The sequence below is a fragment of the Oncorhynchus mykiss genome, chromosome 13 (assembly GCF_013265735.2).
Source record: "Oncorhynchus mykiss isolate Arlee chromosome 13, USDA_OmykA_1.1, whole genome shotgun sequence".
Taxonomy (NCBI): Eukaryota; Metazoa; Chordata; class Actinopteri; order Salmoniformes; family Salmonidae; genus Oncorhynchus; species Oncorhynchus mykiss.
This window is the reverse complement of record NC_048577.1, coordinates 47,629,871-47,774,049: the sequence shown is the minus strand read 5'-3', so window position 1 is coordinate 47,774,049 and position 144,179 is coordinate 47,629,871. Positions and strand designations below refer to the sequence as shown.

Sequence of the window (144,179 nt, the reverse complement as noted above, 5' to 3'; positions counted from 1 at the left end):
TTGCATTTTTTCATTGTTATCAAGAGACACCGTTGTAAGGAATACCATATGTACGAACCCTACTTCCATGTTCTACAAAGAGGTAGGACACTAGTTCAGGTGGTAATAAAGAGTGTGAAGGCATCTTAGCTGGCAGCACAGACATCCTCAGATGTAGATCTTGAGGCCCATTGTGAGTCATTAGGTATCTCTAGAAGTACTTCTGTAATTTATAAAAACACTGCTCTACCGTGGTCAACTACTGTGCCATTGAGGCTGCAGGCAATGTATACTGCATTCTTTCTGGCTGATACTGTAGCTAGTTTACAAAAAGAACAAACTCCACCTCTGTGTACAGAGAGAAGGAAATGTAAACAAGGGATCAGGAAAAGAGAAGACAGGGAGTTGACTCGTCAGCACAAATCCATTCCCTTCTGTTTAGAGACCAGCTGGATAATAAGGGATGAAATAAACACGGGATCAAACATTAGCATTCTTTTTGTAAGACTCGCCTTTGAAAATAAATCTCTTAGTCTTGAGGCTAAAAAAACGAATATACGGCTTTGGTCCAAATCTACACGAACACACCAGAGCACACACACCATCTTGCAGACTGCTATTCACTAATGCAAAAACATAATTGAATTGCATTTGACAGTTACAATCATGCTGTCGACCTTTATGAGCTGCATGTGTCTTTGTGGTTGGAAAAGTCAGCGTAAGTGTTGTTCCCATGTTGTATTCTCTGTGAGCTTCTCATTGACCCCCACATAGCACAGACGTTCGAGGGCAAGGTCAGGTTCAATTGATGCACTGTAGTTAGTACGTGTGTCAGAATACATATCAACAATACCCAGAGCCACGTTGTGTTCAATCAAATGACTGTGTACCCATTATGGTATACTGTACGTGTCCCACAAAAAGTGAGATAAATTAATACATTGTTGTTTTAATTTATACTTAGACAATATATATCACAAGCATGTCTATTATAGAGTATGTGCTACCAGTTATGTCTGTTCTTTAAGTCCTTTGAGAAGTCATTTGGTGGGGGTAACTCATCTCTCTTGTCATTTTAATGCAGTACTGGCTCATGTCATCTCATCTGTTAACACAGGGACTGAATTATATTCTCCAGAGCTAGCTGTTAACATCTGATTTACATGTAATGTAACGTTTCAAATGGTTTCTCTGGAACTTTTCTTATTAATCATGCAACACTTTGCAATAGTCGTGTTCACGGATTACTTTTGAGAGGTGAATTGAGTAAGCCCGTTAAGAAAAGATATGTATACATGACAACATTGAAGCCAGATTTGTTGTATTACAATTGTATTGTTACCCGTCTCCAAAGTATAATACAAAATGCTGAGACAAGTGTTGAGAAGTGCAATGTGATGCCGTTTGTATCTGTTGGTGTTAACAAGAATTTGGATGGTAATAGATTTCTTTACACAACACTATGACAGGCCTGCTGTGTAGAGGGACTGTGAAAGAGGACAAAATATGTGTCTGCTTGACATTCAGCAAAATTACTCACTCATCATTTCCTGGCTATCCCATGTAGTTCAACTATGTTATCTTTGGGCCTGTGTTCTTGATAAAAAGCGACTGTTCCAAGTCACCAGCGACACTTTGATGTGTTTGTTCATTTTTTTGGGGGCCCATATTCTATTGTTCTTGTTTCTTTTGAGTTGGCAAACCATCTGGTCCCACTACTATTCAGTGTCATCGACAGGGGCTCTGTGATGCAGGCAAGCTGCTCCAATCAGACCACCAGCAGGGACCATGTCCTACTGTGCCAGACACAGGCAGTGATAGACTGACTGAAAGAAGGAGAGAGGGAGGGAAGGGGGGAGAGAGAGAGAGAGAGAGTGTACTTCAACACATTGTTACAACACTGTACGTAGCCATAATAAGACATTTGAAGTGTCTCTATTCCTTCGAAACTTTTGTGAGTGTAATGTTTGCTGTTCATTTATTTTAGTTATGGAGCCTTCTATGCCATCAAAAGGATAATAAAATTCAACATACCAATTAGGATCTGGCTAAACATATTTGAATTAGTTATAGAACCTATTGCCCTTTATGGTTGTGAGGTCTGGGTTCTGCTCACCAACCAAGAATTCCCAAAATGGGACAAACAACAAATTGAGACTCTGCAAGCACAATCTCATTTATTATCTATTTCACTTGCTTTGGCAATGTAAACATATTTCCCCCATTCCAATACAGTCCTTTGAATTGAAATGAGAGCTGGACAGAGAAATATACAGTGTAGCGATGTGTTGTTTTAATGTTGAACATCCGTTTACAGGCTGTCTATAATGCTGATCTGTTATGGACTACTGAGTTCCTCCAAGCTCTCTCTCTCTTTATCTGTCTCTCACTCTCTTTCTCTAAGGCAAATGGTCAAAAAAGTGGCCCTTCACACCTTGGTGCGATACCATGTGACCTCACAGAACTACAAAAGGACTCTGCTGTCTCCTCTTCTTAGAGGTCCTGCTGGACCTCTCTCTCAAGGAGGGAGAAGAGCCTCCTACTTCAGTAGGCTGACCACAGGACCTGGACTTTCATCTTTAATGACCAGAACTGGTAACTGACAAGTTAATGAAAGTACCTTTCAGGGAATAATACCTGTAACCCAGTGAAGACATTAGGATGGAAGTGCCCACTCACTAAACAGTCTCAGTGAAGACATTGGGATGGAAGTGCCCACTCACTAAACAGTCTCAGTGAAGACATTGGGATGGAAGTGCCCACTCACTAAACAGTCTCAGTGAAGACATTGGGATGGAAGTGCCCACTCACTAAACAGTCTCAGTGAAGACATTGGGATGGAAGTGCCCACTCACTAAACAGTCTCAGTGAAGACATTAGGATGGAAGTGCCCACTCACTAAACAGTCTCAGTGAAGACATTGGGATGGAAGTGCCCACTCACTAAACAGTCTCAGAGAAGACATTGGGATGGAAGTGCCCACTCACTAAACAGTCTCAGTGAAGACATTGGGATGGAAGTGCCCACTCACTAAACAGTCTCAGAGAAGACATTTACAGGAGCTAGTGTAGCCTGAACAGTATTTTTTATTTATTTAACCTTTATTTAACTAGGCAAGTCAGTTAAGAACAAATTGTTATTGTCAATGACGGCCTAGGAACAGTGGATTAACTGCCTTGTTCAGGAGCAGAACGACATATTTTTACCTTGTCAGCTCAGGGATTCAATCTTGCAACCTTTCCATTACAAGTCCAACACTCTAACCACTAGGCTACCTGCCGCCAACCTCCCTTAAAAAGAAAGAAGCAGACAATTAGAGCACAGCCTCTGCAACTCAAGCGAGCAAACTGTGATGAGTTCTGCTGCTCAGTGCCCAGACAAATAGTGACCGTGGAATCGAACAAAGGGGAAAGTTGGAAAGGACAGTACATTCTACAGTATATGTTTATACAGCCCAGGGACAACTTATTTCTCAGTGTAGTGTTGTCAAAGCTTGACTTATGAATACCGACCGGTACAGTACTTGAAGAAAAAATGGGTCCTGTATAGCTCAGTTGGTAGAGCGTGGTGCTTGCAACACCAGGGTTGTGGGTTCTATTCCCACGGGGGACCTGTATGAGAAAGTACGAAAATGGTGTGTAGTCACTCTGGATAAGAGTGTCTGCTAAATTACTCAAATGTAAACTAAATATCCAATCCTACTTAGATACGAGCTTGAAAGAAAGGCATTTTCCTGGGCATGTGACATTAAAAACTTGATAATACCCTTGACCTATACTGTGTCATGAAATTGGTCAACAAAAAGTGTAGATTTCTTCCTTATAACACTGTGGTTATTTATCTGTGCTGATACCAAGGTCCTCCAGCTTGCAGTAAAGAGACATGAAGCCTGGGATTTTTTTATTTTTTATTTTGGAAGTCTCTAAAGAAGAATACCAAAATGTTTCCATAAGCTCCTCTCCAGACCATCTCCGCTTCCTCAACTGGTTTTGCTCTGTAAACTTAAACAGTGACAACAGCGCTGTTCTAAACCCTCAAACTAAAAACAGTTAGTCCTAACCTTGTCACCAGCTTAATATACCCCCATGTTCCATGGCAAGAGGACTGATGTGAGGCGGGATATTGAATGTATGGAGTCCATTCATTTGATGATTGAACAGTACTCTGGTTCACCAGGAGCCTGTAGAACACAAAGGCTTTGGGATTCTCCATTCCTTCTATGATTTAGGTCCCTTCCTCAGAAATGTGGCTTATGTAAGACAGGCCAGGGCTCAATTTGAGATTGGATTTAGCGACAAGCATATTTGCTATTTTAAGTGCTGACGTTTGGTAGATCAAAGCGATCCATTATTTGAGGACGGCTGTTGAAGCGGCTCATGCACACTGTATGATAACCTTCCGAGGTCTTGTCTGTGAGTCATGGTGAAATTGCTTCAGTGCAGAAAGGGAAGAAAATCTCCGCTACAATGCTCCTCCAACACATTCTCCAACTTTTCATTTGTTCTGGGGGCATTTGCTCATTGTTAGTGCATGTGTCGTAATCTCCACGTTCTATGGTGCACTGCACATGCAATAGCTGCTGATAAGGAAAAGTGGAAGAAAATAACTACAAATATTGCTATCAACACCAGACTTGAGTGATGTGAACTCAGCATTGTGAAGAACAGAGTCGACTTCCACTATGGCAGGAGAAGTGAACCCAGCAGCCTTAGCAGAGGTAGGTGCCCATGCTGTGAGCCTGCTGTGGCGGAGCTGGGGTTCAGGGAGCTGGGGTTCAGAGCTGTGTTTAAAGCAGGTCACCTCAGACAGATGGGGGAAAGATACCTGCTACTGCTTTATCTTCCAAGGACACTCAGGAATACACTCGGCTTTGAAAGTCCATGGTCTTTTCAAACAGTCAGCCACACTGCAAAATGTATATCTCAATTTAAGACTCAAGAGAACTGACTTTGTAATGGTGGCCAAAGGTCAGGGCTAAACCTCAACAAGACCCCTCAGGGCTTTAAGGCATCTTCATGCTTCTGGGAGTAACACTCTGTGTTCAGCCAGCCATTCTTGTACAGTGTGAAGAGTTATTCCAAGGCAGCATTGCATGGTATGATGTTTCATTGAGGTTGACGATGTCAACATTATGCTGTCAAAGGACACCTGGACAGGTGAAGATAACGTTAGATTAATTTCCATTTCATATCATTCCTCAAAAGTCACTGTAGTAACATTTGACACTTGTTCCAAAATGTCCTTCTTTAGTTGAACAGAAGCATAGCTGCAGCGGACCAGCAGGTTGGATATAGGATGGTGAAAGCTGCCTCCCAGAGACCTCAGACAAACTTCAGAGAGTTTGCACATCAAAAAGCAGCCCCCTGTTCTTGTTGTGTATGATGTCGGTCCAGCAGAGCAGAACAGCGGCCTGTCTCGGCTACTGCCTAATCCGTGCGTTTGTCTAGGTAATATAAATTCAGCTGTAGCTGACTTAACTTATTTATTATTTCCCGTTGTCAAAGGAGACAGAGAGCAAAACATGAAAATCCATTGTCATCTCCCCGGGGCTCAGACCGGAGTAGAGCTCTGCGTAGAAAACTGTGTGAAACCCAGTTGATGGGTCTCTAGAATGGGGTCTCCATCTTAGTCCCACATTTACTCCTCAGGTAAAACCCTACCCACTGGGCACACACTGGTTGAATCAACGTTGTTTCCACGTCCTTTCAATGAAATTACGTTGAACCGTTGGATTGACATCTGCACCCAGTGGATATTTATCCTCAGAGTGTTTATATACAGTAGCTCTTCTAATATTTTAGACATTGCATTTCTTGAAATGTGAGACTTATCGTCTTTCATCGGTCTCTTCCTGTCGCCTATCCCTGTGCCTCAGCTGCTCAGAATTATACATTAAAACGGGGGACTCTGCCTTCCTCCCCTGAGATATCCCTCTGCTATACGTTATTAATGTAGGAAAATGGTGTGTTCCCCCATACCAAACATAATGATAAACACTGAGATAATCACAACTGTAGCGTTCCAAGTCTCAGGCCTGGACTGACCATTAGGTGGTTTATGTAAATGCAAGAGAAGTCGGTATGTTTATAGGTTAGACCTCTTTGAAAAAAATGACAGTATCAATAATTTGAACCTCAGTGGCCTGCTTATTTCACAGTTTTCACTCTGTTGGGACACTGTTTCCTGTACTTTACTCCTTGCTCCCGTAGCCTGATACATGGTCGGAACCAGTAAATAGTTGTAGGCTGAGTGTCATGGACTTATTAAGGCATCTGGAGAGATAAGACTTAAACCAGCCTTAGTCAGCAGCATGGACATAGCAGATTGGAGGGGACTCAGATAAAGAAACAGTAATCAAGCATTGTTTACCAAGGTCTAGCTATGTATCTTGTAGCTATACTACCTGGTGAGTTTCCATCAGCGATTAAACATGTCCTTATATAGACACCCCCACCCCCCAAATGGGGTTGGAGGAACATACTGTATGTTGGCACTAGTCCATCACTGCCAATTCTCACCAAATGGACAAGGCTGGAAGCATTTTTTTTTTATTGAAATGATTTAATTTTAGCAGAGTTGTCACCTCCCTATCACAGTGCTCGTCTGAAGTCCCAATTAAAATCCAGGCCCATGTTTGTGTTGTGTGTGTGTGTGTGTGTGTGTGTGTGTGTGTGTGTGTGTGTGTGTGTGTGTGTGTGTGTGTGTGTGTGTGTGTGTGTGTGTGTGTGTGTGTGTGTGTGTGTGTGTGTGTGTGTGTGTGTGTGTGTGTGTGTGTGTGTGTGTGTGTGTGTGTGTGTGTGTGTGTGTGTGTGTGTGTGTGTTTGAGAAAGGGAGGGAGAACGAGTGAGTGTGTGTGTGTTATGTGTGTGTGTGTGTGTGTGTGTGTGTGTTCTTTTGGTTGTGTGTGCATGTGTGTGCGAATGCGAGTGCATCTCTGCCTGTCTCTCTCTGTCTGTCTGTGTGCGTTTGGAGGAGGAGGTTGTTATGCGGACGGCCGGTCTCGTCAAAGTCCATCCCCAAAGGACATGGCGATGCTGGCGCATTGACAAGACCAGCTGCCTCAGTCAGCCCTGCGTAGTGATAAGAAGCAGCACATCTAAAGACTGAATAATGGCCTGCTGTCTCAGATCACTCCCCTGCTCCACGACAGGAGGGGACAAGCAATCAACACTCAATCTCTGGGCCGCAACAAAACAAGCTGGGAATATGGCCTGACCAGTCAGCTGGTGACAGGTGAATGATGTATTTAGATGGACAGCTTCACAAATGGGAAACTATTTATGTGCATGTACACAGATACAGAGTCATACTTAGAGAGTGCATCTCTCTGAGATACTGTAGGTGACATGTGCATCCCACCTTTCTCTTATTGGTCTCTTTCAGAAGTTTCAGTTGTGATCTTGCCTACAATCGATGACAAATCACTGGAGATAAAAATCCACATACAGTATATTTAAAGATCAAATGGGAACTCCCCACAAACCCGGTAAACAGTTTTGATTGAATAGTATCCTACAGTACATTAGGTAGTGAACTCCCAGTGATATAGATCAGTCCTCCTGTAAGTGTTAGTCAACAAGCAGCTCTCCTCAGAGTGTGACTCACTCTGGACTGACAAACTCACTACTATTGCAAATGATCATCTGAGTGCTTTTCTTCCAATGATCCTCCAAGGAGAGAGGATGGTAAAAACGTCCTTCTTAAGATTCCACTCCAAGCTGCTCTCGCTCTCTCAATTCAATTCAATTCAAAGGGCTTTATTGGCATGGGAAACATATGTTTACATTGCCAAAGCATGTGAAATGGATAAACAAAAGTGAAATAAACAATAAAAAGTGAACAGTAAATATTACATTCACACACTGTGGTATTTCACCCAATAGACATGGGAGTTTATCAAAATTGGATTTGTTTTCAAATGATTTGTGTCTCTGTGTAATCTGAGGTAAATACAGTGCCTTGCGAAAGTATTCGGCCCCCTTGAACTTTGCTACCTTTTGCCACATTTCAGGCTTCAAACATAAAGATATAAAACTGTATTTTTTTGTGAAGAATCAACAACAAGTGGGACACAATCATGAAGTGGAACGACATTTATTGGATATTTCAAACTTTTTTAACAAATCAAAAACTGAAAAATTGGGCGTGCAAAATTATTCAGCCCCTTTACTTTCAGTGCAGCAAACTCTCTCCAGAAGTTCAGTGAGGATCTCAATGTTGACCTAAATGACTAATGATGATAAATACAATCCACCTGTGTGTAATCAAGCCTCTGTATAAATGCACCTGCACTGTGATAGTCTCAGAGGTCCGTTAAAAGAGCAGAGAGCATCATGAAGAACAAGGAACACACCAGGCAGGTCCGAGATACTGTTGTGAAGAAGTTTAAAGCCGGATTTGGATACAAAAAGATTTCCCAAGCTTTAAACATCCCAAGGAGCACTGTGCAAGCGATAATATTGAAATGGAAGGAGTATCAGATCACTGCAAATCTACCAAGACCTGGCCGTCCCTCTAAACTTTCAGCTCATACAAGGAGAAGACTGATCAGAGATGCAGCCAAGAGGCCCATGATCACTCTGGATGAACTGCAGAGATCTACAGCTGAGGTGGGAGACTCTGTCCATAGGACAACAATAAGTTGTATATTGCACAAATCTGGCCTTTATGGAAGAGTGGCAAGAAGAAAGCCATTTCTTAAAGATATCCATAAAAAGTGTTGTTTAAAGTTTGCCACAAGCCACCTGGGAGACACACCAAACATGTGGAAGAAGGTGCTCTGGTCAGATGAAACCAAAATTGAACTTTTTGGCAACAATGCAAAACGTTATGTTTGGCGTAAAAGCAACACAGCTCATCACCCTGAACACACCATACCCACTGTCAAACATGGTGGTGGCAGCATCATGGTTTTGGCCTGCTTTTCTTCAGCAGGGACAGGGAAGATGGTTAAAATTGATGGGAAGATGGATGGAGCCAAATACAGGACCATTTTGGAAGAAAACCTGATGGAGTCTGCAAAAGACCTGAGACTGGGACAGAGATTTGTCTTCCAACAAGACAATGATCCAAAACATAAAGCAAAATCTACAATGGAATGGTTCAAAAATAAACATATCCAGGTGTTAGAATGGCCAAGTCAAAATCCAGACCTGAATCCAATCGAGAATCTGTGGAAAGAACTGAAAACTGCTGTTCACAAATGCTCTCCATCCAACCTCACTGAGCTCGAGCTGTTTTGCAAGGAGGAATGGGAAAAAATGTCAGTCTCTCGATGTGCAAAACTGATAGAGACATACCCCAAGCGACTTACAGCTGTAATCGCAGCAAAAGGTGGCGCTACAAAGTATTAACTTAAGGGGGCTGAATAATTTTGCACGCCCAATTTTTCAGTTTTTGATTTGTTAAAAAAGTTTGAAATATCCAATAAATGTCGTTCCACTTCATGATTGTGTCCCACTTCTGGTTGATTCTTCACAAAAAAATACAGTTTTATATCTTTATGTTTGAAGCCTGAAATGTGGCAAAAGGTCGCAAAGTTCAAGGGGGCCGAATACTTTCGCAAGGCACTGTATGTGTCTCTAATATGGTTAAAGAAATATCAAAAGGTTTTTGATAAAAATCGACCTGTTGAAGGGTTTTTCCCTGCACAAGGCTCTTAAAGAAACAGAAATCAAATAGCACCCAGGCGGAACGCAGTAATGTTTACTCATTACGAGAAACCTTTTCCATTCTTGTATTGGGTAAACAACACTGCTCGGCGTCCTTGCAGTGATGTTTTCCCTGTGCAATATAAGTTCCACTCAGGTGTAGGAAATATGATCAAACATTTGCTCAGAGTAATGTGGCATCTCTGATCGCCACTTCCACAGTGGGTGTTTATGCCTCGGGAATTATTCAACATATGACCCATAATGCATTCTCTACCTATTAATGAGACAATTCTCATTATTTCCCCCTTCTTATCACACTCCCCTGCAACAAAACAAAACCAATCTGTGTCTGCATATAGCCTCTGTTTGGATCAGGAGAAGAAGAAACAAATCATTCCTGAGCTCTTGTATTATTTCCTCTGTTTTTAAAATGTTGATCTTCACCTCTTTTGAAGAAGAAAAGAATCAGGTGATCAATTAGATATATAAACAAAGGGAGTTTGTCTTGTAGGGAAGGGGGGAGACTATTCTTTGTTTTCCATAGGGAGCAAATTGGGCTTTAGATCCATAGCAGATATGTGAAGGTAATGTTATTGTTTCTTTGGGTTCATAATGACTTCACAAGACACCAATAATACCCACAGGTGTGTAAAAAAAATATTGTTTACTGGAACAGAACTCCCTTGTAGGAGGAAATGACAACAGAACATTCCCACAAACACAATCTATTTGGAAAATCACAAAATGAAGCACTGTTTTGAAACAGCCTCAACCTCCTGCCTTAATTTGTGCTCTCTGTGTGAAAACCCTTTCCATAATCTGGAGATGTATGAGTCACATGTAATACTGCCACATCAATGTCAGCAAAATTGCTGACAATTCTGTGCATGCCGCAGATGTGATTTATCACCATTTGTGTTTACAACATGCAACCCCTCCCTGTAAGTCATAGAACACTTTATGCTCTTGGCCTTGTTAAGGGAACAAACTTAAATCTAGCCACAGCAGAACATACGCAATCGATACACAATCAGGTTATCCGGTTGTTTTTCCTCAGTTTGGTAATTACTACCTCTTCTCCCTGCAATGGACACAGACTATATGTCTCTGAGTCTCTTTCCAGGGTGTTGTCTCTAGCTTCTGGGTCTCTGGATATATTCTTAGCCACCTATCTCTTCATCTTGTCTAAGTCCGTCCCATATTGCTACGTCTCGCACTGAGAACCCATGGTAATCTGGGCTGTGGCATCTGTTTGGCGCAGAGCCTTGATAAGGAGTTTATTCATTTTTAGGGAGGAGGAGATGGGGGACAGATATGTCAGGGTGATCATTTGGTGGCAGCATGTCCTCTACTAAGACACGTCACCCTATAGTGCCTCTAGTCTCTTCCTAGTGTTAGTATAAGGCTGGCTGGAGCAGGGCGAGCACTGAGATGCAGATGTGGAATGACGGGGAGGGCATATGTTAATTGGAAGTCAGATGAGGATCCTGGGTTCTAATTTCAGAGGTCTTTCTCCTGAGAAGAGGGCACCATCTCACAGAGGGGTGGTGCTCCAACCCATTCTGCCCAACCTTACCCCAACCCTTCATCCCCCAACCCCATTCTGATCAGAATGCAGACGATGTCTTCTGACCACCTTGTTCCTTTCTTGCATTACAAATACAACGAATCCTAGTTGTCTAGAACTGCATAGTATCTGGAGTCTTGAGGATATCAAAATAAACACAGATTTCTGTTGTTACAGGATGTTACCATTGGTCTGCAAAAGGTTGAGGTTGCTCCGCAGACAATTGCTTGAAACATCAAGTAAAATATGTTTTGCCCTAATTTCCTCCATACCCGGCCACTAGACTACTGCTGGGGGAATCCTGGGACTCAACGTCTGTGTCTCTGAGAGTAGTAATGACTGTCCCCAGGTGTTTCATGTAGATCTGTCTCATGCTCTATCCTCTGACAGTGCAAATTCTGAAGAAGCTGCTTGATTGAGGCTTCTGATTCTGCTCAGAATGATTCTGTCTGAGACGGAGAAGAAAAGCTGCCAACGAACGGTTGCTTCCAGCCTGCTGACTGTCTCTGTCTGGAGACACACGATAAAGCCTCCTTTTTCCATGTGCCCATACATTTCCCTCTCTCATGTTCATCAGCCGAGAAGCACACTCACACAATATCTCCCACCGCTAAAGTCTTCAAACCATATCAATAAAGCCCATGTGTGAGAAAGGAATTTAGGACACAACCAAGGGTGTACTTGTACTGCACTGCTGGTATATGACATTTATATGAATTGCTTGGCATCTCTGGAATTATTAACTTAAATAATGTTGGCTATTCATCTTTTTATTTTTTACATTCAATTGGATTCTAGAGTAGAATGGAAATGCATATTTTTAAGATTCAAAAGACACTCGCACATCTGATTAATCTTTTTTGCAGGTGCATGGTAACAGTTGGACAAGATGAGGGAAAAAGGAAACCACATGAGAGACAGTGCCTTCAGAAAGTATTCATACCCCTTGACTTATTCCACATGCTGTTGTGTTACAGCCTGAATTCAGCATGGACTAAATAGATTTTTATTCTCACCCATCTACACACAATACACCATAACAACAAAGTTAAAACATGTTTTCAGACATTTTTGCAAATGTAATAGATAAATATCTAATTTCCATAAGTAGTTACATAACTACATGTTAGAATCCATTTTGGCAAAGATTACAGCTGTGAGTCTTTCTGGGTCTCTAAAAGATTGGCACACCTGGATTGTACAATATAATTCTTCAAGATACAGTATGTCAAGTTGGTTTCAAGTCTTGCCATGGATTTTCACGACGATTTAAGTCAAAACTGTAACTAGGCTACTCAGGAACATTCAATGTCATCTTGGTAAGCAACTCCAGTGTATATTTGGCCTTGTGTTTTAGGTTATTGTCCTGCTGAAGGGTGAATTTGTCTCCCAGTGTCTGTTGCAAAACAAAATCCTCAAGGATTTTGCCTGTGCTTAGCTCTATTCTGTTTCTTTTTATCCTAAAAAACTCCCTTGCCAATGACAAGCATACCAATAACATGATACAGCCCCCACCATACTTTGAAGAGTGAAGAGTGGCACTCACTGATGTGTTGTGTTGGATTTGCCCCAAACATAAGGCTTTGTTTTTAGGAAATAAAGTTAATTTCTTTGCCACATTCTTTGCAGTTATACTTTAGTGATTTATTGCAAACAGGATGCATGTTTTGGAATATTTGCATTCAGTACAGATGTATTTCTTTTCACTTTGTCATTTAGGTTAGTATTGTGGAGTAACTACAATGTTGTTCATCCATCTCTAGTTTTCTCCTATCACAGCCACTGGACTCTGCAACAATTTTAAAGTCCTCATTGACCTCAAGGTGAGTGATTTCCTTCCTCTCTGGCAACTGAGTTAGGAAGGTTGCCTGTATCTTTATAGTGACTGAGTGTATTAACACACCATCTAAAGTATTATTAATAACTTCGCCATGCTCAAAGGGACTTTGTGCCTGTGGGAAACTAAGTCAAGCACAAAGAATGTAACTTCAGCTTTCTGGAACTTTTTATGTAGCCTTGGTGTCCTACTTAGAATTCAGTGTCAATAGCACTGGCTAAGGGCTTTGTGTGCAGTGGGCTGCCGTCGATTCGACTTCCGCACCTCACTCACGTCTAGCACACACTGTGCTAGTCATTACCGGAACAACATCCCAGCCAGCCTGATGAAGACCAGACTGGGTTTGGGTTTGGAGCTCTTTAGCTGCTGGTATTTCTATTTCAAAGCCATATCTAACAAGGGATGATAAAGAGAAGACAGCCCCAGATGAGATGCTGCTTTAATCAATACACTTTAACAGGTAATTAGCCTGTTTTGGCCCAGGATTCCATTCCACTGATTAATGTCAAACTCAGCAGGATGATTGGTGACTGGGAATGTGTTTCGTTCAAAATGCCACAAACCTGCTTATCTCTTTACGCCAGTGATGAGGACACAATAGAAGGCATGAAAAGAGCAAAGTTTGAGAATATAGTAATTAGCAAGTTACTCTGCAAGTAGAGGATTGAAACATACAATTATCTGAAACACTTCATTTTCACAGTCACACTGTAGTGTGTTAATATTTATCAGATATGTATTATACTGTATAAACCTCACATGCGACTCATAATAAATAAGACTATGCAATTGATATGACAAAGTCTAATAAAATGTTTAGCTGATGCCATGAAGATGATTTAGCAATATGCAATAGACTATAGTTGGGTTACAGTAATAGGAATTGTGCAGGGGCGGTTCCTCCTGCAGGCAGAGGAGTGTCATTAGTGATTGTAGTCACCTGGGCTCAGGGTGTTTAAACTGCTGCTTCACCAATCACTCTCTCTCTGCTCCTCCAGGTATGATCCTGTTTTGTTTGTTCCTTTGTAGTTTTGCATAGTTTTCACTCAGTCATTCACACACACAGATTCACGCATCCCTGCACTTTACATACACCTTACATTATGTTACTTTCACACCTCATTCCTTTTTCTTTGTTTAAAGTTCATGGTTTTGGTTTACAATAAAGAACCTTTTTGATTGGCCTATGCCTGTTCGCGTCCCCTCATTTTTGCCACAGGCTATGAGCCGGCCTGTGACAGCATGTCAAAGGCAGATATTTATTATTGTAAAAATGAATGATAACATTATACAAGGCATAAAGCTTAAGTTACAAGACAATACTCACGTAACAAAGTATTATTCTAGGCATGATGGGAGAGGGAGAGAGAAGTCATCGGGGTGGAGAGAGAAAGACAGAGTGCAAGTAAGTTAAAAAAAGAGACAATGTATCTGACACCCCTTTATAATATCTGAGTTGTTTGGATGGAAAATCTGAGTTGTAGACCAATAGCATTACTGTTGAGTTAACGTCCAATCAGATATCAGACCTCCAGGATGTTATCGCAACAGAACCGCTGCTACCTTGAGGTGTGACATAATGTGGGTTGGGAAGAGTCACTTCAGGGGCTGGGCCGCCCTATGACACCACATACACACACAGGACTACCACACACAGAGTTGGTCGTTTTCTGGCTGAAAATAAAATGGAGTAAGAAGCAGAAAAAAGCAATGGCCTCCTGAGTTGAGCTGTTGTCCTTCTAAAGCCTGAAACGCCACAGTGGGCACATAGTGGGCACACCCCTTGAAGCTTCTTTTAAAAATGTATGTCAAAATACTGTTCTGGAAAAAACAGTATTATGAACAAAGTTCTGGTACTCTCCCATTAGCTGGCAAAATTATTTTAATCTTTGACCCTGGGGTAAGTGTGTCTGAAGACAGAATAGTTCCTGTAATTGGGTGAAAGGATTGTACATGGAGTCAAAAACAGTAAGAAAACGTGTCCATAAACAGATTAAATTATATTATGAAACCAACAGGGTTTGTGGGGAGGCAGGTAGCTTAGTGGTTAGAGTGTTGGACTAGTAACCAAAAGGTTGCAAGGTCAAATCCCTGAGCTGACAGCTTAAAAAGCTGTCTTTCTGCCCCTGAACAAGGCAGTTAATCCAATGTTCCTAGGCCATCATTGAAAATAACTTGTTCTTAACTAATTTGCCTAGTTAAATATAAAATAATCATGATTTTCTAATGACATATAATGACAATGACATTACAATTAATGGAAATTCCAAAAACAGAACATTCAATTGTCAAAACGTTGAACATATTTCATTGTCTCTGTCAGATCCATATTGGGTAGACATCAATAGAAAAATAGGACATTACTATGAAATAATAAAATATTTCAGTTGTGTAGATTTATTAGTTTTTATTTGCTGACTTTATTATTTGTAATTCCTTAAAATAATCATCTCATCTCTCCTCGGACAGTAGCAGTCAGCCAGCCAGCCAGGCCATCTAACGTTATGTGCTCCCCACACTGTACTGTCTTTAGTCGTCCTAATTAGCTAGCCTGCCTAAGTATGCTGCAGAGCTGTCTGACAACATCAATTTACTAGTTCTTCAAAGTAGATAAGGTATACAGTGTCTTGCAAAAGTATTCACCCCCCTTGGCGTTATTCCAATTTTGTTGCATTACAACCTGTAATTTAAACTGATTTTTATTTATTTATTTGGATTTCATGTAATGGACATACAAAAAATAGTCCAAATTGGTGAAGTGAAATTTAAAAAAGAACTTGTTTCAAAAAATGATAAACGGAAAAGTGGTGCGTGCTTATGTATTCACCCCCTTTGCTATGAAGCCCCTAAATAAGATCTGGTGCCACCAATGAGCTCTCCAAACAAGTCAAGGACGAAGTTGTGGAGCATTGAACATCCCACAAAGCACCATTAAATACATTATAAAAAAATTGAAAGAATATGGCACCACAACAAACTTGCCAAGAGAGAGCCGCCCACCAAAACTCATGGACCAGGTAAGGAGGGCATTAATCAGAGAGGCAACAAAGAGACCAAAGATTACCCTGAAGGAGCTCCACAGCGAAGATGGGAGTATCTGTCCATAGGACCACTTTAAGCCGTACCCTCAACAGAGCTGGGCTTTACGGAAGAGTGGCCAGAAAAAAAAAAAAAATAAGCCAAAACAATTGGTGTTCACCAAATGGCATGTTGGAGACTCCCCAAACATAGGGAAGAAGGTACTCTGGTGAGATGAGACTAAAATTGAGCTTTTTGGCCATCAAGGAAAATGCTATGTCTGGCACAAACCCAGCACCTCTCATCACCCCGAGAACAGCATCCCCACAGTGAAGCATGGTGGTGGCAGCATCATGCTTTGGGGATGTTTTTCATTGACAGGGACTGGGAAACTGGTCAGAATTGAAGGAATGATGGATGGTGCTAAATACAGGGAAATTCTTGAGGGAAACCTGTTTCAGTCTTCCAGACATTTGAGACTTGGACGGAGGTTCACCTTCCTGTAGGACAATGTGCCTAAGCATACTGAAAAGCAACACTCAAGTGGTTTAAGGGGAAACATTTAAATGTCTTGGAATGGGTAGAGCTGCCATTTCAAGGTGCGGGAAGCTTACAAGAAATCCCGCTATGCCCTGCGACAAACCATCAAACAGGCAGTCAATACAGGGCTAAGATTGAATCAGACTACACCGGCTCCAATGCTTGTCGGATGTGGCAGGGCTTGCAAACTATTACAGACTACAAAGGGAAGCTCAGCCGTAAGCTGCCCAGTGACACGAGCCTACCAGACGAGCTAAATCACTTCTATGCTCGCTTCGAGGCAAGCAACACTGAGGCATGCATGAGAGCATCAGCTGTTCCGGACGACTGTGTGATCACTCTCTCCGTAGCCGACGTGAGTCGGGTCAACATACACAAGGCTGCGGGGCCAGACGGATTACCAGGACATGTGCTCCGAGCATGTGCTGACCAACTGGCAGGTGTCTTCACTGACATTTTCAACATGTTCCAGATTGAGTCTGTAATATCAACATGCTACAAGCAGACCACCATAGTACCTGTGCCCAAGAACACAAAGGCAACCTGCCGAAATGACTACAGACCCGTAGCACTCACGTCCGTAGCCATGAAGTGCTTTGGCTCATATCAACACCATTATCCCAGAAACCCTAGACCCACTCCAATTTGCATATTGCCCAAACAGATCCACAGATGATGCAATTTCTATTGCACTCCACACTGCCCTTTCCCAACTGGACAAAAGGAACACCTATGTGAGAAGGCTGTTCATTGACCTAAGCTCAGCGTTCAACACCATTGTACCCTCAAAGCTCATCACTAAGCTAAGGATCTTGGGATCTGCAACTGGATCCTGGACTTCCTGACAAGCCGCCCCCATTTGGTAAGGGTAGGTAACAACACATCTGCCACGCTGATCCTCAACACTGGAGCTCCCCAGGGGTGTGTGCTCAGTCCCCTCCTGTACTCCCTGTTCACCTACGACTGCATGGCCAGGCACGACTCCAACACCATCAATAAGTTTGCTGACGACACAACAATGGTAGGCCTGATCACAGACAACGACGAGACAGCCTATAGGGAGGAGGTCAGAGACCTGGCCGGGTGGTGCCAGAATAACAACCTATCCCTCAACGTAACCAAGACTAAGGAGATGATTGTGGACTACAGGAAAAGTAGGACCGAGCACGTCCCCATTCTCATCGACGGGGCTGTAGTTGAGCAGGTTGAGAGCTTCAAATTCCTTGGTGTCCACATCAACAAACTAGATTGGTCTAAGCACACCAAGACAGTCGTGAAGAGGGCACGACAAAGCCTATTCCCCATCAGGACACTAAAAATATTTGACATGGGTCCTGAGATCCTCAAAAGGTTCTACAGCTGCAACATCGAACGGCAATTGCTCGGCCTCCGACCGCAAGGCACTTCAGAGGGTAGTGCGTACGGCCCAGTACATCACTGGGGCTAAGCTGCCTGCCATCCATTATCTCTACACCAGGCGGTGTCAGAGAGATGCCCTAAAAATTGTCAAAGACCCCAGCCACCCCAGTCATAGACTGTTCTCTCTAATACCGCATGGCAAGCGATACCGGAGTGCCAAGTATAGGACAACAAGGCTTCTCAACAGTTTTTAACCCCAAGCCATAAGACTCCTGAACAGGTAATCAAATGGTTACCCGGACTATTTGCATTGTGTGCCCCACCCAACCCCTCTTTTAAGCTGCTGCTACTCTCTGTTTATCTTATATGCATAGTCACTTTAACTATACATTCATGTACATACTACCTAAATTGGCCCTACCAACCAGTGCTCCTTCACATTGGCTAACCGGGCAATCTGCATTGTGTCTCACCACCCACCAACCCCTCTTTTTACGCTTCTACTGCTCTCTGTTCATCATATCATATACTACTTCAATAAGCCTGACTAACAGGTGTCTGTATATAGCCTTGCTACTCTCTTTTCAAATGTCTTTTTACTGTTGTTTTATTTCTTTACTTACCTACACAAACAAACAAACACACACACACACACACACACACACACACACACACACACACACACACACACACACACACACACACACACACACACACACACACACACACACACACACACACACACACACACACACACACACACACACACACACACACACACACACACACACCTTTTTTTTCTCGCACCATTGGTTAGAGCCTGTAAGTAAGCATTTCACTGTAAGGTCTACCTACCTTCGGTGCACGTGACAAATAAACTTTGATTTGACATGATTAGGTCCAAAATAAGCCCATAGAAATGCATTGGGTTTATTTTGTACCGATTTTGGTAACAGTGAAACGTCTCGCTTCGCTTTATCGTCTCTGAGCTGGAAAAAAAATGGCACAATGGATTATGGTCATTGTAGTTAATCACCACATTTCTGCACTGAACTAGGTTGAATATTTGTTTAGTAAAAACTACAACTCCCTTCAGCCCAGTGTCCCACATAGTTCTTGACTTGATTTCTCTCATGAATTATTCCATTTCTCTCTATAGAAACGGCATGTTGGGCGCACAAAAAAAAAAAAGACGTGGAATTCAAGTAATTGAAAGACCATCGAATTGAAATGTTAGCCTCCCAGCTAGCACATTTGGTTCCTTGGAAGTTGGGTGAACATACATTTCTGATTTCCCATGAGTTCCAGGAACGAAGCCATACGTTTCCTGACACGTAAAATTGAAAGTTTTTTAATTTGCAGTGAGATTCTGAGAATGTTTTACTATGGTTCCCCAAAAAGTTTTCCTGGGAGGTTTAATTAACATTCTGAGAATGGACATTATAAGTCATTTGAAGGTAATAAAATAACGTTCTGAGAATATGTTTCAGCAAGACTTTTAATAACACTGCTAGCTTAGTTTGGGTTAACTGTTAAATGTTTTGAACTCCAAGCACAGATCGAACACATGCAAATGAATTTGCTTAGGCATTAATCATGCAAACACATTTCTTTTTAATTGTGGCACATCGTCAGTGATATTGAAACCAATGATCTTCTGTTCTATTTCCATGGAATTAGTCCACTGTGCCACCAGTATGGAACTAGCATACCATGTTTTCTTAACTCACACAAAGCTGTTCATTTTAGTCTATTCAAACAGACCCTATTTCAAAGGAAACAATCACTCATTAAGATCAGATCTGGCCAATTAGTGGGCACAGCCAACACACCTGAACATAGCAAGATAGAGGATAGAGAGTTTTGTTGATGCTGAGAACAGATTGTATATGATTTTAAATAACATTCTTAGAAGGTTCTCTGTGCGTCACTAAAGTTTTCTTGTGGTTTTTATGGAAACCTGTTGGAAATGGTACTGAAATTCTCAAATAAGTACGTTGTTTCTTAACATTCTCAGAACAACGTGAGAACATGACTTCAAATAGAACCATTGTAGTGGAAGAATGAAAGAAGGTGATACTCGCGAATAACAACTTGCAGGTGCCGAGGCCCAACATGATGACTCAAACACAATTTATGACATTGTTTGGATGGCTGACCATTTGTGGGCTATCACAGGGGTCAAACACACCTTATGTGTGATTTTCTCCTGGGAGGGACGTTCCCACAGAACCCTAGGAGCACGGACACCATTGGAGGTGTGAAGACAGATGAAAACTTGTTACTGTGAATTGACATTTAATGTTTGGATTGTTTTAAGAGTTCATAAAGAGCTATAAATGTTGATATGTTTTATTGTACTGTAAGTGCTATGGATTTACAGGGAAATTGTGTTATTTTGTTGAGCGGACAGTTGAAAAAATAGCAACACTGGTGCGCTTTTATCATTTAAATTGAGTTGATTAGAATCTGCGTGTGTTTTCCGGTCTTTTGTTTTTACTAGCAAAGTGCAAAGAAATGTTAATTCAGGTTGGGGGTGAGTTTCTGCTTGAATTTGATTAAAAGGACAGTGAATTTGTTCGTTCTTTGAGAACTTGCTACCAAGCTCCTGTCTGTATTACGCACATCATTTATTTTCTCTTCGAGATCTTTCTGAATTGAAGAAACGGGTAACCACGTTAAGTCTTAGCCTATTGGTGATCCTTTACTCTGAGTAGTCTGTAATGTATCATGTATTTCATGTACACTGTAATTGTTTGAGTGTTAATTCCATCGTGACTAATACATTCTGTTAGTTGAATTGAGTAAATGCATTCCTCATTTTACAGAGTAATTCTTTGATTGACTATGCGTTCATAATTTAGTAGGTCTATTGGTAGTTGTTATATAAACTACACATGCTTGGGTACCACCTTGACATCTCTTATTTGCTTGCCTCAATAGATTAATGCTAGAACATTGGTCGTAAGGATAACCATTTTGTATCTAGTCTCTTGCATAACGGTGCAAGTTAGACACATGTTCATTACAATCATACTGAGAGGTGATGCAAGGCTCCCTACCTTGACTAGATCCTCCAGAGACACACAGGGCCGGTTGCATTTATTCACATAATAATGGGGTCAGGTTGATAAATGTAGTTTATTATTATATTTAACATAATGTCTACACCCCTACACAATGAGCAAACATGTAGGAAAAACGTTATGCTGAAGTACTGAAATTCCCACAGAAGCACGCTATTTCTTAACGTTCTCAGAACAATGTGAGAACATGACTTTAAATAGAACCATGAGGAAACCTGTAGGAAGTACTGAAATTCCCACAGAAGAAAGCTATTTCTTAACGTTCTCAGAACAATGTGAGAACATGATTTTAAATAGAACCATGAGGAAACCTGTAGGAAGTACTGGAATTCCCAAAGAAGAACATGGGGCTTAAAAAAAGAAGACAGAAGACATGTCAGATATAGAGTTGTAAATGTATTCATTTTTGAGTTTGCATCCCAAAATTACACTTTATATATATCACAGAAGACTGAAATACCATTTGACATAGAAATGTCAGATTTTCAGTGGTTAAAAAAAAAATACTGTTTATTAATTATTCAATTATGATTGTTCTTTAATAACATTCCACCGATGAGGCCGCTAGGTCATTTGACTGTAGGAAAGGGCTACCTATTTGAGAACGTTCCCAATGCCAAACCAGTTGGAGAATGTTCCTAGAACATTAACTAAGTTTAAATGAAATGTAACCATGTTTGAACTTTTAGGAAACGTTCTGCTCAAGTAATGAAATACCAAGAAAATCATGTTTTTTTGTCAAGCTCCTTAAATGTGCTGAGTATGTTCCAAAGCCAAGCAACTATCCTGCACCATTCCCACCAAGCTCTAAGAAACATAGTACATAACGTTCTGAGAACACTATCTGGGCTACCACCAACTGGCACTCTCCCAAGGTGCACTGAACAAGTGTGGACCCTGGACAGGACAGCAGCAGAGGACCCTGGGAGAGAGAATGCTGAGGCGGCCACTGTGGTGCCTGCAACTGATTAACTCCATTTCAGGAGTCATTAACATTCCTGCCGGATCATCACACGCACACTTGTTGATGAAAATCACTACTGACAAGTCTATAATTATGGGACACTTTGGAATTGGCCTGGCCGACCGCCTCCTTTCAGACTCGGGCCGAGAAAGAGAAAACCAGTGGCTCAACAAAGAGAGAACAAAAATGACATTACAGACGTGGGCCAATTTGCATTGATTGCTTGTCAACACATAATCTCAATGTGATATTGGAAGAGGAAGGTCATACGTCTGTGAGGGCCCGCAGGGAAATCTCAGAAATGTAGGTAGCGTAGGCGACCACCACAGAAACGTAATGACGGAGGGAACACAGCCTTTTTCTCTCCTCTCTTCCTGGTCCTTACTCCAGTGCCCTTGTCTTCGCCTCTTTTCCCTCAGCCTTTCAGCATGGCCCACTTTCACAGTGGGCAAGATTTACCCGTTTTTAAATGAGGAGAGAGCACTCTCACTGAGATGAAGGCTATTTATTTCCCCCCTTCAGTGCGTGGCAGATTGAGAGCTTGATATACAGGTTATCAGTGGTGTATCTAGGTTTCCTCCGCTGAGGCTCACAGCCGCATACTGTACTTTAGCCCAGTTCTATCCGGGGGTTGCACTGCCTGGCTACACGCCACCATACACGTGACTTGTAAAGTTCTCTCTCTCTCTCTTTCTCTCTCTCTCATTTGTAGAGATAAAAAAACACAAGTTGAGTGGTTGCATGTGAGGCAAGGGAAGAGTACAACACAATGTCAGTCTAGGAAATGTCCCACTGGGCACAGATGTTAATTCAACATCTGTTCAACGTAATTTCATTGAAATGATATGGACACAAAGTTGATTCAACCAGTGTGTGCCCAGTGGGATTTGTCTGAGTATGACTGGAGTATGTGAAGAAGCTATTCCAGTCAGCTACAGATAGTCTCATTGGAATTACCATTCATGTCAAGTGGGAAAGAGATACCTTTCATTTGGGAAACCTTGACTAGCAGATGTCCACTCTGACTCCCAGGCATGAGCTGGAGGATGAAACAGATGCCCTGGACCTTGTCTCACATTGGGCACTCTGAACTGTGGCATGCTCACACATCCTGTGTGAATTTAGCACATGCACAACCTACAACCTACAGCTAACAGCCACTGTTGGAGTCAACCATTGGATAAGGCTGTTTGAATTCGAATCTACATAACCCTGACACAACTTGACAAAATATCAATCCTTTCTGCCCGTGAGAGATAATAGCAACTCTTAACTGAGATTTGGCTTGAGGTTTCTTTGTATTCAGAGCAGTGACTGTGTCTGCTTTAGCTCATCCAAGCTCTCCGTGAGTGAGCTGGCATCACCCAGAGAACACAAGGCCAGACACCAATCAGCAGAAAACGCCATAACAATATCCACTACAGACACTTACAAAGCTCAAAGGAGGGGGAAAACACTTCATTTGGAGTGTGATCCAGGCAGTGTCATGAGAAAACCTAGCTGTGACTGAGAATTAAGATTCATTTTCAAACAAATGGATTACAGACATACCAGCGTTTCTGGATATATTCTTAGAGGCATTATAGATATAGGAAGACAGATATGTTCTAGTCTTCTGAATAGTGTGATTTGTAACTGATAATAAAGACGGTTGGGAGTTCTATAGTACCTGGCAACAGAGAGGACAGATTTATAAGAGGAAGTCAATCTTTGTGATGATGGAGAACTCAGTTGTGGGTGACTGGAGTGGAAGCCTTGGGGAGATCCTGTATTTTGCCTGGATCTACACAGTGTGGAAAGACAGAAATATGAATGGCATCAGTGGTTGTGTGGTGTATCGTATTAATGCAGCACCTTAATGCATCACTCTGTGGCCCTCTGGCCTGGACCGCTGCCCAGAACAAAGTGATTGAAAGTCATTTGGATCCAGGGTGCGAAGCAGAACTTATATGAAATGAATACTGGCAACTGCACCATCCATGAATACTAATGAGGAAGGCCCAGACGTGCTGTTGAAGGTGGAGAGAAGATGCACAGAGTCGTTCTTTTGGAACTGCAGCTGTGATTGGGTGTCGATGCATTCTGTCTCTTTCTGTGATGTGTGTGTCCGGTACAGTGCACCTGTAATAACAATATAGAGACAGACTACTGTACTGTACTGTATGTGTCAGATTTGTTAACAGTGTGAAACGGACCAGAGACACTGCACACAGTGGGCTTTTATCTCTCTCTTACTCTTGGTGTGTTTGGCAAACCAACAAATGTTTCTGTGCTAATTGAATGTTGCCCTCTGATAGATGTCTAAAATAATGATGCCTATTTTACTCTCATTTTCTCCCTGTGGAAGGATCCTCTCTTCCACTTTGGTCCACATCAAAGCACCTTATCGGCATGGAATCTGGGTCTGAGGCAATTATTGATCACACTGAGTGCCCAGGCCTCCATTTTTTCCAGCCCTGCACTGTGTGACATTATGATGATGTGGACAAAAGTGACTGGACCACAGAGATAGTCTCATCTAAGCTAATTCAAGGTACCATCGGGATCTATTACATCACAGGAGTCATAATAGTCCGTGCAAAGAGTGTAAATAGACTCTGGTAGAGACTGGTAGTCTCTGTTTGTGACACTTGTTTTTTTAATCAACAGTGAAAGGAGCAGAAATTCAAAGTTAGTTTGAATAAGCTCTTGACAATAAGGCTAATAACAGTTGACCTTATGCTTGTAGCAGGCAGCCTGTCTTGAGAATGATCAGCACTCTACAATGATTTTGCTTTACTTTTTAAAGGTTACTATACGTCATTGCTTGATTCTGTTTAATGTTTTAGCTAATTTGTTCATATTTACAGACTGCTGTTACCAAACGTTGTTGCAAGGACAAATAGCTGGTGAGGGAGAGTAGAGAGCAGGTCACCACTCATGTTCCTGGTAGATCTGGAGCCTCAGCCTGGTCTGTTGGTGTCTGTTAGCTCAGGCAGGGATGGAGGGATGCCAAAGATTGCAAACTCTGGGGTAATGACCTATTTAGTGTGACTCACCTAAAACCCCATAATGAGACTGATGGATGATTTACTGGGGCCACAACTATGATCTTCTGATGTAATTTATGTGCATGGGGTATTACTCTCTGAAATAGATGGTAAATAGTAATTGAGCAGGGCCTTGACACATGGAGTTATGGAAATGTAATTGTTTTTAGATGATGAGCTACCTGGAAGCAGATCTCTGGCTGGGTGATACAGAAAGCAAATGTTGTCAACTAAATGGGATGGGGATTCTCCAAATAGGTTTATATAGGTTGATAGTGTTAGCACTACAGGATCAATAATGAGACACAATAACACATCGGGTAAAATTGTCTGCTAGTAAATTCCCAACATGGAAAGCTAGTTAAAATTACGTCATTACAACCTGTTTACAATCTTGTCATTAGAAACGTTTTGTCGGTTGGGTTTTGGCTGGCTAAATAGCCATAACATCATCATAGTGAGGTCGAAGAACAAACAATAAAAAAGCCAAATGCTAGCAGACAGAGATCATGGTAGAGGGCACAGAGATTGACAAAATAGGACAACACAGGCTGGAAAGAGCAAGAGACTAATTACGGCCATGCAGAATAGGCCTATAAATAGCTCTGAAGTCAAAACCAGTATGACGCAGGTAGACATGAAGGAGGCACAATGGAATGCATTAATGAATGAGTAAGTGGAGGTTCTGAGCACCCAATCATACAGGCTTTGAGAAGGCTGTATCTCCATCTCCTATATTCCAACCCATTTCACCATAATCCAAGCCATCCCATTGGCACAGCGGTCTAAGGCCCTGCATCTCAGTGCTAGAGGAGTCACTACAGACCCTGGTTTGATTCCAGGCTGTATCACAACTGGCTGTGATTGGGAGTCCCATAGGGCGGCGCACAATTGGCCCAGCATTGTTTGGCCGGGGTAGTCCGTCATTGTAAATAAGAATTTGTTCTGAACTGACTTGCCAAGTTAAATAATTAAAAAATATATATTCTGGCCCAAATCACTCACTGTGTTTGGCTATAGCTGGCTGTAGAGCCCCTTCATCCTGTGGACTATGTAAGGAAGGATAATAAGTGTTTTTGGGACGTCAGTAGAAAACCGCAGCTAATCAATGCAGTCCATTTGGAGCAGAATGTCAACCACTGCTCTGCCGTCTCCCAATACTCTGTCTAAGTGTATTGATGTACACCCAGGACACAAGAGACTTACACCATGACAAATAACCCTTGTGCATTTGCCTTAAAACTTGAGAAATGTACCTGTCAGAACCCAGGGTACCGAGTGGCTCACATCAAAGAGTACATTTACCAAAATGCACAATGAAATGTGTGACGTTTTAGAGCAGGAGTAAATATCTTAGTATGCTGATCCATTAGTTATATTTAGCTGTGTTCTGTTGTCTTACCCAATCCCAAAACATTTGCTTTGGTCAGCACCAATGCCTCGTCCTTTCAGTCTTATTCAGTCATACTCAGGGACAGCATCTTTCATGTGCTTTTGTGTGATTGTTGATTACCCTTTCCCTCTCACTTAGATAACTCTCGCACTGCAGAGGACGGAAGCTGTTATTGAAGGGAAATGGAAGTCAGCCACTAGAGAGAGAAAAGTATAGAAAATCAAGTACATGTCTGCAAACATGCCGCTGAACTTTTTAAAAGTAATTCATTCAGCAGACAGGAGCTGAACAAGATTGATGTTCATATTTCACCCATCAATGGTTTTCATAATTCAGTACACTGGTGCATTGGGCACAGTCAGAACTTGTCATCAACTATACCAAGTAGATTGAATAGCTGGCTTATTGACAACCAGATGATACAAATAAACATGCCTAGTGGCATCAGCTCAAGATCAGGATAAAACCTCTGGCCTGGTGGACATGGGGCCTTGGATCAGTGTCTAAAAAGGGAATGATGTGATATCCACGCTAGCTGACAATGCTAGACAATGCTTTCTCCACTATCATGTATAATGTACATCTCAACACTGCTTACATATAGTAATAACACAGTCGCCAAACCTCTCTAGACAGACTTCTTACTGCATTCAGGCCTTACTGCATACAGGCCTCTGCTATCCACAGATACAGGCCAGGGATGCAGGCCTCTGCTACCCACAGATACAGGCCTGGGATACAGGCCTCTGCTACCCACAGATACAGGCCATTGAGCTCCTTCTGTCAGTGGAGGTAGAGCATGAACTGCTATCCACAGATACAGGTTGCTTCTTACGTCAAGAGGTAGAGCACCACCGTCATCCAAGCTTATCATCCAGCTTTTCACAATCTCTGCTTGCAGGTCAATTGTTCAGGTACTGATGAATTCCAAAACTATGGAAATGAGTTCTGCTTTTTGATATGCATTTATTTGAAATGTACTTATTGGCACACGGTAGACTGTTTGTACTAACCACCTACAGTGCATCTCCCAGAAATAAATATATAAATAATAATCATTAAAATGCAAGGGAGCTCTGGACAGTCAGTTAATATTTAATGAGCAATACGCAGCCTCGCTCAGAAGAAAATTGAATTATTGATGGAATTATTTTCTCTCTCTTAATATTTTACGGAATGACAAAGAGGACATGGTGTGCAGGAGTCTCTCCGAAACAAAACCTTAATGTTTTAAATATGAGAACTTTCTCGGAAGTTGTACTTTCAAGAATGACTCAGAAATGTCAAAGGTCAGCAGCAAAGCGAGTCCTCAGTGTTTTGGCATTGTCCCAAAGCCTGTCTGGAGAATGTGTCACATGCTTTCCAGCCTGTTTTTGCAGTTGTCTCCTTTTGTAGAGTCCAGCAGGGTTCTGTCTAACTGGGGGATTCTGGAATAACTTGTGTCATCTCTTTGTCTCTCTTTTCAAACATTATTTTCATCTTGTGGACAATTAATTGCCTAAACCAATGTCAGGTATTTTTTTTTATCATAAAAAGCCTTTACACATCAAATATGCAAATGAGGAGTTATGCCACAATGTTTGTTTTTTTCCAGTTATGTTCAGGCCTGTCAACTCCTCTCTATTCAACCCTGAGATGCCATTACCTGTGGATGGTTCAGGCGATTTATCACTTTCCACAAGTTCCAGTTGTTCAAACCTCTTAATGGTTTGGTTGAATGGATGTGCGTATAAGACAAATGATAACAAATTACTGGCACCAAAACTGAAGATCTATATTCTTGGCAACTACTTCCACTTCTGTGGAACTCATACCAATACATTTAGCTTAATTGTCTCTGACATAATTTCACCTCCTTTCGGAGATAAATGACAGTATACGTTCACGTCTTGCCAGATATAGTATTCGGCAGTGAAAATACTTGGACCTGCTGTCTTAATTTAGATATATACTTCTGTTACACCCCAAATGGTCCACTGCTGATTTGCTTACCAGTAAATCTCTCCATGCCGTCAATCTTACTGCAAGTTTGTTTTTTATATATATTTTATCCTAGACAACCATCATAATTACGATACATATCTAATTCACTTCATCTTCTCAGTGCCTAGATAACAGCCTATCTGGAGAAAGTATCCTTAGGTAGACAACTTATGAGTATCCAAGATTGTAAAATTATACCAGACCGTGGAAAGAAACCAAACTCTTTCCTAATGAGGAGAAAAGGCCACTCAGGGCAGAGCTTCGGTGTGAAACCCAGGGAGGGAGGAGAGGAACTACTGGTGCATGCAGCAGCACGGTGGTCTAGTGTCTCTAGGGCCGTGCAGTCTGCGTGCCTCCTATCCCAGGATCACTGGATGCAGCTCTGTGGGGCCCATCTGTATCTGCTGTAAATAATTAGACGTTGCAGATCATGATATACTGTAGAGCCGCTTTCACATCTGTGAGACTGTCATGAACTTTAAAAGGGAGTAGTGTACATTTCCAACTGGCAAGGTATCACTACTATGTAACAGGATGTCAATACTGTCCTGTTATATCCCTTTCATACACAGACCAAAATCCCACAAATGTATCACGCCTGCTTTTTTATACCAGATTTTTTCATACAGTATATCATAAGGGGTAGGTAAAAAAGTTAATCAATTAAAACATGCCTTAGGGAGACTGTTGTGGTGGAGTACTGAGTAGGCAGACAAGATGCTGCTAGTGCAATGCCCAGGATGAGGGTGAAGGAGAAGCTGACTGTACACTATACATATCACAGGAGGTTGGTAACACCTTAATTGGAGAGGATGAGCTTGTGGTAATGATTGGAGCAGAATCAGTAGAATGGTATCAACTACATCAAACACATGGCTTCCATGTGTTTTATGCCATTCCATTTGCTCCAATTTTATGAGCCGTTCTCCCCTCAGCAGCCTCCTGTGGAACATACAGTCATGTCCATAAATATTTGGACATTGACCAAGTTATTATTATTTTAGCTGTTTACAACAGCATATTGTAGTTGAAATTAAATAATGAATATGAGCTGAAAGACTTTGCAGACTTTCATCTTTAATTTGAGGGTATTGTGGCAAAGAAGGGGGTCGGGTGATAAATGGCAGATATGTGAGACCAGAACTAATAAACGGGCTCTGCCCTATTACTAAAATGGCCACCCCTATCAGAACTACAGACCACAAAATGGCCGACCGCCAAAACTACAAGTCCCAGAAGCAAGGGGAACCCTCAGAAGGTGGAGCCGACCCACAGAGGGTCAAGAAAAACCAGGAAGAGGGAGAGAGAGTGCTGGAAGGATCTATGAACAATAGAGAAAGAGACAATAGAGATTGGCTGGATTTACCTGTTGGCGTTTGGACCTGGACCTACCGAGAACCCGATTTGTGTACCGAACCCTGCTATCCTTGACCTCGCCTATGGCCTGGGTGGACCAGGAATGAGAAACAAACACACATGTTTGAAATAACTCTCATTCTTGGGTGATTTGGTGACAGTTTACCACTTAATTTGTGACAAACGCTCCTAACCTTGAAGAGGTTTGCCACAGTATTTACATCCAAATTGGGTGAACGGTGTAGGAATTACAGCACTTTTTAAAATGTGATTTCCCCCCTTTTTAAGGGACCAAAAGTAATTGGACATGTGGCTGCTCAGCTGTTCCATGGCCAGGTGTGTGTTATTCCCTCATTAGTTCATTGACAAGTAAGCAGATAAAAGGTCTATAGTTGATTTCAAGTGTTGCATTTGGATTTTTTAAATTTGATTTATTTCACCTTTATTTAACCAGGTAAGCTAGTTGAGAACAAGTTGTTATTTGCGAGAATTAGAGAGAGCACACTTAAATTCACACAGGACACCGAATAGGACAGGAAAAGTACTCCAGATATAACAAACTGACCCTAGCCCCCCGACACATAAACTACTGCAGCATAAATACTGGAGGCTGAGACAGGAGGGGTCAGGAGACACTGTGGCCCCATCCAAGGACACCCCCGGACAGGGCCAAACAGGAAGGATATAACCCCACCCACTTTGCCAAAGCACAGCCCCCACACCACTAGAGGGATATCTTCAACCACCAACTTACCATCCAGAGACAAGGCTGAGTATAGCCAAGTATAGCTGAGTATAGCCAAAGATAGACAAAGATCTCCGCCACGGCACAACCCAAGGGGGGGCGCCAACCCAGACAGGATGACCACATCAGTGAATCAACCCACTCAGGTGACGCACCCCTTCCAGGGACGGTAGGAGAGAGCCCCAGTAAGCCAGTGACTCAGCCCCTGTAATAGGGTTAGAGGCAGAGAATCCCAGTGGAAAGAGGGGAACCGGCCAGGCAGAGACAGCAAGGGCGGTTCGTTGCTCCAGAGCCTTTCCGTTCACCTTCCCACTCCTGGGCCAGACTACACTCAATCATATGACCCACTGAAGAGATGAGTCTTCAGTAAAGACTTAAAGGTTGAGACCGAGTTTGCGTCTCTGACATGGGTAGGGAGACCGTTCATTAAAAATGGAGCTCTATAGGAGAAAGTCCTGCCTCCAGCTGTTTGCTTAGAAATTCTAGGGACAATTAGGAGGCCTGCGTCTTGTGACCGTAGCGTACGTGTAGGTATGTACGGCAGGACCAAATTAGAGAGATAGGTAGGAGCAAGCCCATGTAATGCTTTGTAGGTTAGCAGTAAAACCTTGAAATCAGCCCTTGCTTTGACAGGAAGCCAGTGTAGGGAGGCTAGCACTGGAGTAATATGATACATTTTTTTGGTTCTAGTCAGGATTCTAGCAGCCGTATTTAGCACTAACTGAAGTTTATTTAGTGCTTTATCCGGGTAGCCGGAAAGTAGAGCATTGCAGTAGTCTAACCTAGAAGTGACAAAAGCATGGATTAATTTTTCTGCATCATTTTTGGACAGAAAGTTTCTGATTTTTGCAATGTTACGTAGATGGAAAAAAGCTGTCCTTGAAATGGTCTTTCTTCAAAAGAGAGATCAGGGTCCAGAGTAAAACCAAGGTCCTTCACAGTTTTATTTGAGACGAATGTACAACCATTAAGATTAATTGTCAGATTCAACAGAAGATCTCTTTGTTTCTTGGGACCTAGAACAAGCATCTCTGTTTTGTCCGAGTTTAAAAGTAGAACGTTTGCAGCCATCCACTTCCTTATGTCTGAAACACATGCTTCTAGCGAGGGCAATTTTGGGGCTTCACGATGTTTCATTGAAATGTACAGCTGTGTGTCATCCGCATAGCAGTGAAAGTTAACATTATGTTTTCGAATGACATCCCCAAGAGGTAAAATATATATTGAAAACAATAGTGGTCCTAATACGGAACCTTGAGGAACACCGAAATTTACAGTTGATTTGTCAGAGGACAAACCATTCACAGAGACAAACTGATATCTTTCCGACAGATAAGATCTAAACCAGGCCAGTTAACACAGTGCCCAAAGAAGGGCCAGAAGTATACAGAATGGTGTCGTCTGCGTAGAGGTGGATCAGAGAATCACCAGCAGCAAGAATCTGTTGCTGTTAACCCTCAGTATTAAGTCCAAAGAGCTGGCACTACCAGTGAAGCAAGCCATCCTTACAGGCTGACTACACCGCTTGCGTTGCATGTGCGAGCGTTGCAAAATAAATTTAGAAATCTATGTTATTCAATTATTGCACCTACACTGCTCGGGCGTGCCAACGAGCGTCTGCTTTGCCAACTGCTAAAATAGAAGTCAGTTCTATCTGCCTCTGCCATCTCTTCATTGGTTTATAGAAGCAGGTGCCCACGTGCCATCTCCTTATTGGTTATAACCACGTGGGTGACTGAAAGACGAACAAAGTCAGTGGCGGTAATGCACCTAATTTATGAAAGTTGCCAATCGCAATATAAAGTCAAGAGAAGAAAAAGCCTGGAAGGAGGAGAGATGACTACAAACGATTCGGTTGACCGTTTTATGTGTGGATTAATTGGCAGAGTAGAAGACCTTCTGCATTTCAGGTAAATAACAACTCAATGTTTATATCCCAGGACAAATTAGCTAGCAACAGCAAGCTAGCTATAAAGAACAAATTAGCTAGCAAGTGCAAGCTAGCTAGCTAAATTTCCATAAATGTTTAAGGCTTTTCGACCTGTCCCCAAATTAATATAATGGTTCAGAGTTTGTTTTGATATTTTAACCAGCGTGTCGTGATCACGTTTGGTGGGGGGGACAAAATGCATTTATGCACGATGGCGCACGATGCAGCCATTTTGGGTTCCGTGTAAGGCTGAAAAATCTAAACAAACCCATCAGAGAGAAAGCAAAAACATTAGGTGTGGCAAAATCAACTATTTGGTACATTCTTAAAAAGAAAGAACGCACTGGTCAGCTCAGGAACACCAAAAGCCTCGGAAGACCATGGAAAACAACTGTGGTGGATGACAGAATAATTATTTCCCTGGTGAAGAAAAACCACCTCGCAAGGTAGGCATATCTGTGTCAAAGTCAACTATCAAGAGAAGACTTCATGAGAGTAAGTACAGAGGGTTTACTACAGGATGTAAACCATTGGCAAGCCTCAAAAACAGGAAGACCAGATTAGAGTTTGCCAAAAAAACATCTTAAAAAGCCTGTACAGTTCTGGAACAAGATTATATGGACAGATGAGACAAACTTGTACCAGAACGATGGAAAGTGAAGAGTATGGAGAAGGGAAGGAACTGCTCATGATCCGAAGCATACCACCTCATCTGTGAAGCATGGTGGAGGTAGTGTTATGACGTGGGCATGTATGGATGCCAATGGAACTGGTTCCCTTGTATTTATTGATGGTGTGACTGCTGACAAAAGCAGCAGGATGAATTCTGAAGTGTTTAGGGCTATATTATCTGCTCAGATTCAGCCAAATGCTTCAAAACTCATTTGACGGCGCTTCACAGTGCAGATGGACAATGACCCGAAGCATACTGCGAAAGCAACCCAATACTTTTTAATGCAAAGAAGTGGAATGTTCTGCAATGGTCAAGTCCATCACCTGACCTGAATCCAATTGAGCATGCATTTCACTTGCTGAAGGCATAACTCAAGGCAAAACGCCCCAAGAACAAGCAGGAACTGAAGACAGCTGCAGTAAAGGCCTGGCAGAGCATGACCAGGGAAGAAACCCAGCATCTGGGGCTGTCTATGGGTTCCAGACTTCAGGCAGTCATTGACTGCAAAGGATTTGCAACCACGTATTAAAACTCACAATTTCATGTATGATTATGTTAGTTTGTCCAATTACTAATGTGCCTCTAAAATTGGGGGGCTATATATAAAAATGGTTGTAATTCCTACACGGTTCATACAATAATTTTGACAAAACCCTTAAATTAAAGATGCAAGTCTACAATTAAAGCACATCTTGATTGTTTTATTTAAAATCTGTTGTGGTCGCATACAGAGCCAAAATGATGCATATTGTGTCACTGTCCAAATACTTATGGACCTGACTGTATTTACAAAACAAAAATAACAAACATTGCATAGATTAAGACAGGAACGAAACTGGAATAGAGAATAACTGAAAGTAGGCCTAAATCCAATAATAAGTTGGGCTCAAAATAGCCAGGTCTCAATCATGGCTGTAACTGGCAGCACGCCAACCTTACCCTGACTCCCCAAGGCCTCAATTTAAAAATACCAATATTAACCAATCATTAATTAACAAGCTCAAATAAGGCATGAAAGTACAAATAACATTCAGGCAATTATCAGAAATATTCAAATTTTCAATAATAGTGTTAAACCCTGCTTTAAGCAGTAAGTCAACCAGGGAACACATTTATCTCCTTCTTTGGATTAAGCAACATTGCATTGACCACACAGGATAGTTGGTGTTCCTGAACACAGCTCTGTTCGACCCACCCCCACCACTCACCCCACCCATTCATTCCTTTTGGCTTGACAAAAGGATTGATTAGAAGAGCTAATGGGCGTGTTCAAGCGGATACATATTGAAAAGTTGTTGACAAAGTCTGTAGCATTATGAGGATACAAATTGCCCGACTTTCGCCTACATGTCGACTGAATGAAGTCATTGCAGTTTCTTCTCACCAATTGCACCATGCAGCCATCACCTGCATTTTGGGAGCCACTATTTGTCAACCAATCATTAGAGTGTTTTTGGTCGACCCACACGAATGTGACCAAAGACATGACTGGAACATGAACCAACTTTGCCGCAATTCGTACCAACACATTTATAACTTGATGTCAGTGCTTGTCAGGTTGGCTGCGGTTTCTTTAGGATAGAAAGCCCATTTATTCAATACTTCAACTTTTTAAAGAGTTTAGGATTACTTTCCTTGGCCTTTAACTTAGAAATGCAACACTAGTGGCCTGTGTTGTCTAATGGCTAGTCCCGCATAACCTGGCACACATGTACAGCCTAGGCTACCAGAGTTTGAATCTGCCCTATGCCCTTCTGACTCACAATCTATTTTACCTTTCCTGTCTCTTCTTCTTCACTGTCCTATCTCCATAAAATACATTAACATATACAGTATATACAGTGCTGTGAAAAAGTATTTGCCCCTTTTCTAATTTACTCTACTTTTGCATATTACTGATACTTAATGTTATCAGATCTTCAACCAAAGCCTAATATTAGATCAACAGAGCCTGAGTGAATAAATAACACAACAATTACATACTTATTTAATTTATTTCATGAACAATGTGAAAAAGTAATTGCCCCCTTACACTCAATAACTGGTTGTGACACCTTTAGCTGCAATGGCTGCAACCAAATGCTTCCTGTAGTTGTTGATCAGTCGCTCACATCGCTGTGGAGGAATTTTGGCCCACTCTTGCATACAGAACTGCTTTAAAGACATTTGTGACTGACCGCTTCGATTCGATCTTATGCAGCAACATTTGAAATGGTATTTTTTACATTGGATAAAAGTAGAGCTAAAAAATGGTATATCATACACTGCAGTTGAGGAACAATGGGAAAGTAATTCTGCTTTGAATGTTGATACATTTGTAACCCCACTTTTGAGAAAATGGCCCTTAAAATATTTGGTACACCTTCTGAAGAGCTCTTCTTTGTCTACACCCATTCAGCATCATTCACAGCCTCTTAAGCCTTAGCCCCAACCATCTCTTTAAGGATTCACATATGAGGCCATGTGGTAAACACACGCTATATCAAATAAAATGTATGTTTATTTGTCACATGCACAGGATACAGTAGGTGTAAACGGTACAGTGGTAGTACTTGCATACTTTCATAGTAGCAATATAGAAAACGGAGTGTACAGATGTTCATGAAATACAATCGATGGCCGTAATCACCCCCAGACACACGTTAATTTGATGGGCCATGTAATAATAATTTGGCCGAAGTGGAGTCTTTTGTTTAGACATGTAGCTAGATAGGTAGCTAGCTAGCTAAACAATGAACCGGCATAACCCCAACTCATACAACTACCAATGCAAAAATGCAAAAATTGTCATAGCTGTAGTATGAATCTGCAGGTAGCTAACGCTAACAAACGCGGTTCAATGTTAGCGAGCTAACATTAGACTATAATTAGCAATGAAAATTAATTTCTGATTCAAATAATATTACTACACAGATCATACACGTAATGTTAGCTAGCGAGCCAGCAAGCTAACGTTTGCTAGTTAACTAACAGCACGCTTTAACTTGCAATAAAAACAACTTTCTGACAAAATTAGAAACTTAAATCTGAAAAATGTAGCTAGACTCTTACCTGTATACATGGATGAACACTTCACGGCAGACTGGAACCATTTAACTCCGTTTTGTTTGAAGCTACATCTTGTTTGGCCAGCTTTGTGTCAAGTCACTCCGGTTCACACTGACCGTGGCGTGTGCATAAAGTAGCCCATCACTTTTTTTCCTACTGATCTGTCAATAGCGCCTGCTAAATTAAATGTTGCTGAGAAACGTAGCAAAACTTTTGTAGTTCTCGATGGCTAACATTATATCTTTCAAAAACGGCATGGTAGAAAGGACTGTCAACACATACTGAACAGTTCAAGTTATAGACAGAAGCATGCTACATGGCAGGCCAATCCAAACTCATCTACTGACATGTCCAGCCCATACATTATCTCAGCCAATCATGGCTAGTTGGAAAGTTCCTGCCTTTTTCCATGGCTAAACCAACTAGGCTTGTAATTTAACAATTGTATTTGTATTTATGGATTGAATATATGTTTGTTATTAAGGCACATGAAGGTTCACATGTTCCAGAAGGAATTTCAGCCCAAAAACAAATGTTGATAAAAAAACAAATATTTACATTCAAATGCTGCTCCTGTGAAATACTGTAGTGACATGTGACATACTGTATTCCTAGTTTCCTGAAACAAGTCACATTTGAGGTTTTTCAAGCATGAACTGCTCGTTTCAAGTCCTGCTACAGCATCTCAATTGGGTTAGGTCTGGACTGCTTTTAAACCATTTTCATGTAGACTTTATTGTGTGTTTTGGATCATTGTCTTGCTGCATGACTCTGCTGCGTTTCAGCTTCAGCTCCAGCTCACAGCTGGATGACCTGACATTCTCCTGTAGAATTCTCTGATACAGAGCAGAATTCATGATTCCTTCTATTAAGGCAAGTCGTCCAGGTCCTGAGGCAACAAAGTATCCCAAAACCATCACACTACCACCACCATGCTTGACCGTTGGTATAAGATTCTTACTGTAGAATGCAGTGTTTGGTTTTCGCCAGGCATAATGGAACCAATGTCATGGATGAATACTATGCGAATGCACTGTATATACAGTGCCTTGCGAAAGTATTCGGCCCCCTTGAACTTTGCGACCTTTTTCCACATTTCAGGCTTCAAACATAAAGATATAAAACTGTATTTTTTTGTGAAGAATCAACAACAAGTGGGACACAATCATGAAGTGGAACGACATTTATTGGATATTTCAAACTTTTTTAACAAATCAAAAACTGAAAAATTGGGCGTGCAAAATTATTCAGCCCCCTTAAGTTAATACTTTGTAGCGCCACCTTTTGCTGCGATTACAGCTGTAAGTCGCTTGGGGTATGTCTCTATCAGTTTTGCACATTGAGAGACTGAAATTTTTTCCCATTCCTCCTTGCAAAACAGCTCGAGCTCAGTGAGGTTGGATGGAGAGCATTTGTGAACAGCAGTTTTCAGTTCTTTCCACAGATTCTCGATTGGATTCAGGTCTGGACTTTGACTTGGCCATTCTAACACCTGGATATGTTTATTTTTGAACCATTCCATTGTAGATTTTGCTTTATGTTTTGGATCATTGTCTTGTTGGAAGACAAATCTCCGTCCCAGTCTCAGGTCTTTTGCAGACTCCATCAGGTTTTCTTCCAGAATGGTCCTGTATTTGGCTCCATCCATCTTCCCATCAATTTTAACCATCTTCCCTGTCCCTGCTGAAGAAAAGCAGGCCCAAACCATGATGCTGCCACCACCATGTTTGACAGTGGGGATGGTGTGTTCAGCTGTGTTGCTTTTACGCCAAACATAACGTTTTGCATTGTTGCCAAAAAGTTCAATTTTGGTTTCATCTGACCAGAGCACCTTCTTCCACATGTTTGGTGTGTCTCCCAGGTGGCTTGTGGTAAACTTTAAACAACACTTTTTATGGATATCTTTAAGAAATGGCTTTCTTCTTGCCACTCTTCCATAAAGGCCAGATTTGTGCAATATACGACTGATTGTTGTCCTATGGACAGAGTCTCCCACCTCAGCTGTAGATCTCTGCAGTTCATCCAGAGTGATCATGGGCCTCTTGACTGCATCTCTGATCAGTCTTCTCCTTGTATGAGCTGAAAGTTTAGAGGGACGGCCAGGTCTTGGTAGATTTGCAGTGGTCTGATACTCCTTCCATTTCAATATTATCGCTTGCACAGTGCTCCTTGGGATGTTTAAAGCTTGGGAAATCTTTTGTATCCAAATCCGGCTTTAAACTTCTTCACAACAGTATCTCGGACCTGCCTGGTGTCTTCATGATGCTCTCTGCGCTTTTAACGGACCTCTGAGACTATCACAGTGCAGGTGCATTTATACGGAGACTTGATTACACACAGGTGGATTGTATTTATCATCATTAGTCATTTAGGTCAACATTGGATCATTCAGAGATCCTCACTGAAGTTCTGGAGAGAGTTTGCTGCACTGAAAGTAAAGGGGCTGAATAATTTTGCACGCCCAATTTTTCAGTTTTTGATTTGTTAAAAAAGTTTGAAATATCCAATAAATGTCGTTCCACTTCATGATTGTGTCCCACTTGTTGTTGATTCTTCACAAAAAAATACAGTTTTATATCTTTATGTTTGAAGCCTGAAATGTGGCAAAAGGTTGCAAATTTCAAGGGGGCCGAATACTTTCGCAAGGCACTGTACCATATATATATAAAGTACCAGTCAAATGTTTGGACACACCTACTCATTCCAGGGTTTTTATTTATTTAGACTATTTTAAACATTGTAGAATAATAGTGAAGACTTAAACTATGAAATAACACATATGGAATCATGTAGTAACCCCAAAATTCTTAAACAAATCAAACTAGATATTTTATAGTTGAGATTCTTCAAAGTAGCCACCCTTTGCCTTGATAACAGGTTTGCACACTCTTGGCATTCTCTCAACCAGCTTCATGAGGTAGTCACCCGGAATCCTTTTCCAACAGTCTTGAATTCCCATATATGCTTAGCACTTCTTGGCTGCTTTTCCTTCACTCTGTGGTCCAACTCATCCCAAACCATCTCAATATAAAACATTAGGAACAGCTGCTCTTTCCATAACATAGACTGACCAGTTGAATCTACGTGAAAGCTAAAATCCATTATTGATGTCACTTGTTAAATCCACTTCAATCAGTGTAGATGAAGGGGAGGAGACAGGTTAATAAAGAATGACGTTTAAGCCTTGAGACAATTGAGACATGGATTGTGTATGTGTACCATTCAGAGGGTGAATGGACAAGACAGAATATTTAAGTGCCTTTGAATAAGGTATGGCAGTAGGTGCCAGGCACACCGGTTTGTGTCAAGAACTACAACACTGAGTTTTCACGCCAAACTGTTTCCCGTTTGTATCAAGAATGGTCCACCACCCAAAAGACATCCAGCCAATTTGACAGAGGTGTGGGAAGCATTGGAGTCAACATGGGCCAGCATCCCCGTGGAATGCTTTCAACACCTTGTAGAGTCCATTCCCTGAAGATTTGAGGCTGTTCTGGGGGGAAAAGGGGGTGTAACTCACCATTTATGTTTTGTACACTCAGTATATAAATATAAAGGATTGCAACAGTGTATGCACTTACTCTAGAGTGTAGGCCTACTGTATACCAAGCAACTGTAGGCAATGATGAAATAATTATTTGAAATAATTGCAATACATTTACACTGAATCAAATCAAATACACGTTTATTGGTTGCGTACACACACTTTTGCAGATGTTATCTCCGGTGCAACAGAATGCTTATTTTTCTAAGTCCAACAATGCAGCAATATCTAGCAATACAATAACAAAACACACATAATCCAAAAAGTAAAAAAATAATATATATAATTTTTGACAAAACAGAATGAGCAATAGCAGAAAGAGCAATTACAGAGTACGGAAGTAAATATACATGCATGTGAATGGTGTGTTTTGACAGAATGGACAGTATATGAATAGAAAAGATGAGCCATGACTAGATTACAGTATATACATATTAAGTGCTATATAAACATTAAAGTGACCAGTGTTCAATGACTCTAAGTACAAGGTTCATGGTAGGGTACTGGGTGGAAGCCAGCTATTACTGGCCTGGAGATGATCAGTCTCTCTGTCCCAGCACTGATGCACCTGTACTGTCTCCGTCTTGTAGATGGTAGCGGGGTGAACAGGCCGTGGCTCAGCTGACTGAGGTCCTTGATGAGCGTCTTGGCCTTTCTATGACACTGGGTGCTGTAGTTGTTGTGAGAACAAAATTGCAAGATTAGGGTATTATAATGTTGTTATTGCATCAAATCGTTATTTTATGCAACAGAATAAGGGGTTGTTAGAACGCTCATCTATGTGTGTTCTACTGAGAATGGGCCTCTGGAAGATTTACGATGTCTTTGGGTGATAGCGCATTCCAGAGCATAAGTTAATGTTTCTGTACTCGGGTACCAGGGGGAGATGGCTCTAGTATAGAGTTGGGTGTCTCCACACAAAGAGGACAGTTTTTACAGCAGATCCTTGTGACCCATTCCATACATCTGATGTTTGTCATGTAGACTGAATGAGGATTGACTTTGCTATAAAATGCTGTGGCTTAAACCAGCTCGTTGAGTTCTCAGTGATCACCTCCAGGGGTGATTACCGACCAGCTCCATTACTGCAGTAATTAAATAATAAAGTTGGATTGTTTTGAAAAAATCTAAAAGTCTCTCCTTTTGATTCTAATAATTCCAGCACAATGTCCTGGAGGGCAGGTAGTGTGCTTCCGGTGATGCGTTGGGCTGACCGCACCACCCTCTGGAGAGCCCTACGGATGTGAGCCTTGCAGTTGCCGTACCAGGTGGTGATACAGCCCGGTAGAATGCTCTCGATGGTCTCTGAAAGACACTCTGCAGTCACTCGATCTTTCAAGTAGTGACAGAAATCCTGTAATGCTTGTGGGGCCTACTGCAGGTAATGCTTCATAGTCACAGTATAATGATTACGACTTCCTGTACAGGTTAGCCTGTAAAGAATAGCCATTTTTTTAGCCCTGATTATTCAGCCCATGCTTTTCACGCTCCTAATTAAACTGCATATCTTTATAAGTTCCACTGCATTGTCTTCCATTACTTTTACATTCATGGTTTTTCTTTCTTTCTGATTCAATACTAGTTTAATTGACAGTTTCATGAAGGCAGCAGCAATTTCGGATTTATTTTTAACAAGAGAGAGAATGTGAAATAGAAAGGGTCAAAGCTAAATGAGTAATTCGTTATGAAGTGTTGCTCATCATGAAAGGATCTGTCTTCCTGTGTCCTCTGGATGTGTGGTGTCATGAAGTACTCAAAGGAAAACCCCATTGTTAATATAGTATTTGGCGCTGGAGGATTCCCCTTTATTTCTGTATACTTAAACATTTATCTCTCTGTCTTTGTGTCTGCTCCAAGCTGGATAGACTTTGCCCAGCATCGCAACTGGCGAGATAACAGTCTAGCTCTACACATGAATGTAAAACTGGAATAGAGGTAAATCCCAAGTTTCTGCTGCCTTCAAGAATTGGTCAATCAAACTAGTCTTGAATCAGAAAGGAAGAAAAACCATGAATGTAAAAGTAATGGAAGACAATGGGAAACAATGCAAAGGAACTTATAGAGATATGCACTTTAATTAGGAGCATGAAAAGCATGGGCTAATACAATGGCTATTCTTTGCAGGCTAACCTGTACAGGAAGAATGAATCATTATACTGTAACTATTAAGCATTAACTGGACAAGCAAGACAGCATTACTGTCATACTTGTTAGATCGAGTGGTTGTATAAATCAAATCACATTTTATTGGTCACATACACATGGTATGGGGCGGCAGGGTAGCCTGGTGGCCAGAGCGGTTATCTCGCCAAAGCAAGTTCAAATCCCTGAGCTGACAAGTTACAAATCTGTCGTTCTGCCCCTGAACAGGCAGTTAACCCACTGTTCCTAGGCCGCCATTGAAAATAAGAATTTGTTCTTAACTGACTTGCCTAGTTAAAGGTAAAATAAAAAAAATGGTTAGCAGATGTTAATGCGAGTGTAGCGAAATGCTTGTGCTTCTAGTTGTGACAGTAATATCTAACAAGTAATCTAACACATTCACAACAACTACCTTGTACACACAAATGTAAAGGGATGGAATAAGAATATGTACATATAAATATATGGATGAGCGATGGCCGTGCGGCATAGGCAAGATGCAATAGATGGTATGAAATACAGTATATTTACTCATATGAGATGAGTAATGTAAGATATGTAAACATTATTAAAGTGGCATTATTTAAAGTGACTAGCGATACCTTTATTAAATCCATTCATTATGTATACACGTGTCCTTCAGTGTAAATGTATTGCAATTGTTTTTTAGCCACTATTTCATCCTTGTCTACAGTTGGTTGATGTAGAGTATGTGCATACAGGGTTACATTCCTTGTAGATTTATACAGTATCTCACATTTGTAAATGTATCGAATGCTCCCTTAGCTCTGTTCCACCATTTATGAGTTCAGTCTATGGGAAGTTGCCCTTCAAAGTTCTCCTGGGGTAAAGCTGAGAATGTGTATGCAGTTGATAAAGACAGTGGGCCTATTGCACTTGTCCTCCACACCATCACAGCCGTGCTTCTTGTTGCAGAGATAAGGAGGCGGTTGCCTTGTGGGATCAGGCGCCGTCAAATCACAGATCAGGAAGAGGCTGTCGAGCAAGAAGAGGAAGACAGGGCAGGGGGTGTGTGTGTGTCTGTGTCTGTGTGTGTGTGTGAGTATTCACTCTGGTAATCATGAAGAGACACACCTATTGATAAGCTGCTGTCCTTGTCCACTGACACTGAACATCTGGCCTGACCTAGTATCCCCCAGCTAAGTGAACAGGGCTGAATGATAATCATGTTTTACCAGCCTCCCCACCCACATTAACCTTTATGAACAGGTGTTTGTACAGACCTCTGTTTGTTTGTCTACCCTTCTGCATTGTCGCTAACATTGTTCTACGAGGTCTAACTGCTGCCTGGGGGCATTTTTTAGTACGTACTGTGACTATTAAACTCTCATACTTAGTGAGGATGAATGGAATTGTAGTACTTAAATAGGATTATACAAGTAAAGAGGAAATAGCTCTAAAATATGATCTTGCCTGTTGTTTTTCATGGTGCAGCATGTTGACAGAATGGGCCAGAACAGGAGCACCTGTAACAGGAGCACCTGTAACTTGGCAGCCGTGGAGGAGAGGTTTAAAAGAGGATGGTCTGGATGTGCCTGTCCTGGTTCTGCCAGCCTAACAGTGACGAACAGCTACATTAATCAACCCTGTCCAGCAGACAAGGGGTGAGTCCAAAATGAACACTTCACCAAATTTAGCCGCTACTGAAAGGTTGCTTCCGCCTCCCCAGGAATACCCTGACCCACTTCTCCCTCTCCCTCCATATGTTTCCCCCTGCAATCTCCCTCCATTCTCTACCCCTATTTCTTTATTCAAGAGAATCTTCCCTTTGTTGATATTAAGGTTCACTTCCCTGAACAGTTAGTATGGGAAAATATGAAGTTGGTTTTGGCAGACTGAAGCACTATATGGTATTGTTATGCTGATGACTTTGTGGTTGGATTGATTACACAATCTAGGCTACTTTGCATTGCTGCTTGTCATATCGAAATAATAGAGACTACATTGTCAGGGTCAAAATACTTAACCTGTAAACAAGTGTATAGAAGAAGAGGATCTGATGCACCAATAGGATACCATTTAGGGTGTAAACACATTGGGTAGGTTTGGTGCTGCAGAGCCTGGCTCCAGAGTGATGGGCCTGATTGTTCTGGGGAGATAAGACTCAGGCTTCTCTGATGTAGACAGCTTCCTTTCACACAAAGACACAAAGAAGTGGACTGCATTGATTTAGAATCGATTCAAGGACCCAGACTTTGGAGATCTCTCCAGTTAGTTCTCGTCTAGCTGGGAGTGTGTTGAAGGAAGCAGATAATATTGTGAGAGAGGTGAGACAGCCAGATAACATAGTTAGAAAGCAATAGAGAAGAATTATATTATTGTGGAGCTATGATTTTCTCGCCCATCTAAAGGCTCCTGGTAGCGTCCCAATGGCCAATGAGATGTAATTTTGTCACGGTAAAATGAGCACCTGTCTGTTGAGCCTACAGGCTGCTGGTGGCCCGTTAGTTATGGTGAGAGAGAGTATGGCCATTTATCAGCTTGGGCGATTTCTTAAATGAGCACATATTGGGGCAGGTGACAGAGCAGCACGAGAGAAGATTAGGCCTGTAAATCGGCTGTAGCCAGAGAGCCGAAGTGACAGCAGGCATCTCCCCTGGATCTAATAGGAGCTAGGCTGTCTGTCTGTGGGCTCCTACTGCACAGGGTCTGTTCCACTATTCACAGTCAATTCCGGGGGCACTGGAGAGCAAGGTGCTGGTGTCACGTTTTGAGGCATGACCCAGGTGCAGACAGTGTTGAAGAAACAAAAGCTTATTCTTTAAACTGGGGCAGGCAAATGACAGGTCAAGGCAGTCAGGGGTCAATAATCCAGAAAGGGTGTAAGACACCGGAACAGTAGGCAGGCTCAGGGTCAGGTCAGGCAGAGGTCAGTAATCCAGAGTAGTGGGGCAAAGGTACAGGACGACAGGCAGGCTCAGGGTCAGGGCAGGCTGAACCGAGAAAATAAAAAAACAGGAGCAAGTACAGGCGGGAGCAGGGAAACAAATCCTGGTAGATTCTACAAACTAAAACGAATTGGCAACAGACAAACAGAGAACACACGTATAAATACACAGGGGATAATGGGGAAGATGGGCGACATCTGGAGGGGGGGGGGGGAGACGAGCACAAAGACAGGTGAAACAGATCAGGGCGTGAGAGCTGGAGTACCTACGGTATCCACGATAGGGAAACTGGGGACAGAAGGAAGGGAGTTGTCGCTGTTGTAATAATGGCATGCATGAAGGGGCCCTGGCAGAATTTTTGTCATGGTTTCTAATGCTAAATCAGAACAAGGGAAACAGACAGTCCATCATGACAATGACCCAAATGTAGAGACTTTAATTCTGCACAAATGTGAACTTGGAATTCAAAGAACTGTGTATCCCTAAAAACAAATGCAAAAACAGGAACCTCATTGTATAATGGATGTTTTCATATTGCCAGATTTGTGACTGTGTCTGTTTACACAATGATAAATCCCACACTTGTATTTTGAGTATGACTGCAGTCAGCCTGTTATTAATTGGCGTAGGTTTTGCTAAATGGGGTTACTTGAAGAACAGCACAGCCTTGGCCATGCAGAGCATGAGAGATGTGACAAGGCCACTGATGAATTTAAAACAATAGAGTCGACCAAGGAAAGAGGATCATATATTAAGTCATACAGACAAGATAAGTATGGGGGATCAATTATATTTGCCACAGATACAAAGGTTGATGGATTATGGCTGTTCCCAAACAGTAAATTAAAATGCAGTATATTTAACTCTCCAAGTGCATCTTCTGCAAAAACCTGTGATTGGTGCAGTCAGCAGGATGGAATTATAAGTGTCTTTGGTGGTTGGTTAAGACTCATTAAAGAGTTCTATAGTTGGGATCCTACTGAGTCTGTGTGCTTCTGAATAGCCCAGAAAATGAATATTGTGTTTCACCCATAATTTTTTCTCTCCTAGGGATTTGTATTAAAGAGAAAGTGGGCGTGCGGCAATCAGCTAATGGCTAGGCTGGCCGCAAGCTGAAGGCTATTAGCTGTGGTGTTGCACGGCAATTAGCTTGTGATTGCAAGAGACAGCTGAGACATGGCTGGTTTTCTCTGTGGACGATCTACTGTAGCGTTCCACTTAATGGGATGCTACTTAAAATGTTGTCCTTTATTTTTACGAGTAAAACTTTCCCAAACGCCATAACATGGACAAAATGTGTATTCCTTCACAGCTCAAAGGGACATTTGCACATCTATATCACAAAACAGCTATGAATTGGCAGTAATCATTTTGAACTGAAAAAACATTCCCTGATAATAGTATGCTGTTGACCTCCACTGGATCATCATGACTCTGTCATCCATATGGGTCCTTCATGTTCACTACTCTCCATTCTCCCCCTGCTCTCTCCTTCTCTATGCCTCTGAACATAACATGTTCTCTGCCATCGAGCTGTCACCACTCAACTGTAACCATGAAACATTGCAATGTCTGCCTTTTAGAAACATGTGCAAGCCGTTTTTTTATTTTTTTTTTATATGTATTTATATTTATATGTATTTATATGTATGTGTATATGTATGTATTTATATGTGTATGTATGTATATGTGTGTAGGAATGAATGTGTGTGTCTGTATGTACAGTTGAAGTCGGAAGTTTACATACACCTTAGCCAAATAAATTTAAACTCAGTTTTTCACAATTCCTGACATTTAATCCCAGTAAAAATTCCCTGTTTTAGATCAGTTAGGATCACCACTTTATTTTAAGAATGTTAAATGTCAGAATAATAGTAGCGAGAATGATTTATTTCAGCTTTTATTTCTTTCATCACATTCCTAGTGGGTCAGAAGTTTACATACACTCAATTAGTGTATGGTAGCTTTGCCTTTAAATGGTTTAACTTGGGTATAAATGTTTTGGGTAGCCTTCCACAAGCTTCCCACAATAAGTTGGGTGCACTGCGCCCGGCCCACCACAGGAGTCGCTGGTGCGCGATGAGACAAGGAGATCCCTACCGACCAATCCCTCCCTAACCCGGACGACGCTAGGCCAATTGTGCGTCGCCCCACGGACCTCCCGGTCGCGGCCGGTTACGACAGAGCCTGGGCGCGAACCCAGGGACTCTGATGGCACAGATGGCGCTGTAGTACTGCGCCACCCGGGAGGCCCGTGTGTCCTCAAGACATTTTGCCACAACTTTGGAAGTTTGCTTGGGGGATTGTCCATTTGGAAGACCCATTTGCGACCAAGCTTTAACTTCCTGACTGATTCCTGACTTAAGATGTTGCTTCAATATATCCACAGAATATTCCATCCTCATGATGCCATCTATTTTGTGAAGTGCACCAGTCCCTCCTGCAGCAAAGCACCCCCACAACATGATGCTGCCACCCCCGTGCTTCACGGTTGTGATGTTGTTCTTTGGCTTGCAAGCCTCCCCCTTCTTCCTCCAAACATAACGATGATCATTATGGCCAAACAGTTCTATTTTTGTTTAATCAGACCAGAGGACATTTCTCCAAAAAGTACAATCTTTGTCCCCATGTGCAGTTGCAAACTGTAGTCTGGCTTTTTTTATGGCGGCTTTGGAGCAGTGGCTTCTTCCTTGCTGAGCGGCATATCAGGTTATGTTATGTTACTGGATATAGATATTTTTGTACCTGTTTTCTCCAGCATCCTCACAAGGTCCTTTGCTGTTGTTCTGGTAATGATTTGCACTTTTCGCACCAAGGTACGTTGATCTCTAGGACACAACGCGTCTCCTTCCTGAGCGGTACAACGGCTGCTTGGTCCCATAATGTTTATACTTGCGTACTATTGTTTTTACAGATGAACATGGTACCTTCAGGCGTTCTGCCTATCAGAAGATTCTAAAGCCATGACGTAATTTTCTGGAATTTTCCAAGCTGTTTAAAGGCACAGTCAACTTAGTGTATGTGAACTTCTGACCCACTTGAATTGTGATACAGTGAATTATAAGTGAAATAATGTGTCTGTAAACAAATGTTGGAAAAATGACTTGTGTCATGCACAAAGTAGATGTCCTAACCGACTTGCCAAAACTATAGTTTGTGAACAAGAAATTTGTGGAGTGGTTGAAAAACAAGTTTTACAGTGGGGCAAAAAAGTATTTAGTCAGCCACCAATTGCGCAAGTTCTCCCACTTAAAAAGATGAGAGAGGCCTGTTTCATCATAGGTACACTTCAACCACGACAGACAAAATGAGAAAAAAAAATCCAGAAAATCACATTGTAATATTTTTTATGAATTTATTTGCAAATTATGGTGGAAAATAAGTATTTGGTCACCTACAAACAAGCAAGATTTCTGGCTCTCACAGACCTGTAACTTCTTCTTTAAGAGGCTCCTCTGTCCTCCACTCATTACCTGTATTAATGGCACCTGTTTGAACTTGTTATCAGTATAAAAGACACCTGTCCACAACCACAAACAGTCACACTCCAAACTCCACTATGGCCAAGACCAAAGAGCTGTCAAAGGACACCAGAAACAAAATTGTAGACCTGCACCAGGCTGGGAAGACTGAATCTGCAATAGGTAAGCAGCTTGGTTTGAAGAAATCAACTGTGGGAGCAATTATTAGGTAATGGAAGACATACAAGACCACTCATAATCTCCTTCGATCTGGGGCTCCACGCAAGATCTCACCGGTGGGGTCAAAATGATCACAAGAACGGTGAGCAAAAATCCCAGAACCACACGGGGGGACCTAGTGAATGACCTGCAGATAGCTGGGACCAAAGTAACAAAGCCTACCATCAGTAACACACTACGCCGCTAGGGACTCAAATCCTGCAGTGCCAGACGTGTCCCCCTGCTTAAGCCAGTACATGTCTAGGCCCGTCTGAAGTTTGCTAGAGAGCATTTGGATGATCCAGAAGAAGATTGGAAGAATGTCATATGGTCAGATGAAACCAAAATAGAACTTGTTGGTAAAACCTCAACTCGTCGTGTTTGGAGGACAAAGAATGCTGAGTTGCATCCAAAGAACACCTTACCTACTGTGAAGCATGGGGGTGGAAACATCATGCTTTGGGGTTGTTTTTCTGCAAAGGGATCAGGACGACTGATCCGTGTAAAGGAAAGAACGAATGGGGCCATGTATCGTGAGATTTTGAGTGAAAACCTCCTTCCATCAGCAAGGGCACTGAAGATGAAACGTGGCTGGGTCTTTCAGCATGACAATGATCCCAAACACACCGCCTGGGCAACGAAGGAGTGGCTTCGTAAGAAGCATTTCAAGGTCCTGTCGTGGCCTAGTCAGTCTCCAGATCTCAACCCCATAGAAAATCTTTGGAGGGAGTTGAAAGTCCGTGTTTCCCAGCAACAGCCCCAAAACATCATTGTTCTAGAGGAGATCTGCATGGAGGAATGGGCCAAAATACCAGCAACAGTGTGTGAAAACCTTGTGAAGACTTACAGAAAACGTTTGACCTCTGTCATTGCCAACAAAGGGTATATAACAAAGTATTGAGATGAACTTTTGTTATTGACCAAATACTTATTTTCCACCATAATTTGCAAATAAACTCATTAAAATTCCGACAATGTGATTTTCTGGATTTTTTTTCTTTCTCATTTTGTCTGTCATAGTTGAAGTGTACCTTTGATGAAAATTACAGGCCTCTCTCATCTTTTTACGTGGGAGAACTTGCACAATTGATGGCTGACTCAATACTTTTTTGCCCCACTGTAATTGTATGCAATCTTCCGACTTCAACAGTACATACAGACACAAACATATATATACATACAGTACCAGTCAATAGTTTGGACACACCTACTCATTCAAGTTTTTTATTTTTTATTTTTTTTATTTTTTTTTACTATTTAAAAAAAATAATTAAATGTCAGGAATTGTGAAAAACTGAGTTCAAATGTATTTGGCTAGGTTGTATGTCAACTTTCGACTTCAACTGTATATATATTTGCAAAAAAATATATGGGGGATTGGAAGTGACGCAGACATTGATGGAAGCTACAATCTATCTGCAATATTAAAGCTGATCTACCCCCCTAAAGAAAAAAAAAAAAGAAAGCATGCAAGCTGTTAGACTCTTTCAGGGAACCATTTTTTCTATAAGCAACACCAGTGTGTGTGTGTGTGTGTGCTTGTGTCTTTGTGCGTGTGTGTCTGTGTGTGCGTTCGTGCGCATGTGTCTGTGTGTGCATGTGTGTGTTTGATTGCTATATTTCTTCTTTCTCCTGTAACAGTTATACAATATGAAAGCCACAGCACAGATGTAGAGGAAGAGGGTGAGAGTCGTGCTGATTTTTGTCTGGTGCATGTTGTCAGGAAGGAGGACAAGGGGGACAGCTCCAATGTACCAACAGTACTGTAGTGGAGGGACCAGGGCTCTGATGTACCAACAGTACTGTAGCGGAGGGACCAGGGCTCTGATGGACCAACAGTACTGTAGTGAAGGGACCAGGGCTCTGATGGACCAACAGTACTGTAGTGAAGGTACCAGGGCTCTGATGTACCAACAGTACTGTAGTGGAGGGACCAGGGCTCTGATGGACCAACAGTACTGTAGTGGAGGGACCAGGGCTCTGATGGACCAACAGTACTGCAGTGGAGGGACCAGGGCTCTGATGGACCAACAGTACTGTAGTGGAGGGACCAGGGCTCTGATGTACCAACAGAACAGTAGTGAAGGGACCAGGGCTCTAACGTAGCAACATAACTGTAGTAGAGGGACCAGGACTCTGATGGACCAACAGTACTGCAGTGGAGGGACCAGGGCTCTGATGTACCAACAGTACTGTAGAGAAGGTACCAGGGCTCTGATAGACCAACAGTACTGTAGTGGAGGGACCAGGGCTCTGATGGACCAACAGTACTGTAGAGAAGGGACCAGGGCTCTGATGTACCAACAGTACTGTAGTAGAGGGACCAGGGCTCTGATGTACCAACATAACTGTAGTAGAGGGACCAGGGTTCTGATGTACCAACATAACTGTAGTGGAGGGACCAGGGCTCTGATGTACCAACATAACTGTAGTGGAGGGACCAGGGCTCTGATGGACCAACAGTACTGCAGTGGAGGGACCAGGGCTCTGATGGACCAACAGTACTGTAGTAGAGGGACCAGGGCTCTGATGAACCAACATAACTGTAGTGGAGGGACCAGGGCTCTGATGGACCAACAGTACTGTAGCGGAGGGACCAGGGCTCTGATGGACCAACAGTACTGTAGTGAAGGGACCAGGGCTCTGATGGACCAACAGTACTGTAGTGAAGGTACCAGGGCTCTGATGTACCAACAGTACTGTAGTGGAGGGACCAGGGCTCTGATGGACCAACAGTACTGTAGTGGAGGGACCAGGGCTCTGATGGACCAACAGTACTGTAGAGAAGGTACCAGGGCTCTGATAGACCAACAGTACTGTAGTGGAGGGACCAGGGCTCTGATGGACCAACAGTACTGTAGAGAAGGGACCAGGGCTCTGATGTACCAACAGTACTGTAGTAGAGGGACCAGGGCTCTGATGTACCAACATAACTGTAGTAGAGGGACCAGGGTTCTGATGTACCAACATAACTGTAGTGGAGGGACCAGGGCTCTGATGTACCAACATAACTGTAGTGGAGGGACCAGGGCTCTGATGGACCAACAGTACTGCAGTGGAGGGACCAGGGCTCTGATGGACCAACAGTACTGTAGTGGAGGGACCAGGGCTCTGATGGACCAACAGTACTGTAGTGAAGGGACCAGGGCTCTGATGGACCAACAGTACTGTAGTTAAAGTACCAGGGCTCTGATGTACCAACAGTACTGTAGTGGAGGGACCAGGACTCTGATGTACCAACAGTACTGTAGTGGAGGGACCAGGGCTCTGATGGACCAACAGTACTGTAGTGGAGGGACCAGGGCTCTGATGGACCAACAGTACTGTAGTGAAGGGACCAGGGCTCTGATGGACCAACAGTACTGTAGTGAAAGTACCAGGGCTCTGATGTACCAACAGTACTGTAGTGGAGGGACCAGGGCTCTGATGGACCAACAGTACTGTAGTGGAGGGACCAGGGCTCTGATGTACCAACAGAACTGTAGTGGAGGGACCAGGGCTCTAATGTACCAACATAACTGTAGTAGAGGGACCAGGGCTCTGATGGACCAACAGTACTGCAGTGGAGGGACCAGGGCTCTGATGTACCAACAGTACTGTAGAAAAGGGACCAGGGCTCTGATAGACCAACAGTACTGTAGTGGAGGGACCAGGGCTCTGATGGACCAACAGTACTGTATAGAAGGGACCAGGGCTCTGATGGACCAACAGTACTAATGTGGAGGGACCAGGGCTCTTATGTACCAACATAACTGTAGTGGATGGACCAGGGCTCTGATGTACCAACAGTACTGTAGTAGAGGGACCAGGGCTCTGATCTACCAACATAACTGTAGTAGAGGGACCAGGGTTCTGATGTACCAACATAACTGTAGTGGAGGGACCAGGGCTCTGATGTACCAACATAACTGTAGTGGAGGGACCAGGGCTCTGATGGACCAACAGTACTGCAGTGGAGGGACCAGGGCTCTGATGGACCAACAGTACTGTAGTGAAGGGACCAGGGCTCTGATGGACCAACAGTACTGTAGTTAAAGTACCAGGGCTCTGATGTACCAACAGTACTGTAGTGGAGGGACCAGGACTCTGATGTACCAACAGTACTGTAGTGGAGGGACCAGGGCTCTGATGGACCAACAGTACTGTAGTGGAGGGACCAGGGCTCTGATGTACCAACATAACTGTAGTGGAGGGACCAGGACTCTGATGTACCAACAGTACTGTAGTGGAGGGACCAGGGCTCTGATGTACCAACAGTACTGTAGCGGAGGGACCAAGGCTCTGATGTACCAACAGTAGTGTAGTGGAGGGACCAGGGCTCTGATGGAAAAACAGTACTGTAGTGAAAGTACCAGGGCTCTGATGTACCAACAGAACTGTAGTGGAGGGACCAGGGCTCTGATGTACCAACAGTACTGTAGTGGAGGGACCAGGGCTCTGATGGACCAACAGTACTGTAGTAGAGGGACCAGGGCTCTGATGGACCAACAGTACTGTAGTAGAGGGACCAGGGCTCTGATGGACTAACAGTACTGTAGTGGAGGGACCAGGGCTCTGATGGACTAACAGTACTGTAGTGGAGGGACCAGTGCTCTGATGTACCAACAGTACTGTAGTGGAGGGACCAGGGCTCTGATGGACCAACAGAACTGTAGTGAAGGAACCAGGGCTCTAATGGACCAACAGTACTCTAGTGGGGGGACCAGGGCTCTGATGTACCAACAGTACTGTAGTGGAGGGACCAGGGCTCTGATGGACCAACAGTACTGTAGTGGAGGGACCAGGGCTCTGATGTACCAACAGAACTGTAGTAGAGGGACCAGGGCTCTGATGTACCAACATAACTGTAGTTGAGGGACCAGTGCTCTGATGGACCAACAGAACTGTAGTAGAGGGACCAGGGCTCTGATGTACCAACAGAACTGTAGTGAAGGAACCAGGGCTCTTATGTACCAACAGAACTGTAGTAGAGGGACCAGTGCTCTGATGTACCAACAGAACTGTAGTAGAGGGACCAGGGCTCTGATGTACCAACATAACTGTAGTAGAGGGACCAGTGCTCTGATGTACCAACAGAACTGTAGTGAAGGGACCAGGGCTCTGATGGACCAACAGAACTGTAGTGAAGGAACCAGGGCTCTTATGTACCAACAGAACTGTAGTGAAGGGACCAGGGCTCTAATGTACCAACATAACTGTAGTAGAGGGACCAGGGCTCTGATGTACCAACAGTACTGTAGTGGATGGCCCACGGCTCTGATGTACCAACAGTACTGTAGTGGAGGGACCAGGGCTCTGATGTACCAACATTACTGTAGTGAAAGTACCAGGGCTCTGATGGACCAACAGTACTGTAGTGAAGGGACCAGGGCTCTGATGGACCAACAGTACTGTAGTGGAGGGACCAGGGCTCTGATGGACCAACAGTACTGTATTGGAGGGAACAGGGCTCTGATGGACCAACAGTACTCTAGTGGAGGGACCAGGGCTCTGATGGACCAACAGTACTGTAGTGGAGGGAACAGGGCTCTGATGGACCAACAGTACTGTAGTGGAGGGACCAGGGCTCTGATGTACCAACAGAACTGTAGTAGAGGGACCAGGGCTCTGATGTACCAACAGAACTGTAGTAGAGGGACCAGGGCTCTGATGTACCAACATAACTGTAGTAGAGGGACCAGGGCTCTGATGTACCAACAGTACTGTAGTGAAGGGACCAGGGAATTCAAGTCTTCCTTTTTTATCTCCAACAACTAACTTGGCTTCAAAGATAATCTTGAGCTGAATGCAAACAGACCAAATTAATACTCTTCTTGAAGCTATTGTATAAAGCCCTCAAAGCATTAAGTCATGGTTTGATTAAGTCATTTAGATATTAGAAGTAGATGAGATTTTGACTTGATGATAATCCGTGGTCTCTGTGTAAATGCATTTTTCTTGTTAAAAAAGTTAAACTCTTTCCAGTGACTAGAAAATGACCACCTCTACCTGAACTTTCTCTTAATCTATATTCCAATTTCACAGTGACTGGTGATACCTCAATATTGTATTATAAATCATGCTATGTAGGCTTAATCTTTTATGGGTACCAAACATTCACTAACTCAAGCACACAAATATAAGTGTGTGTACTGTAGCTCATTATTCATTTAACTGCCTAGTTACATCTTTCCCCTCACGGCTGCTCCATGCCATTCTGTTCTTAATGGAACCGAAAAGGTACACTTAGAGAAAAGGCTGTCCCCTTAGGAGAACCCTTTTTGGTTCCATGGAGAACCCTATATGGTTACACATAAACCCTTTGGGGCTCCATTTAGAACCCTCTGTGGAAAGGGTCCTACATGGAACCCAAAATGGTTCTTCAAAGGGTTCTCCTACAGGGACAGCCGCAGAATAATTTTAGGCTCTGGATAGCATATTTTTTTCCAAGAATGTACAAGCCCTTTGATGTTACATGGTCTGATTGATTGAGTCGTGTAGGCTGCGTTTAGACAGGCAGCCCAATTTTGTTCTTTTTTTCACTAATTGGTCTTTTGACCAATCCGGTCAGCTCTGAAAAAGATGTTAAAATATTTGATGTGATTTATGAAAAGACCAGTTGGTGGAAACAAGATCAGAATTGGGCTGCCTGTCTAAACGCAGCCGTATAGACCAGTTTCTTTATCTGCATTGTCTTCTCAGTAAATATTGTAGTTGTAGTAAGTAGAAGAAACCCAGTGTCTTTACTCTAAATGCGAATCATCAGTGAGAGCCATCCATCTGGGGCTTCTCAGTGACAGAGGTAGGGGTATTGTGAGTGACTTTTTTCAATGGGGCGGCAGGGTAGTGGTTAGAGCGTTGGACTAGTAACCGGAAGGTTGCAAGTTCAAACCCCCAAGCTGACAAGGTACAAATCTGTCGTTCTGCCCTTGAATAGGCAGTTAACCCACTAGGCCGTCATTGAAAATAATAATTTGTTCTTAACTGACTTGGTAAAGGTCGTGGGTAAAAATAAATAAAAAATAGGATCCACAAGATTCCTGTCTCTGATGATTCCTGGGGATGTTCCTGGGGAACTTACCCACGATGCAGCCCTTATCCTTGGGCCAATTCCTAGAACAGTGGAGGAGCCTAGTGATATTGTGTTTATATATACTTTTTTGTATACATTATTTTTCGTCCCTCCCTCTTCTTCCAGTGTGCAATGTGCCTGGGAGAGCAGCTCCATTGCCATCAGCTTCATTGTGTACCTTGAAAAGAGTGTACATGAAAAGAGAGTGAGATGCCTCCCCTGCGGTGGATTAATGATTTATTGCACAGCCTTCTTGCTCTTCTCATCTCACTTGTAAGGGGGGGAAGAGAGAGTTTAACAAGCACACTTGTTTTCACCCAGCCCTCAGATAGTTCCCATTTAGAGCAATGAGAAATGTGCCATGGTGCCACTCTGTGCAGCTGTGACCCAGTTCATAGACTCTCACCAGCACAGTGTCAGTGGGGAGGACACCAGATCCAGAGTGGGCACACACATTTGATTTGCTGGGGCATACACACCATCCCCCTACACGGGCACTGCCACAGCTTTCTATAGTGCCAACCTTCCAATGACAGACGAAGGCAAAAACGGCATTTGTTGACTTCAAATGTGGCCATCATATCTTATAAAAAAAATTGTGAACTTAGTTTGTTTTAATTTCTTAGCTTGTCAAGAGACTTGCTGTATTTAACAGCAGTTAATTCTGTATAAGACTAGTCATGGCATCCATTTTGGCAGAGGACCTACAACCTGGCAGAAGAACACTGCACTTTAGAGAAAGACTTTATTCATGGTATCTGTGCCCAGGTACTCCAAGTCGGAGAAAGGAAGCGACTGCACCTGATGAAACCGAAAACCCCATTGGGATTCTCATTAGCTGACAAGATTTAGCACTTAAAATACTGCATATTGATTTCATACAAAGTCTAAGGGATTAGGGCAACCCAATTTCACATTTTGAAAGGAACATCAAATAAAATGAGCTTATTAAATAGAAAAAATACTTTAAAAATAAAGTTTTAAATAGATTTTAACAGTAAGAGAGATGAACAGGGCAATATAGCACCTTGCTGCTATGTCTGTGAACGCATATCTACCTTGTTAAAATGTTAACAATTAAGTCCATATTTTCCCTTTGAAAGAGAGATCTTGAAGTTGAATACAGTCTTGACCATTCACTCTGTTTTATCTTGTCTCATTCTGTCCTCAACTTAAACTATTCTGAATAATAGTTGCTAGTGAAATATTGAAAATGATTTCCTTACCAGCATCTGATAACCATCCATTCTAATCCTTTAGTGTGATTAGACCCAAATTCAATCAGTTTCAAATGAAACCCCCCTCTTTTCTGGCTAATTGTCTTTCATTCATTGTGGGAACATCATATCTTTCATCAGTAGTTTAGAGAGTCTCCATTATTAGAGCTTTAGAAACAGCTGGCCACGGGGTTGGTTTACTATGGGCCTTCTGCATTTAAACTGGGGGATAACTTTACTGACTCTGGCACAGGTTGATTCTGTGTCAATACACAATTACACTTGCGTGGATGTACTCAGTCACAACCGTGTTGGAGCCAAAACCTCTCAGCATTAACCAATGACGCAATACAGTGCTCTCTAAATGCCAAATTAATTCCTAGATCTATTTTTAGCTTCTTAAATAAATCCTTTCCTACAGTAGCAATACAGTGATCTCCCTCATCTCAATATGAACTATGACCACACCATTCAACAGATTCAACAGTGCATTGGATATAGGAACAGCTTGTGTGTAGAGCTCAGTCATCCATGGGGATAGAGTTGTTGATGCACCTGTAAATTCTGTGTCCTGTGCCTGGAGATACCTGCCCTTATTAAGACTCATGTACAATCACTGCGTCTGGCTGTTGGGTCTGTGTGTTTTGATGTCATTTCTCAATTCCATACAACACAGGACTCCCCCTTGATGATCTTTTTCATATGACATTGATTTATAAGGAGGTTATTACAACTGACAATGATGGATAATGCTCCTGTATTTATGATAATTATATTGAGATTAAACATGTTTCAGATATTTAAAAAGTCAAAAACGATTAAAAAGTAAAAGAAGTGAAAGAAAGACCTGTTGCTATGGTTCCTTGATCAGTCATTTATTTGAAAGTAAACATTTGAAGAATGTGAGGTTTACTCTCAGGATATTTCCTCTTTATCCAGACACCATTTTCTTCTATTTTGTCTTGCCTGTAGGTGACAGCCTTCCAACAACTTCCATATAGCATAGCCAGCAAAACCTATCCAACAACATATCGTTTGTAAACACATTGCAATTACAAGAAAATGACTCCTTAGTTTGCCTTGCCTGTCATGTGAAAACACAGTTTGTCACGCAGTTCAAGTTTCGCAATCAGAAAATATCTAGCTCTCAAAAGGTTTCAAACAGGCTGTGTGATTGAAGTCTGTCAGAGCTTCAATTACTAGTGCAGATAAATGTAGAAAGCAGTGACATGGGAGCAAAGAAAAGACTGAAGTGGACAAGCCAAGACAGGCTTCAGTGAGCCTGTCAATGAACCACATACTTCAAGAGAAAGCTTGAAAGTTTCCCGGGCTGAGAAACCTTCCCCTAGAATGGCATGGTCTTAGTGCCTAATTGGGCTGATTAAAGGAACTCCTAAGCCGGCACTTTTGATTAAGTGGAGTGATGGGGGTGATAAAGCCTGCCTGTCAGGTGGGCCAGGCCTATTAGATGGACAGAATGAAGGGGAGTTCACATTTTCCTCCATCACCACATCACAGGGAGAGAAAGAAATGAACACATCAATCGTTATGAAATCATTATGGGCTGTAGCCATCAAATATAAAGTCACATCTACAGTATCTACACCTACAAATATAAAGGTACATCTACAGTATCTACATCTACAAATATAAAGCCACATCTACAGTATCTACATCTACAAATATAAAGTAACTCCTACAGTATCTACATCTAAAATATAATGTTACATCTACAGTATCTACACCTACAAATATAAAGTTACATCTACAGTATCTTCATCTCCAAATATAAAGTCACTTCTAGAGTATCTTCATCTACAAATATAAAGTCACATGCACATCTACAAATATAAAGTCACATCTACAGTATCTACATCTACAAATATAAAGTTACATCTACAGTATCTACATCTACAAATATAAAGTCACTTCTAGAGTATCTTCATCTACTTCATCTACTTACTTGCTATATTGTATTTACCTTGCCACCAAGGCCTTTTTTGCCTTTACCTCCCTTCTCACCTCATTTGCTCACATTGTATATAGACTTGTTTATACTTTATTATTGACTGTATGTTTGTTTTACTCCATGTGTAACTCTGTGTTGTTGTATCTGTCGAACTGCTTTGCTTTATCTTGGCCAGGTCGCAATTGTAAATGAGAACTTGTTCTCAACTTGCCTACCTGGTTAAATAAAGGTAAAATAAAATAAAATAAAATAAATCTACATCTACAAATATAAAGTCACATCAACAGTATATACATCTACAAATATAAAGTCAATTCTACAGTATCTACACCTACAAATATAAGTCACATCTACAGTATCTACACCTACAAATATAAGTCACATCTACAGTATCTACATCTACAAATATAAAGTCACATCTACATCTCCAAATATAAGTCACATTTACACTATCTACATCTCCAAATATAAAGTTACATCAACCGTATCTACATCTACAAATATAAAGTCACATCAACAGTATATACACCTACAAATATAAAGTCACTTCTACATGATCTACATCTACAAATATAAAGTCACTTCTACAGTATCTACATCTACAAATATAAAGTCACATCTACAGTATCTACATCTACAAATATAAAGCCACATCACAGTATCTACATCTCCAAATATAAAGTCACTTCTACAGTATCAACATCTACAAATATAAAGTCACTTCTACATTATCTACATCTACAAATATAAACTTACATCTACATCTAGAAATATAAAGTCACATCTACATCTACAAATATAAACTTACATCTACAGTATCTACATCTACAAATATAAACTTACATCTACAGTATCTACATCTACAAATATAAAGTCACATCTACAGTATCTACATCTACAAATATAAACTTACATCTACATCTAGAAATATAAAGTCACATCTACATCTACAAATATAAACTTACATCTACAGTATCTACATCTACAAATATAAAGTCACATCTACAGTATCTACATCTACAAATATAAAGTCACATCTACATCTACAAATATAAAGTCTACATCTTCAAATATAAACTTACATATTCAGTATCTACATCTACAAATATAAAGTCACATCTACATCTGCAAATATTAAGTCACATCTACAGTATCTACATCTACAAATATAAAGTCACTTCTACAGTATCTACATCTAGAAATATAAAGTCACATCTACAAATATAGAGTCACATCTACATCTACAAATATAAAATCACATCTAAAGTATCTACATCTACAAATATAAAGTCACTTCTACATGATCTACATCTACAAATATAAAGTCACATCTACAAATATAAAATCACATCTACAGTATCTACATCTACAAATATAAAGTCACATCTACAGTATCTACATCTACAAATATAAAGTCACATCTACATCTACAAATATAAAATCACATCTACAGTATCTACATCTACAAATATTAAGTCACATCTACAAATATAGAGTCACATCTACATCTACAAATATAAAATCACATCTAAAGTATCTACATCTACAAATATAAAGTCACTTCTACATGATCTACATCTACAAATATAAAGTCACATCTACAAATATAAAATCACATCTACAGTATCTACATCTACAAATATAAAGTCACATCTACAGTATCTACATCTACAAATATAAAGTCACATCTACATCTACAAATATAAAATCACATCTACAGTATCTACATCTACAAATATTAAGTCACATCTACAAATATAGAGTCACATCTACATCTACAAATATAAAATCACATCTAAAGTATCTACATCTACAAATATAAAGTCACTTCTACATGATCTACATCTACAAATATAAAGTCACATTTACAAATATAAAATCACATCTACAGTATCTACATCTACAAATATAAAGTCACATCTACAGTATCTACATCTACAAATATAAAGTCACATCTACATCTACAAATATAAAGTCACATCTACAGTATCTACATCTACAAATATAAAGTTGCATCTACAGTACAGTATGTAGCCTGCTGTATCTGTTTCTCCAAGAGCTTCTAGGAACTGACAAACCACATATAATTCCTGAGCTGATGCTAGAAGGTATCATTCATATAATATGCATAATCTAACAGCTCTCTAGTACATCTTGTTTTGGTCAACTCTTCACTATTCGCCATATTTTTCTCAAGTCTTATGATTTGAGAATAATCTTCTTTAAACCAACGTTTTTCACGGCACAATACAGCACTTGTAGTTGGCAGATAGCATACCATTTTCTTTGAAAGATATTGGAACAAAAATATGATTCAATTTAAAAACAATAACAAGAAAAGGAGAGGAGAGGCTTCTATGAGATCCTGAGGGCATGTGCCATAATTAAATTTGGATGCCACAAAAACAGTTTGTTACTTGGCTCTACTCCAATGACTTACTGTATGTGTGCTGTGTACTCTGCGACTTTGTCAGTGTGCCCCTGCACCCCTGCTGGGTCCGCCTGGTCCCTGTAGGCCAGAGCCTGCATGATCTTCTGGCCATCTTGATAGGACAGTCTACGTTGCCAACACACAGCAGGGCACACACAGACACACACACACTAAACACAAGGGGCAGGTTTCTCTTGAAGGGCCGGGATGAAACTGAGCCTCTCAGTATAATTTAGGAACAGCAGTCTCTGAAAGACATTGGGTAGTTGGAAACTTGGCATTGACAGGTTGGGGTGGGATGAAGATTTGACATGTGTGGAGAGAGTCACATTGAGGCTTTGGGTTTAAGGTATCTCTCACACCTGGTTTAATTGGTCATTTCAGATCAGATTTACCCTGAAAAATGTGCCTGCTAGTTTTTACACATTTTGTAGTGTGGAACTAATGCAGGTAAGTTGGGTAAAAATATCTTGACCTCTGATCTGATTCAAATCAAATCAAATCAAACTCAGCAAATGGTATGTGTGAAAGCCACATTAGACCAGAGAGGATGTGCTCTCTCTCTCTCCTTCCCTACTATTCATCTCATCCACTGTCTGTCTTAAGTAGCACTTTGAAAACTCAGCCAGATGCATTTTGCAGGAGCTACTTAATAATGCCTTGTGATCTGAGGGAGAGGGAGAAAAAGAGAGGAAGAGAGAGAGCGACTGGGGTATAAGAATAGCTGGTAGTTCAGGATTAACAGATAACTACTCTTTCATATGAACCATGTCATGACAATATGCCCATTACGTGAATCATTGAAGTTTCAAAGATCTGTTTTGCTACTGCCGCAGACATTGGGAAAACTAAGTTAAAAAAATTCAGTCCAAGAACAATCTTTTGAGAAGACATGAGAGGGTATGGCCACTATGGAAACAGGCCTATTCCTAGTCATACTACTGTAGCGGCTTGGTACAACCCTCTAAACTATCTTACTTCAACACCTCCTTACAATAACCATTGGCATTTCCCTCAGTTAACTTCCTTTTCTTCAATTCATTGACAATCGCATATCTTATGAAATTCCTTTTGGCCCTATTTTTTTTATAAAAACATTTATTTGAAGAAGAAAAAAGCTTTACATTCCTGGTTGCCTATAGCCTCACTCGTCACTTATCACTACACCATTAATTATTCATATATAAAGGCAGTGTCTTTTGTAAGGTTTTGATATGTACATAAAATCTAAGGAACTACCAGGGCTGGTCATGGTTACTGTCGCTCCAAGTGCCAAGGTAATTTGAGATGTATACAGTTTCATGCATGTTAAACTGTGTGCAAATTCCCCCAGACTCTCTTTCCACCAAGCATTGGTTTCCTCTCAGTCCTGGTCCAGCGACAGTTTGTGATGTAATTCCAAAGCTGTGACATTTACGTCCAAATGGTAATTGATTCAGAGGAAGCTGTTGGTATGCAGCTACAATTTAACAACCCGTCTCAGGGGGTGTCAAGCTGTGGGAAGGAGAAACAGGAAATGAGTTGTACTGAATGTTTACCGAATGCCAATTTGAGACTGCCCACGTTCCACACCACAGAGAGGGCAGCCAAGCCCGGGCAACTGTGTAAGAGGAGATTGGAACAGATTTCTTGTTCTCCACGTTCTGCTTAGCGGCTTACCTTACTCTACAAACATCCAGGCCCAGCACAACCCTGGTTGTGAGACAACCCTGGTAGTGAGGCGACTATTGATTGGGGCCTGCAGGAATAAAGGAACCTAGTGCATGCTATCCAAGCTCTGTGCTGTGTTTACTGGTGCGGCATAGTCTCCACCACTGCAAAGCCAAGCCGCCACAACAGGGACAGACAAGCAATAGTAATCCCCCAACTTCCACAGACGCTGTCAAGCTTTTCCCAAGGAAAGTCTGGCATCAACCTCAATACAAACCACCCAGGATTTTTTTTAAATGCTAAAAGAGTCCCTCACAATTACTTCTCAACAGTATTGACCATGGTCATTTATAAAGCTGACATCGTAAAGACGAATGCAGTAATGACGGGCATTAAACATGACCCTTGGCGATCATCAGCAGTGGTCATTTTGTGCTATTGTCCTCATTACACTTCTCTATAACAGCTGTGTATACCAATGTGCTTATAGCTACTCATTTATCATGAACCACATTAAGAGGCAATTAAGGAAACATAATGTTATCATGGCAGAAGAAAATTGTATATCTGTTCTCTTAATGTTGTTCAGAGGGATAAAAAGAGAACACTCATAATGGTCCTGTAGACATTTTCACTGTGTTCGTGTGTCTGTAGCCTACTTGTGCTGGAGATAATGAAATGTCAGTCTCAGTTAGTGAAGGACCAGGTTAGTGTACAATTGTCTTTCCCTGCAGTGGTTGAGTTATTAAAACAGTGTTTTCCTCCATACAACAACCAATCTTAGCTGCCATGATGCCTTCCCAGAAATGCATGTTTGTTCATCCAAAAGCAACTATGACACACCGTGCTGCCTGTCCTCTGTTCCCCCACCCTCCCCTATTACTGTCTGGGGGGTTGTTTCTGTTTTACTAGTGCTTTTTACACTCACACATTTTGTTTCCTTTCAGTGTGTTTTGCTGCACTGAGATTCCACCATGTGTGAAGATAAACTTGTATAATGTCTTCTACCATTACAGAAATAAAATGAACCCCCAAGGTCGACAATATGTCCGCATCCAATATGTCCACCTCGATTGTGCAATGATGTTGTTATGTCTCCACTAACTGTGTCCTGGACTTATCGTGATGTTCAATACCCAAATGGTGAACTACATCACACAGTGTCACGTCAAGTAAGTAACAAAGCGGTCCACATGGAAGTTTAACCGACCCTTCTACTATGCCCTTCCTCTGAATCACAGAGCACTGACGTGTTGGAGGGAGATAAGGTTTTGCTGGCGTTAACCGCTAACAGCACACCACACAGACAGCCACTCCTTTCATGGTCTGAGCGTGCCAGCAGCAGCAGCAGTTGCCTCAGTCAGTGCTGGCTGTGCAGCTTTGCTGGGGCTGATAAAGCGAAAGAGGGAGAGAGAGGCAGTGCTGCCACAGCTTTGCTCTAATTTTCCCCAGACTGGCTGCTGTTCCTCTTTACTCTGTCTCTCTCTGATAGCATGGTGTGGTGGAACAGACACAGGCCAGAACTGCCTCCTCCTCCTCTTTCTAACCATAACACTTTCCCTCCATCCCTCCATGCTCACTTTCTCTCCACATGCCACATGGGTCTTAACTTTCTTTGACACATCCCACTGGACCATGTTGTGGTTCTTTACTATGTGTCGGTGCATTTCCCGAAAAACGGCATGAAAGCAACCATATGGATACGGCAAAAGTGTTTGAAGTCAGTAACAACTATGCCGTTCTGGCTTTACTCTCAAATTGGAGATAAGGAGTAGGCCACACAGAAGCTGCCTAGTATGCCCCAAATGACTAACTTTGATAACATCAGCTTTGATAACATCGGCTAATTTCCCCATGCCTATCTGCTCTTGAGAGGAGTTCGCTTGGGCCTGTCAAAATGAGGGAGATAGGGTGCTATTACATATGTTCTCATTAAATTGAAAGGTGTATTGGTAGTTTGAAGTGGGTTTACTTCTACATCTCAGAGGACATTCATGTAGATTTACCATAACCCTTCCAGACTCAATGATTTTGTGACTTTGGAATACACGGATGTGGGCTGATGGTACTTCTAGGAATTCAAATCTTATAAAATCTTATACAAATGCCTTAAACAATTCATTTTTCAAAGAGTATTTGCTTTTTTGATAAACATTTGGACAGTTCCATTAACTCAAAAATACCCAAACATTTCAACATTACACACTACTCTGTTTTGCATAAGAACTGGGGCAGACATTTTGGTTATGCTCTGAGCTGAAGCCCAAAAAGACGTCCACATACAGTCCCTGATTGAAAGAGCAGGTTTTTAGACACACATCAAACAGATGTTGTACAGTAGGTGGGGCATATTCATGATGTCATAACAATGACACCTCATTATTGTCACTTAGTCTTCTGTTTGGAGAAAATATAACATTAGACAGTATTGTTTCCAATTAGTTGTTGTTTCAAGATGTTGCTCATTCCACTTAATTGGGAGAAAACAAGAGAGCAGAATTCCCAGGTTGGAACCCTAATGATTTCATTTTTCGGAGGAATAGTCTCATTATTCCTGAGCCAATGTCGACCCAGTCGTTACCTGTCAATGCTTTTTGCTGAGGCTAGCTTTCTCCGCCCTAAGCTGTTAAACATTAATGGACAATCCTTCTTCCCTTTGTGCTCGATATGACATCTGATGTGTCATTTTGACTGACAGAGAGTCGGGGGGCTAATTTGCAAATGCTGCCATCCATAGCATCCAGTGAAGAAACACATTTATCAAAAGCCCTGTGCCCTTTTCTTGTCTCCTTGTCATATTAGCTTCTGAACACTGTCAGGGCAGCGTGGAGATTATGGATTTCATTTCAAAGGCCTCACTGTTTTCAACATGCAACTCAACGTGTGGACAAGGTTAAAAAAGGCTACCTCATTAAACCATGGGCCACAAAGTAACTTACTGTGCTTGGAGAGTAACAGTAGCTCATCATAGCCTTATACTCATACTGTAATATGGGGCAAACACAACTGAAAGTACACAAACCTGTCAAATGAAAAATGAGGTGGGAAAGTACATCAAATATGTAGAGTTCTCTGAAACGATAAGGATTGTTAGATTTAGATTGCACAAGGTCTCCCAGGAACCTCCACTGAACTAGGGACTGAAGTCAATTATGTAGGCCATTGTTCTTTTTCAGTCTCCACTGCCTCATCCAAAATTACATGGAGGTTGAACATGATGCAGTGTCTTTCATTGAAAATTAGGCTACTGCGGTTTCTGGAGCCTCCTATAAGTAAGTGTGTTAGCTTTTTAATGCAGCTTTTTTACTGAATATTAACCAACTGCTTTCCGTTGTAATGTATGCTGTCTCTCTTTCCAGCGAGCCACATTCCAGATTAGTCTTAGGAAATATAGCCATTTTTCTGAACACCAGAATGGAACATTCCAATAGCCTGGAGACAAACTCTGCTATCATGGCATGTTAAACTGTGTATTACCAGCACATTGTGGCATGTTATTGTATTACCTAAAGCAGATCATTCCCAATCTCTCGCATAATAGGGCATAATAAAAGCCAACTATATAGAAGCACCAACAATTGCAACATGCTGCTGTTACATGGTATGAGTGAACGCAGCATTGTGCAGTAGAGCGAAGATTTACACCACCAACGTCGCACTCTGAAAGAGAAAGCTCTAATGCAGTTCTAGAATGATCCAGATTACTGAGTGCAGCCTGTAGGCATGACCGAGCACACTGCTGTCAGGGGCCGATTTCTAATTAACTGAGGTACCTGTATTGGTGACGTAGATGCGCTCATGTGGAGGGGGGAGTGAGGGATGGAGTCGGGTCGGAGCAGAGCGGGGTCTCACGCGGAGCTGAGGTACTTTGGTTCAGTCTGTGACAGAATCGAGATAACCAGTTGCCGGACATCATCAACGGGTAAGTGCTTATCTGTTTCGTTGCTGTGTGATTTTGGTTGTCTTGTTTGTACAAAAGTTTCGTTAGATTAGCCTTCTTCTCTCCATGAATAGAGCTGGAGGAAAGTAAACTTCGTACAAGAAAAGAGGGGGGAAACTACCAGCACTGAATATGTTAGGCTATTTCTCTGTAAAATGAGTTAAGACGTTTTATTTGTCTGCGTTATAACTTTTGAAGTGGACATTCAAAAATAGAAAGCATAGCACCAAGAACTACTCAAGGATATATCCGCATAGTGTCAGCGCTGGGTTGCGCTGTCCATGGTGCTGAAACAGTTCGCGCGTCTGCGAGGGAACGTTTGTTTGACTGAGCAGAATTGTTTTAGCGCGTTCATATGCGTCTGTTTAGTTGGCATTGATACGCAATTCATAACATTAGATTTAATTTGGTGCAGATGGTTATGTTATTTTTCTTGTGCAAAATGTTTGTTCCTTTTTTTTTCTTTTAACAAAGTATTTTTTTTTACAGTAGGAATTTACTGAATCCTCTGTCTTTCTCTCCTGCTTTCTCTACAGAAAACAATCAGCGTTCAACTGTGCAAGATTTAGAGCTTTGCTAATAAAGATATACTTATGGTAGATGGCATTGTCGGAGACAGCCGGAGGGGATTCTTCAGCCCATTTCTCAAGCTGAATCCAAATGACACTTCCTCCACCCAAAAGTCCCCCGATGACCACAGAACTCCACCTATAGTCGGAGGATGCTGCACAGTGTGTGACACGGTCGTCCGACCGCAATTGATTGGTGCAAGAAGCGTCCTTCCCTCAACCAGAGCATGACACTCTCAGCAGTGGACAGTTGGAAAAGGGCTTCGGAAATGAACCCCTGTGGACAGCCGCAAGACTGGGTCAGTGGCAGGAGCACGGCTAGGTAAAGAAGCAGAGGTCTTCGTGTGAGGAGAGAAAGCATACAACTAAAAAAGTGGGGGGCAAACGATCGCATCAGCAAAGACATACAACCTCAAATCATGGGGATACAGCATCTTCTGCTTCTTTTGATTTACTTGGACCCGCTGAATGTACTGTGCGCGGCTACAGCCAACAAGAAGAAAAACGCACCAAAGCGGAATCAGAAGATGAAGGAGGTGAACGGCACGGAGGCGCCTACTGCGGTTCCGCGGCGAAACACTCAGGTCCAGGCACCTTCGATCGCTACCCATGACACGTGCCTGGGCTACTATGACGTGAGCGGAGCGTACGATAAAGTGTTCGAGTGCAACAACACCGAGCACCGCTACTGTTGTGGAAGTTGTTTCCTGCGCTATTGCTGTGCAGAAAAAGGGAAACGCATAGAACAGAAAACTTGCACAAATTATAACACCCCAGATTGGATCAAAACGCAGCCTCCATCCCCGGCACCAACAGGTGACACTTACGACCCTGACTTGGATCAGACTAACACAACGGTATACATCACCTGTGGTGTCATAGCTTTTATCATCCTCATCGGAGTTTCTGCAAAAGTTGCCTACGACAAAGCAACCAAGCCCCCTCAGGAAATGAATGTCCATAGGTAAGTCACCCTGACATTCAGGTTAAGAAATAGTAATTTATTATGGGGGGCACTTTTTTTCCTCTGTGTGTGTGTGTGGGGGGGGGGGGGGGGGGGGGTGTATGATTGTGTGTGCAATCACTGTTATGAAACACCAGCTTCAGTTTTCACAGACATGAAAAGTCCGCTGATGACAGTAAAAAATGTGTACAGTGGGTATAGAAAGCTAAATTAGATTTGTGAATAGACTAAATCATGAGCACTTCATCACAATGATGCATAGAAATCTGACCACATTTATTCTCAACTTTTGAATAGGGACGAAGCCATAATTCACAATGATGATCAATTTCATTCCTTTCTGGAAAATAGTGTTACATCACCTGCAAGCCATTACGCAAAAGACAACTGATGATTACAATCAACTCCTTTTCAAGTACCTCTCTTATGCAGATATACACAACCCCCAAGTGACAGTCAACCCGATTCACCACTACCACCACCACTACTACTACCACAACCACCACCATACATTGGAACATTAAATGCCTCTTGTCAACTAAAGTATTTCATCAGCAGCACAAACAAACCTCCATGAGGCAGGTGTGGAATTGAATGGCTCTGTCAAAGAAAAGGCATCACATTCATGGTCACAGTATAACATTCAGACTAGGAGCAAGGTTGGGTTGCTTCACTGCTAACAACCCAGAGGACATACTGTACAGATGTCACTCTCCCTTCTTTTGATTGGCTTTGTATCTTACGGGATAATGGCCCATGGATGGACTGCTGTTGGGAAAGTATGAGATAAACACATTATGGTGGAATACATCTAACTGCCGAGGAATCAATGTATCAGTGTATTAATTACATTGTGTCCCTATGAATGGAACGAATGCATACTGTTCCACTAATCCATATAATCAGGCAGTCTGAAGTCCAACAACTTCTAAGTATTTGGATAGGTGCTGAAAATAGCGTATTGCCACCAAAATTATTGAAGCTGGTGATTTTTTCCATGACACATTAGAAGCCTTGACTATATTGTTAAGCACGTCCTAGAGCTAGGAGAGTAACTACTGTACCTTAGTCTGAATTGAAAGACAGTTAACCTTCTGAAGTGGAGGAGTATGTTAGGGATTTGTGCTCTGACATCAACCCACCATGATGAATTTAGCAGATTAAGCCAGCAGCTATCTCATTCACTCACAGTGTTATATGTGAGTAGTATACCTTGCAATTAAAACTATAACAAGACAGTACCCAAAGAGATGGTTTGGGTGGCGAAACCACATGTGGTTAGCCAATCATTGTGGTTGTCTAATGGTGCCCATAGCAGAGGGGGTTATCTACCTGTTCAGCCAAAGCTAAGATCTTGATTAAAGCCCATGTGAGGCTAATTGTGCCTTGCTAGGACTGGCTTCTGTACCCTCGTTACCTGCTGGCTCCATAAAATCAAGGTAGTGATTGGAATTCAGATGGATTGTTCTCAGAGTCCATGCAGCATTCATTTGTCCCCATTCTTAAGCAAGCCCCTCCCATGGCATCATCCCTAGATAGAAAATGTATGTTTCTCCACTAGAGATCATTTGTACCACAACCTTAATGGATATAGTGGCTGGTCTAGCAGACTGGAAGACCTTTGTCTGGAGTTAAATGCAGCTTGAACTGTAGCGGTGGCCAGATGTTCAGTATGGAGTAAGCTCCAAGGATGACACTGTCATCTTCTCATGACAGGGATTCTCAACCATAGATCTGTCTCTCTTCCACAACATCCATTAACCTCGGCACCTGTTTTCTGCATGAATACTTCTGCTGTTAGATGAGTCCCACTCACACTGTTGTTAGAAGTCCATACTTCAGCCTGTCAAATGTCATTGACTCCTAGCTGAACAATGCATATCAAAGCATTAGAAAGGAAACCTTTTTGTTCCCCTCAGTTTATTAAACGTCTGGTGGACGGTTCTGTTGACAAAATATAGATACGAGAACAAGGCTTGGATAAGTGCCCCCCATTCATTTTCCTTTCGGAAATTCATGGTTATGTCTACAACCTCAATAGCTATTGATTTAATAGTCACACCAAAAGATGGTGTCAAGTACAGGTCTTTGGTTTAAGAGATAATGCTCTCAGACACATTTTTCTGCTCGTAGAGTGACATTCAAATATACAATCCTTAAATGCAAGCCAAGCCATTACCTTGACAGTTTCAACGATGACAGTACAAGTAGAAATATGATACCAATATCTGTCTGTCTCTAGTGTATTCCTACAGTTCCAGTCAAAGCTATTTCATGCAACCTACCAAACGACTCACTTTGATCCCACTAAAGACTATTAGACTTCTGAGGCTGTGGCAGTACCTCCATCTCAGTACTCAGAACTGAGGAGACTGTGAGGATTTCTGGCCCCTTAATGCTCTCCTATCCTAGCCATGGGGCGTACTTTCAAATGGAGATGCTTACTGCCACCACCACATCAGTATGAGTGGTGGTGAGAGAGATGAGACAGATGCTGCCCAATTCAAATTTTTTCTTTACTTTTTGGTCTTTTGACCAATCAGATCAGCTCAAAAAATATATAATGTAGGGCCTCCCGGGTGGTGCAGTGGTCTAGGGCACTGCATTGCAGTGCTAGCTGCGCCCAGGCTCTGTCGCAGCCGGACGCGACTGGGAGGTCCGTGGGGCGACGCACAATTGGCCTAGCGTCGTCCGGGTTATGGAGGGTTTGGCCGGTAGGGATATCCTTGTCTCATTGTGCACCAGCGACTCCTGTGGCGGGCCAGGCGCAGAGCACGCTAACCAGGTCGCCAGGTGCACGGTGTTTCCTCCGACACTGGTGCGGCTGGCTTCCGGGTTGGATGCGCGCTGTGTTAAGAAGCAGTGCGGCTTGGTTGGGTTGTGTTTCGGAGGACGCATGGCTTTCGACCTTCGTCTCTCCCGAGCCTGTACGGGAGTTGTAGCGATGAGACAAGATAGTAACTACTAACAATTGGATACCACAAAATTGGGGAGAAAAGGGGGTAAAATTATATTTAAAATATATATATATATATATATATATATATATATATATAATGTGAAAATATCTCATGTGACTGGTCAAAAGACCAATTTTCAAATAAAATCAGAATTGGGCTGCCTGTGTAAATGCAGCCAGAGTAGGGATGACTAAACGAGGAGACATTGCATAGTGGACATTCAATAGCTTTTTTTAATGATTTATTTCCAACAATCATTTGGCACATTTGGTAATAATGATCTCTGAAAAAATTACTTCTGTGGCTGGCTTGAGACATACATGCTGATAACCCTGTCGAGAGCTGTATTGGAACATGGGATTAACTATATACTAGGCAATGGTTTAAATGTATTTAGCCCTGTTAAGTGACTCAGAGTTTTATCTCAGTGACTGGGGATGGATTGTGAGGGGAATGCTAAGGCATTGGCAGACCTTTGTTGTTTCTTCTGTGACCTTCACAGAGGCACAATAAATGTCGAGTGAAAGCCAAAGCCAGGGATTTGAGTGGTCTATATTGATCACTTTCTCGAAAGCAAACCTGGATGCAATTTAAGATGGATCTGTTGCAAAAAAGTATCTACTCTCAGAATGAGTACGTATTAGGTTTTGTTATGCCGGTGAGAGTCAGTTCCAATACATTCAAAAGGGATTTCTAAATTGACCTGCATGCAGTGAGATTGAATATGTAATTTTTGAGCGATTTTACCATAATATTGGGCAGAGAAAGAAGATTGGGTGAGGTAGATGAGATAGTATGACTTTGCAATGTCTCTTGTATAACTTTAATGCATGTAAAGCACACCTACATGGATGTATGTCTTCTCCAGTCTCTGCTTTTACTCCATTAGTGGTTGGCATGTCAGTGATATCCTTCTCTCTGCTCACATTGGGAATATTCATTTTTTGGTGTTCCTGACAACCTAATCTCTCATGGACAGACTACATATACCTAATTGGCACTGGTACTGGTCCTCCAGCATCTGACCAAATGACAAAATATTTTATTTCTGCGTCAACCGAGATTACTGACAACCTGATAGGCAGGGTCAATGCTGCAATTCTTTTCTAACATATTCATTCAGCCATGAATCATGGCTTGACAAACATTTTGTGGAGTTCAGGATCCAAGGGGAGTAGAAATTCACTTTGGTTTCCATTTTTTTCTCCCCAATGCTTTTGAACCTATTTTAATTGGTAAATGGCCCGGTGCAGCAAAGAAAGTCCTAGCGAAGCTGCAGTTGGCTCAAAACAAAGCAGCACGCCTTGCCCTTGACTGTACACACAGAACTAACATCAACAGCATGCATGAGTCTGTCATGGTTGAGGGTTGAAGATAAATGTGTTACTTCTCTTCTAGTCTTTTTAAGAAATGTGTGTGTGTTGAAAATGCCTAACCACTTGTATAATCTATATGCATACACTTCAATGAGACATACTGTACATACTCCACCAGATACGCCACTAAGGGTTTCTTCACAGGACCCAAACCAAAGACAGATTTAATGCATCGCTCAGTTACTGTATGTTTAGAGCCATGTCATTGTGGAATGCTCTGCCACAAGACGTTACTCAGACAAAAGTTTAGCTTTAAAAAACGGACAAAAAATGTATGTTGTATCACATCATTTCTCCTATTTCTTGTATATAAGAATATGAATATGTATATACTGTATGAATAGTGTGTAAATACTGTTGTCTCTTGGTCCCATTCAAATATATGACTCTTATTTTTATGTGCATTTTTCATTTGGATTTAATGTAATATCTTGTGTTTTTCTTGTCTATAATGGTACTTTGTCATGAATTTGTACATTGTATGTGTACCCCAGGAAGAGTAGCTGCTGCATGTGCAGTAGCTAATGGGATCCTAATAAACTAAACTAATCCGTTTAGAATGCAGATGATAGACTTGTTGAACATCTACGCCACATGCTCATAATAATTCAATATCTGTCTCAGTCTGAAATAACAGACTGAAATAACATGTCGCCATTTCTGTAAACACATTCTAGGCTTCCTTATCTCTTTTGACAATGTAGAATTGTGTTAAGATAGAAAAAAAAAGAGAAGAAAAAAAATCTAATTTCACTGCGGAGGCAAGTCCCTCTGATAACCAACAAGACTGAACTACATCCTCTGTCATGTGCTGCAAGTGCAGTGTAAATGGAATTACAATTTATTTTCACTTCTCTTCTTTACAGTATTTACTTCACTCCCTCGATGGATGATGGGTGTATCGTTTGAAGATTATTTTATACGTTCCCATTTCTTTTCCCTTCCCATACATAGGAATGTACTGGTGCTATTGAAACCTGATTTACCTAAGATATTTTGTAGGAGAGGAAACTGTGACAGGTCTAGACTTTGGGGTTTTCAAACACAATATTTTTTTAAAAGCACCTCTATTCCTCCACTGTGTGGGACTGGTTGAACGTGTTCCTGCCATACAAGACGCAAAGTAGTCAACTGGGGCGATGAAAACCAGGTCGCCTCAGTCTGTGAAAAGGATATGGTTAAAGTGTGCCCATCCTAGAAGGGAAAGGCTATTAATACATAGCTCCCAAAGTCACAGAGAGTTATGGAAAAAAGTTGACTCAGGTCGACTTTGACACAGTTACATTACCCTTTCAGCTCTTTGAAGAAACCAATATGTCCACCATCCTCATCACTATACTTCAATGGGGACCAATGTTGAAAATGGTGATAGCAAGATGCTTTGTGTAGAGCCCTTGAAAATTGGGAACTTGGTAGGAGTTAGATTCCCATTTGAACCTTAGTAGTGGGGGCGTATAGCTCTAGCAGAACATTCTTCAAGGAACATTGATGAATGGCTTTAGCTGTTTTCCCTTGGCCTGAAGGGAAAGGCCCATCTGTACTCAGTGTGGCTCAGTATTGAAACCTGGCCTATCGGCCACCTTGGGTGTAATTACACTTCACACTGTGCCTGGTTCTGGAGCTCCACCAACACAATTGGAGCTGTATGTAACTAAATAAATTAAGTAGACCTTCTGGGGATGTTGAGAATAATGGTTGTCGGTGATTGAAAACAGGAAAGTATTTCTGGTTCTGTTTGTATAGTCTGAAAACGATAAAATTACATCTGTGTTTTTACATTTCTTTTGCAGAGCTCTTGCAGACATTTTGAGGCAACAAGGACTAAATAAGGAGAATGAAAATATTGCAGCATTGGAGGGTTCACCCAAAGACATGGACACACCTCTCCGAACGTCCAAGAACCATTACACCCCAGTTCACACCATGCTAGCAAACCACGGTGGGTACCTGCACTGTTTTTACTTCACATATCCAAGAATATCTTGCAAAAATGATTCAAACTGTACTTGTCCTAAGCATAGGTTCCGAAATGGTCTTTACCTCTAGTAAGCTGCATGGTGCACTATGAGTTGAATCAAAGTCCTTTCTCTGTATAAAATCGATACCCATGATGACAGAGTTACTATGGAAACAGCGGTTATGTTAAATAGTTAGATCAAATGAAACTAGGTTCAATGTAAATGACATGAGAACATAATAGAGAAGGTGTTATTAAAGCCATATTCTTTGCCCTCAGTTACGTTCTCTGAGTGGTGGAGATCCAGTCTGAATTTCATATAGACAGTAGTGATTGGTAGGAATTGTGGAGGTAGATTATAGAAATCCCATAGAAACGAGACAAGCAGGGATGACTGAATCAGGAGACATTCTATTATGGACTTTCAATAGCTTTTTATGACTACACAGTAATCTCCATTGTACCCGCTTCTATGTAACAGTATATATAACTACTGTCATTATACTTGGCTGACATGTGTACAACAATGTTATTTCTATGGTATGCAACCTTTGCATGGTAAAGTGGGACCTTATTGTTTTCATTAATGGTTAAAATGGTCTTTGACACACGCACTGAAATAGATGATTGACAGTGTTGGGGAAGCTACTCTGAAAATATAATTAACGAGCTACCAGTTACTTCACACTATTGTAAGTTAAACTACACTAAAGCTAACCTTAAAGTTACTTTTAAAAAGTAGTTCACTACAACCAAACTACTTAGCGAAAAAGTATCATACCTGAATCTGAAATGTCACAGACTACAAATTGCAAGAACATATCACTCTGGAGTCAGATGTTAACAGAATGTGTATTCTGGCCTATTAAACTCAAACATGTGAAATTCGGCACACAAAAAGTGTTTAAAGTGAGAATTAGGCAGGTTTAATGCTGAAAAATAAGGGCAATTCTTGCCTACTTCACCAATATTTAATTTTTGAAAAAAAAGTAGTGTGTAGTTCCAGTAGTAAGCTACACCACTACATGGCAAAAAAGTGGTGTGTAGTTCCAGTAGTAAGCTACAGCACTACATGGCAAAAAAGTAGTGTGTAGTTCCAGTAGTAAGCTACACCACTACATGGCAAAAAAGTGGTGTGTAGTTCCAGTAGTAAGCTACAGCACTACATGGCAAAAAAGTGGTGTGTAGTTCCAGTAGTAAGCTACACCACTACATGGCAAAAAAGTGGTGTGTAGTTCCAGTAGTAAGCTACACCACTACATGGCAAAAAAGTAGTGTGTAGTTCCAGTAGTAAGCTACACCACTACATGGCAAAAAAGTGGTGTGTAGTTCCAGTAGTAAGCTACACTACTACATGGCAAAAAAGTTGCCTACAAAGTTACCTACTACATGACAACACTGCAAGATTTGAATTTAGGTCAACTACCACAAAGCTGCTGCAAAAATGTATTTAAATTGCTAGTTTAACCACATGTAGTCAACTATTCCCCCAAACTGATGATGGGGGCCCTGCTACTTAAGTATATTTTTTAAAGACTGAAAACGATATAGCAGTTTAGACAAAGGGCCTCGGCTGAGTCTATTTTCATGCTGTGTTCCATAAGCCTACTCAGCATTGGCTCAAAATGGAGATGCAACTTAACATGTTCTTCGGGAGACACATGGCTTTTGTCCTGAGATAATTCTGTCTTGCATCGTTGTTCCTCCTTCTTTTATCCGGTCTCCAGATCCCTGCTCCGGGGATCGCTTGCTAAGTGCCCTAGTATGGTGTCCCAGATTCAGTGTTATGTTTCACTCTCGTGTCAAAGTAGACACTCCTCCTCATCCAGGGAATGTGTCCGAGGAGAACTGTTACGTGCTACACCATGGGATGTGAGCCGCTTTTCTCAGACTTGACTCGAGCCACAAAAGCCAAAGCTGCTGGTATGTGCAGTTTATTAAATGAAACTACTGTAAGGGCTAGCCAACAGAGGTAGTTACAGTTATGTTCGCCTGAATTCCAGCACTTGACACTTCAATAATTCTCATTGGAATCAATAACCACTTTGACTGCCATACAGTTGCCCAAAACTAGGATTGTCTAACCCCTTATCGGCTTTCATCCCCTCAAACAGCTTTCACTGTGCTTCATTAATCAATAATGTTAACCCTGAAGTGACCTCAAGACTACCGTGACACCCCAGTGTTTTACATTAAGATATTGTGGGCAATGCTGGATACTTCCCCGGTGTTTACCATTAAGATATTGTGACTATGGTGGATACTTCCCTTGTGTTTTACATTAATATATTGTGGACTATGATGGATACATCCCCAGTGTTTTACATTAAGAGATTGTGGACTACGCTGGATACTTCCATAGTGTTTAACATTAAGAGATTGTGGACTACGCTGTATACTTCCCTAGTGTTTAACATTAAGAGATTGTGGACTACGCTGGATACTTCCCTAGTGTTTAACATTAAGAGATTGTGGACTACGCTGGATACTTCCCTAGTGTTTAACATTGAGAGATTGTGGACTACGCTGGATACTTCCCCAGTGTTTCACATTAAGAGATTGTGGACTATGCTGGATACTTTCCCAGTGTTTTACATTAAGAGATTGTGGACTACGCTGGATACTTCCCCAGTGTTTTACATTAAGAGATTGTGGACTACGCTGGATACTTCCCCAGTGTTTTACATTAAGAGATTGTGGACTATGCTGCATACTTCCCCAGTATTTTACATTAAGAGATTGTGGACTATCCTGCTAACTTCCCCAGTGTTTTACATTAAGAGATTGTGGACTATGCTGCTAACTTCCCCAGTGTTTTACATTAAGAGATTGTGGACTATGCTGCATACTTCCCCAGTGTTTTACATTAAGAGATTGTGGACTATGCTGCATACTTCCCCAGTGTTTTACATTAAGAGATTGTGGACTATGCTGCATACTTCCCCAGTGTTTTACATTAAGAGATTGTGGACTATGCTGCATGCTTCCCCAGTGTTTTACATTAAGAGATTGTGGACTATGCTGCATACTTCCCCAGTATTTTACATTAAGAGATTGTGGACTATGCTGCATACTTCCCCAGTATAAGAGATTGTGGACTACGCTGGATACTTCCCCAGTATAAGAGATTGTGGACTATGCTGTATACTTCCCCAGTGTTTTACATTAAGAGATTGTGGACTATGCTGCTAACTTCCCCAGTGTTTTACATTAAGAGATTGTGGACTATGCTGCATACTTCCCCAGAATTTTACATTAAGAGATTGTGGACTATGCTGCATACTTCCCCAGTGTTTTACATTAAGAGATTGTGGACTATGCTGCATACTTCCCCAGTGTTTTACATTAAGAGATTGTGGACTATGCTGCTAACTTCCCCAGTATTTTACATTAAGAGATTGTGGACTATGCTGCATACTTCCCCAGTATAAGAGATTGTGGACTATGCTGCTAACTTCCCCAGTGTTTTACATTAAGAGATTGTGGACTATGCTGCATACTTCCCCAGTATAAGAGATTGTGGACTATGTTGGATACTTCCCCAGTGTTTTACATTAAGAGATTATGGACTTTGCAGGATACTTCCCTAGAGGCTGACTATTTTGTTTGGGTTCATGTCAGTCCTGCAATTGGTCTTCATCCCTTGTGGCCTCCTTCTGACACGACTCATCTTTCTGTTGTGAAATGCTGTATGCGTCTCCCTCAAGTCTGGCATCAACTGTACTATATTGGGTTAAACTGGCCTTGACTGAACTAGCCTCAACACATACAGTAATCCATTACATACTGTATTACAGTGCTAGTTGGTGTCTTTGGTGGCTCATGTAGATTATATGTGGATATACCTGGGAATCTGCAGTAATACATGAGATCCTCATATGAATATATCTGTTTTCATAATTCAGATTGTATTCTATGTTGTTTTATTTTTACACTTGGAAATATATTATGTTCTAACATAATTTTCTCATTGATGTTGGTTGGTCTCTGCTTGGACCCTAAAGTCTTCTGCTAAAGGAAAATCAGTTAAATGACCCTTTCAAGATAATGTATCAGTGTATTTCAGCATAAGAACATAGTCGACGTCTCCTACAGTAGAACCTGAATTCAGCCCTTAGGCGCTGTCCTTAGAGTAGACCAAGGATAGAAAGCTGATTATCCCCATCACAGCTTGTCAAACACTGGCAGGGATACAGTGCATTCGGAAAGTATTCAGACCCCTTCACTTTTTCCACATTTTGTTACGTTACAGCCTTATTCTAAAATTGATTCGTCCGCCTCTGGCTGGGCCACTAAAGGGTATTCAGAGACTTGTTCTGAAGCCAATCCTGCATTGTATTGGCTGTGTGCTTAGGGTCATTGTCCTGTTGGAAGGTGAACCTTCGCACCAGTCTGAGGTCCTGAGCACTGTGGACCAAGTTTTCATCAAGGATCTCTCTGTACATTGCTCTGTTCATCTTCCCCTCAATCCTGACGAGTCTCCCAGTCCCTGCCGCTGAAAAACATCCCCACTGCAGGATGCTGCCACCACCATGCTTCACCATAGGGATGGTGCCAGGTTTCCTCCAGACGTGACGCTTGGCATTCAGGCCAAAGAGTTCCACCTTTGTTCTCATGGTCTGAGAGTCATTTAGGTGCCTTTTGGCAAACTCTAAGCGGGCTGTCATGTGCCTTTTACTAAGGAGTGGCTTCCGTCTGGCCAATCTACCATAAAGGCCTGATTGGTGGAGGGTTTCAGAGATGGTTGTCCTTCTGGATGGTTCTCCCATCTCCACAGAGGAACTCTATGCGCTTTCAGAGTGACCATCAGTTTCTTGGTCACCTCCCTGACCAAGGCCCTTCTCCCCCGATTGCTCAGTTTGGCTGGGCGGCCAGCTCTAGGAAGAGTCTTGGTGATTCCAAACTTCTTCCATTTAAGAATGATGGAGGCCACTGTGTTTTTGGGGACCATCAATGATGCAGAAATGTTTTGGTACCCTTCCCCAGATCTGTACCTCGACACAATCCTTTCTTGCAGCTCTATGAACAATTCCTTCGACCTCATGGCTTGGTTTTTTCTCTGACATGCACTGTCAACTTGAATTTACAGTACCACAGGTGGACTCCAATCAAGTTGTAGAAACAACTCAAGGATGATCAATGGAAACAGGATGCACCTGAGCTCAATTTCGAAGTCTAATAGAAAGGGTCTGAATAAGGTATTATAAGCTATTTCTGTTTTTTTATGGGGTATTCTGTGTAGACTGTGTAAATGAATTAATCCATTTTAGAATAAGGCTGTAATGTGGAAAAAGGGAAGAGGTCTGAATACTTTCCGAATGCACTGTATGTGTTGTAGTTGTTTTCCCTTTGGTATTATTCTGAGCCAAGAACACTTCATGAAGGCATACTTTGAACAGATTAAAAAAAACTTGCACATAAACGCCTCTTTCTATTCAGCATAAATTGGACACAGTCAACTTCTTAAATCCTGAGAGTCATTAAGTATTTACTAGTTTCTTAGTATGAAAATCCCAAAGTAACAGTGATGGATAAAATGTTTCAGCAATCAGTTTACAGTATCCATTGGGCTTGAAAACAGAACCAAACAGGCTTTAGAGAGCTCAGGCCTGTGTCAAACGTCAGTGTAATGAAGACCAGGGCCAATGGTCCCAGGTGTTCCTTCTCATTATGATAATTTGAAATGTGGTTCGATCTCTGCCTCTATGGCCCAAAGGTCTGAGTGACACTATTGACTTTGAAGTTGCTCCATTGAGATGAGGCTGTTGAACTATTTGCCAGCTAATGCAGACTGGCACTAACAGGAAGGAAGAGAGCTAGGGGAGGGGAACTCAATAGGCCTTTGTAAGACAGACCGTCATGTTGTTTCTCCTCTATTTTCAGCTTAAGCTTTCACTGTCTGATACACACTCACTTTCTCAGCCTACCTGCATCTTTTTGTGCACAACATTTTGGTGTTCGATTGGCAGGACAAATGGAGGTTGTCAGACTGCTGGCCGGCACTTTGACGGTCCATTGTGGACCTCTGCACTCTCAATTACAGGACTTGTTCCAGCCAGACACACTATATCATCTTGGAACAAATTATGTTACACAGTGATCTTTAAGACCAAGGAACTTCAGGATGAAATGTTTTGTTGCAAGGCACAATTTTTATAAACTGACATTTCATAGATACAGTACTACAATGCAGCTGTCATGATTATGAAGATAGATCCAATTACACAGTTTATGAATCAATTATATAAGGTCCCTCCATAGTGTAGGTCTATGTGGGGTAAAAGTGGTTTACTGTATAAGTTGAGGATGGAATGAATCAGTTTTAAAACACAGGAGAGTGTCTCGGTTAGAAGGGTTCTTTAGAATCTCTCCACTGATCTTCAGGGTCAAGTGCCCAAGCCTGAAAGACATTTTGCCATCCAATTAAAGTTGGAATGTTTTACCTGCTTTGGCAAAAGGGCAGGGCTTTTGACCCTGAATGGGCATCTTTGTTTAATTTGTGAACGATATGAGAAAGGAAGGTCTTCACTAGCTCCCCCAGCTCGCAGCTTTGGGGAGACCTTTTGCGGTGGTGATGATCCTGAGTGTACATCAGACAGCATAAATTGTTAATGTGAAACCTTCCTTTCCCTCTGTGCCCCTGTTCCTTTTCCAGTTGTCTGAGCCAAAGAGGGAGTGAAATACAGAGGCCTCCTCACTATCTTTCAGAGTACTGGCTGAACTGAACTAAGACTCCATAAAAGACAAGCTGCCGTGAACACAGCTATTCAGCTAACTCAGGAATGAGGCTAATGCATCATATAATACGTTCTTTAACTAGGGTGGTTAAGAGTTTCCCAAACTCTGATATGTGTACACAGTTGTTTGTGATTTCGTGTGTGAGGGTTGGAACGAAAATCAGCAACGGATATGCTTAGTGAATTGTCTCAGTCAGATAAATGGTATTGGTCATCTCATGCTATCTTAACTCTGCATTTCTCCCACAGGGCACTATGGGAAAGAGAACTTCCGCCAAGGCCAACTTGATCATAACTTCATCTCCTCTGGATTCGTGACACTGGGACGACCGCACCTAAAAGGTATTGTCTGTTGGTCTGATGACAATTACTATGTCTTCAAGAGTAAAGACAGCGTTGACGTACAGACTTCTAACACAAATCTCACTCTCATTTTCACCTTGCCTCTCACCTCCACACATTTCCTCCAATCTTTGTCCAAAATGTCTTCCTCCGTTTTTCGAACCACTGTTTGAGTAGATCAGGGGGAAACAGTGCAATAGCCCATCCAATTATTTTACTTGCTCACTTCTCATCTGGCAGTCACCTTGGGAAATGGGACTGAAGCTTTTGGCAGAACAATAACGGCATTTCTCAAAGCTAATTGAAAAGAGAAAAGCCTCAACGAGTTACTGCTTTGTTCAGATGTGAAAAGTACTCTCTCCTTTTTGTTATGTTTTTCCCCTTGACTGACTCATAAAGGCATTTAAACAATGGCCATGTGTGGATGAAATAACACTCAGCATTACCAGCACTGCATGCTGTACTTGTCACATCCTCCAACTGTTCTTCGTGCCAGATCACTGTGTACAGAACTGTCTACTGTACGAGAACAATGCAGTCAGTTGAGCTGACAGAGTCTCGTCCCCGCTCACTAAGGAGGCTTAAAATCATTGATAATAGTTGTACATAAGTGACTTCCTGTCAAATGCCAAGAAAACTACATTATGATATACACCTATTGAATTTATCAGTCGAAATATAAATAGACTGAATTGCAACATAGAAAACTAAATGTTCTTAATCTGAAAGTTTAGGATGATAATAGCTAGAGTTGGTGCATAAAGCTAAGTAGTAAACAAGTGGCTGTTCTCTGTCTTTGCAGCGCAGCACTCTGTAGACGATTTAGGGCAGCTGTCCTGGCAGGGAGATCTGGACGTTCCTAATATCTCCTACAGTATGTAACATATTCTCACTATGGAGACCCCTGCTTCCTGCCGGAGAACAGCCACACACCTGCTTTCTGCTCCCGCCAGATAAGACCACTCTCACACACTTCACACACCTTGACCCTGGGCCCATAGAGTGGGTTTGGCGGCTAATCGCACCAGCTCCTCATAATGCAGGGCATCAGAGCAGACGCCCTGCCACTATCATTAACCAGCCCAGTACAGCTTTCAGAAAGCATGGCTGTCTGGTGTCCCTAATGCTGAACATAGAGAAACAACTCCACAAGGAGGAGTGGAAAACAGGCTTGAATGTCTGTGCTGGTCTGTTCTCCAAAGTATGAAGCAGTCATGGGTTCTGTAGATGATTAGGATAGACAAGGAGGGTGACAAGCATTAAAATGGTTGCTATGACATGATTAACATTGTGTGTGTGTGTGTGTGTGTGTGTGTGTGTGTGTGTGTGTGTGTGTGTGTGTGTGTGTGTGTGTGTGTGTGTGTGTGTGTGTGTGTGTGTGTGTGTGTGTGTGTGTGTGTGTGTGTGTGTGTGTGACGAGACACATTCTGATCCTGTTATTGTGTTTGCAATTCCATAACCACTTCTTGTACATTTTAGGTGTCTGTAAGGTAAGTGGTATTTTACCAAGTGACAAAAACAAATACTAATTTACATTTGCTTCTAATTCAAATTCAAATATTTCCTTGCAAATCTATATAGTTGTTCAATATGTTCATGTCTTTATACAACAAATGTATGTGAAAATTAGGCAGGCTAAATGGGGCTTGAACAGCAATCCTCTGCCTTCCTGTTCGGCCACATCACTGCTGCCTGGTGTTACAGTAACTGTCATTACAAAGACGAGGGCTTTTCCACCTCAAACAGCTGGCTGTCAACAGGCTCTCTGTCTGCTCCCTGTACCTCCTGTTACTATCACCAGTTTGACATCCAGTATTGGCACTGACCCAGTATATAGCTTACTCTCTTATTTCTTATTTCTCCTGTTTTCTTCATTATATTCATATATATTGTAGTGACCTGCACAGACAGCTGTGTTTTATGTGTTATGCTGTTCGTTGGTTGTGTTGTACTCACCAGTACCCAGTGTTCACGGGGTCCGACATGCCAGTCAAACTGCTATCTGCCAACCACGGGAATGCCTGGAATGTTCTGGTGCCGGGCATCCTGATGGTTGGTGGAGCGGCGGGTGGGGGGTGTGGGGGGGGTTTGGCTGGGGGGTGGAGCATCACCAGTTTAAGACCATGCTTAGCCATTGTTCTCTCTCTTACGTCTGGTCTTATCCAGAGACAGTCATGGTTGATTTATACGGGTATCCTTATTTGGCGTGGGCTATGGCCAAACAGTAGCCTGTGTTGAGTTTGGTTATTAAATTTGGAATTTGTAAACTCAATTCTTTGTCTGGCAATTGTTCATTTATGATCTAGCCAGGTCATTACGATTTATACAGTGCCTTGCAAAAGTATTCACCCCTCTTGGCGTTTATCCTATTTTGTTGCATTACAACTTGTAATTTAAATTGATTTTTATTTGGATTTCATGTAATGGACATAAACAAAATAGTCCAAATTGGTGAAGTGAAAAAAAATAAAAAATTGTTTCAAGAAAAAAAAGAATAAAGAAAGGAAAAGTGGTGTGTGCATATGTATTCACCCCCTATGTATTCACCCCCTATGTATTCACCCCCTATGTATTCACCCCCTATGCTATGAAGCCAATAAATAAGATCTGGTGCAACCAATTACCTTCAGAAGTCACATGATTTGTTAAATAAAGTCCACCTGTGTGCAATCTAAGTGTCACATGATTTGTCACATGATCTCAGTATACCTCAGTACCTGTTCTGAAAGGCCCCAGAGTCTGCAATACCACTAAGCAATGGGCATCACCAAGCAAGAGGCACCATGAAGACCAAGTAGCTCTCCAAACAGGTCAGGGACAAAGTTGTGGAGAAGTACAGATCAAGGTTGGGTTATAAAAAAATATCTGAAATGTTGAACATCCCACGGAGCACCATTTAAATCCATTATAACAAAAATTGAAAGAACATGGCACCACAACAAATCTGCCAAGAGAGGGCCGCCCACCAAAACTCACGGTACTGGCAAGGAGGGCATTAATCAGAGACAACAAAGACACCAAAGATAACCTGAAGGAGCTGCAAAGCTCCACTGCGGAGATTGGAGTATCTGTCCATAGGACCACTTTAAGCCGTACACTGCACAGAGCTGGGCTTTACGGAAGAGTGGCCAGAAAAAAGCCATTACTTATTATTATTATTTTTTTAACATTTGGTGTTCGCCAAAAGGTATGTGGGAGACTCCCCAAACATATGGAAGAAGGTACTCTGGTCAGATGAGACTAAAATTGAACTTTTTGGCCATCAAGACAAACGCTATGTCTGGTGCAAACCCAACACCTGTCATCACCCCGAGAACATCATCCCCACAGTGAAGCATGGTGGTGGCAGCATCATACCGTATGTCTGGGAAACTGGTCAGAATTTAAGGAATGATAGATGGCGCTAAATACAGGGAAATGATTGAGGGAAACCTGTTTCAGTCTTCCAAAGATTTGAGACTGGGACACAGGTTCACCTTCCAGCAGGACAATGACCCTAAAGCAACACTCGAGTGGTTTAAGGGGAAACATTTAATGTCTTGGAATGGCCTAGTCAAAGCCCAGACCTCAATCCAATTGAGAATCTGTGGTATGACTTAAAGATTGCTGTACACAAGCGGAACCCATCCAACTTCAAGGAGCTGGAGCAGTTTTGCCTTGAAGAATGGGCAAAAATCCCAGTGGCTAGATGTGCCAAGCTTATAAAGACATATCCCAAGAGACTTGCAGCTGTAATTGCTGTGAAAGGTGGCTCTACAAAGTATTGACTTTGGGGGGGTGAATAGTTATGCATACTCAAGTTTTCAGCTTTTTGTCTTAATTCTTGTTTGTTTCACAATAAAACATATTTTGCATCTTCAAAGTGGTAGGCATGTTGTGTAAATCAAATGATACAACCCCCCCAAAAAATAATTTTTAATTCCAGGTTGTAAGGAAACAAAATCTGAAAAATGCCAAGGGGGTGAATACTTTCGCAAGCCACTGTATATATTCACTTTTTAAATTAGTTATACTATTTTGATATTGATTGCTGCACTGTTGGGTGGAGATGGCAAATTAAGCATTTCACTGTACTTGTGCATGTGACAATAAAACATATATTTGAACTTACAGTGCCTTGCGAAAGTATTCGGCCCCCTTGAACTTTGCGACCTTTTGCCACATTTCAGTTTTCAAACATAAAGATATAAAACTGTCTTTTTTTGTGAAGAATCAACAACAAGTGGGACACAATCATGAAGTGGAACGACATTTATTGGATATTTCAAACTTTTTTAACAAATCAAAAACTGAAAAATTGGCCGTGCAAAATTATTCAGCCCCCCTTAAGTTAATACTTTGTAGCGCCACCTTTTGCTGCGATTACAGCTGTAAGTCGCTTGGGGTATGTCTCTATCAGTTTTGCACATCGAGAGACTGAATTTTTTTCCCATTCCTCCTTGCAAAACAGCTCGAGCTCAGTGAGGTTGGATGGAGAGCATTTGTGAACAGCAGTTTTCAGTTCTTTCCACAGATTCTCGATTGGATTCAGGTCTGGACTTTGACTTGGCCATTCTAACACCTGGATATGTTTATTTTTGAACCATTCCATTGTAGATTTTGCTTTATGTTTTGGATCATTGTCTTGTTGGAAGACAAATCTCCGTCCCAGTCTCAGGTCTTTTGCAGACTCCATCAGGTTTTCTTCCAGAATGGTCCTGTATTTGGCTCCATCCATCTTCCCATCAATTTTAACCATCTTCCCTGTCCCTGCTGAAGAAAAGCAGGCCCAAACCATGATGCTGCCACCACCATGTTTGACAGTGGGGATGGTGTGTTCTGGGTGATGAGCTGTGTTGCTTTTTACGCCAAACATAACGTTTTGCATTGTTGCCATAAAGTTCAATTTTGGTTTCATCTGACCAGAGCACCTTCTTCCACATGTTTGGTGTGTCTCCCAGGTGGCTTGTGGCAAACTTTAAACAACACTTTTTATGGATATCTTTAAGAAATGGCTTTCTTCTTGCCACTCTTCCATAAAGGCCAGATTTGTGCAATATACGACTGATTGTTGTCCTATGGACAGAGTCTCCCACCTCAGCTGTAGATCTCTGCAGTTCATCCAGAGTGATCATGGGCCTCTTGGCTGCATCTCTGATCAGTCTTCTCCTTGTATGAGCTGAAAGTTTAGAGGGACGGCCAGGTCTTGGTAGATTTGCAGTGGTCTGATACTCCTTCCATTTCAATATTATCGCTTGCACAGTGCTCCTTGGGATGTTTAAAGCTTGGGAAATCTTTTTGTATCCAAATCCGGCTTTAAACTTCTTCACAACAGTATCTCGGACCTGCCTGGTGTGTTCCTTGTTCTTCATGATGCTCTGCGCTTTTAAAGGACCTCTGAGACTATCACAGTGCAGGTGCATTTATACGGAGACTTGATTACACACAGGTGGATTGTATTTATCATCATTAGTCATTTAGGTCAACATTGGATCATTCAGAGATCCTCACTGAACTTCTGGAGAGAGTTTGCTGCACTGAAAGTAAAGGGGCTGAATAATTTTGCACGCCCAATTTTTCAGTTTTTGATTTGTTAAAAAAGTTTGAAATATCCAATAAATGTCGTTCCACTTCATGATTGTGTCCCACTTGTTGTTGATTCTTCACAAAAAAATACAGTTTTATATCTTTATGTTTGAAGCCTGAAATGTGGCAAAAGGTCGCAAAGTTCAAGGGGGCCGAATACTTTCGCAAGGCACTGTAACAGACATGTTACGTGTCTCCACCACATCATTATAACCCTGCTACAATACACCATACTGTAACCCTGCTACAATACACCATACTGTAACCCTGCTACAATACACCATACTGTAACCCTGCTACAATACACCATACTGTAACCATGTTACAATACACCATACTGTAATCCTGCTACAATACACCATACTGTAACCCTGTTATAATACATATTACTGTAACCTTGCTACAATACATCATACTGTAACCCTGCTACAATACATCATACTGTAACCCTGCTACAATACATCATACTGTAACCCTGCTACAACACACCATACTGTAACCCTGCTACAATACACCATACTGTAACCCTGCTACAATACACCATACTGTAACCCTGCTACAATACACCATACTGTAACCCTGCTACAATACACCATACTGTAATCCTGCTACAATACATGTTACTGTAACCCTGCTACAATACATCATACTGTAACCCTGCTACAATACACCATACTGTAACCCTGCTACAATACACCATACTGTAACCCTGCTACAATACACCATACTGTAACCCTGCTACAATACACCATATTGTAACCCTGCTACAATACACCATACTGTAACCCTGCTACAATACACCATACTGTAATCCTGCTACAATACACCATACTGTAACCCTGCTACAATACACCATACTGTAACCCTGCTACAATACACCATACTGTAACCCTGCTACAATGCACCATACTGTAACCCTGCTACAATACACCATACTGTAACCCTGCTACAATACACCATACTGTAACCCTGCTACAATACACCATACTGTAACCCTGCTACAATACACCATACTGTAACCCTGCTACAATACACCATACTGTAATCCTGCTACAATACACCATACTGCAACCCTGCTACAATACACCATACTGTAACCCTGCTACAATACACCATACTGTAACCCTGCTACAATGCACCATACTGTAACCCTGCTACAATACACCATACTGTAACCCTGCTACAATACACCATACTGTTACCCTGCTACAATACACCATACTGTATCTCTAGCATCTCTCTTCAGTCCCTAAATTCATTTCAAGTGTGTATTATGATATTCTGGATCTTTTCCCCATGCATTCACATGGAACTGTAAATATGTATATATTTTATTGAGCAAAATCCTTTAGTTCTCTGTGGGGGCATACACTCTACTCATACAGACACTATAGGGCTGCAGGCTAACGCACAGTAGCAAGCTCATATAGCTCACGGTAGATCGTTTATGTGGCTGGCTAGTGAAGTGTCTGTTGGAAGGCTTTATGTGGCTGGCTAGTGAAGTGTCTGTTGGAAGTGTGATTTATAAATTATATCAGTGAGTGGTTTGAATTGGCAATGTCTATCCATCTCCACTCTTCCATGATGGATTGGCCAGGCAGACGTGTCCCTTAAGCCACTGTGGACCACAACAGATTTATTAGACACAGCTAAAGGCCAAGCTGCTGCCACACAGGAAATGCTTCAGGAGATTCCACTTCATTCATCTAAATGACAAACATTGAATTGATAAAATGTGTTTTTGAAGCTGGTGAAGATATCTCTGCCAGCTGATATAAGAATCTCCATTTGGAGGAGTTTCTGAAGAGGGGTGAGGTTCTTCCTGCATTGTTTGGAGGTCATTGCGAGGTTGTTGGAGAATTTGAGAGAGAGAATCTTATTGTTACAATAAAACTATCCAAGATGTTTGACAGATTAGAGGTATGTTGGAGTGGAACAGCCATAAATCAGAGTTAGAAATGATTTGTCCTCAAATGAGACATTAACCTTGCAAATGACTAATTGGTTGTGAAAATACAAATCTTGCCAAAGCTAAGTTGTGTTACGAATGTAATAAATGCTAATCTGTTTGTCCTAACTGATTTAAGACAAAAATGTGAGGTCATTGGCAGTGGGCGTAGACTAATGTGGGTCGACTATTTCATAATATTGTTTCAAATATAATTTCGTCATTCTGAACCCCAGGCCTTTTTCCTTCAAAAGTACCTCCTTTCACAAAACCGAACTGTTTTTGAGGTCAAAAAAATTATCCTTTGTCCATCGTGACAATTTCAGATATCAAGTGAACAAACATTACCCTTGTCTTAAGGATTTTTTGTGTCCCCCCCTCACCCTCACCCCTCTGGCTGTGACATCCACTGATGTGCATCCTGCGTAATTATTTTTTCACAAGTTGCTCCCTGATTTTGTCCCAGGGGGAATTGGTTTCTTCTCATCCCAATCCATTTAAGGTGACCTTGTCTCATAGGGACAGTGCTGCAGCCCTCCCACATCCCTTCCTTTTTCTCTAATCCCTGAGGCTCCACATTGGTAGGGGAGGTCAAGTACACCAAGCAGGTGTCACCTGCATGAAAACCTCCATTATGTAGATCGCTCCAAGTCTCAGATCTAAAGGCAGACATTTCAGCTAAGTGATATCCCAGAAAGGAGGGGTACTGAAGAGGAGACTGTATACAGTATATTTTTATTTAACTAGGCAAGTCATTTATGAACAAATTCTTATTTACAAAGACGGCCTGGGAACAGTGGGTTAACTGCCTTGTTCAGGGGCAGAACAACATATTTTTTTACCTTGGTAGCTCAGGGATTCGATCTAGCAACCTTTCGGTTACTGGCCCAACTCTCTAACCGCTAGGCTACCTGCTGCCCCACTATATCACTAAGAGGGACAGTCAAAGACCCAGTGCAGAGGAGTAAGACAAGTGGAAAAGGAAATTGCTGGGCAGAGTGTCTTAGCTGTGACCTCTACTGTTCACTCCAGACTGGGAGGGTGTTAAAAGCTTGACCCCTGAGTAACCTCCCAGTAGGGTGAGCCCCCCAGCCGTCCATCGCCCCTCCTGACCAGTCTACTGTGACCACTTCACTGTGTCTTCGGCTGTATGACAGCCAGGGGAGGAGGAGAGGCATGCCACGCATGGCCCTGCCAGCTAGATCCTAATGGACAGGCCTGAGCACCAAGACGGACTGTAATCCAATAATAGTGGGCCATTGTGACGGAGGCACAGAACTCTCTACCTTCACACGCATACGACTCTCTCCCCACTATTGTGAGTTTTCTGTCTGAAAAAATCCAGGAAGAAATTCTAAAGGATTTATTCATGGTGATATAGTTGATGGGAGAATATTCTCTTTGTTGCCTGTCTTTGGAAAGAGGCGCAATCCATTTTTATTTTAAGAACCAGGGCACTATTCAGAGTTGGGGCTCTTGCAAGACATCTAAAGTGCTTCTTGTTAAGGTAATGTCTGTTGTGACATAACAGTTTGTGTCATAGCATGCCAAATGTTGCGTTAGATATGGAAATGTGAACAAATTGTTTGCAACTGGTAGTTTAGATAATCTTGACATTATTTTCGATCGTAATCCAAAATCAATCAGTCAATCAATGCAGCATGGTGAAGGTAAATCATAGATTAATTCAGATGTATAAAAGATACTTCACAAACCCATAAAGGCTATCGAGCGACACTGCTCTCACTGACCTCGTTCCTTTCTGTTCTCAGCAAGAGCCATATTGGCACAAGCTGTGTTTTCCTTCTCTCTCCTGATGAGCATGTCTCTGAGCAGAGTCCAGCCTCTGCTCTGTGCTGTAGGAATCTGGAACAGTCAAATGCACAATATGAATTGATTATAATCCTTATTCAGTCTGTCTATTAAAGAAGCAGGCTAAAGGAAGTGATTAGGTTGGCTTCATGAGTCTCATGCTCCCTTAGTCCCACATGCCTTTAATAGTGGGCTGAGTGGCTGTGGGCTGGGGCTCAGCTCTCTATCCACTAGCCTTCTGATTTGTATTATTTATTTTATTAGTTTAATTTTACGTTTATTTAACTAGGCAAGTCAGTTAAGAACAAATTCATCTTTCTTTATCTTACTGATAAACACACTGATACCCTCACATCACCTCTAGTGATCCATGGTCATTTCATGCATTATGCACTGCTGTTGTGTGTGTTTGTCCAGTCAAATCACATTTGAAGGGCCGGAGATGGATCAGCATGTACGGTGTGTGTGTGCGCGTGTGTGCGCGTGCAAGAGCAGTATGCATATTGATGCCATCTGAGTTTTGATGGTACTCTGCATTATGAATTGGCATGGAAACAGATAGATATGCATTAATTCATTGCTTACTTAGCCCAAAGTGTCTTTACGTCAAATTGGAAAAATAATTATCTTTCTACCATCTCCATATCAGGAGTTGGTGCATTTATTCTTGAGAACGTACCACTTCAGAAAAGAATTGCAGAGCCTCCTTGAATTCCAATGCGCCTGTTGAGCTTGAGTTAGGATTCAGTGTGTACGACAGTGTTTACTATTCAGTTAAATGATTTTCACATTTGTATCATGTTGTGTGAATGTGCTTTGTGAAAATGATACACCAACTTGCACAGCAATACAAACATAACTGTACAGCCTTTTGTAGGGAATTTGTATTTGTGATCTCACACAGTAAAGCACATGTTAAGTGTGATGCAGGTAAAAGTCCTTGGGAGGCTAGTATGCCTTATTATAGTTCTCCTCAGGTTTAAGAGACTCCTATTCATTATATCCTTTACATAGCATTCCATTCATAATGGAGACAGCAAGGAGGGGACAGCAAAGAGGACAGCAAGGAGAGAGAGAGAGTATATACTTAAATTCACACAGGACACCAGATAAGACAGGAGAAATACTCCAGATATAACAGACTGACCCTAGCCCCTGACACAAACTGCTGCAGCATAAATACTGGAGGCTGAGACAGGAAGGGTCGGGAGACACTGCGTTTGGCCAGTAACTGAAAGGTCGCTGGGTCAAATCTCCGAGCCGAGTAGGTGAAAAATCTGTCGATGTGCCCTTGAGCAAGACACTTAACCCTAATTGCTCCTGTAAGTCACTCTGGATAAGAGCATCTGCTAAAATGTAAAGCATTCCTCCTGTCTTCCCAGCATAGCTTTTTATTTCATTAGTTTGCTCATACAGTTGGAAACATCACACCATATTAAAGACAATGTCATCTATATATTGTATATAGATACACAGCCTTTTATTAGGGCAGGGATATATTGCTGTCTCTCTGCATCAGGGTCATTAATAAGAGACATGCATTATTCATCAACTGTGCATTTTGATGGCAAGGTATAAAACAGCATTTTTGATGTTAACAGGGAAACAGTCGGACACTAGCGAGAGATGAGGGGACCACGCAGCCTTCAGCTTAGGGGTTGAAGTAAAGATGAAGTATAAGACCACTGGCAGGGCTTATTACCTGCCGGGCTGGAGCACGAGGAACCAGAGAAGAGAGGAAGGGTGACAATTACACAGCCATTCAGCTACAGGGCACGGCGTATGCTAGCATGAAATGCTATTAGCGGACCGACAAAGTTGTGAATTGAATGCTATAATGATGAAAAATCCCTCTATGACATATCCAATCATGTTAGGATGGAGATTAGTGTTATCTGCACTCCACCTGTCAATATCTATTATGAGGAGAGAGCAGCACAGGGCAGTGGTGGACATGGAATTGCTTCTGTCAGCATGACGCCAACGAGCTAGCCAACACCAGAAGAGCAGCAGTGACCATACCACACCTGTCTGAATACTAATATCAGGGAGAGCAGATCTAGCATGCATAGCAGGACAGCTACAGTACTGTGCTGTATGTGGCCCAGACACTCAGTGCTGCTATTGAAGAAAGGCTGTTGTTCTGTGAAGGGAAGTTCTGCCATTACGTTGAAGGGATAACTCATTCAAACCTGGACCAAAGCTGACACAAATGGAGCAAATGGCTGAGAGATACAAACCATCTGACACCCAAATGCCAAAATGCTGCAACAAGCCCAGGCGGGGCTGTGTATTTGGTGGTTTGTTGGCTGTGATGTGTACAGGGAGGGACAATGTCTTAGCTAATGTGGAAAGCCGATGGAGTGTCTACATTTTTCAGAATGTATTGACACATAAATAGAGACACAGGTGCACGCAAACACACACGCACATACACACACACACAGGAATATCCACAATCAGCTCATCAGAGAGAGAGAAAACTGCAGTGAGTGCAAATCAGTGCCCAGTAGGGTGGAGAACGAGCAATGAGATGTGTGTTTTGTTATGCACATCAAATCCTCTAGCTTTTCGGCATAATGGTGGTGGTGGAACATTGAGCTGCAAGCGACAAGCTCTCATTCCAGCCACAAATGGCTGGTAATTGCAGCTCGGTGGGAATGGCGTCCCAAAATCACAATTGCGGCTGCTGGCTGCTTCATTAGGCAACGCCTCAGAGTAGATTCAAATCAAATCAAATCAAATGTATTTGTCACATACACATGGTTAGCAGATGTTAATGCGAGTGTAGCGAAATGCTTGTGCTTCTAGTTCCGACAATGCAGTAATAACCAACAAGTAATCTAACTAACAATTCCAAAACTACAACCTTATACACACAAGTGTAAAGGGATAAAGAATATGTACATAAAGATATATGAATGAGTGATGGTACAGAGCGGCATAGGCAAGATGCAGTAGATGGTATCGAGTACAGTATATACATATGAGTTGAGTACGTAAACAAAGTGGCATAGTTTAAAGTGGCTAGTGATACATGTATTACATAAGGATGCAGTAGATGATAGAATACAGTATAGACGTATACATATGAGATGAATAATGTAGGGTATGTAAACATTATATTAAGTAGCATTGTTTAAAGTGGCTAGTGATATATTTTACATCAATTCCCATTATTAAAGTGGCTGGAGTTGAGTCAGTTGTGTTGGCAGCAGCCCCTCAATGTTAGTGGTGGCTGTTTAACAGTCTGATGGCCTTGAGATAGAAGCTGTTTTTCAGTCTCTCGGTCCCAGCTTTGATGCACCTGTACTGACCTCGCCTTCTGGATGATAGAGGGGTGAACAGGCAGTGGCTCGGGTGGTTGTTAGAGTGACGAGAATATATGTGTATATATATGTATATATATATATATATATATATATGTGTATATATATATATATATATATATATATATATATATATATATATATATATATATATATATATATATATATATATATATATATATATATACACACACACACACTGAGTGTTCAAAACATTAGGAACACCTTCCTAATATTGATTTACAGCCCCTTTTGCTCTCAGAACAGACTCAATTCGTCGGGCATGGACTCTATAATGTGTCGAAAGCATACCACAGGGATGCTGGCCCATGTTGACTCTAATACTTCCCACAGTTGTGTCAAGTTGGCTGGATGTCCTTTGGGTGGTGGACCATTCTTGATACACATGAGAAACTGTTGAGCGTGAAAAACCCAGCAGCGTTGCAGTTCTTGGCACACTCAAACCTGTGCGCTGGGCACCTACTACCATACCCCTTTCAAAGGCACTTCAATATTTTGTCTTACCCATTCACCCCCTGAATGGCACACATACACAATCAATGTCTCAATTGTCTTGAGGCTTAAAAATCCTTATTTAACCTGTCTCCTCCCCTTCATCTACACTGATTGAACAAGATTTAAAAAGTGACATCAATAAGGGATCATAGCTTTCACCTGGATTCATCTGGTCAGTCTATGTCATGGAAAGTGCAGGAGTTTTGTACACTCAGTGTATATCCTCTGTATCCGGTGCTGTATCCTGTAGTGTTCACTCATTCAGGGAAGCACAGCGTGTCAACTCTCTCCCAGACCTGTAACACGAACATAGTATTGACATCCTAAACAAATCCATAACCCATTCAGAAACACAGCTCTGTGTTGTTCACATTGAAGACACCCTGATGAAGGGAGTTGTTGCTTAGGGAAATGAAAAATCTAATATTTGTGGCATGAAGGAAAACGCGGGTTGACTTCAGAACTGTGCTATTGAATAAAATAGAGGTGTGAGAGCCGAGAGTGGGCCGGTATGACAGGCCTGTTATCAGTAGACTGTCCCTTGGGTGTTGTCCTGGAAAAGAAGGAACCAGGCTTCAGCAGCAGGCAGTACTGACAGAGAGAATGAGAGAGAGGTAGAGAGAGATGGAGAGAGAAGGAGAGGGATAGAGATAGGGAGAGAGGGCAGGAGAACCAGGCAGAACACAAGGTTTTTGGAGTTCTGAGGGGTGCAATCCCCAATAATGTGAGACATCAATCAGGACCATTTGCTCGTGCTGTGTGGACACTTTCTATTAAAGCTCATTAAGAGAATGCAAGGAGTCTTTTATGCTAATTTCCCGTTCATCATGTTGCAGTGTGATATCGGCAAGAGGCTGGTCCCATTAATCTGGCAATGGAGAACAGTGGCTTTGAAGGCCATATCTTATAATAGCAGCTATTTGTCTTCAAACAAATCATTGTGGTGCACGTTCTCATGAACTGTCGACACCGCCCATCAGTAATGGCATTTTCTAACACCAAAATCTTGAGAATCTTTATTTTTTTATACAGCCAAGTTGATTACAACGGCAAACTATGATTTACTGGGAAAAACAAATACCTTTCAACTATAAGTCAAATTACAGTCTTATGCATCGGCTTGGGTTTAGATTATCACATATCAGAATATTTTTGGTGTGATAGGGTTCAATAATATAGAGTAAAATACAGAAACAGACTAAAAAACATCTAAGATGTTTGTATAGGAAAGGAAAATAAATAATTTGCCTTTAAGGAGCAGTAATGATGCATTTAGCACTCTCATCTCCTTTGTATCCTTATCATTTCAGGTATCTGGACACTCTCATCTCCTTTGTATCCTTATCATTTCAGGTGTCTGGACACTCTCCTCCTTTGTATCCTTATCATTTCAGGTGTCTGGACACTCTCATCTCCTCTTGTATCCTTATCATTTCAGGTGTCTGGACACTCTCATCTCCTTTGTATCCTTATCATTTCAGGTGTCTGGACACTCTCATCTCCTCTTGTATCCTTATCATTTCAGGTGTCTGGACACTCTCATCTCCTCTTGTATCCTTATCATTTCAGGTGTCTGGACACTCTCATCTCCTCTTGTATCCTTATCATTTCAGGTGTCTGGACACTCTCATCTCCTCTTGTATCCTTATCATTTCAGGTGTCTGGACACTCTCATCTCCTCTTGTATCATTATCATTTCAGGTGTTTGAACACTCTCATCTCCTCTTGTATCCTTATCAATTCAGGTGTCTGGACACTCTCATCTACTCTTGTATCCTTATCATTTCAGGTGTTTGAACACTCTCATCTCCTCTTGTATCCTTATCAATTCAGGTGTCTGGACACTCATCTCCTCTTGTATCCTTATCATTTCAGGTGTCTGGACACTCTCATCTCCTCTTGTATCCTTATCATTTCAGGTGTCTGGACACTCTCATCTCCTCTTGTATCCTTATCATTTCAGGTGTCTGGACACTCTCATCTCCTCTTGTATCCTTATCATTTCAGGTGTCTGGACACTCTCATCTCCTCTTGTATCATTATCATTTCAGGTGTCTGGACACTCTCATCTCCTCTTGTATCCTTATCATTTCAGATGTCTGGACACTCTCATCTCCTCTTGTATCCTTATCATTTCAGGTGTCTGAACACTCTCATCTACTCTTGTATCCTTATCATGTCAGGTGTCTGGACACTCATCTCCTCTTGTATCCTTATCAATTCAGGTGTCTGGACACTCTCATCTCCTTTGTATCCTTATCATTTGAGGTGTCTGGACACTCTCATCTCCTCTTGTATCCTTATCAATTCAGGTGTCTGGACACGCTCATCTCCTCTTGTATTCTTATCATTTCAGTTGTCTGGACACTCTCATCTCCTTTGTATCCTTATCATTTGAGGTGTCTGGACACTCTCATCTTCTCTTGTATCCTTATTAATTCAGGTGTCTGGACACTCTCATCTCCTCTTGTATCCTTATCATTTCAGGTGTCTGGACACTCTCATCTCCTTTGTATCCTTATCATTTGAGGTGTCTGGACACTCTCATCTCCTCTTGTATCCTTATCAATTCAGGTGTCTGGACACGCTCATCTCCTCTTGTATCCTTTTCATTTCAGGTGTCTGGACACTCTCATCTCCTTTGTATCCTTATCATTTCAGGTGTCTGGACACTCTCATCTCCTCTTGTATCCTTATCATTTCAGGTGTCTGAACACTCTCATCTTCTTTGTATCCTTATCATTTCAGGTGTCTGAACACTCTCATCTCCTCTTGTATCCTTATCAATTCAAGTGTCTGGACACTCTCATCTCCTTTGTATCCTTATCATTTCAGGTGTCTGGACACTCTCATCTCCTCTTGTATCCTTATCATTTCAGGTGTCTGAACACTCTCATCTCCTCTTGTATCCTTATCATTTCAGGTGTCTGGACACTCTCATCTCCTCTTGTATCCTTATCATTTCAGGTGTCTGGACACTCTCATCTACTCTTGTATCCTTATCATTTCAGGTGTCTGAACACTCTCATCTCCTTTGTATCCTTATCATTTCAGGTGTCTGGACACTCACATCTCCTCTTGTATCCTTATCAATTCAGGTGTCTGGACACTCATCTCCTCTTGTATTCTTATCATTTCAGGTGTCTGGACACTCTCATCTCCTCTTGTATCCTTATCATTTCAGGTGTCTGGACACTCTCATCTCCTTTGTATCCTTATCATTTGAGGTGTCTGGACACTCTCATCTCCTCTTGTATCCTTATCAATTCAGGTGTCTGGACACTCTCATCTCCTCTTGTATCCTTATCATTTCAGGTGTCTGGACACTCATCTCCTCTTGTATCCTTATCATTTCAGGTGTCTGGACACTCATCTCCTCTTGTATCCTTATCATTTCAGGTGTCTGGACACTCTCATCTCCTCTTGTATCCTTATCATTTCAGGTGTCTGGACACTCTCATCTCCTTTGTATCCTTATCATTTCAGGTGTCTGGACACTCTCATCTCCTTTGTATACTTATCATTTGAGGTGTCTGGACACTCTCATCTCCTCTTGTATCCTTATCAATTCAGGTGTCTGGACACTCTCATCTCCTTTGTATCCTTATCATTTGAGGTGTCTGGACACTCTCATCTCCTCTTGTATCCTTATCAATTCAGGTGTCTGGACACGCTCATCTCCTCTTGTATTCTTATCATTTCAGTTGTCTGGACACTCTCATCTCCTTTGTATCCTTATCATTTGAGGTGTCTGGACACTCTCATCTTCTCTTGTATCCTTATCATGTCAGGTGTCTAGACACTCATCTCCTCTTGTATCCTTATCATTTCAGGTGTCTGGACACTCTCATCTCCTCTTGTATCCTTATCATTTCAGGTGTCTGGACACTCTCATCTCCTTTGTATCCTTATCATTTCAGGTGTCTGGACACTCTCATCTCCTTTGTATACTTATCATTTGAGGTGTCTGGACACTCTCATCTCCTCTTGTATCCTTATCAATTCAGGTGTCTGGACACTCTCATCTCCTTTGTATCCTTATCATTTGAGGTGTCTGGACACTCTCATCTCCTCTTGTATCCTTATCAATTCAGGTGTCTGGACACGCTCATCTCCTCTTGTATTCTTATCATTTCAGTTGTCTGGACACTCTCATCTCCTTTGTATCCTTATCATTTGAGGTGTCTGGACACTCTCATCTTCTCTTGTATCCTTATCATGTCAGGTGTCTAGACACTCATCTCCTTTGTATCCTTATCATTTCAGGTGTCTGGACACTCACATCTCCTCTTGTATCCTTATCAATTCAGGTGTCTGGACACTCATCTCCTCTTGTATTCTTATCATTTCAGGTGTCTGGACACTCTCATCTCCTCTTGTATCCTTATCATTTCAGGTGTCTGGACACTCTCATCTCCTTTGTATCCTTATCATTTGAGGTGTCTGGACACTCTCATCTCCTCTTGTATCCTTATCAATTCAGGTGTCTGGACACTCTCATCTCCTCTTGTATCCTTATCATTTCAGGTGTCTGGACACTCATCTCCTCTTGTATCCTTATCATTTCAGGTGTCTGGACACTCATCTCCTCTTGTATCCTTATCATTTCAGGTGTCTGGACACTCTCATCTCCTCTTGTATCCTTATCATTTCAGGTGTCTGGACACTCTCATCTCCTTTGTATCCTTATCATTTCAGGTGTCTGGACACTCTCATCTCCTTTGTATACTTATCATTTGAGGTGTCTGGACACTCTCATCTCCTCTTGTATCCTTATCAATTCAGGTGTCTGGACACTCTCATCTCCTTTGTATCCTTATCATTTGAGGTGTCTGGACACTCTCATCTCCTCTTGTATCCTTATCAATTCAGGTGTCTGGACACGCTCATCTCCTCTTGTATTCTTATCATTTCAGTTGTCTGGACACTCTCATCTCCTTTGTATCCTTATCATTTGAGGTGTCTGGACACTCTCATCTTCTCTTGTATCCTTATCATGTCAGGTGTCTAGACACTCATCTCCTCTTGTATCCTTATCATTTCAGGTGTCTGGACACTCATCTCCTCTTGTATCCTTATCATTTCAGGTGTCTGGACACTCTCATCTCCTCTTGTATCCTTATCATTTCAGGTGTCTGGACACTCTCATCTCCTTTGTATCCTTATCATTTCAGGTGTCTGGACACTCTCATCTCCTTTGTATACTTATCATTTGAGGTGTCTGGACACTCTCATCTCCTCTTGTATCCTTATCAATTCAGGTGTCTGGACACTCTCATCTCCTTTGTATCCTTATCATTTGAGGTGTCTGGACACTCTCATCTCCTCTTGTATCCTTATCAATTCAGGTGTCTGGACACGCTCATCTCCTCTTGTATTCTTATCATTTCAGTTGTCTGGTCACTCTCATCTCCTTTGTATCCTTATCATTTGAGGTGTCTGGACACTCTCATCTTCTCTTGTATCCTTATTAATTCAGGTGTCTGGACACTCTCATCTCCTCTTGTATCCTTATCATTTCAGGTGTCTGGACACTCTCATCTCCTTTGTATCCTTATCATTTGAGGTGTCTGGACACTCTCATCTCCTCTTGTATCCTTATCAATTCAGGTGTCTGGACACGCTCATCTCCTCTTGTATCCTTTTCATTTCAGGTGTCTGGACACTCTCATCTCCTTTGTATCCTTATCATTTCAGGTGTCTGGACACTCTCATCTCCTCTTGTATCCTTATCATTTCAGGTGTCTGAACACTCTCATCTTCTTTGTATCCTTATCATTTCAGGTGTCTGAACACTCTCATCTCCTCTTGTATCCTTATCATTTCAGGTGTCTGGACACTCTCATCTCCTTTGTATCCTTATCATTTCAGGTGTCTGGACACTCTCATCTCCTCTTGTATCCTTATCATTTCAGGTGTCTGAACACTCTCATCTCCTCTTGTATCCTTATCATTTCAGGTGTCTGGACACTCTCATCTCCTCTTGTATCCTTATCATTTCAGGTGTCTGGACACTCTCATCTACTCTTGTATCCTTATCATTTCAGGTGTCTGAACACTCTCATCTCCTTTGTATCCTTATCATTTCAGGTGTCTGGACACTCACATCTCCTCTTGTATCCTTATCAATTCAGGTGTCTGGACACTCATCTCCTCTTGTATTCTTATCATTTCAGGTGTCTGGACACTCTCATCTCCTCTTGTATCCTTATCATTTCAGGTGTCTGGACACTCTCATCTCCTTTGTATCCTTATCATTTGAGGTGTCTGGACACTCTCATCTCCTCTTGTATCCTTATCAATTCAGGTGTCTGGACACTCTCATCTCCTCTTGTATCCTTATCATTTCAGGTGTCTGGACACTCTCATCTCCTCTTGTATCCTTATCATTTCAGGTGTCTGGACACTCTCATCTACTCTTGTATCCTTATCATTTCAGGTGTCTGAATACTCTCATCTCCTTTGTATCCTTATCATTTCAGGTGTCTGAACACTCTCATCTCCTTTGTATCCTTATCATTTCAGGTGTCTGGACACTCTCATCTCCTTTGTATCCTTATCATTTCAGGTGTCTGAACACTCTCATCTCCTCTTGTATCCTTATCATTTCAGGTGTCTGAACACTCTCATCTCCTCTTGTATCCTTATCATTTCAGGTGTCTGGACACTCTCATCTACTCTTGTATCCTTATCATTTCAGGTGTCTGAACAGTCTCATCTCCTTTGTATCCTTATCATTTCAGGTGTCTGAACACTCTCATCTCCTCTTGTATCCTTATCATTTCAGGTGTCTGGACACTCTCATCTCCTCTTGTATCCTTATTATTTCAGGTGTCTGGACACTCTCATCTACTCTTGTATCCTTATCATTGCAGGTGTCTGAACACTCTCATCTCCTTTGTATCCTTATTATTTCAGGTGTCTGGACACTCTCATCTACTCTTGTATCCTTATCATTTCAGGTGTCTGAACACTCTCATCTCCTTTGTATCCTTATCATTTCAGGTGTCTGGACACTCTCATCTCCTCTTGTATCCTTATCATTTCAGGTGTCTGGACACTCTCATCTCCTCTTGTATCCTTATCATTTCAGGTGTCTGGACACTCTCATCTCCTCTTGTATCCTTATCATTTCAGGTGTCTGGACACTCTCATCTCCTCTTGTATCCTTATCATTTCAGGTGTCTGGACACTCTCATCTCCTCTTGTATCCTTATCATTTCAGGTGTCTGGACACTCTCATCTCCTCTTGTATCCGTATCATTTCAGGTGTCTGGACACTCATCTCCTCTTGTATCCTTATCATTTCAGGTGTCTGGACACTCTCATCTCCTCTTGTATCCTTATCATTTCAGGTGTCTGGACACTCTCATCTCCACTTGTATCCTTATCATTTCAGGTGTCTGAACATTTTTCCCCCTGTTTCTGGACACTCTCATCTCCACTTGTTTCCTTATCATTTCAGGTGTCTGGACACTCTCATACACTTGTAATATGTGGCAGACAGGCTAGCAGGAAGGCAGGCGAGTGCAGGTAGGCAGACGGGCGGGCAGGCGGGCGGGCGGGCGGGCGGGAGGGCGGGCGGGCGGGCGGGCAGGCAGGCGGGCAGGCAGGCGGGCGGGCAGGCAGGCAGGCAGGCAGGCAGGCAGGCAGGGAGGCAGGCAGCTAGGGAAGAAGGCAGGCAGCACAGCGGTTCTATCAGACCAGATCTGTCCCTGGGCGAGTTGAGTCTTCATGGGGGAGAGACTGCAGCTCGAGGCACATCATATTCTTCCATCTCTCTCCAGCCCCAGACAACAGGCTGAGCAAAAGGACTGTGGGTGCTGCCAACTGTGAAATGAATTGAACTTGTGATCCGAGGGGTAGAGACTAGTATTCACCCTGAGGAGGCATGTGTGTGTCCACGCAAACATTAGCCCATGACAAAGGAACAACAGAGCCCAGAGGCAATGCATCCCAGGTCAGTTTCTTTCCACACCAAGATGTCTACGGACATGGCTGGATTACTGCACCAGTTGACTTGGGTGACATTGCAGCTTTTTCATTTGGCTCTTGTGAGGGATAAAATTTTTGGGAAAAAAGTAGTGTTAAAATCTGTAGTGTTAAACATATCAGACATTTTTCAATAATTAATATTCTCTCAATGATAATCTTTCAAATAGCCACATTATTGTTGTAGGAATAGACTTTCAACCAGTAAATCAATGATTACACAGGGGACCAGAAGGTTAAGAACACCGCCTGAACACACGCTCACCATTTTGGAGATATAATAGAATTTTATCAGTGGACACAAGAATTAAATTACAGTACAGCCTGCTTCTGGACATACTGATAAATATTTGTAGGGGGCTGTTACATTTTAGTGGAAAATTTATTTTTATTGTCTGCCCACCTGACACAGAGGGGATGGATGGAGGCTTGAAACAGACTGCCGATGCATGCAATACGGAGAGTAGGCCATCACAAGTGCATTGCTTTAAGCAGTTTGTGTCCCTCCAAAGGTTCCCAGAAATGCAGTCTCTGGCAGGCCCCATGGATACAATGCAATCTCTGCTGCCCCACATTAGATAACTACCCTGAAACCTACAGCAGCACTGAAATCCTTAAGGTGGATGGTTGTGGTTTAGAGTTTAGAAGTGACAAAAGGCTCTCTCGGTCAAAAAAGTGTCTAAAATTGCAACCAATAGAGCATGATTTCACTAAGTATATATTTACATCCACTGAATCAGCTCAGTGTAAAGGACTTTAAAGCAAGGATACATGGTGAGAGGAGCAATAATATAACAGCTATCTAGAACCTGGAAGTTTTTTTTGGCTGTCCCCATAGGAAAGCCCTTTGAAGAACCCTTTTTGGTTCCAGGTAAAACTCTTTTGGTCCCAGGTAAAAAAAACTATTGGGTTCCATGTAGAACCTGTCATGACTTTACCTTTATTAATCTGATGACTGTTATTTATTTAATCCACGAAATATGTTTAATTGTTGCCCGATTAAATTAATCATGTAACAATTAACTAATTAGAATTTGGGGCACCACGGAAGAAGTTGTTAAACAAGTTACCATCTCCTGAATTAAACTCTAGAAGATATATAAGTTATATATGGATAACAGTCATTTATTAATCATTACCTCATATCAGTCTCATAATTCTGAACGGTGGCAAACCTTCTTGGATACGCAAAAGCCCCAGCCTTGACTACTATACCAATTGGTTGGTTTGGTGAGCCTTTCCTGTGGGCCACTTGTGCATGTTCTGATTGTCCACCAGAGGTCAACATGTCCTTCTTCTTAGTTGTCTGGTCTCCAATGAGCTGTTTCCTAAGAACAGCTACACAGCCGTACCAGTGATTGTCTGAGAGGGGAGTTTTCTTCTCCTCTTATTCATGTAGATAGTCAAAGGTCCAAACCACTTTACATTCTCAGCTGCAGACTGGTGGCGTCTTGGTCTAGTCTAGTGAGTTTCTTCTTCACCTCATGTTGAGGTTAAATTCGAACCATTTAAAACGTGTGGACCACGGTCTCACGTCTTTCTGGTCTGATATGTTAGTTCTTGGCCAGTCCTTTTAAGCACTCTGGTCGAAAAGGGTGGTTCCATTACATTGACATGCTTTTCTGACCTCACTCGGGGAGTGGCTAGTTACGGTGCAAAGGAAATTATTAAAAGTTATCCCTTATGACTCCTAAAATCCCATTCCTATCTTAACACAAATATCTTCATAATTTGTTATATCCTATGCACAACGTATTGGATGGAAACTTGACATATAAAGGGGGTATCCATTCAAAGTTACAGTATTTGGTCCATACAGTTTTTAATAACATCACAAAATGAAAAGCAATATTACATTAGTTTTCTACATCTCCCCACTGACCATTTCCCACATTCTTTATGATAGAATTATTGTTCCATTTTCCACTTTTTGGATGTCAGAGAGTAAAGTTTTGGCGAGTAAAAGTATTCTGGAGACAAAGGACATCTCAATCCCAATACTGGAGAGACAGAATGAGAGTTCTCTCCTGCTTAAATTTTACGACCAGGTGTGAAGGTGTCAAAACCCCCACCGTTTCCTTCACCCCCCCCCCCTCCCTTTGCGGGTGGGAGAGGGTCTGGTGATTGTCAGTCTTTGCCAAGCTGATATGACCCATTGTGTTCCTCGCGTGTAGAAATGACCTTCACCTGGAACCGAAAATGGTATTCTTATGGGGAGAGAATAACTCTTTTGAAACCCTTGAAGGGTAACATTTCGTTGAAAACTGTCAAACCTTGCAAGTAAGAGCATCCTGATGAAAAAGGGTAATGCAAATATAATGAGACAAGCCTTTAACAACTCTAAGTATAGTGGAATTGCAACATAATTAAGACATACTAACAACAGTGTGTCACGTTCTGACCTTTATTTCCTTTGTTTTGTCTTTATTTAGTATGGTCAGGGCGTGAGTTGGGGTGGGCAGTCTATGTTTGTTTTTCTACGTTTGGTTTCTGTTTCGGCCTAGTATGGTTCTCAATTAGAGGCAGGTGTCGTTAGTTGTCTCTGATTGAGAATCATCCTTAGGTAGCCTGGGTTTCACTGTTGGTTTGTGGGTGTTTGTTTCCTGTGTCAGTGTTTGTGCCACACGGGACTGTTTCGATTATATTCACTTTGTTGTTTTGTATTCTGTCGTGTTCAGTTTATACTATTAAAACATGGACACTTACCACGCTGCGTTTTGGTCCGATCCCTGTTACCCCTCTTCAGACGAAGAGGAAATCTGTCGTTGCACAGTGATAAAAAAAGCTGTGACATTAGACTGGAGAATGAGTGGTAAAATACCCCTCTACTTCAATAGTCTGTACTCCAGGCTAGCCTACAAGTCAAGATTAACAACCTTACTGCTTCTCCCTGATCTGAAAAGTATTTCAGTTCAAAACTGACCACAGATCATTTGTCAAGGAGAGATTTTTACCTCCAAAAATGGCTTGTGCATACATCAAATATTTATACCTATCCAGAATACATTGTTATGGAACATTTTCAGGAAGGTAGTGAATGAGTTGCTTTACTAGGCATATGATGTTCATGTCTCAAGGCGATGCTGGTCGAATATCATCTTGGTGTTAAATTTCCAGGACTAAGGAAAGGCAGCATGACATTCATTTATATACAGTGCATTCGGACCCCTTGACTTTTTCCACATTTTTGTTACAGCCTTATTCTAAAATGGATTTAAAAAATGAAATCAATCTACACACAATACCCCATGACGACAAAGCGAAAACAGAAACTCGAAATTTAGCTCAGGTACATCCTGTTTTCATTGATCATCCTTGAGATGTTTCTACAATTTGATTGGAGTCCACCAGTGGTAATTTCAATTGATTGGATATGATTTGGAAAGACATACACCTGTCTATATAAGGTCCCACAGTTGACAGTGCATGTCAGAGCTAAAACCAAAGGCATGATGTCGAAGGAATTGTCCGTATAGCTGAGAGACAGGATTGTGTCTGCAGCATTGAAGGTCCCCAAGAAAACAGTGGCCTCCATAATTCTTGAAAGGAAGAAGTTTGGAACCACCAAGACTCTTCCTAGAGCTGGCTGCCCAGCCAAACTGAGCAATCTGGGGAGAAAGGCCTTGGTCGGGGAGGTGACCAGGAACCCGATGGTCACTCTGACAGAGCTCCAGAGTTCCTCTGTGGAGATGTGAGAACTTCCATCTCTGCAGCTCCACCAATCAGTCCTTTACGGTAAAGTGGCCAGACGGAAGACGCTCCTAAGTAAAAGGCACATGACAGTCCGCATGGAGCTTTCCAAAAGGCAACTAAAAGTTACTTTCAGACCATGAGAAATAAGATTCTCTGGTCTGATGAAACCAAAATTGAACTCTTTGCCAAGCATCATGTCTGGAGAAAACCAGGCACCGCTCACCACCTGGTCAATACCCTCCCTACGGTGAAACATGGTGGTGGCAGCATCATGCTATGGGGATGTTTTTCAGCGGCAGGGACTGGGAGACTAGTCAGAATTGAGGGAAAGATGAACGAAGCAAAGTACAGAGGGATCCTTGATGAAAACCTGCTCCAAAGCACTTAGGACCTCAGACTGGGGCAAAAGTTAACCTTCTAACAGGACAATGATCCTAAACACACAGCCAAGACAGCGCAGGAGTGGCTTCGGGAGAAGTATCTGAATGTCTTTGAGTGGCCCAGCCAGAGCCCGGACTTGAACCTGATTGAACATCTCTGGACAGACCTGAAAATAGGTGTGTCCTGCGACGCTCCCCATCCAATCTGACAGAACTTGAGAGGATCTGCAGAGAAGAATGGGAGAAATTCCCCAAATACAGGTGTGCCAAGCTTGTAGCGTCATACCCAAGAAGACTCAACGCTATAATCGATGCCAAAGGTGCTTCAACAAAGTACTGAGTAAAGGGTCTGAATTCTTATGTGAATGTAAGATTTCATTTTATTTAAATGATTTTTTGAAAACATTTCTTAAAACCTGTTTTTGCTTGTCATTATGGGGTGTTGTGTGTAGATTGATGAAGGGAGAAAAACGATTTAATCCATTTAAGAATAAGGCTGTAATGTAACAAAATGTGGAAATCAAATCAAATCAAAAAAAGTGAAGGGGTCTGAATACTTTCCAAATGCGCTGTATAGCATTCAGAATATTTAATTAGAAGGCTTGACTATGGCGTTCAAATATTATGACCTTCATGAACACAACCATCTGTGTTGCAAATGGAGGCTGCTTTACTTAATCAATTATAACGTCTAAGCTTTTAAGCCGCATTCCTCCAAATATCTGAGATATGCATAATAATGACCTCATTACAGAAGGCACGGCAGAGTGCTTGGGCATTGTGTTGGGGAGATTGAATGCAAAACCCACTTTTATCATTTGTAATCTATCCTTCAGAGGACCCTGAAGAAAATGAAGAAGAAAATGGAGGAAGGCAGATTGTAGGGGAACAAGAAAGCGTCAGGCTTTTCATTGAGAAACCAGCCAGTCAGTTCAAAATTGAAACCAGACTGATTCATTCTAGGCACGAATGCAGCTCCCGCCATCTACGGTGTTTGTGATGCAGTCTATTGCAAGGTTCATGAAAAGACACTTTATCAATGACATGGGCTACAGCGTCTACAAATAAAATGTATCAACTGTTACCAATTTTGAAAAAGAAGGAAAATATATCAGAAGAAAATAGTGGTGTTCACTGAGAATATCTTAGATATTTCCCCTTTCACCCTAGACTTCTCCCAGATCTTTAATTTCTCTAACTTTAAATGTTTTGCAGCTGTGTTTTGGTCTTAAATATTTCAACCATTCATTGACATGTGCACATTTGATTTGACATCACACTTGTATTACTCAAACAACAATTGGTAGTTAGAGTCTTGTCCCATCATTGCAGCTCCTGTACGAACTCGGGAGAGACAAAGGTTGAGAGCCATGCGTCCTCCGAAACATGATCCTGCCAAGCTGCACTGCTTCTTGACACACTGCTTACTTAACCTGGAAGCCAGACGCACCAATGTGTCAGAGGAAACACCGTACAACCAAAGTCACAAGGAGTCACTAGAGCATGATGGGACAAGGAGATCGCGGCCGGCTAAACCATCCCCTAACCCGGACGACGCTGGGCCATTTGAGCGCCGCCTCATGGGTCTGCTGGTCGCGGCCAGCTGCAACACAGCCTGGAATCAAACCCGGGTCTGTAGTGATGCCTCAAGCACTGCAATGCAGTGCCTTAGACCGTTGCGCCACTCGGAAGTCCTCACAACAACAACTATTATTGTACCACAGTAACTATAGCTTGTGGATAGACATGCTCTCTGACCTGAGATCAGCCAGGTGACATTTAGACATTGATACATAGAAGAGTACTATTAAAGGAGACTTAGTTCTCATGTATTCCCCATCATGTGTCACCCTCAGTGGGAGGTTTTCTCATTAACACTCAGATTACTGCACTCCATCATCTGAGATAATATTTCAAATACATTGCATAAAGCGTAATGCTGTGTTACATTCGGGAGGAGATCATCCTCTCAACAGCTCTCTGGTCTTACGGCGCACGATGCCCGATTTCCACTTACAAGTCTGTGTGTTTGTCATATGTGCAGTGTGGTAATGCCATATATAAAAAAAGATGTATCAAAAGTTCCTGTTTTCTGCTTTACTTCGAGGCTGAAGCATCTCCATGAGCCAAACTAACAAATTCTCTCTCCTCTTATCCAATGTCCTCTGACTCCAATCATCTCTTCACCACATCTATCTCCATAACATTATTTCACCAAGTGTTCCACAGAATACCAGGTATGGTCCACTTACGTCGAAATCTTGTTATTTGTGGTGCGTAGCGTGTGGTGCTCAATGACCACTTTAAAGTCTTTCATACACAGCAGGAGATTGATAATTGCCAGACGTGCTAGACAAAAAGTGATCATCATAAGCCCTATTTTGCACCAGAGAATGATCAGATGATGGAAAGGCCTATTCATTGTGGTGGAGGGAAGTGAATAAGAGTATCTTTCTTCAGTCATCTCAACATCTCAGTACATAAGACAATCACCCCACTCCTACTCCACTTCTAAAGCTTAATCGGCATTTCATCTGATCCATTAGCTCCAGTCAGCAGATGAAAAGTCAACCTGAGGCCTGATCCAGTTGACCATGCCTTAACATGTCTCCTAATGGGATCTCAAACATGAATTACTTTCACATTCATTCCAAAAAATGACATTTACAGTATTATAGCTTAAATGCCCAATGCAGTTATTTTGATCTCAATATCAAATCATTTCTGGGTAGAAATTAAGTCCATTACTGTGATTGTTTTCAATCAAAAAGTCAAAAAGAAACAAAAATAACATCTTACCACGAGTGGTCTGGGAGTGTTCTGAGTGGGGAGGGGAAACCTGTGAAAACTATTTAACTAATTTACCACCTGGTGATGTCACCAGGCAGGCCAAAACTCCATCCCACCAAAACAGGCTGACATTTCAGGTGGTCTTTTCAAACAGCTCTTACACTAAAATGGCATTATCATCGTTTTCTTTGTTTTTGACTGCACCAGGTTTTTGTGTGTATATATATATATATATACACACACACACACACACACACACACACACACACACACACACACACACACACACACACACACACACACACACACACACACACACACACACACACACACACACACACACACACACACACAGTACTCAGCATTCCAAATAATTTACAGAACTTGTTCAGGAGTGTTGAACTTTTCATAGTAGTTCTCGCAATTAGCCGTAAATGTTTGGCAGGGATCCAAGATGAATGGAGTAGAGCATCTCATCCTATGATCATTTGTTCTGCATCCCATTGCGGTGATGTCCTCGGTGACAACGTAAAGTTTGATCAGCAACATTGTTGTAATATCATAACCACTGACAAACAGCCAGGGTTGCTCATGAGAGAGTGTATTTTATTACAGAAAGACCTCCGGCTGGCCTACGTAGAACACAACACATCACATTCAACCCCATCTGACGAAACCAGTTATGCTCTGCTGGTTTTAACATGATTGTCTTCTCTTTGAAGACATCACCATTCTCTATTGGACTTGGTATCATAACCTTAAAAGGCCTCAGACTGTGGCCAAAGTTTGCTGTTAGCCCAAAAAGTCAGGCAGAGCGAACAGAATTTCATTAGCATCTGTCTGTTCACGTCTTCTGAAGTTGTATGCATTGAGGCTGTAGTGCTGTAGTCGTATAGCCGTGAGGGCATCTCTTCTCTGAGCGCGGAATTGCATGCACAGTTAATTAAATGTGTACACACCCTGGTTTGATTAATCTGCCCACAGGAGTTTGTCAACGTTATTTATGATATAATGCAGTTCAGCTCTTCACATCCATGTTGGGATGTAAAGAAAGCAGAAAAAAACATTTGAATATTGCCTAGCATTTTAAATGCATAACATTTTATATATGAAACAACAACAAGAAATAAATCTCCCTCAAATTGTATAAACGTACTGATTACTGCATGTTACATCAAAGCAGTGTTGGTCTTTAGCAAATGAAAGCCATTTAGAATACCATTACACACATTACGATTTAAAGGACTTCATCGGGATGCATAGGTGTCTGACATTTTGCCTTGGCAATGCCAGTACTCAGTGGAAGTGACTAGACAGACAATTAAAATGTCCTAGCCAAGGAAAAGGCTTAAAAACGCAGACTGACAATAAGACGCAATGAAGCCCAAGCCAGATAACGAGATCAGGGAGAGGAAATGAAATCTACAGTGAGTGCTGGCACTTGACCCCATTATTCAGAGTGAGCGGAAAGGTGTGTCTCGGCTTTATTGCCCTTTGCACTGACTGCGTTCATTTGAGAAAATGATATGATCTTTGTTGCTGCTCATGGCCTAGTTTCAACACTGAAACGAATTAAGTTATGATTAGACACCTCATTGGAGATTTTTTATTTGAAATTACCTCAGATTGGATTGTTTTAGACTGCTCAAAGTTGTTCTGTTTTACCACTCGAATCTACCAATATGTAGTAGAACTACAGAACTTTCTGATTCATGTGTTTTTGAGGAAAGTTTTAAACCTAACAATTACCAACAATGACATAACTTGTTTATTTAGGTGTGTGAATAGAGATCATACAATTTATGACATGTTTTTATTTATTTCTGTGGGTGTGTGTTTTTTAGGGTGCAGACTATCACAGCAGCTGCCGGTCTTATATCAACACCTCTATCACAGGCTGTTACCATAGAAACACAGCCCAGGAAATTGTGTTTTCATACTGTTTTGCAATAGATTGATGTTTGATATACCGTGCTTGGAGTTGGGTGTGGACCTGAAGTTTACACTCAATATGCATGGTAATATCCCTCTGGTCCTGCCTGGGTTGTGTGCCGAGAGGCTCCAAGACATGTTCTCACAGCTGCAGCCAGCCTGTTGACATACTGTGTGGAATGGCTGGATTCTAATGAAACCAGGGGATCCACAGGCTTAATGAGGTGGAGAAATGATCGAGTTTTCCCACCATGCTGCCAGGGAAGACAGATGCTCAGTAGGCAGAGGTTTAGCTTTTCATGTCGGGAATGCAGAACACATTTCAATGCACACTACGTTGTCTGGAGTGGTTATTGCATGAAACATATTCTCATTACCAGGGCTTAATGGAAGATAGAGTGATCTGATGATAATTGACATTCACGTTGGCTGTGTTGCATCGGCTGAACAGGGGTACATTTTTGGCAAGGTTTGGTTACTGGGGGACCACAAATCCATTAAACTCTTCAATTGGTTGAGAGCAGTTCTTTTTATAGCCTGCCACAAGAGATAATTCAACCATCCTGTTTGTTTCAATAACGCTGAATATGACAGATCTCCAGATTTTCTACATTTGAAGGTTCTTATTATTATGTGGCCAAATAATTATCCTAAAATAAGTCCCTCTGTAAATTTGATCTGATGTAAACAAATGTTTTTATTATATATTTACAAACGTATTATACAAGTAAACGCATTAAATTAATATTTATATTAAACTTTATCTTCTTAGTGTTACCAGCACCATGCTCCTACCAGCTGAATCATTTTGACCTAGTTGATCTTTGAAAAGGACTGGTAAGAATTGGGTGGGTGTTTTTGTGAATCTTAGGTAATGTAGAAGAGGCCAGGACCAGCCCATGGCTGGCACTGTGTGGAAGACAAGTCAACAGAGTTTTGTGGAGTGTAATGCCAGGCTATTACCTGGAGCTGGGGAAAGCATGACTCACATTAGATTAGAACAGTCCTCTTTCATTGTTCCCAAAGGAACACATTTGTCTTGTGGCAGTCACAAAATATTGGCTAATTGTGACAAATGCGTCCTGCACAGCACAACACTTTACAATTTATACTGTATTCTCCTGTACAGCGCCCGTTCATTACTAGAATTCATTATGTACTGTGTACAGGCCAGGCGGACAGGCCTGGCGAATTGAAAGGTCCCAATTTACTTTAACAATATGCAGGGCATCCTTAATCCCTTGCTAGACCTCATCAATGAAATGGATGGCTGTGAATGCAGAGCCCATGCATCTTTAAACACCCTACTATATCAGCTGGGTTTAGAGGCCTGATTACAGAACTTGCTTAGTTGGCAACCTAAACTTTAAAATGGAAGTGCCAGACTTTATCTTTGGCTCTGCCTGGTCGCTTTGGGGGCAGCTCACTTGTATTTGGGTTCCACAGTCATGACATCTGTGAGTGACTCGTGGCACTCACCCCTCCCCTTGCACCTTTCTATGGACCATAAGGTCCTGAGACGTGTTGTGTGTTATGTAAGTGCTGTCCTGGGTCCAGACAAATCTCGAAATGAGCTCGTGAGATCAAGTTGCTGGGTCTGTGGACAGGTTGTTGGCACTGCGGGTCGATGCGGGTAGTGTTGGTGCAAATCGACCCCAAGCCTCCTCGCGCTGCACAGGCTGCCCTAGTTAAAGGGGTATTTTAAGACTTCCCAGACGTGTTTATTTGCCCTCTAACGGCGGTCTGTCTCTTTCTTAAGTTCAGCCTCTTCTTCCATCTGAATCATCCATCTCCTACAGATTGAAGGAATCAGCGTAAGAAAGTCAGCCTCGTTGTACATATTGTGGCACCATGTACCTGTCTTCTCTCAGTGAATTGTACGCTACAAATACTACTACCAAAACAGAAGGTCTCCCACTGGGCACACACTGGTTGAAGCAACGTTGTTTCGACATAATTTGAATGAAATAACGTTGAACCAACATGACTTGACACTGTCTGTGCCCAGTGAGCTGTCACTGTCAGTGATTATCTGTTCTACTCAATAATATTGCTCTCTGCTAAACAAAGAAATCAAAGGAAGTGCGTATTACAAGAATGAGATTGGGAAGGCGACATTGTCTTGCATTGTTGAAGTGCTTGTATGATTAATGGTATGAACAGTAATTGAATGACTTGCAAAAACTGCATGATACATCAATAACTGAACCCGAATCAGAAGAAACATGTTTGATGCTGTGAAACCCTTTTAGAGGGTAGTTTCTATAATAAGTAGATAAACGTGCACATTTGTTGTCGAATAGTGAGTCATCTGGGTGAAAGCCCTTGCATTGAGTATCCTGATGAAAAAGAGGAAAAAGTGAATTGATGATCGTCATGACCCAACACAGCAGTGGCTTTCAGTTCAAGTATTTCACATAGCACCATTTTGTCTTCAGATGAGTTTCAGACAAATGTGATTTCAAAATCAAATCAAATCAAATTGTATTAGTCACATGCGCTGAATACAACAGGTACAGTGAATGCTTACTTCTTATAAGCCCCTAACCAACAATTCAGTTTAAAAAATACGAATAAGAAATAAAAGGAACAAGTCATTAAAGAGCAGCAGTAAAATAACAATAGCAAGACTATATACAGGGGGTACCAGTACAGAGTAAATGTGCGGGGGCACCGGTTCCATAACGCCACGGGTCCATATTGCACGGGTCCATATTGCTGTCATTTTGAATAGCCTTTACCAGACATATACGACATATATGAGAACATTTCATTAGCAGGGCGTTGTTTGAAATGGTCTCTCCCATTGAGCCCTGTTATTTGTGTCTGTTTCCATGCTCAACTCTCTCTCCTCTGACTCCTCTGTGAATGATGAGCCGCTCCCCGTTTTTTTTTCATAACATATCCCAAACGGGGATGTGAATGATGAATTTCCATATCTACCGTTGATTGTTTAATCTGACAGACTGATAATAGATGTTTAATGGCGTCAGCAGAGAGGGCGGTGTCAGGCAGTTCAGTTCTTAGAGACCCATTGTCTCTAACACACTTATGATCAGCGTTTCCAGAATGTTTCTGAAGACCTTTTGTAATTGGATTCACATCGCCTTGTTTGACTATTTGGAAGTCCTGACAGGTGTGGTGTGTCAGCTATGTCATTTCCAACACTGGTGTTTAGAGTGGTGTATTCTGTACCCTATGAGACATGCTGTGTGTAAGACTGACTCAACAGGCAGTTCTTTGTTTCTCCCCAAGTTCCCCTTAGTGCATTGTGTTCTGAGTTCTAAGGCAGGAGCAGACAGCACAGCTATGAAATTGAATGACCAGATAGATCATGGTCCTTTTATGCCTGTTGACTATTCATCTCAGAGGAGTCAAAACCCACAAAACCAATGTGCCTTACACCACAAAATGTGCAAAAAGGAGTGTGGTGGAAATATGGGACTTTGAGGAGTACCTGTAAAATCATCCCACTCATAGTCATAGGGGCGCTTTCGCCTCCAAAACCCCATGCCCTCAAGCCATTTTAGCCCATACAGTCTGTGTTCAAAGTCATCTCAGCTCGATGAGGTGTCATTTCCTATTAACACAGATTTGCAGCACCCTCTATCTCTCTCTGATCAAAACATATTAGCTACAGACCTATACTTTCTGTAAACAGTCTGAAAACTACCTTGCTGACATGGTCTCTTTTCAGTGGAAATTGGTTTTTCAGGGACCTCTTGCAACAAGCAGTCTTGAAAAGGCACAGCGAAATGATCTCTTCCTGTTGTCTAATTAAAGAGCTGAGGTGTCTGGCTGGAGGAAGAGAGAGAGGGAAAGAGAGAGGGAAAGAGATAGACATAAAAGAGAAGAGCAACATTTGACCTGTGCAGGCATATTGACTGCAGAAGTCTTCAGACGGAAGACAACAAAAGCAGTGTAGCGATAGCAAGTACTTCAATTACCCTGCAGTTTGATGCCTTCCTAAACACATCACAGCTCAAAACAAACCGTTCCCTCAAATTGTTGTTTAATTTCTTCTATATGTGTGGTTAACCGTTTACACTCGTGGAAATTGGCCCATGTGGACATGGACTAATTAAAAAGTTTCTAACAGGAAAAACTACACAAAGCATATAAACGACCATGGTAGCAATTGAAAGAGAACACTTTGGAGATTATAGGGAAATGATCAGACCCAAAGTTAGGACACAACAGTTCACCTGACACAAGACTGAATCCAAACGTTACACTGTTGATTTCATGTGCGTTTTACATTAACTATACTTTTCACAGCATTTGTCAATAACGAAATCTGAAAATTCTCTGGCTACATTCAGTAACATAATAAGACCATTTATTGACATTTTGGAGTAGGTGCAAGATCAGAAAAAAACAATTACAAGGGTTTGAGGGAGAGGTCTAACTGGTGGTCCAAGTGCCCACACACCTCTCCAAACTCCACATTTCCTGAGTAATTCTAACTCACTTTTATGACAAAGGAAGAGCCTTCAACTATAAGGTACATTTCTGTCTAGCTTTCCCATTGAGGAACTGAAGCAAGCCTCCTTGTAACTCCTAGCTTTCCCATTGAGGAACTGAAGCAATCATCATTGTAACTGCCCACACACACTGGTTGAATCAACTTTGTTTCATCGTCATTTCAATGACATGTGTAGGGGTTGGTTGAAATAATTATGTCAAATTAGGTTATATCTACAGTAGCTTTGATTGGACTGATACTTTCAAAATCTTAGCTAGCAGTCATCATCATGAATCAAGTTGATAATCTACTGGCAAATCCTTTTTAATCCTTGTCATATGAAGATAAATAATGGAGAGAAATTATAGACAAAACGTATCGGTGCTCATCGGCCATTGAACATAAACATTACGCAAACAAGTTTGAAATCGCAAAATCAACGATGAGTGGTTTGGAAGGAATCAGTGGCTAACTGCAAGCCTTGCAAAGCAATCACTAGCCTGGTATTTAGTGTAGTGTTTGTGTGGGACCCAAGTCTGGTTTTAAGGGGTGTCTTTTCCAAGCTTAAAATGATAAACATTCAACATTGATCATGCTGTCAATCCAGCATGACTTTTGAGACGCTCAAAACAACTGGAAACTGGGAACTGGGAAATCTAACTTCAGTGAGTTCAAGACAACTGGGAAATCTGAAGAAAAAAAAGAGCTCTGACAGAGAAAATACACTTTGAACGGCATCCAACTCGGAATTGTAAGTCGGAAACTTGGGCCTCTTTCTAGAGCTACGACCTGAAGATCACTGGCATAATCATGATTCAAGTTTTTTTTTCTGAGTTCCTAGTTGTCTTATAAGCACCATAAATCCAGAGAATGCTAGACTTTGATGACAAAGTTTGATTACAAAATTTGACCATAAAGGACCGCCGCTCCACCTTCCTGTTCAAGTGAGCACAGCACAACAAGGTGAGTCCAACAATGTATTGTATGCTGCTGCATAAATGATGTAATATGCCAGAGAGATATGTATACTGTAACTAAGAAAGTAATAATAAGTGTATGTTGTGTAGTAAGCTGTTAGTAGTCCATGTGCCTCACCCTAATAATTTTGCCTATTGTTCTGACTTGGTGGTGCACATGTAGCCTATAACCTGTTTTAGAGAAACGTAATCATTGAATATTGTAAGAGCTTTTATTCTCTGCTTACAGTGCCTTGCGAAAGTATTCGGCCCCCTTGAACTTTGCGACCTTTTGCCACATTTCAGGCTTCAAACATAAAGATATAAAACGGTATTTTTTTGTGAAGAATCAACAACAAGTGGGACACAATCATGAAGTGGAACGACATTTATTGGATATTTCAAACGTTTTTAACAAATCAAAAACTGAAAAATTGGGCGTGCAAAATTATTCAGCCCCTTTACTTTCAGTGCAGCAAACTCTCTCCAGAAGTTCAGTGAGGATCTCTGAATGATCCAATGTTGACCTAAATGACTAATGATGATAAATACAATCCACCTGTGTGTAATCAAGTCTCCGTATAAATGCACCTGCACTGTGATAGTCTCAGAGGTCCGTCAAAAGCGCAGAGAGCATCATGAAAAACAAGGAACACACCAGGCAGGTCCGAGATACTGTTGTGAAGAAGTTTACAGCCGGATTTGGATACAAAAATATTTCCCAAGCCTTAAACATCCCAAGGAGCACTGTGCAAGCGATAATATTGAAATGGAAGGAGTATCAGACCACTGCAAATCTACCAAGACCTGGCCGTCCCTCTAAACTTTCAGCTCATACAAGGAGAAGACTGATCAGAGATGCAGCCAAGAGGCCCATGATCACTCTGGATGAACTGCAGAGATCTACAGCTGAGGTGGGAGACTCTGTCCATAGGACAACAATCAGTCGAATATTGCACAAATCTGGCCTTTATGGAAGAGTGTCAAGAAGAAAGCCATTTCTTAAAGATATCCATAAAAAGTGTAGTTTAAAGTTTGCCACAAGCCACCTGGGAGACACCAAACATGTGGAAGAAGGTGCTCTGGTCAGATGAAACCAAAATTGAACTTTTTGGCAACAATGCAAGACGTTATGTTTGGCGTAAAAGCAACACAGCTGAACACACCACCCCCACTGTCAAACATGGTGGTGGCAGCATCATGGTTTGGGCCTGCTTTTCTTCAGCAGGGACAGGGAAGATGGTTAAAATTGATGGGAAGATGGATGGAGCCAAATACAGGACCATTCTGGAAGAAAACCTGATGGAGTCTGCAAAAGACCTGAGACTGGGACGGAGATTTGTCTTCCAACAAGACAATGATCCAAAACATAAAGCAAAATCTACAATGGAATGGTTCAAAAATAAACATATCCAGGTGTTAGAATGGCCAAGTCAAAGTCCAGACCTGAATCCAATCAAGAATCTGTGGAAAGAACTGAAAACTGCTGTTCACAAATGCTCTCCATCCAACCTCACTGAGCTCGAGCTGTTTTGCAAGGAGGAATGGGAAAGAATTTCAGTCTCTCGATGTGCAAAACTGATAGAGACATACCCCAAGCGACTTACAGCTGTAATCGCAGCAAAAGGTGGCGCTACAAAGTATTAACTTAAGGGGGCTGAATAATTTTGCACGCCCAATGTTTCAGTTTTTGATTTGTTAAAAAAGTTTGAAATATCCAATAAATGTCGTTCCACTTCATGATTGTGTCCCACTTGTTGTTGATTCTTCACAAAAAAATACAGTTTTATATCTTTATGTTTGAAGCCTGAAATGTGGCAAAAGGTCGCAAAGTTCAAGGGGGCCGAATACTTTCGCAAGGCACTTTATATGCCCCCTTTGTTTATCCTACAGTTCTGACTTGGTGTACAGGGAGAATACTGTAAGAACGGCCCATGTTCTGAATTCTGTTGCTGTACATTTCAAAATTGCTGAACAAATAGTTATTTTGACTACGTCCGTCCTAGCTTGCTCATTAATGTCAATCGAAATTACAGATTGCCTCTTATCTGCTCGTCATCCCCTTATGCCACAGTTTGTACATCTCAATTGTAAGTAGAAACCACATTTGTTTAAGCAAGTTAGCCATATCAGCAATGTTTTTTTAAAGAATAAATTAGGCTGAATGATTTGTTTCGGTGCCAGACAAGGCTCAGCTGATAGGCAGGTGTAGCAGTGGTACGTTGTTTGGACTGCTGTTTGGGACTCTGCTGTTGGGACAGATTTATGTCGGCCCTAACAGTTTGTGGGAACTGTTTGTCACCGTTATAGTACAATGAATGTATTGTTTAGTGATGTGTTGTGATGTGTGGAGGCTTTGCTGGCATGCAAAAGAAAATGTTTGGGGGGTTTGCACCACCAAGATTTACACTCTAAAATCGCCACTGGCGGGAGGGATGGGGACATCACCTTGTCGTGCGCAATGCTAAAGTTTATAACTTGGGACGGCAGGGAGCCTAGCGATTAGAGTGGTGGGATAGTAACCGGTTGCTTGTTCAAATCCCTGAGCCAACAATATAAAAAATGTGCCGTTCTGCCCTTGACCAAGGCAGTTAACCCCCACAACAGCTGATCCCCGGTTGCTGATGATGTCGATTAAGGCAGCCCCCTGCAACTCTCTGATGCCTAGGGGTTGGGTTAAATGCGGAAGTTGTGCAACTGACTAGGTATCCCCCTTCTCTTTCCCTAATGGCTGTCAGTCAAAACCAGATGAGCAGAGGACCTGAGCTCTGATGTTATGTATATCATTTTACTGTACAGCCACTGCGTTCCAATTAAAGCGCCTATTAATGACAAAATCTGCCATTTTCAACCCGTATAAAGGATGACAAGGGCTGTGAGTGGAAAGGGCTACTGAGCACTTTGGGGTCTCCCAGTGTAAGCAACGTGTACCTTTCAGGTATAGACTGGGATGCAGATAATTATGTGCGATGAGTAAGCATGGTTTGTTGTAGCTCATAGGCATTGCTGAAAATGGTGTACCGCCACATTTCTTAGTTTAATTTAACGCCTAAACTTACGCTCATCATAGAGGTACCTTTATACGTATATTAAAGAACTTTATTTAAATAGCCGCAATCACACAGAACATCACACAGAGTTTTTTTTGTGATGGGATGTCTGGCTCAATCTGGAGGTGAAAAAAAGCCTCTCAGAAATGCTTTTAGGGCCACTTTGCTCTTTGATTTTCCCATTGAGTCGCCACATCAGGTATCTGACTCAGGCTCTCCTGAAGAAGAAAAGAAGGTTGCAGGGGGTATGTGGTGATCAGAGAAATGCCATTACTAGAGGAGAACATAACAGAGAATGCTCGATTCACTGATACTCACAAAGAGATGTGGCTTCTCTGGGGTTTTCTTGTTAGAAATATTGATCCTTTTCAGACAATGTTTAAGTAATATGATCAAGAACAGAGCAAAGCAATAATGTAGACTGACTGCTAATCATTGACGTCAATCACATTAACTTCTGTTTGTGAACTGACATAAGCATAATATAGATCATGACTATAGCTAGAGGGTTGTGTAAATTACAAGGTTCCACAGTAAATTACAAGGTTCCACAGACTTTTTTTTGTATGATTACTCCATTCAGAGACATGTAGACATGAGTATTTCTGCTTCTTTCACAATCAGATCACATTTCATCCTCTCCTCTCTTCACCCCCCTTAGCAGACAGCAAGCATATGCTCAATGTATTCACCTTCTGGCATCTCACCATAAATCGAAATTGTCTTTAGCTTCTCTATGAATGTCCCCTTATATTGCTGCCCTTATCCGCCCACAAATATTTCTGATTCTCTTCTGACTGCCCTCATCCCCTTCACCTCTCTCCTCTCTGATCCTGTCAAACTCTCCTCTGCTGCGATGCACAGCCGTCCACCCACATCAGTCTCTTTCATGCACTCCGCCCTCCTTCTCATCATTTCTCTAACCTCTCTCTCTCTCCTATCCCTCATCTCCCTCATTTCCTCTTGTCCCTTTTCCCATCTCAGCTTCTCTGATTGAACCTTTCACATTTCAGAATAAAAGTGTTCTCATGATACGCTCTCCCATATCATGAAAGCTAATATTTTTTACCCCCATCCCTCAACTCACCCTCAATCTGGCAGGACCTATCTTTTCCTGTTTCCCTCTGAAATATTGTCTGTCCATCAACATCTCGGCTTCAACATGCATACATTTAGATAAGCCTCAACCTAAGAACCTCACTTCTCTTCCCTGACCTCCATCACATGTTCAGTGTCTTCTAATACTTCACTTCCTTCTTGACGTACCATCTTCTCTGATGTTATGCTAGTTAGATTTTAGACTAATGCAGTCCTACTATGAAAACAAAAAGGACAATGTTACAGTGACAATGTTCTATGTGGATGGAATCAGTTCGTATCCTACCAGTCTGGTGTGACAGCCCCTAAAAACATCACTGCATTTATCTATGTTCGATCAATATCTCCCAGTGCCGTCTATCAATGTTTCTCCCTCGAATATAATCCACCACTGGTTCAATCACTTCCATCTCCATCTCATCAATACCATATCTTGAGAAACAGATTCTCCCTTTCTGTCTCTCTGCCTCCCCATTGGTAAGGAGATCATGTGATTATAAGAACTGTTATGAGGAGAGGAGTGGTTAGATATTTGAACAGTTACCAGGCCTGTGTTTCTCAGAGCTACTCCGCTGTTATTTAATTAGTTGTCACTCCTCAACACAGCATCAGAGAAGGGGTTACTGGGTAGAACACTGGACACCCAAACAAACACTCCTCCACCAAACAAGTCAATTAATGAGCCGCCTCTACGAGCCGACAGTAGCCAATAGTTATCACCTTGATGTATGCACATTAATAAGTGCCTCGTGATGCCAAGTTTCTGTGGTTGTACATTTAGAAAGCATGGGGATAGAAGGGTGACACAACCCTCACCATGGGATGTGGAATGCCAGACGAGCTGCGGCGCATTGTGCCACCACCCGCTACGGTAGCATGGGGGACAGGCATATGGCGTCAATTATTTCCCTAGTATGCTAATTAAAGGGAGACCCACCACTTTCCAAAGAAGCCTCTCCAATCCTGCCAGTGTGCAGGATCTGTAATTAATATGGGCAGAACTGTGCTGGAGTGCAGATTGCAGACACTGTTAATCTGAGATACGTAGAAGTGCACTCATCATTATGGGCGAAGGCACATGGAAAGGCGACTGACTAATCAACGTGGTCCATATTTTCTCGAGCGGCGCTCAAGTGTGGCCTTCTCTCCATCACTCGATGTCTGGGGCTGCAGCTCTGGCTCTCACCCTATCAGAGGACAGCACACCATTAATCACGAGTGTCTTAATAAACGCTAGGAGACGAATGTCATCCAGTGCTACACGTCACACGTAGTGCCTCACTGCGTCCAACGACTATTAATTAGCGTCATCAGCGTCCCCAAATGTTTGCGGGCCGTGAGCGATCATTTCATTAGCGAACTTTAGATGGGAGACACGAGGTAAATATTTTGAAGACGGGATAACAAGACGAACAGCAAACAATTCATGCAGATACTTGGCCACGATAAACAAGCTTAACTCTGTAGGACTAGTATCTATCACAGTCTTTATGTAAATAGATACAATCACCTCGTGTACTCATCTTGTGGATTGATTGTTGCAGCATTGGTTACTCGCAGGAGGGCTGGGTAAGAAATTGGGTTGGGTAGGAAAAGAGGCCAGCCATCATCTGGAAGGCTGGGATAAAAAAAGCGAGATGAAGCGACTGATAAACAAAGGGATACTGAGCCAAGTCATCTTTCACTCCCTGAAAAAGTAGTACAATAACATGAAGCTTCCTGCTAAGAGTTTCTATAAGTTATTGTCAAACGGTTGGGTATTGATGGCATATCACCATCCTTTATCGTGGAGTGTCAAGGTGATTGAAGACTATTTTTACTAAGAGGGCTAAAACTTCCACATTGCTCTTAAAGTGCAGTTTAAAAGCTATCCTGTCCCGTGCTCAGCTTTAGATGTGATTCCCTCCAGTCCCGTGCTCAGCGTTAGATGTGATTCCCTCCAGTCCAATGATCAACGTTAGATGTGATTCCCTCCAGTCCAGGGCTCAGTGTTAGATGTGATTCCCTCCAGTCCAGGGCTCAGTGTTAGATGTGATTCCCTCCAGTCCAGTGATCAGCGTTAGATGTGATTCCCTCCAGTCCAGGGCTCAGTGTTAGATGTGATTCCCTCCAGTCCAGTGATCAGCGTTAGATGTGATTCCCTCCAGTCCAGGGCTCAGTGTTAGATGTGATTCCCTCCAGTCCAGTGCTCAGTGTTAGATGGGATTTCCTGTACAGGAGTCACAAGGTTAGGCTGAAGGGGAGAGGGTATGCCACCAGAACATGAATTCACCTCAGCCTAAGATAGTCGGGAGGCGATAGGGAAGGCGATACAGAATCGATGGAAATGGATCAAAGAGTCTCATTCCCGGGGGCCCATAATGGGATGACGTCATGTGGAACGCTAGACCAGCACTCTCAATCCGCTGTCATTAGCCTCTCTGAGGGAAGGGAGGATATACAGAGAGCTTCAGAGCCTCACAGAGTCAGAGACACACTGATCTGTCATTGTAATAGATGGACCTCACAGCGCAAAGCTGCAGTAGAGGTGCTCAGAAATCTCAATACTTTCGCTCAAGGTTGTTGACCGGTCTACCTTAGCTACACAACTGACTTTGTCTCTTCAAAATGTGGGTGAAAACAAATTAGCAGAGCTAAATGAAAGCAAATTGAAATGAAATGTGTAAATGTTTACACTTTGCATTCCATACCTTTGCAGTCAACCCAAGCTCATAATTGCAAAGTCATTTCAGTTGTTATTTTTCCAGCTTGTTATGTCTTCACAAAGCCTGGCATTTCTCCCTCATTAAAATGTTTCCTCACCTCCCCCATTAACAATTGCCTTATGCTGACAATACAAATATAATTGCAGGAAAACATAGAAAGTAATTATTCAAACAAAAAAGTAAAGAAAGGGAAATTAAAAGGGAAATGAATTGATTGTATTCGGTGGGATTTTACATCTCTTTCATGAAAAACCGTCTCCTTTTATTTTTAATTAGCGTCACTTGAATGCTTGTTGAGCATTCTTGAATATGGCTTATTCAATGAATATGAGAGCTCTTTAGTATAGACATCTGTTAGTAATAGAAACAGCCATAGAGAGGGTGTGCAAAAGGCTGATATTAGTCTGTTATCCTCTAATCTCATCTGGGGAAGGTTATGGGAGAAATGTTCCTGTATGCAAAACAATTGGTCTGTTCTGGATTACCACTTAATATGTAGAGCTCAATAGCAAATTCTGTCTTTGAGCTTCATGCATTTCTTTTCAGAGTTTGAAAATAACCTTTCCATTAGAACTGATCCAATCCCATCAATTCATATCATATGACTCTGTATAGCCATTATAATTGCAGTTTTTTTAAATGTTTGTTTTTGTTTTTTTAGTTACATATCCAATCTATAGAGTGCTGTTTTTGCAAGTGGATACTGTATGCTTCTCTCCTATGGCTCCTACATGATTCCAGGTGTTGCTGTTCCATTCAACTTGGATCCTTCAAGAAGATGACAAGATGCTAAGGCAGGGATAAAGGCAGCTTTGAATGATGTTACTTCTTTCCAATTGAAGGAGACATCAGATAAATCTGTGCTTATCCTTGTTAGCAAGTCACGAGATCAACAAACTTCAGGCCACCGGAGGAGGTTTGGTAAAGTTGCAACATGTTTTTGGTTAATGTCATGTAACTGTTGGTTTTTATGTCTCTCCCAATATGGTTGTTACTTCTTTACACTATGCAGTTGTTGTATCACTGGGATCTCTTTGCAGTATGCGATGCAGAAAACTAACAGACGTTGTGATGGCATTGGCAGATGAGCTGGATGAAGAATGGCCTGACCCCCTAAAGATTTGTCAATGTAGGGCAGATACAGTTATAGACCAGCATTAGTTCAAGCTCATGTGGCTCAGTGTTTCTTAAAGCAACAGTGATGTATCCAGGCATGCCTTGGAACCTGTTCAAAGTGTCATCTTTCATTGTGCCTCATGACGTGTGCCACATGACGTGAGGTTTACTCTCACAGTATTGTTTTGTCTTCTCTTCCGAGCTTTATTGTTGTTTTGTCTGTAGAGTGACTAATATTCTTTCTTTGAAGCACAGGGATTCAGTTAGTCATCTTGAACTTAACAATTAGAACTCCTGGATTTCTTCTGAATCTGTGAAGAGCTGGAATATTCACTTGTTCAGAATTGTAGCAACAACTACACTGCTGTACACTGAAACAAAGCAGCGCCTGCAAACCATAATCATACCCCAAAAACATCCTGCAAGCATATTTTATTTATTTACTTATTTAACTAGGCAAGTCAGTTAAGATCAAATTCTTATTTTCAATGACGGCCTAGAAACAGTGGGTTAACTGCCTGTTCAGGGGCAGAACGACAGACTTGTACCTTGTCAGCATGGGGATTTGAACTTGCAACCTTTCAGTTACTAGTCCAACGCTCTAACCCTGCCGCATAGCGACATAAAGCCCACATCCATGCAGAACCTGTCTGCGTTGATGGTAGCTTCTTGCAGCATCTTCCCCAGCAGGCTCCTGTCCCTCCCTCTACCATCGCAGGGTGTAAGGGGGAGAGATGAGTTGAGGTGAGCCCCAGCCAGCCACCCTGCAGGACCCACATGGCACTTTACACACGGCCAGGGTAATGACACAGCGTGGGCTCTCATCGTTACAGGCAGTCCATCAGGTTTCACTGACAGAGGCAGAGTGAGGCTTTCAAAATGGATCTGGGTAACAGTGGGATCCCTCTGTCTTGTCCAGCCACTGGAACCTGGAAGGGTTTCACTCAGTGGTGCCCAAAATGCCTGCATTATGTTCAACCAAGCATGTTTGACATGTTGAGGTGATGTTAAACCATTCGATATGTAGTATGTATGTAGTTCCTATGTAATAACGTTTATTCATTATAATTGCCAGAGATATCGGTTTGAGGGTTATGACAAAGTACAATGTGGACTCATAATGAGTAAAATGCGAACAATTGTTGGTATCAAGTAAAGTATTGACCTGTCACGTCTGAATGAAGACTTTCACACACCAAAGCCATTCTAAATATGCTCTATTACAGAAGATATACATATCTGCACTTCAGGTGTAGTCTAACTCCAACAATACTGTTTTATGGCATTCATTATTTCAAATTCTCACAAAGCCCCTCCACTGACAGGCTCCAGAGCATAGAAATATGAATGAATAGAATGGGCTTTCCCATTCAAGCCAATGATGGCATTATAGGGTGGGCATGGCAGTCTTTGCGAGTGTAGCCAGGATTTTGCCAGTAAAATTGCCAGATTTAGAGGTTCCAAGCCTGTTCTATTCATTGTTATTTTTATGATCCAGAGCCCTGCAGGCAGTACAGCTGTTCATCCAAACATTCCTGTACCTGTTTCTGGACACGTTACAGACTGGAATGAAATGACTGGACACCTCTGAATTTCTGAGAGTCGTGTGACTTTTCTACTGTACATCTGTTTCATGAGTTGATGCATTTACATAGTGGTGGGTGGATATGGGAGTCCTGGGGCATGACATCTTCCCACCTCCTTACAGACACCAGACAGGATGTAGGTGTTCTTCAGCAAACAACATCATCTGCGGTTGTTCACATTTGCTTAACTTTTTAAGGCGTGCAACTTTAGGAGATCCACTCTGAGAAGATAATCAATGGTGATGCAATACAAAATGGATGCACATACTGTATAAGAAAAACAGAATGTTACCAACGTTTATGAAAAGCCAAAGGAAAGCCAATACAACAGGAAGGCAGATATAGGAGCAGTCACTCCAATCAGTTTTTGAACAACCTTTAGAAACCTGAAGTATTCCAACACGTTTCTTTGGGACGGCCTGATTGTTAGACAGTTTGTAGATAGCAGGGAACCTCTTCTTTTCAGTGTAAAACTTTTTCCCTGGCAAGCTCACAGCAGGTTAGTTTAGCTCAGCCATCTGAAGATCGTGTAATTGGTCCCTTGATCAAACAGGGTGATTGAACAGGGCAATACAGCTATAGTGTGAAGGGAGATTGGGCACAAATCTCGTTTTATGTTCGTAAAGGATATTGGGATTTGGAATACCGGTACATTGCCATTTAATTGGATGATGTTGTCTATTGGTTGTTGTTCTACTCCGTTGTATTGTTTCTAAAAAGCTATTCCTTCAGAACTGTGGTAAAATCCAGTTTAACAAGGTACTTGACCCTACTGTGCTGATTGCTTTGACATAAATCTCTCCAACAGGAGGCAATTTTCCCTGCAAAATGTCTGTTATGCGCAGTTCCAGCTACTTATCCGAAACCAGAAGATGAAATGAAGGCTTGTGTTGCCACACATCTGTTTTGTAACTGTCACAACTCTCCATTAGCAAGTCACAGTGACGGAAAGAAGGCAACTTTTTTTCTAACGCCACGGAGATGCTCTCCTGTCACTTCACGTTAAACATTCGAAAGAGTTCACCTTTTATTTGAGTTTCTTTTGTGTTTAGGGTTCTAATGGGATGATCAATGGGTTTGTTGAAATAAATAAGGTACAGTGTCCTGCATCTTCTGCTGTAGTAGAGGAGAAGCTGTGAACAACATGGACCAAATAGACCTTATCGAATAAAGGGAACATATTCACTCCCTCACATGACATGGAGTCCCACAGATGTCAGCAAGTTGACGATTCTGATGAAATCTGTCTTCCCTCATTCTTCGTTGCTCAAAAGGGAATAGCACAAAATGCCTGCCTTCAAATGTGACTGTGTAGTAGAGTAAAGATGCACAAAATCCACTTTAATCAAAGCACACCACTGCCATCTCTGGACATATCTCTTACTTTGAATTTGGTATCGCAAAGACAATTTACTGAAATGTCTGTCAATGGGACATAGGTTCATGTGATCATTCACAGTGGAGTCCAGTCAGTCTGCATTAAAAGAGTCAATGATCACAAAAATGAGGGAAACGTTGATCATATTGTCATGTATTAACAGCCATTTATTTGACATGAAATGCACATAATGTGAATCTGTGGTAATGTTTCATTTGATTTCCAAACCTAACCTTTTCATGGTTTTCCCAATAGGCAGCCACCAACATGATTATCAACATAGTCACCTGGATCTTACCCAGGCCCACACACCTAAAATTGGTAAGGATATTTAAGGTTTGCATGTTCACATAAGTACAGTATGTATAATATGACTGTGGTTGGTTGCTAATATTTCACTCTTTCCAATGAGTAATACAAATGTTTAGATAGTAACTAACCGTCTGTAGAGATATATGGTAGATGGAAAGTACATTATGGATACTAACCATGCCCTTTTAAGTGTGAGATTATACTGCCACACAACGCACAGTGGCTCTTGGGTATGCTACAAATATGCCTTTGTTTACCCCAATAAAGTTGAGGGAGGATTAGGCCATATTGATTTCCTGAATGTATGGTTTTATCAGCTCCAGTACGACACATGAACTTTGACTAAATTCGAAATAAGTCAAAATATGCTTTTTTTAAAGAATTCAAGCGAGGACAAAACCATTTTTCTTGACGGGAAATGAATAGCTTGGATAGCAAATGAAACGGGGTCTTGTGGAAAATGAATTAAAATGGCATCTGTATGGCTTTCTCAAGTTATTGAAAAACTTAAATTACTTATATTGTGCCTTATCTATTTTCCTAAATGAGACTTTCTATGAAAAGAGAGGTGCTTTTTAGCATGAAATTATTAAGTGGTCACAGCTCTAACACTGCAGTGAAACACCATGAGTTCAGAGAGAAAAGCTATGTGCATTGTTGCTAGATGCCTCTCCATCTATCCTACATAATTGGCTAAGAACAAAGTTCATATTTTGATATTTTTACGCTAAGAGGTCTGCACTGAAACGCTACACCATGCTACACTGTCTGTTTCAACATCAGTGGAGCTGTGGACTCCAACCTCATGGCAGGACAGTTTTCCAATTGTATGTTTTGAGGCCAACATTTTCAAAGGCAAAGGGACTTTTGAAAGTACCCATAAGTAGATAGATCTCTCCAACACAGACACCAAAGGATAGCTTTCAAGGTGGATCAAACCAGAGCTGATTATGAATAACTACTATTGAGAATGGCCACAATACATAGAAATCTGATTACTTTATTTGACTAGTACGATCATTATAAATAACATAGACTTTCAACAACTAATTTGAAACAGAAAATGTCAGACACATTGGTTTGGTTATTAATACATACTATGAATAATGTTTGTTATTGTACTGATCCATTTTCTCTTACTTGGATTTGTTATGTAGCCCACAGACAAATGAGACATGGTAAGTAATACGCATATACACCTGCTGTACATGTGTATTCCCTTTCTCTTTTACGTACTGTATATGTCGACCTCTTGTTCTGACAGTTGGTGACAGTGACGTCTTGTATATTGCTGGGGTCAAGGCGGGGGGTCACTCTTCCTTTTTGTTCAGACTGAATGAACCAGAGTTGACACACCAAACTCTCACTTACCTTCTCACTCTGCTCTGCTCTCTTTCTCTCTCTCTCCAGTATCTCTCTTTGTTGGGTTAGCTGCCACATAGTGTTTGCAATGGTAGAGTCTCATTAAGATCTGTGGTAACGCTTCAGAACCGGACCTTTGTTACACAAAATACACATTCTACTCCCTTCCATCTTTTCTTGCTCACACTCACACTCTCTTTCACTCTGTCTCTGTCTCTCACAGAATGCCTCACTTCTGTTCCACATGGTCCTTGGTGTTGTGTGTCCCTGTCCTCGCTATCACAGTAGTCACCCAGCCCTATTTTTAAACCTGCCACCGCTGACCAGCACCTCAGAGGACTGGCAACGACCCACCCCAACCTAAAGCTGCTAACGCTCCAGCTGTCTGCGCCACGACCACTTGTCCCACATAACCATGGCCACAGCAGGCAGGCAGGCAGCATAGCCACCCGCAATGGTGCCACGCATACTAGTGACAGCTAGCGTGGCAAGTGCACTTACAGTCGCAACCAATCCTAGCACACCAGAATTGCACTCTGAAATAACATTTTTTTAAAAACACAACAAATCATGTTAAATCCCGGTTAGACGAGTCGAACATAACAGTCCCCACTTCATCTATCCTCACCCACATATCCCCACCGCACCCACACACCCTCCTCACACCCACACTCTGTATCCCCCTGTCTCCTCCAGTGAAGACCCCCTGTGTACGCGCCCCTCTTTGTGGCATCCTCCAGACTGTCGGCTGTCTGATTGTAGCCTAATTACACTGCGTCAATCTCTCCTGTCTCCACTGCAGAGAAGCCCCAGCGCATGAACAACATCCTAACCTCGCAGACAGAGCCATACGACCTGGACATGTCCTTCTCACGCTCCTTCCAGAACCTCACCCACCTGCCTTCCAACTACGAACTGGCGGCAATGAGCAAAGCTGACTTAAGTAAATACTCCTCTCTCCACAAATTAAGTAGGTGGTCTTTCATTACATACACCATCATGTTTGTTTGATCTCCTGCCTGGACCCCTCCAGTCCACAGGGGGGAGAAAAGTTTGATCTTAACACATTGTGTTGAAGACCACATTGCATTCAAGTACTGTGATGCAATAGTAACCCTGTATGGATGCCTATTACAGGGATGCAAACATAAGTCATGAGCACAAAGTCATTGGGGTTATGAGCTGAATCCAGAGGAAGACATCTCTGTGTGTGAGATGGGTTTCTTGAAATGCACAAGCACATGGTAAAGTCACTGGATTCAGCCCCATTGTCCCCATCTACCGACCCATTGACTGACATCTAATTGTCGTGTAATTTGGCTCCATCTGTGGCCCGTGTCATGTAGCTAATGTCTGGTAATGACATATTAACAGCCATTTCTCCATACCCACATGAGTCTAGATGCCAACAAGATGGGACTAATGTCTCTGAGATGAGATCTGGGTCAGCCCGATTATTATCATTATACTTCCTCTGCATGATGGCTTGACTTTCACCATTCTCCATATCCCCTATGACAGCTGCATGCTCTACAGTATGCTCCTTCTCTAGTATCCTGTGGTTAGTTGCGTTGGTTGCGTCTATACTCAGCAATGTGTTGTACTGCTTCTTCATCTAGTACTGCTCAATAGAAACATTGCCCACTGGGCACACACTGGCTGGATCAACATTGATTCCTCCTCAATTCAATGTAATTACGTTGAACCAACGTGGAATAGATGTTGAATTGATGTCTGTGCCCAGTGGGTAGATAGAAGACCATAAAATAATCCAACATACTGAAATCACAGAGAGGAATCCAATTAAACAAAAAACAGTTTGAGCTGGGACCCATAAACCCTAAAGTATTGGTCAGAAAAGGGAATATTTCAGTTCTCTACCTACCTAGAGTACAGTGACAGCTCTTCTGAGAGGAGAGTTCCCTCATACCTCTGATAGATGCTGTGGCTTTGTGCAAGGAGAGAGGCTTTGGAAAAGCGCCAAAAACGTATATAATGATTTGCTTTTTTAATGAAACCATCTGGAGAGATGACGAAGAAAATCAAATTAATATGGTTCATTTGTGATTCTAAATGCACATACTGTAGTCTGTGTGTGATCCCTCCTCCTCCTTCGTTCTCCCCTGTCCGTCAGACAGGACTGGAGGGAGCCGGGGATGGAGATGGAGGACACGACTCTAAAATAACCTGTTCAGACCCTCCAAGGAGCTAGCGGGTGGAGGGAAGGGGAGGAGGCAGGAGGAATCTTATTTGGCTCGGTCTTCTCCTTGCCTCTGTAATCAACTTAAAAGGCATTAGAACACTCGTCAGAACAACAGAGCCCCTTTAATCCCCATGCCAAGCAAAAAGCTAAATGATATTATTGTGGGCCCCTTTCTCTTACCACGTCTTGTCTTAATCCCCTCTAAAGATCCCTTTATAATTGATGTTTCACAAGTTTTTCTACAAGTGTATGTGCATTATGTGATTACTGCTCCGTCTGGGCCGGATGATGGCGTATTGGGATCAATAGCTGCCACAGATGAATATACTCACCATATTGAATCTAATCTGGGAGAGGGGAGACTTCAGTTTAATTAAGGGTAAGGAAAGGGAAAGAGGATACCTAGTCAGTTAGCCACAGCTAGCAGGTTTGTGGTTTCACCTCACCTTTGAGACCCCGTGCCCTCTCAATATCGAATGCAAGTTAAAGCGCAACGTCTTATTCGAAGCAGCAAAGAAATGAATCCAGCATATATCTCTTTAACATAAAAGTAAAAAGGAAGGAAATACATTTGTTATTTGTAACATCATGAGCATGGACACAAAACACACAAGGTTGACCTGCTTATGGATTGCCTAGTTTAGTGAGCTGTCACACTCCATGCTCGCCATGATAAGAGTTACAAAGTTGCATCTTTCATACTAACAATGTGGCCTAATGCCCTATGTGAATTATTTACAAAAGGCCTAACATTTTTAACAGCAGTTAAAATGTCAAATTTAAATTGATTTTGAAATGTCAAAACTAAAGCATCTGAGGAGAGTTGGTGGAAATGTCTCTGAGTACAACATGAAATCAACCCCTATTTTCAATGCAATGATGTCAATTCTAAATCTTTGATCTATAGGCTTAGAATAAACTGAACCCTAATCCTTACAACTCTTGGCAACGAAGAGGAATTTAAATGAAGCTAAGGGACATGTCCTGTCTATTGTGGGCAAGCTATAGCCTCTGGGTCAGTGTTGTTGACATTTCTTACCATAATGTCACACCTAAAGTGACCCCTGGAGAAAAATACAAAACGCTATTGCCAGAAGCCTAACCCAGGTCTTCTTCATTAGTGATGCATGCTGGGGAAAATAAATCCCTTATGGAGAGAAAGAAAGGTGATCTTCTCTATCCAGGCGTAGCATCTATCTAAGGAGGAGGATTTACATATCCATACCAAAACAAAATCCTTATCATCCAAATCTTAGTCAAGCACGGTCTTGTCCCGACATTTTTAGACCACCTCTGTGTGTTCCTGAGGCCTTGGGAAATTAGCTTCCGCTGAGGTATCTAACCCCCAGAGATGACAGTTAGTCACAGTAGTTTCAGGGTGCCATCAATTTGATGTTGCCAGGCCCAGCCGGTCTAAAAGCCTGTTTAAAAGTCATTTGAGAGGAGCCCGCCGCTTTCCTCATGCAGATGTAATGACTTTAACATCAGGAGAGTGTTGGCACTCGCTGTAGAGCCCCTCTGCTTTTGGCAGAGTCAAACCACTGGCTACCCTGCAGTGCAACACTGGCACCACTGACAGTTTGATTGTTTTGCCTCACGGCAGGCGTGTCATCCTTTCCACACCAGAACAGGAGTGGAATTATTGTGATGCGAGAGAGCCCCTGCCTTCTCCCATGAAAGCAGGACAGAAAATGCAATCATAATCAAAGGGGAATTGTAGGAGTTGTCACAGTAGAACTGCTGAGCTGATCCACCCAGGAGGAGGTATAGAATAATTGTTTATATAGAGTGTAATGTTTCTCCTGTCCTTCTCCCTCTCTCCTCCCCCTCCCTCCTTTCCCACTCAGGTGATAAGGACATAGATGAGTACTACATGCGGAAGCGACACCAAGACTTGGCAGGTCGGCAGATTCTGCAGCCGCCCCACATGGTGAAGCTGAACACAGAGCCCCACCAGCAGCACCGTCAGCGGCCTCACCGTGTCCAGAGGGCCATGTCCCAGGACCATGTGCTGTCCCCAGAGAGGACCCCACGCCATGGCTACGGCCTCTCAGCCTACAACATGGGCGTCTCTTCCTACGGCAGCCGCATTCTCTCAGAGGAGCAGCTGCTCTCCGCAGACCGCCTCCAGTCCCAGGACCCCCTGCTCTCGCCGGACAAGATGCTGTCGCTGCGGCGCTCCAACTTCCGGGAGAAGGCCATGTCGCGGGCCATGTCCCATGTAGACATCAACTTTGTGCCCACCACACCTGTCATGGACCGCAGTGAGCGCTACGCTAAGATGCAAAAGATGCACTCCCATCCCACTACCATCAACGACTCATACAACACGCTCACCGTCAACCACCCGACCACCAACAAGAGGCAGCAGTTTGCCTCGCGACGGACACACACGGTGGACCATCTACAGTACATCCCAGGCCACCAGCACAACAACCAGTACCGCACGGCCAGTAAGAACGAGGTAACTGTTTAACGAGAGGGTGGCTGGCCAAGGATTCCTGTGTCAACAGACTGTCAACAGATGAAAACAGCAGATACTTCCAGAGGTGTGCAACCTCACCTTAGGTCTTCTTTTCAAAGTAGCCAACAACTAACCCTTCTTGCTTTCAGCTCAAGCTCTCAGTTTCATTCCGATTTGGATTATCACAACTAGAATCAACCACAAAGACATCTGTACTTTCTCTATAGGGCAACATAAGGGCTTTGCACGTTGACACATAAGGAATGCTTTATGTGAGGTTATCCGTAAGAAGACAATATTTTTTAAAAAGGGGAATTGGAAAGGAACTGGATCAACTTTATAAATATATACATATATTTACTATTTGTATTTTCAGTCCTTGTTATAGCTTTAGAGATTCTTATTGAACTTATCTGGTGTTAGAACTTCAAGAGGTGCCTCTCGAAATTGTTCCCATTTCAACGATGAAGTGGATTTGTGGGTTAAAAAGCACAATTAATGGGTTTCTTTCTCTGTTGATTTATTCTTGTTTTTTGGTAACGGCCAGCACATATCAGCTTATTAGTGGCTATAGTGGCAATTTCCATTGCATAAATGATTGTAAATAGGCTATATTAGCAGAATTATACACTAAATGAGAAGAGCTGGACAAGTGGAATTGTTGAGTTTCTACCCAAGAGTCTACAGTCTTTTCACAAGTAAAGATCACAATTTCAGATTAGTCCAACCCCTCAACAAATACTTGATACCAACAAACATGTTCAATAATGTGTGTGCGTATGTGTGTATATTTTTGTAACTGTGCTTGTAGGATGATTGTGTATGGGTAGGGTTGAATCAACCTCATGCCACTGTTAATTAGCAGCTTTAGACTGTAGGCACACTACTCCACAGGTGACCATGTTAACTAATGCTTCTTTCAATAGCTTCATTTTCTGCACTCATTCCCTCGCTATATAATCCAAGTGGATGACATCCATTTTGTTTTGAGTTAGGAAAAGCTGCTTTCATTTTGATATACAGCATTGTTGTATATTTGACTCCATTCATCAGAGTTGAAGAATAATAGTTGTTGTTATGTGTTTACAATTGTTACATTGTTGCAGGTGTGTTGACGTACCTGAAACAGTCGACAAAGAGGACATCAATATAATCACTAGTTAAGCAAGGATTAAAACTGTGATTTTTATGTCCAGATGTTTTCATTAAAGCAATGCCTTACTGTGTGGAAGCCCATACTCATGTTCTTAATTGTACAATCACGCTTGTGTTTTTATGTCTTGTGTCTAACATGTTGATGCGTAACCAGCTTTGTATGTCATTTTTTTATCATGGATGATTTACCAGCACTATAGAAGAACAGAATCAGTTTTGGTGATATACCTCAGAATCTATAGGGCACACATTTTACAAGGATGAAATTCTTAAATTAACAAAATGTTATTTGAAAAGAAGCAAAGGAAGTGATTATTTTAAGCAAAAAACTTAAGAAACTAGAATTGAACAAAATATTTCACATGATAAAAAAAAAAATGTCTTCCACATTTTCAAATTCATCCAGACTTCCTTGTGGACTCCCACTGTGTCCTCTTATACTTATAGAGTAACAGACCCATCAAGTACATGATTTGTCGTTGTTTTTACTTTTCAACTTTCTCTTCAGTTAACAAGAAAGTCCAAATATTATCGTAAAATCCTGGGTCATGGAAATGGGTATATAGACATTTACTGTAGAGATGTTGTTGTATAAATTTGCTGGTCATTCACAATTTCAAACATTGTCACTGGTGTACTACCTTAAATATTAGGAGCTTGCATAACGTTGTTACAACTTGTGCAGTGTGTCCATATTTAAGACTTGATTTTGCTTAAAATTTGTCATTACAACAGAGGCTAACATTGCAATTTTCTTAGCAAATTATATGCTTATATCATTATATGACTAGCTATACTATACTGTATGTTCACATGCAATGTAGACACAGTAGAAATTGATGCACTTGAAATATTAAGAGCAATTATTACACTAGTTTCAAAACCCCAGTATCAGCTAAGATATTGAGAGGATGGCAACTAAAATGTTTTCTTTTGAGGTTCAATTTAAGGCCAGAGTACCAAAAGAAACCATGCTAGTTCAATATGGAGTTTCATAGTCCTTGTCAAGCTCCAATGATAGCTACAACAACAAAAAATGGCTATAAAACTATGTCAGAGCAACAAAAAAATTGAGCAACGAAAAAATGACATTTGATGGCCCTGACTCTGACATGGTGGGAGCTGCAACACTGTGTTCTACTGATGTTACACCACCGGAATCTTACAGACACGTCTCTAAGCAACCATCTATCTGGCTCAAATACATCCACCCCATCGCAGAGCTCCGGTTTTACTTTCCAGTCAGTCAATGATAGTGTCCACAAGAAGGTTTTCCCACACACATGAGGCTAGAGCTCAGTTTTTGCCGTAGGTTCTGGGACTAACGTGCTGCTAAGTTGTTGCGTCCCATGATCTATCTGCTGTAAAAGCACTGTTTACTTTTGTTGCAAATATTCCTTGCCATTTATTAAGCTTGTATTTTTATGTGTCAATGTGGTATGAATGAAAATTCCTTTGTGTCTTTGTTGCACAAACAATGGAGGACTCATTTAAAAAGCTTCAAAGCAAGCAGTATACGACTGTTCCTGTGCAAATGTTTTTGTTTACAAATGAATTATTAAAGCACATCCCATGTGTATTGTACAAAACAGTAATCAGTTTAGTAAATATGGAGTCTGGGGGAATTTTGTTCACATGTTCATTTAAACAATATTCATGAATTAGAGTGAATTGGTAATATTGGTATTATGTTTTAAACATATCAACTGTTTGTAAAGAATGACAGAGAAAAATAGCCCACATCTACTGTATATATGGAATTATACAACTTGTTTGACAGTCTAATAAACCTAAACATTTCAACATCAAATTAGCATATACCCCATAGATATAATACTATGGACCCCCAGGTTAAGTTACAAATCGTTGTTATCCTGTCACCTATATTTAACTAGACTAAATGCTACTCTGAGATTTTTGCAAGAAGTTGCCCAAATTGTAACCTCCCCCACAAGGTCTTACACGCCACACATTTGGAATACACATGAAACAAGATAAAGAAACGACATCTTTATCCAATGCAGTGCATTGATGACAAGACATGCTATAGTATATCCCTTTGTCATTAAACAAAGCTTCCAGTCAATTTGCCGGTTTGCTCTTCCACTGCCGCAGTTTGCATAATTCTCTTGGTAGGTAAAGTTGTTAACTACACATTAATGATTCAAATCAATAGGGGAGCATTATCAACTATTTTTTTCCCCTCCTCTTCTTCTGAGAGCTTGAATCTACTGTACTGTACTATCGACAGAGGTCATTGACCTAATGGCACTCACCGTAACAACAGATACATTATGACTGCCATTACTCTGATGACACACATATTAATACCCACTGTTTCCAGAACAGCCAGTACAATATCAAAACCTCTTTAAATTCATAGAGTCAGAAGAAAAAATTTCCTCGCAACATGAAAACAAAAACCTTGTGGTTACAATTGTGTACAGATAAATGGGAAACAGCTATGTTTTTCACTTTGTGTAGGACCCTCCCATTTGCATTTAGATGGGAAAAGGTCATGGCTATTGGAACCTGTGAAGTAAGAAGGAAACAGCAGTGGTCAGACACATTAACAGACAGAAAGGAAAATGAATAAGCGCAAATTGGTCCATGGCAGAGTACATTAACCAACTGAACTTGTTTTTCCACTAATAGTTTTTAAAATGAAAAAAAAGGTCCTGCCAAAAATGAACTTAGGATCAATTTGATCAATCTTTTGTTGCTGAGAATTTTCCTGCGCCGCTTTAGGATTGACATATATTCACTGAAAACCCACACTAACAGTATTGCATTTTCATGTAGTCTACTTTTGACCAGCTAATAGCCTAACCACCAATCAAGCAACATTATAGAATAAATGTTCAACTCCTGTTGCTGCAGGATTATTTTGCTCTGACAATATAGGTCAAACATCTGTATATTCTAAGCCATACAACTCAAGGGAGTTCTCTGATATCAGAGAAGTTGTGGCTTTACCTCAGGGTAAACAGTTCAAAGGAAATGCCACTGCCAACAGGAAAACGCCATGTTGTTTCTGCCATGGCACTTGTCATTCACTGCACATTTCGCCAGACTACTGCTTTGAGGCCAGGTTTTTTATGTGACCTTTCTATCCTTCTGGGAAGAATTTGAGCAACATGACAACTTAAGAGTATGACAGACTTCTCGCTGTATTTCATTCCTCTGTATTACAATTGGATCTGTTGGTTAAGCTGACTTGTGAGGTGAAGGAATTCAGAGAACTGGGGTTGACCTTCTGTCTCAGCACCTACGTACCTGATCAGATCAGAATCCACAACACCATGGAGAATAGGTTGACTAGGATTGATAGCACAGTACAGGGAAGGAATACTATGAGGAATGGAGACGGGGGTACCACACTGCCCTGTCACTTACAGTAAAAACTCAAATGACAGGTGTTGACCAACCAGAACGGAAATAGTAGCCATTTCCTCTACAGCAATTACACTTTAATAACCTATTCAGAAACATAGCAAAGATTGGACAACATTTATTGGATGTGTGTAATGTATAGGTCACCACTGCAGCTCCATGGCTCATGGGTACAATATAGGCTATGGATGTGGGCAACATGTAAATGCAGAGAGTAAGTGTTGGTGCTAAGGGAGACCTGTGTGTGAGGAGTGTTAACAGCATGACATTCAGCGCTGACCAGCCAACCATGTGTGTCAGATGATGAATGCACCTAACGGGGCCCGGCACTGCTCCCAGCACTAAATCCCCAAAGCTCACACACAGCCCCACACAGCCCCACACAGCCCCACACAGCCCCACACAGCCACACACAGCCCCACACAGCCCCACACAGCCACACACAGCCCCACACAGCCCCACACAGCCCCACACACAGCCCCACACAGCCCCACACAGCCCCACACATAGCCCCACACAGCCCCACACATAGCCCCACACAGCCCCACACATAGCCCCACACAGCCCCACACAGCCCCACACATAGCCCCACACAGCCCCACACAGCCCCACACACAGCCCCACACAGCCCCACACAGGCTGAAAGTATTGATCCCCCCCAACACTGCCTCGCCACCACTTAAATGAGAGCAGTCAATTGGATACCGTGCAGGCTCGTAGGCGGCCAAGGTATTTTCTCTTGGGAATGGTGTGGTTGGGTGGAGGAAGGAGAGGGGAGAGGGTAGAACGAGTGTAACTACAGTTGGTAAGGTTTGGTGTTGTAAAAGCCTGTAGGCATCTATGATGATGTTCGACTTTCAGTTAAACCAATAATGAACCTTCAGTCAACTCAAGTCAACGGCCACTCAGCTGCTTAGCCAGCCAGAACTTCCCCTCATCGAGTGGTAAATTAATGGACGATCATGAGAAGTGGCTGTATGCAGGTAATGATACATAATGGATATACTATTAGAGTCATTTCATGATGAGGCTTGACGAAGCGCCACCAGACCACGGGCGGCCAACCATGTTCTCTCATATCGTTGATCTGGGACCTCATCACCTTGGCTGCTTTCAGCCACAGTGTGAGGTTAAGAGCCCACTGTGAGAGAGGACTAAGTGGGAAAGGGCATCTGCCCAGCAAATGATGATGATGATTACTGTAATAACCCTAATTACAACAATCAGGGGAGTAATTATGGAAAACCTTTCTACTGTACAGCTCATGAGAATAGCTGTTCAATGGAGCACTGCAGTAAGAGAGAGGGGTTTAGGAGAAACCACATTACATAGACCATAATAATAAATAAAGCATCATCACATAAACATTACAGACGTGGGTTTCATCCTTGTAGCTATGTTGGTTAATATATTAAAACGTTTACCTTGGGGTAAGTTGAGCCAATGGCCATAGGGTGTAAGGTGAACCAATGTTTGAGCCAATGGCAAGTTGAGCAAATTGAAGTGTTTTCTTCCCAGGGGTAATGTAAGGCATTATCACTGGGATATGAGGTAACAACTGGGCCTGGCCTATGTTAAAAGTGTTTTTAAAAAGTACAATGTCTTTGTTAGGTGTTAATCCTGTGTTAAAAGATGCTTAAAATGATTAAAAGACCAAAAAGTGATTGTGGTCGTGTTGAATTGTGTCTGGGAAATAAAGACAGACATGGTTTTAAAAAGGTTGATTTAAAATTGAATTCAGCACAGAAATTTGTATGTGACTCAACCCACCCTGTCCTAGGCTCAATTTACCCCGTACCAAGAGTAAGTTGTGCCAATAGATCACTTTTTGGGGATATGCTATGTTTTCAAAACTGTAATGTTTCCATGAAATCTGATTATTTCCAGCGATACACAACATCCTGCAATATATACAGATATCGCTTTTAGAAAAAATATAATATTTCCCTTGACGGAGTGATGCGAATGTAAAAAATGGTTAGTCTTACCCCACTCTCCCCTACCTATTTCTTTGGCGTTGCACACAACAGACTGCTATTGCCTAGTTATCATATTAAATAGGCTATATTACATAGTTATCATATTAAATAGGCTATATTACATAGTTATCATATTAAATAGGCTATATTACATAGACGTGTACACCTAAATGTAGGCCTACAATGTTTTGTCTGCCTTTTTAGAATCATCTGCTTTGTCACATATGCTTTATTTGGCACGAGGAGGATGAGCATTACAAAGTGTACGTATAGTAGGATGGTAGTTTGCACTCTAGTTATCGTCCTACAGATGGCAGTATTGCAGTTATTTTAAAGAAGTTTATCGCAAATCCATAGGACTTGAATCGACAGTCTTAATGTAGGAAAACACTTCCTATTAGTAGCAAGTAGCCTAGTCAAAGACGCGTCAATGCAATGTTGGCACACAACATTTTGTTACAGACCAATTGAACAAAAGTAAACCTTGAATTTGTAGATTTTAAATGTTCCTCTAGTGGCCAGGGTTGGCCTATTTTAAGAAATTCCATTGGTTGGTCAATATAAAACCTCTGAGGCTGATGAAGAATTTGTATAGTGTTAACATACAGTATGTCATGTCATCTGATGGGACCAGCTACAATTTAGCGTTCTGTCACATGCAAGTAAATCCAGTCTGCAATGCATTTTGTACAGGAGAAAATGTTTAAATGTAAATGTTTTCTTATGTTCGCAAGTAGGCCTATGGACCTCATGCATTTGGGTCAGAACACTCATAGACATATATTACATCATATGGTGTTACATTATATTAGCACCTTTCTGACACATGAAATTACTTTATCAAATACAGTGGAGGGGGAGGTTTTTGTCAATTTGCCCTTGGGCGGGGGCGCTTGACCCTGGTTGCTCCTGTGGGTCGCTCCGGATGAGTGTCTGCTAGATGACTGAATGTCATGTAAATGTTGAGTGGCTTCACTGCAGGTAGATTGTATATTTTAAAATTCCCCCCACCCCACCCCCAAAAGAAAATAAAAAATAAATGCATCTAAATATATACATGTTCGTCTCTGTTTCAGCACCAACTGGTATATTAAAAATACTCTGATTTTGTAGATTATTTAGGCACATTTTGGGGTGAGGAAATTATGTATGAATCATTAAAAAAACAGGTTTGGTGAGCCTTTAAACACAAAATATACTGATTAATCAGAAATACAGTGTTTGGCTCATCCTGAAAGTTGTCATATTCAAGTTCAATCCATTAAATATTGGAAGTTGGATAAAAGTGTACAATAAGGATGAACAATAGTTTTATAAATCTACCTTAATCCTCACTAATCATGGAATTGTGATGTCAACGGTCCAGTAGTTGTGAACCATGCACCAGGCTCCAGGTTTAAACTGCTACATGTGGTCTGAGTTCCATAAGGATTCAAATAGGCTATGTGTCCCCATTTATCGCACAACGTTAGCTTAATATGATCCAGTATTGCTAGCAATCCTCAGGAACATGCACAGGTTGACAGAGGAAAGAAAGGTAAATGGAATGGAATGATGCCAAATGTAAGCTACAGTACGAATTGAAGAAAACTAACGTTAAAGTCACAGTTATAAATGTCTGTGGGTATTACTGACGGTGGCTCCTGATAGTGGCTAACATTTAATATGATATCAATTGTCAAATGGATTAAAGTATAATAATAATATAATTTTAACATTCTAAAGTGCATTCATCAACTCGGCAGGTTCAGGCCTACAGAAGCCTCTAGCTTGGGTCTCCGAAATTTCATCCACGCAAATTATGAGGGCATACAATAAAAATTCTGAATAATGGCACAGCTATTTATAGCCTACTTCACTTTGGAAATGGGTCCGCCACACATGTCATGTTAATATGATTTTCAGTTAGCTTCCATTTGACTGGTTTCACATTTATCTCCAGGGATCATAGGGAAGAATCATCTAAAACAATTGCTATGTGTATTTACAATCCCCTTCTCCAAACAGATTACTTATTTACCAGGCTCTTATCAACAGCTCTTATCATTTTATAAATTACAGTGCTGTTATTTCTATCAGAAAAAATAAAGTAGATGCTTTTTCCACTGCTTTTTCTACAAAGTTGGCGGAATTATGAGGGAATTAATTCAAGGTCAGAATACGACGTATCTGTAGACACACCTCCACCACACCTTAATTTCTTAGATCTCCACCCTGACCAAATAGTGTGTGAATAGCATGCTATTCTTATGCTTAAATTCAATGTCAGAATAGGCATAGAGAGAAGAGTGCAGTGGCGACCCGTCATTCAGGGCAGGTGGGGCAGAGCCGTCATTCAGGGCAGGTGGGGCAGAGCCATCATTCGGGGCAGGTGGGGCAGAGCCGTCATTCGGGGCAGGTGGGGCAGAGCCGTCATTCAGGGCAGGTGGGGTAGACCCGTCATTCTGGGCAGGTGGGGCAGAGCCGTCATTCGGGGCATGTGGGGCAGAGCCGTCATTCAGGGCAGGTGGGGCAGAGCCGTCATTCAGGGCAGGTGGGGCAGAGCCGTCATTCGGGGCAGGTGGGGCAGAGCCGTCATTCTGGGCAGGTGGGGCAGAGCCATCATTCGGGACAGGTGGGGCAGAGCCGTCACTCGGGGCAGGTGGGGCAGAGCCCCACATGTTTTGAGCACCACATTTTTGGGTTACCTGTTTTGTCACATATCAGTTTGCAAACAATGTAAAATATATATATATAAAAAAATCATTGAGTTAATAAAACTGCATACAAAGATGGTCTATTTTATGCCTTCTTTAGTAAGGCAGCTCAAAATGCAGGTGTTTCAGCCTAGCTCAGTGCTTTATGTGGTGGTGGGGCAGCCAGTGGAAAATATGGAGCATAGGGGTTGGTAATGTTCTCTAGTTGCATCGTGATTGGCTCAGTGTTCTGTCACTCATGGGGACACTACGTCACAGCCAAATCTAAGGGTAGGGCTCAAAAATTCAAGCCCTTTGGGTGCTGCTATAGAGTTACATTAGAAGTGCTCAAGGTCATTGGCCGCAGAAAAAAAACATGTCAAATCACGTTATATCTACAGTACCTTTTATTGGACTGATCATGTCAACATCATACTTTCAAAATCTTAGCTAGCAGTCATCATCATGAATCAAGTTGACAATCTACTGGCAAATCATTTTTAATCCTTGTCATATGAAGATAAATTATAGATAAAACGTATCAGTGGTCACTGGCCATTGCACATTACACAACACGTTTGAAATCGCAAATTCAACAATGAGTGGTTTGGATGGAATCAGTGGCTAACTGCAAGCATTGCACAAAAATCACTAGCCTGCTATTCAGTGGAGTGTGTGGTCCTAAGTCTGGGTTCAGGGATCTCTTTTCCAAGCTTAAAATTATAAA

The 144,179-nt window shown here is 41.8% G+C and overlaps 1 protein-coding gene across 3 annotated transcripts; it reads left to right on the top strand.

Annotated features, from left to right (window-relative positions):
* The first annotated feature begins 66,498 nt into the window (after positions 1 to 66,498).
* On the top strand, positions 66,499 to 135,476 carry LOC110486600 (protein shisa-6). 3 transcript variants are annotated; one of them, XM_036941318.1, is made up of 9 exons: positions 66,499 to 66,675; positions 67,230 to 68,226; positions 74,353 to 74,501; positions 81,506 to 81,598; positions 82,401 to 82,472; positions 128,165 to 128,230; positions 129,379 to 129,399; positions 130,386 to 130,526; positions 133,634 to 135,476. In XM_036941318.1, the coding sequence occupies exons 2-9, from the start codon at positions 67,682 to 67,684 to the stop codon at positions 134,260 to 134,262; spliced, it is 1,716 nt and encodes a 571-aa protein (XP_036797213.1). In that variant the 5' UTR covers positions 66,499 to 66,675; positions 67,230 to 67,681; the 3' UTR covers positions 134,263 to 135,476. The 3 variants fall into 3 exon arrangements, with proteins under 3 accessions (XP_036797213.1, XP_036797212.1, XP_036797214.1); XM_036941317.1 differs by having other exon boundaries at positions 66,500 to 66,675; positions 130,386 to 130,553; XM_036941319.1 differs by lacking the exon at positions 82,401 to 82,472 and having other exon boundaries at positions 66,501 to 66,675; positions 130,386 to 130,553.
* The last annotated feature ends 8,703 nt before the right edge of the window (positions 135,477 to 144,179 follow it).

Excerpts from the sequence above, each read along its gene's own strand:
- LOC110486600 (XM_036941317.1), top strand. The coding sequence starts at position 67,682 with ATGGGGATACAGCATCTTCTGCTTCTTTTGATTTACTTGGACCCGCTG. Across the intron at positions 68,227-74,352 it reads CAGGAAATGAATGTCCATAG|AGCTCTTGCAGACATTTTGA; the intron begins GTAAGTCACCCT and ends TTTCTTTTGCAG. Across the intron at positions 82,473-128,164 it reads CGTTCCTAATATCTCCTACA|GCAGCCACCAACATGATTAT; the intron begins GTATGTAACATA and ends TTTTCCCAATAG.